This window comes from Magnolia sinica, unplaced genomic scaffold, assembly GCF_029962835.1.
Source record: "Magnolia sinica isolate HGM2019 unplaced genomic scaffold, MsV1 ctg293, whole genome shotgun sequence".
NCBI classification, from domain to species: Eukaryota; Viridiplantae; Streptophyta; class Magnoliopsida; order Magnoliales; family Magnoliaceae; genus Magnolia; species Magnolia sinica.
Window position 1 is genome coordinate 214,306 of NW_026682804.1, and position 144,179 is coordinate 358,484.

At 40.2% G+C, this 144,179-nt stretch overlaps 1 protein-coding gene and 1 long non-coding RNA gene across 2 annotated transcripts; both read right to left on the reverse strand.

Moving 5' to 3' along the window:
- Positions 1-3,471: 3,471 nt before the first annotated feature.
- Positions 3,472-7,649, reverse strand: LOC131236211 (putative receptor-like protein kinase At3g47110). Its single transcript, XM_058233347.1, has 2 exons — positions 4,931-7,649; positions 3,472-4,197 (listed from the first exon to the last, which is right to left on the reverse strand). The coding sequence occupies exons 1-2, from the start codon at positions 7,632-7,634 to the stop codon at positions 3,758-3,760; spliced, it is 3,144 nt and encodes a 1,047-aa protein (XP_058089330.1). The 5' UTR covers positions 7,635-7,649; the 3' UTR covers positions 3,472-3,757.
- An 8,956-nt stretch (positions 7,650-16,605) lies between these two features.
- Positions 16,606-114,918, reverse strand: LOC131236209 (uncharacterized). The gene is made up of 6 exons (XR_009166635.1): positions 114,773-114,918; positions 113,635-113,679; positions 113,060-113,253; positions 112,893-112,967; positions 95,207-95,420; positions 16,606-16,691 (listed from the first exon to the last, which is right to left on the reverse strand). It is a non-coding gene; the product is annotated as an uncharacterized LOC131236209 (long non-coding RNA).
- Positions 114,919-144,179: the final 29,261 nt, after the last annotated feature.

The following is a 144,179-nucleotide window of genomic DNA, read 5'->3' on the forward strand; positions in this document are numbered from 1 at the left end:
TGTATATCCATGCCATCCATCCATTTTTACTACTTATTTTAGGGCAAGATTCAAAAAATGAAGGAAATAAAAATCCTAGGTGGACCACGCCACAATAAACAGTGGTCATTGAATGCCCACCATTAAAAACTTGTTAACACCCTCTCTCAATGATTATTTGCCATCCATCCTTTTGGTAAGGTCACACAGACTTAGATGAAGGGAAAACACAAATATCAGCTTGATCAAAAACTTTTATGGCCTACAAAAAAGTTTTAAATCATCAATGAACACTGTTTCTTCTAATGTGGTCCACCTAAAATTTATACCTACTTAATTGTTCGGACTACGACCTAAAATAAGCTGGAAAAAAGGATGGATGGCATAGATATACAATGCATATATCGAGGTGGGTCCCATGGTCAGCGTCCCTCCAATTACTGGTTCTGGGCTGCAGCTAAGCAGCGTCCGTTCACAAGTGTCCTTGAACCATCCATTCTTTTTGTGTAATGGTGGCCCACTTGTGATGATTGAATTAGGCCAACACGCCAATCTGGACCATTCATCATTGTCCCAGCCCATATAACTGGCTAAAATTTCAATCCCAGGCCCGCCTTGGGATTAAAAAATAAACTAACAAACAAAAGAGTTTATCTGATTGGATCTATAGATGATAGTAACCGATCAACATGCCTCTTGCACTATGGGATGCTTGGATCTACGTCATCCAGCCAACAAAGAGACATATCTACAGATCTGAACAGTTCACTTGTTGAAGAGCAATGGTCACATCTAAGAGACTCTTTCCAGGATGATAACTAATGGATAGACTAGTAGATCTGACCCGTCTGTGAACGGATCAAAACGGTGTAGATCTCTGCCAATTTTTGGTGAATTATGATATAACGGATTTGGGCCTTTCATCTAGGTGCTTTAACGGACAGATCTGACTCGATTACTATGGACCTTTCATCTCTGCTTAGTTAGATTAAAATCATGGTGTGACCCACCTGATGATTGGATTGTCCTTATCTTGGGATATCCAATTGTCATAGTGGGGTGCAATTTTTGGACCGGTTAGATGTCACACACATGATACGATACAATATAATAGACTGTATATGATCATAGATTCCTCTCCATAGCTTTGGCCAATCTGCTGATGACGAAATTATCCAATGAGAAAGATCTATACTACCACTCATTTTTCCAACTATGACCCAACCTTGTATCAATCTAAGCTTGCCATGGTCCAGAATCAAAGGACCCATCTCCAACTTGGCTCGAAAAAGCTACAAAAGTCGGCCCAACTAGGACTTAGCAATTGGGCTTAAAAATCTACGCCCAAGCCCAAAACAAACCTAGACTACTTCCTAAGTGGGTTGGAAATCAAAAGCCCATTGGGTCCTGCTCCTGCCTCCATGGAAATCGGTCCACACGAAGGGGCTTTGGGGGACCGACCATGATGTATATGTTTTATCCACGCTTTTCATTTGGATGAAGGGAAAACAAAAAGTCAGCTTGATCCAAAACTTCTGTGGAACACAGTAAGTTTTTAATGGTGGGTATTCAATCCCCACTTTATGGTCCACTTGAGCCTTGGATCTGCCTCATATTTGGGCATTACTAGTATCTTAAAACAATCTGAAAATAATGGATGAACGGTGTGGATAAAACCCATACCTTACAGTGGGCCTCACGTAGAGCAGTAGAGATTAAATGTCTATCATTCAAAACTCTTGGGGGGTTTCAGAAGTTTTAGATCAATTTTTTAATTTTTTTTATCCTTCATCTAGTTCTGTGTGACCTTACGAACAATTTGGATTGCAAGTAAACATTATGGCAGGCTCAGTTTCAATGGTCGGTGTCATTGTCCCCTTACTTTCTGTGGTGTGGTCTACTTGAGCTTTGGATCTACTCAATTTTGGTTTCATATCTTAAAATGATCTCAAAAAATTGATGGACGGTGTGGATGTAACCTATAAATTATGGTGGTACCCACAGGACTTAGTGACGTCAACACACTCCCAGGGCACACCCGTAAAAGAGGCAGATCCAAAGCTCAAGTGGGCCCAAAAATCTTATCGTTTTGATTTGTGGACTATGGAGACGACGAAGAAACGAAATACCCCAACGCTCTATCCATGTTCGACTTAAAAACGTCTATTATCAGTCACTAGAATCTTCCAATCTGAGAGCATTTTGAGGTTATGATCAGCCAATGGGCCCCCGCACAGGGACAAAGGAATCCCATTTTAGGGCACATGCAACCCTTGTAGAATAGGCTTATTCTATAAGGAATTATAGAGGAACCGGCCTCCCCTGTACTATAGTGTTAATCAGCCAATGGGCCCTACGCATCAATATTCCAATGATCATTGAATCAAGCAGTTGAAAAAAAAAATAAAAAAAACCGATCATAGCTCACATTCAATGTGAAGAAATGAACTGAGTAGTTGGCATATTTTTCAGACCATAGCCAAATCAAGGTGGTGCCCACCACGTTGACGGTGCTGATCACTATGTGGGAGAGTTACTCATTAGATGTTGACACATGTGAGACAACACAACATCATTTTGGAGTCGAACTCTACAAGAATGTTGGCTTAGGCCTGAATTTTCGGAAAACCGAAGCCCATCTACCATAGCTTGGGCTTCCGCACAATTCTTGGAAATGGAGTCATAGCAGTTGTGGAAGGCAAAAACCATCTTTCATGTATGATCTCTGCGGACACCACCACCTCCACTAATACCCTACAGACACCACCAGCTCTAAGTTCATCTTAGCTATTCCAAAGTTTCCTTTTATCCTCACCTTTTCCAGAGTCGCCAATTCTAAAAAGGATCCTTGGCCTTCAAGCTGCAAATTCATACCAGCCTCCTTTAGCTAATGCGGAGAATTTCTTTTCCTCAAACCTAAAAGCATTTCGCTTCAGCCATATCTCTCAGACAATAACACTGGAACCTGGACCTCTGAGAGCCCGGAAATTGATAGGGTTTTTCGCTCTAGATGTCCAGAATATCATTCTCTGAGGGATGGACTGGTTCCTTTGCAAACGCACATCGAATAATTTGGAAAAGAAATGCCAAACCTAAGAGGCAATGAGCCCACTACAGAACAGATGGTCCACATCTTCTTCTGCATATTGAGGATTGAAACCCTGACTAGGCAGAGGAATCAGCAGCTGTAGGAGAGGGGAGTGCAGGCTCCTGCCATGGCCATGCTCGGCAGCTGGAAGAGGCAGCAGGTTGGTCGGCCTGCTACTCGCTCCTTGGACAGAGATTGCGAACAACTGGATCATTTTATTTTTAACCGTCCATTGATCAATCATGTCAAGATATCGGAACCAAGATCATTAGCCACTTCAATTTTCAATTTTCTATTCCAAGCATCTCTAAGAGATGATGAATACAGAGGTGAAAAACTAAATAAAACTCATAGTGCAACTTTAAACTACTAAGTATCTTCTCTTCTTCTTTTTCTTTTCCCTGAAAGGTGGGAGTAGGAGCACACTACTTTGTAATCTTATTGATGTGAAAAAAAGAAACCATTTACATCTACGAAGGAGTGCCAAACCAACTAACCCCTCCACTACAAAACCACTAAACAAAGCAAACACATACTGAAAACCACAGAGAAGATCAAAACATAGAAAAGAACTGACTTAACACCACCCAACAGCCACTGGATGCATACAAACTTCACTTAACCCTTGGTGGGATGAGCATCTTAATCCACACCTATTGTATCCTCCATTCCATGACTAGCCACAACTTGTTAATAATGACTAAGATACGACGAACCTTCGCCCAACAATCGTTCCCTATTTTGCTGATCTGGGTGAATCCCATCCCCAAGATATAAGTCCCTTATTGCATGCATTTCTTTGACAATCTCTCTCATTTGCATCCGCTCGTTTGGAGATTCTACAGAACATGCGATGCCAATTTTGGCCACAGAAGCCAAAGACTCTCTCATTTTGGTCCTCGGAACGCGTTGTCGTTCTCCATTGTTCAGTGCTTGAACATCTTCGAGCAGTCGCGGGTCTACAATCTCCATCACCTGATCAGGTAAAGCCATCTTAACAAATTGATGGAGGCTTAGATGGTCTTTAAACATGTCATCGGTTGGTATTTTTCCTGTGAACATCTCTAAAAGAAGGATACCATAACTGTAGACATCTCCATTTGTAGACGCCTTTCCGCCCACTCCATACTCTGTCATTTATACATCTCGAATTTTCGAGATATCAAGGTTTCATTAATTCCAACAATTAAATAAAAATAGGGATTAATTTTTGACCTAAAACAAGTGACAATCAGTATAAGCATAGGAAACAATCATCCTATTAATTTTAAACATTTGAAGCATGAAGTTATCCAGGTATAACTAACGAATGAGTCCTAGTACAAACAATTAGTACTAATTACTTATCCATTGACCTTGTATGCAAAACTGTTCAATGCACCGTTAGTTGAAAATTATCTTAACTAAAATTAGAAAAAAAAAATACTAAAATGAATTTTCCATCCTCCAATGCTTCATTCTTACTAGGAGTTTCATACAAATGATTTATTTTGAGAGTTTTAGGGTGTGTTTGGTATCCACTGAAAAGTTGAGTCCATCTCAATTTATATAATCAGGGATTTTCACAGGGATTAAAAATAGTCATGATAGCCAACAATTTATACAATCTCCAGCACCTAATTAATATGAACTAAAATAAGATGAACTCATTTTTCAGTGGCTCCCAAACAGGCCGACATTGCTGTTGTTGTTATTGATGAGAAATGATTCATTTCTTACTTTGTATTCTTACTATAGCAACTATAACAACATTAGCTACACCACAAGCAATAAAAAGAAGTGACAATTCAAGCTTCATATTTAAAAATATTTGGAAAGCATTTAAAAAGACTAAAGAACAAAGAAAAAGCATGAAAATTTTACCTGGAGGAATATAACCAACAGATCCTTTGATACCAGTTGTGCTGGTTTGATCTTGAGAGGTATTACCGGCAGCATTAGAAAGGAACCTTGCTAATCCAAAATCACCCACATGGGCACACATGTCATTGTCCAGTAGAACATTGCTTGGTTTTAGATCGCGATGAATGACCGGTGTGCCGCAATGGTGATGAAGATACTCCAATGCAGAGGCGACATCAATGGCTATATCTAATCTTTGAATAAGGTTCAAGCTCCGCATTTCATATTGCCCATGTACATTTGGATGCAACCATTTCTCTAGACTCCCATTAGGCATGTACTCAAACAGTAGAGCTTTGAAATCATCGCCTTTAAAATCGATGCTTGAGCAAGCAGTTATGATTTTAACTAGATTCCGGTGCCGGATATTTCTCAAGGCTTCACATTCAGCAAGGAAACTCCTTGAAGCTCCTCGTTGATGAAGAATGAGAACTTTCACTGCAACAAGTGTTTCATCTCGATCTAGCATTCCTTTATATACAGAACCATAACTTCCCTCGCCAATCAAATTATCTGAAGAGAACTCGCCAGTTGCTTTAAAGAGATCCGCGTAAGAAACATTTAAGTATTTACTCTCTAGGAAAGATGCAGGCAAAGGGTTCTTGCTGGCTTTTCTTCTCGCCGGATGAAGAGTGACAAAGAGAGATGATAAAAGAATCAAACCAAAAACTGCACCGAACACTGAGAATATTACTGTAAGAAAAATAGACCTTCCATGTTTCTTAGAATCTTTCTTCAGGCACGCAGGCAGCTGTAATTGTGGGATACCCCCACAAAGCCTCTTGTTTCCAAGAATTGAAAATGCACTGGAATTTTTGAAAATCCCTTGCTGTGGAACTTCACCATCAAGATCATTGGATGACAAATCCAAGTACTCCAGAAACGGAATTTCCTCCAGAGCTACTGGAATATGCCCAGACAAGTTATTATGAGAAAAATTTAGGATTTCAATACTTTTCAAGTTCTTCAAATCCGGAGGAATGGCTCCTTGAAAGAAATTATTGCTCAAATTAAGGATTTTCAGGTTCAGACAATTTCCTAGCTCGCTAGGAATTTCACCCATCAATTTGTTGTTAACAGCATATAATTCTTGAAGTAGTTCCATATTACCAACTTCCGACGGTAAAGATCCAACTAATAAATTATCATCTATATAAAGTCCGATCAGGGAAGGAATACTTAGAACCTCTTTTGGAATGGTACCGTTGAGCTCATTTTTAAAGAGGCGTAATAGTTGAAGATGACGGCAGTTTCCAAGACTCGAAGGGATTCTTCCATGCAAACGATTTCCATATAGAGAGAGTGTAACCAATCCAGTGATATTGCCAATGGAGGATGGAATTCGTCCAGAAAGTCTGTTGCTGTACAAATACAAACCTTGCAAATTTTGAAGCTTCCCAACACCAATAGGAATGGTACCCATGACAAAGCTCCTAAATATACCTAGACGATTTAAGTTGAAGAGATTGCTAATATCTGTTGGGATGCTTCCGTATATTGGGTTTCCTCCTAACCCTAATATTGTTAGGTGGGTAGAGAGATTGACGATGGTGTCTGGTAGTGTTCCTCTTAGCTGATTGCCAGATGCATCTAAAAATTCCAAACGGCTACAATTAGTTAAAGAAGTGAGGAAACTCAAGTCATTGTCACCTTCTCCACCTCCAAACGTACTATTACCTATATTTAGAAGACGAAGATCATGTAGTCTTCCCAAATTTTCAGGCAAGGTTCCACTAAAATAACTAGAAGCAAAATCAACACGAACAAGTCCTGAAGCATTGGGTAATGAAACTGGCATCGATCCTGTAAATGCATTTTGTCCTAATATAAGATGTTTGAGATTAGGAAGGGTGAGACCCAAACTGGCTGGAATGTTTCCATAAAGTTGGTTAGCTGACACTGAGAAACTAACGATGGATGAGAGGTTGTAAAGCGATGGTGGGATTAGACCGGACAGTTTATTTGAGGAGATAAAAAGAGATTGTAACTTCATTGCATGGCCTAACTCATTTGGAATGGTTCCTTCTAAAATATTACCAAATAAGTCGAGAGAAACAAGAGACGAGAGGTTCCCGATTGGTGGTGGAATGTTGCCGATGAGATTGTTACGACCAAGATCCAATAACATGAGCTTTGACAGAGAGCTAAGCTTGACAGGAATACTCCCCTCGAGCTTGTTATGCTGTAAATGGATGGATCTGATTTCTGTGCAGTTGGACAGGTTCTCAGGGATTTCTCCTTGCAGCCCATTATAACTAAGATCAAGATGCCGAAGCCGGAAGAGATGGCCGATTTCAGGTGGGATTTCGCCATGGAAGCTGTTACTCGAGAGGTTGACACTCCTGAGGAATGTGAGGTTTGATACGCGAGGTGATATGGGCCCCACCAATCCGGTGGATGCAAGATTTAAGGAGGTGACCCTTTGAGGATGACGTCGACTGCATGTGACTCCTTCCCAGTTGCAGAAATGGAGGGAATCATTCCATGAGTTGAAGAACCCGAATGGATCTCTAGATATCAGATCCTTGAATGAGACCAAGGCCAGTCTATCCGTCTCGTTTCTTAAGACGGGGGATCCGATTCCAATGCAGTTCATGCATACGAGAAGGAAGGCTAAGAGGATTAATGACCAAAATGGCCTTGAACGTAAATGTCCAAGCTCCATCCTCTTATTGTTGGGATGGGATTGGGAGGGTTTCAGAAAAAGAAACAAAAACAAAGGGCAATAGCTTGCGGTGGGGTGTTTTGCGTTGTAACCTTTGCATATTTATCAAGAATTCACCATGTGTTGCGACACTCAAGTACGCGTTCAAACCATGCACACATGTGTTTCATAACGTGTGAGGTTAGTGCCAAAACGACTCGCTGTAGTGACGGCTGATACGTGTAAAACGGGAGCGGATTAGGTGTGACCTCCGACTCACCAAAGACGGTGTGGCCCTTACCGTGGGGCCTACCTTGATGTATGTACTTTGGATCCACGCCGTTCATCCTTTTTTTCCGGATCATTTTAGAGTGTTTTCGTAAAATCTCTCTCTCTCTCTCTCTCTCTCTCTATATATATATATATATATATGAAATGGTTCAATGCGGTCGAACTGTGTGGGCCCCACCGTGATGTGTGTCAAACATCAAAGCCGTGCATTTGATGGGTCAGCCGTATACCGAACTTAGGTGGGCCATACCATCTAAAATCATGTGAAGACATGCTTAAAACATATAAAAGCACTTGGTGTGGCCTACCTAAAATTTGGATGCGTCTGAAACTTGGTATGTCCCCTCATCCAAGTGGGACACATAATGGATGGGATGGATTTGTGAACCACATATCGGTGGGCCCAACAAATGATTATGAATGTTTTAATGGGAGGAAAACCCCTCTCAACTTTTGTACGTGGTGTGGCCCACACAAGTTATGGATTGAATTGATTTTAAGGCCGAGGCTCATTATGGAATGGTGCATCTAACTGATGGAGTAGATGTTCAACACGCTTCACAATGCGTCACACAACTTGACCTCAGGGAAAGTTGCCGTTAAGTTGTCCCCCAACCATTTCACACACACGAGTGTGTGTGTGTGTATATAGAGGGAAAAGGTACTATGCGCTGGACCTCACGATAAGCTCCCGTGAGGTCGAGCTATGTGGGCCCCACCGTGATGCGTGTCAACCATCAACACCGTGCATTTGATGGGTCCCCTCTAAATTATGGGATATCCCAAAAATCAGCCGTATACGGAACTCAGGTGGGCCATACCATTTAAAATCATGTGAAGACACCATTAAAACATATAAAAGCACTTGGTGGGGCCCACCTTAGTTTTTAATGCTGCTGAAACTTGGTTTGAACCCTCATACAAGTGGGACACACATAATGGATGGGCTTGATTTTCAAACCACATCTCGATGGGCCCAAAAAATGATTATGAATGTTTTAATGGTGCACGGCCCTTCCCCACTTCTGTATGTGGTGTGCCCCACACAAGTCACGGATTGACTTGATTTTTGAGACCTAGGCCCATGATGGAATGGTGCATCTGACTGATGAGGTAGATGTTCGAAACGCATTACGGTGGGCCCACACAGTTCGACCTCATGGGATGGACTCGTGAGGTCGAGCGCATAGTACCTTTTCCTATATATATATATAAAACTTCATCATCCCAGCTTTCCCCGACCTTATTAGTAGATTGGATGGCTAATAAACACTATGTAAACATTAAGATTTTCCCTAAGAATTTTTAATGGTGAGCAGTTTAATCACCACTCTTTCCTATGGTATGGTACCTGGTAATTGAATCTGCTTCATTTTTGGGATGATGCACTAAAAGGTTCTGGAATTACAGATAGACTGCATAGATACACAATACTACATCCAGGTAAGCCCCATGATAAGGGCCACACTTAATCCATATATAATTAATCTACGATAAGGGCCACATCTAATCTTAATTTCACACCTAATTCACTCTTTTGTAAACGGGACTCGTTGGGTGTTGCTTATGCCTCGACGACAGCCATTGTGATATAAAAAACAACTGTGGTGTGAGTGCACGGGTGTGTATGAGTGTGAGTAGGTATGTACTAATAATAATAATAATAAAGCCGGTTGGAGCAGCTTAACCATGATATATTTACCCCATCTGTGCATCTTTCCATATCATTTTATGGCTTGATCCAAAAAATAGACGGTTATAAATCTCAGTTGGACCACACCATGGAAAACAATAGTGATTGAATGTCCACCATTAAAAATGTCCTAAGGCTCACTGCATTGTTTATTTGATGTCCAACCTGTTGATTAGGTCATATAGGCTTGGATGAAGGGAAAAGACAAATATAAGTTTGATCCAAAACTTTTGTAGTCTCAAGAATTTTTTAATTAATGGTAGCCATTTAATGAAGACTATTTCTGTAATGTGGTCAACTTGATGTTTAGACTCATCTTAATTTTTGAATAGTGAAATAAAATGATCTAAAAAAATGGATGGACATTATGGATGATACAAATACATCATTGTGGGGCCCACAGGGCAACGAAGATTACCCATTGGCTAGTGGGAGGGTCCCTAGCCAATCTGCATTTAGCTTATAATAAATTCACCTGCTTGTTAACACTTTTTTTAAAAAAAAATTATTTTATAATAATGATTAACACACCCTCATGACTTGACTCATGACCTCTTGACTTGACTCATGACCTGCGTGTTAACACTTTCTTTTTAAAAAAAAATAAATTATCTTATAATAATAAGACTTGACCCGTGTCCTGCGGTGCCTAGACCCGGAGACCGTAGAAGATAGTCGGCCCCTTTGGGAGGGGATTTAGTGTTACCAGGGTTACACACGAGCGGGCGTTTCCCTAACTGTGGGGGCCACCTTTATATTTTTTTTGTATATCCATGCCGTCCATCAGTATTTTCAGACCATTTTATAGCATTTTCGTAAAAATGAATCCGATCCAAATCTCAAGTGAGCCACAAGTAGGGATTGAAAGCTACACCATTAAAAACTTCTTCGGTCCAGAAAAGTTTTTGATCAAGCGGATATTTGTGTTTTCCTTTCATCAATATCTGTGTAACCTTATCAAAAAGTTTGATGGAAAATAAACATTACGTTGGGTCTACGAAGTTTTTAATGGTGGGCATTCACTTATCAATCTTTCATTTGACGTGGTCCACTTGAGATTTGGATCTGCTTCATTTATTATTTTGTGCTCTAAAATGATCTGGAAATATTGATAGACGGTGTGGATATCCAAAACATACATCCATACAGGCCCCACGGTAACTGAAAAACCCACCAACGTGTTTCCCGGGTAAGACCTAATCCCCTCCCGGCCTTCAAGCGGCGGTTTACGTTGTCATCTCCTGTAAGCGTACTTTCTTATATCGATTTTGGATGCACGTTACTTCCGCTGAGTGCGTCCTACCTCGAACGGCGACTTTCGTGGGCATGCTCACCATGATATACTGGTTTTTCCACGCCGTTTATCCCTTTTCTTATATCATTTTAAGCTATAAGCACAAAAATTGAATAAATTCAAAGCTCAAGTGAACCACACCATATATGACTCTTGCATGCAACTTGCAACTAATACAACCCAAACTTATCATTTGGTGTGGTACACTTGAGAGCGGTTGATCTGACTGTTTTTTTAATATACCTTAAAATGATCTTAGAGAAGGGATGGACGGCATGAATATACTGATACATCACAGTGGGCCTGCTACATAACTGCCCGTTTATGGCGGGAAGGACGTGTAATATGTTTTTTTTTTTCAAAAAGGATTCCTTTATATCAATCTATACAGAAACTTACAATTCGGAATCCTTTATATCAATCTGGACAAAAACTTACAATTAGGGTCTTCGGAGGAAAAAAAGAACCTGGCGAAGACCTATCATAACGGAAACCGATAATATGTGCCCCAAATAATAAGCTTGGGTTGTATTAAATGCATATATCATTAATCATAAAATGCAAGAGTTATCTATGGTGTGGTCCACTTGAGCGTTGGATCTATCTCAATTTTTGTGCTCGCACCTTAAAATGATACGAGAAAAGAAATGAACAGGATAGATAAACTGATACATCACGGCGGGCCCACCCACAGAACTGCTAGAGATGGGTGGGGTAGGACGCAATCCACGTCCCTTTATTTGTGCATGATCTGAAACTTACATCAGGTATGTAGCATTTCAAGCATGCCTTGGTGAAGAAACGGATGAATTGGCATCCAATGCGTAGAATTATGACACGCTTGCCCACATCCGTTTGTTTGTATTACAACTTGAAGGCAGTCCGGAAAGCTGATGCGGCTGATTTCACAGTACATTGATTTTTATGATAGGAAATTCGTGATGTACAGCTCTCATCATGGTCTTTCTATCATTTTTGCCACCTGCATGGTGTATATAGCAATTCAAGAAAATTGGCCTTTAGCCACAATTTTTTAACCTCGGTTCAAAAAATTGAGGCTAATGTGTTTTTAAGCCTCGATTGCTAGAGAGTTGAGGCTAAAAGTTCATTTTCATCTTGATAAGGGTAAAAGTCTATCATTTTGCTTCAATGAGTAAGAAGCCAGAGTTAAAAGTTCACTTTTTACCTTAAGTTGTTAAAAAATGGAAGCTAAAAATTCAATTTTTCACATCGGTTGCAAAGTAATCGAGACTAAAAGTTTGCTATTTTATCTCTGTTGTTGAGAAACCGAAGTTAAAAGTTTACCATTTTGCTTCAGTTGGTGAGAAATCGGGACTAAAAGTTTACAATTTTGCCTCGGTGAGCAACTAAAAGTTCACTATTTTTCCTCAGTTAATAAGAAACCAAGGTTAAAAGTTCACCTTTTAGCCTTGATTAATATTAGGAAACGGGGGCTAAAAGTCCACTTTTTCCTATTGGTTAGAAAAGAATCAAGGTTAAAAGTCTACTATTTCGCCTAGGTTGTTGAGAAACTGAGGCTAAAAGTCTATCATTTTGTCTTAGTTAATGAGAAACTGAGGCTAAAAGTCCATTATTTTGTCTTAGTAAAAAACACTACCAAAAAATCGAGTAAAGGCTATGGACTTTGGAAGTTTTTAGCTACGGATAAAAATCGTAGCTAAAATGCTACGGATTTAATCCGTGGCTAAAACCTCCTTATTCTGTAGCTAAAGCCTAGCTACCACCGGGATATTATTAGAGATGGATGGTGCTTAAGGGGCTCATTGGAATATATGTGTTTTATCTAAGCCGCTCATAAATTTTAATATATAATTTCAGTGGATGAGCCCAAAAAGTGGGTAGATTGAAGGTCCAATTGGACCACATCATAAGAAATAAAAAATAAATAAATTTCTATTGTTAATATTTTATGTGGTCCGCTTACAGCTTCGATATAACTCATTTTTTGGATCAACCCTTAAAATGATTTTTTAAAATGAATGGACGGATTAGATAAATAACATACATCACGGTGGGCCCCACATGACCTAAAACTAAGCACTTCAAAGTGCCGTCCGTCACCGCCCCCCAAACACAATCTCCAAATCCCTCTTAAATCTCTCTCGCGCGCCCGCCCCTCTCCCAAAACCCAAGCCCAAACCCTCTCTCTCTCTCTCTCTCTCTCTCTCTCTCATGTCGCCGTTAGGGTTTTCCAGTCATCCCTCCGTATCTGTCTCTCGCCGGAATACGTAGACGGGTCATCCCTCTGTATCTATCTTTCGCTGGAATACGCAGACGGCCGCCAGATTTTTCCAGCCATCCCTCTCGGCGTCGATCTCTGACGCATCAACCACTACAGAGGTTGTTCTGACCAATATACGAGGAGTTTCCCCATCCCTCCTTTCCTATTACGTATCCAGTTCCACTGCAGAAACGAGGTGTCATCTCCACTTTCAACCTTTAAAAAAAAAAAATCAACTGATATCATGATGACAAGTGGGTTAGTGATTTAATTTTGTTGCTTGAATGCATGATTCGTGCTTTTAGTTGAATTTTTGTCTTTGACAGTGTGAGTTGTATTCAGTTTCCTTCATGCTTGAAAATATTGGATTGCCTATTGCTGTTTCCCATTTTGCCCTTATTATTATTATTATTATTATTATATGATTAGTGCGTTTACTAGGATTTTGTTATTGCTAGTTATGAATTATACCATTTGGTTTTTGAGTTATCTCTCTCTTAAAAGAAAACTAGTGTTTGTGGTCATAGGGGCTTTTTTATTATTTTATATTTTGAGTTCTGTTTGCTTTTTTATGAATTTTTGTTTTCCTCTGTTTGTTTAGTAAGGAAGGTAACATTTATATATGATTTTTTTTTTTTTTGAAATTTATGAAATTTTATCTACCACATTAAAAGATCACTTGGGGATTAGACATTTTTGGCTTTTTTACTATATATATATATATATATATATATATATATATATATAATGGGATTTTTCATTTCTTTGAAAAATAAACAAGAATACCCATTTTCCTGCTTGACACATTCAGTCATATATGCTGATGGTATTGTATTTTGTTGTTGTTTTTTCATGAAATGGCGTCTTAATGTAGGACACATTTGGGTTATTTTCCTCTTCAAAGACTGAACTAAAATATCCATTTGCTTGCATCCATTGCATGTATGTATGTATGTATGAATCTGTGGATTTGGCACTTTAGGTGGTGTTGGACACATTTGGGTTATTTCTCCCTTCAAAGACTCAACCAATCCCTTTTTGTTGCATACATGCATGCATGTGTCATGTATGCATGTATAGTTGTGGCATTGTATTCTTTTTCCTTTTCATATAGTGATGTCCTAATGTAGGATATTTTGGGTTATTTCTCCCTTGAATGACTGAAGTAAATGCATTTAGCCAGCCTGTATGTATGTATGTTTGTATTGGTATCTTTTGCTTTTTCATACAATGGTGTTCTAATCTAGAATATTTTTTGGTTATTTCTACCTTGGGAAAGGCATTTTGTATGCTCTTTCATAGAGGGTTGCCCATAATTTAGATCAGTCTGAAGAATCATGGATCTTCTTTTGGAGGGGCCTCTTTTTTCAACACCAATTTCATCTTCTTATATTTCGCAAGATTTATAGATGTATGAAATTGTTATAGTTCTCTGATTTCATATGAAAATGATGATCTATACGCTGAGCTTTGGCATGCATCACGGCGGGGCCCACCCTAATGTGTATATTAAAAATTTTCAATTATGGGAGGCAGAAGAATTGACATGTGCTTTATGGGAGGCAGAAGAATTGACAAATATCCATTATATTTAATTTTTTTTTTTTAAATGATTGTGGATCTTCTGAATCCCTAGTTTCCCACCTTTGAATTCTACAAGTTTTAGAGTAATATTGCACTACTATTCATTCAATTATTCGTGATTTAGATTTCATCTTCTTCTAGTTCTAGTTCTGGTTACTTTCAGATTACGTACAAGGTTCAGTCCCTGTGGATTCGACCTCGGTCTTACCAAGATTATTACTACATCACAAACTTGGGGTGTGAACAAGTTTTACTATACCCGTCCATCCCTTTTTTACCATTTCCATTCCTTACCCAACTCACCGCCTAAGCTCCATAGTCTCTCTCTCTCTCTCTCTCTCTCTCTCTCTCTCTCTCTCTCTCTCTCTCTCTCTCAGCACCAACAACAAGGTGCATCTATGGCATTATCTAATTAATATATATATATATAGAGAGAGAGAGAGAGTCCTGGTCTCCTTCACACAAGGCCGCATGGTGCTTAAATGTGAGCTTTTATAAGAGCTGTTGGATTACACTCATCGGCTGAGATTCAGCAGCCGTGACAATGAGAGAGTCTACAAAAGATGACTCGCATGCCAAGATTTTCGCAATCTCGAGGGAATTGCAGAGATTCCCTTGTGCTCACGGCAATGGCACCGTGTTCGCAGTTGTAAATATTGGATAGTGCTTTGTGAGCCGATCATGATGTAGGTGTTTTATCCATGTCGTTCATCTATTTTTTCATATCATTTTGGAGCATGAGCCAAGAATGAGGTAGATCCAAATCTCAAGGACCCACGGAACAGGAAAGCAACGGTGATTGAACACCCATCGTCATATATATGTATATTCTAATTGTAAGCATTTCATAGGTCTTGCTAATTTGTCACTCGTGCAGGACACCCAATCCATGCAAATGGTGGGCCACATCATGAAGATCACGTGGGGGAAAAAATTAGGATGGTCCACTGGGACACACCACCTATCTACAAGATGTCTAGACTTTGTGGACCCCACCACCTATCTACAATAGTCACTAAACAATGTTCCATGCTTCCGTGACAATTATGACTGTTGATATTTAGAGTTGAATGCAAGCTATTGGAAAACTTCTTTTCATTGTCTAAGCACATCTACCTATAGTGATAGTCATGATCATCCATTCAACCTAAGTTTCTTATGGTGGCCCAAATAGCATGGAGTTCACAACATGAATGGTTTCGATCATTGCAACCACAAGTTATTTGGGCCCCAGTGTCTGGCAAACACGTGCTAGGTCACTACCAAAAAAAGGGGCAAAGGCTACGGATTAAATCCGTAGCCATTGACCTATGGCTACGGACTTAGTCCGTAGTTAGTCCGTAACACGACCGTCGTCGTAGGTGCCATAACGATAGGTCTGGAACCTATGGCTACGGATTTAATCCGTAGCCATAAGTTCAATAGCTACGGATATAATCCGTAGCAATTTTATCTGTAGCAAAAACTTAAACAGCTACGGATATTATTTGTAGCTGAAAGTCCGTAGCAATAAGCCAAAATTTAGAAGGCTACACCTGTCTGATTAGTGGCTACGGATTTAATCCGTAGCTATATGTTAAATAGCTACAGATATAATCCATAGCAATTATATCTGTAGCAAAAACTTTAAACAGCTACGGATATTATTTGTAGCTGAAAGTCCGTAGCAATATGCCAAAATTTAAAAGGCTACACCTGTCTGACTAGTGGCTACGGTCAATATCCGTAGCTATTTTGTACATTGAAAAATTAAATCATTTGTTCATTCAATTACCACCTGTACAATCATTCATTCATTCAATTACAATCCTTCATTCATTCAATTATAATTACAATCCTTCATTCAATTAATTATAATTACAATCAATTATAGTTACAATTACAATAATGCTGAAAATACAAATCTTTGGCTTCATTAGAGAAATGTGCTCGACTTCACCCTGAAATTTCAACAGCTTCGTATATTCCATCATCCTACAAACAGTCATGTCATTCATAAATTAGAATGCCCATTGGAGAAAAGAAAGACAGTGAAAGAAGTGCATCACGTATAACTACTTTTTTTTCTTAATGAATTTAAAAAAAAAAATCAAAGAGGAATGAAATTGACACAAAAGAAATGGTCTCACCATATGATTATATGTTTAGGTTTTAGTTTAGGTTTATGTTATAGGTTTAGGTTAAGGTTAGGCTATAGGTTATAATTAAGTTTAGGTTATAGGTTAAGGTTTAGGTTATAGGTTTTGGTTTTGGTTTTGGTTAAGGTTTAGGTTACAGGTTATAGCTTTTGGGAACTTGATTACAGGTTAAGGTTTAGGTTTAGGAAATCAGGTTCGGGTTCGGGATCGGGTTTAGGTTTGGGTTTTCAAGTTTAGGTTTAGGTTAGGGAGTTGAGATTAGGATTAGGTGTAGGTTTGGGTTTAAGGATTTGAGAATACATTTAGGTTTTAAGTTTAGGTTTAAGTTAAAGGTTTAAGGAAAGGTTATAAGTTTAGGTTAGGTTTAGGCTTAGGTTTAGGTTTAGGTTATAGGTTATAGCTTTAGGCAATTGAGAATGGGTTATAGTTTAGGGAAAGGCTAGGTTTAGGTAATAGGTTTTGGGATTTGGGAATAGTTTTAGGTTATAAGTATAGGTTTAGGTTAGGTTATAGGTTAAGGTTTAGATATTTGAGTTTAGGCTATAGGTTTAGGTTTACGTCTAGGTTTAGGTTTAGGGAATTGAGTTTAGGTTATAGGTTTAAGGAAAAGTTAGGTTTAGGTTATAGGTTTTGGGATTTGAGAATAGTTTTAGGTTATAAATATAGGTTTAGGTTAGGTTATAAGTTAAGGTTTAGGGATTTGAGTTTAGGTTATAGGATTAGGTTTAGGTTTAGGTTTAGGGATTTGAGTTTAGGTTATAGGTTTAGGTTTAGGTTTTAGGTTTAGGTTTAGGTTTAGGTTTGGGTTTTGGGATTTGAGAATGGGTTCGGGTTTAGGTTATAGGTTTTGGTTTCGGTTTAGGTTATAGGTTTTGGGATTTGATAATGGGTTCGGGTTTAGGTTATAGGTTATAGGTTTTGGTTTTGGTTTAGGTTATAGGTTTTGATTTAGGTTATAGGTTAACGGTTTAGGTTAAGGTTTAGGTTTAGGTTATAGGTTTTTTGGATTTGAGAATGGGTTCGGGTTTAGGCTATAGGTTTTGGTTTTGGTTTAGGTTATAGGTTTTAGTTTTGATTTTGATTATATGTTTTGATTTAGGTTATAAGTTATAGGTTTAGGTTTTAGGTTTTGGTTTTGGTTTTGATTTAGGTTATAGGATAAAGGTTTAGGTTAAGGTTTAGGAAAAGGTAATAGGTTTTGATTTAGGTTATAGGTTATAAGTTTAAGTTTTAGGTTTTAGGTTTAGGTTTAGGTTTAGGTTATAGGTTATAGCTTTAGGGAATTGAGAATGGGTTATGGTTTAGGTTTAGGAAATCGGGTTCAGGTTCAGGATTGGGTTTAAGTTTGGGTTTTCAAGTTTAGGTTTAGGTTTAGGTTAGGGAGTTGAGATTAGGATTAGGTGTAGGTTTAGGTTTAGGGAATTGAGTTTAGGTTATAGGTTTAGGGAGAAGTTAGGTTTAGGTAATAGGTTTTGGGATTTGGAAATAGTTTTAGGTTATAAGTATAGGTTTAGGTTAGGTTATAGGTTAAGGTTTAGGGATTTGAGTTTAGATTATAAGATTAGGTTACGGTTTAAGTTTAGGTTATAAGTTTTGGGATTTGAGAATGGGTTCGGGTTTAGGTTATAGGTTTTGGTTTTGGTAATAGGTTTTGGTTTAGGTTATAGGTTTTTGAATTTGAGAATGGGTTCGAGTTTAGGTTATAGGTTTTGGTTTTGGTTTAGGTTATAGGTTTTGGTTTAGGTTATAGGTTATAGGTTTATGTTAAGGTTTAGATTTAGGTTAAAGGTTTTGGGATTTGAGAATGAGTTCAAGTTTAGGTTATAGGTTTTGATTTTGGTTTAGGTTATAGGTTTTGGTTTAGGTTATAGGTTTTGGGAGAGGTTAGGTTTAGGTTATAGGTTTTGGGATTTGGGAATAGTTTTAGGTTATAAGTATAGATTTAGGTTAGGTTATAGGTTAAGGTTTAGGGATTTGAGTTTAGGTTATAGGATTAGGTTACGGTTTAGGTTTTGGTTATAGGTTTTGGGATTTGAGAATAGGTTCGGGTTTAGGTTATAGGTTTTGGTTTTGGTTTTGGTTATAGGTTTTGGTTTTGGTTATAGGTTTTTGAATTTGAGAATGAGTTCGAGTTTAGGTTATAGGTTTTGGTTTTGGTTTAGGTTATAGGTTATAGGTTTATGTTAAGGTTTAGGTTTAGGTTAAAGGTTTTGGGATTTGAGAATGAGTTCAAGTTTAGATTATAGGTTTTGGTTTTGGTTTAGGTTATAGGTTTTGGTTTAGGTTATAGGTTTTGGAAGATGTTAGGTTTAGGCTATAGGTTTTGGGATTTGGGAATAGTTTTAGGTTATAAGTATAGGTTTAGGTTAGGTTATAGGTTAAGGTTTAGGGATTTGAGTTTAGGTTTAGGATTAGGTTACGGTTTAGGTTTAGGTTATAGGTTTTGGGATTTGAGAATGGGTTCGGGTTTAGGTTATAGGTTTTGGTTTAGGTTATAGGTTTTTAAATTTGAGAATGGGTTCGGGTTTAGGCTATAGGTTTTGGTTTTGGTTTTGGTTTTGGTTATAGGTTTTAGTTTAGGTTATAGGTTTTTGAATTTGAGAATGGGTTCGGGTTTAGGCTATAGGTTTTGGTTTTGGTTTAAGTTATAGGTTTTGGTTTAGGTTATAGGTTTTGGGACAGGTTAGGTTTAGGTTATAGGTTTTGGGATTTGAGAATAGTTTTAGGTTATAAGTATAGGTTTAGGTTAGGTTATAGGTTAAGGTTTACGGATTTGAGTTTAGGTTATAGGATTAGGTTATGGTTTAGGTTTAGGTTATAGGTTTTGGGATTTGAGAATGGGTGCAGATTTAGGTTATAGGTTTTGGTTTAGGTTATAGGTTTTTGAATTTGAGAATGGGTTCGGGTTTAGGCTATAGGTTTTGGTTTTGGTTTAGATTATAGGTTTTGATTTAGGTTATAGGTTATAGGTTTATGTTAAGGTTTAGGTTTAGGTTAAAGGATTTGGGATTTGAGAGTGAGTTCAAGTTTAGGTTGTAGGTTTTGGGATTTGAGAATGGGTTCAGGTTTAGGCTATAGGTTTTGGTTTTGGTTTAGGTTATAGGTTTTGATTTAGGTTATAGGCTATAGGTTTATGTTAAGGTTTAGGTTTAGGTTAAAGGTTTTGGGATTTGAGAATGAGTTCAAGTTTTGGTTGTAGGTTTTGGTTTTGGTTTAGGTTATAAGTTTTGGGATTTGAGAATGGGTTCGGGTTTAGGCTATAGGATTTGGTTTTGGTTTTGGTTATAGATTTTTGAATTTGAGAATGGGTTCGGGTTTAGGCTATAGGTTTTGGTTTTGGTTTAGGTTATAGGTTTTGGGAGAGGTTAGGTTTAGGTTATAGGTTTTGGGATTTGGGAATAGTTTTAGGTTATAAGTATAGGTTTAGGTTAGGTTATAGGTTAAGGTTTAGGGATTTGAGTTTAGGTTATAGGATTAGGTTACGGTTTAGGTTTAGGTTATAGGTTTTGGGATTTGAGAATGGGTTTGGGTTTAGGTTATAGGTTTTGGTTTTAGTTTTGGTTATAGGTTTTGGTTGAGGTTATAGGTTTTTGAATTTGAGAATGGGTTTGGGTTTAGGCTATAGGTTTTGGTTTTGGTTTTGGTTATAGGTTTTGGTTTAGGTTATAGGTTTTTGAATTTGAGAATGGGTTCTGGTTTAGGCTATAGGTTTTGGTTTTGGTTTAGGTTATAGGTTTTGGGAGAGGTTAGGTTTAGGTTATAGGTTTTGGGATTTGGAAATAGTTTTAGGTTATAAGTATAGGTTTAGGTTAGGTTATAGGTTAAGGTTTAGGGATTTGAGTTTAGGTTATAGGAATAGGTTACGGTTTAGGTTTAGGTTATAGGTTTTGGGATTTAAGAATGGGTTCGGGTTTAGGTTATAGGTTTTGGTTTTGGTTTTGGTTATAGGTTTTGGTTTAGGTTTTAGGTTTTTGAATTTGAGAATGGGTTCGGGTTTAGGCTATAGATTTTGGTTTTAATTTTGGTTATAGGTTTTAGTTTAGGTTATAGGTTTTTGAATTTGAGAATGGGTTCGGGTTTAGGCTATAGGTTTTGGTTTTGGTTTATGTTATAGGTTTTGGTTTAGGTTATAGGTTTTGGGAGAGGTTAGGTTTAGGTTATAGGTTTTGGGATTTGGAAATAGTTTTAGGTTATAAGTATAGGTTTAGGTTAGGTTATAGGTTAAGGTTTAGGGATTTGAGTTTAGGTTATAGGATTAGGTTACGGTTTAGGTTTAGGTTATAGGTTTTGGGATTTGAGAATGGGTTCGGGTTTAGGTTATAGGTTTTAGTTTTGGTTTTGGTTATAGGTTTTTGTTTAGGTTATAGGTTTTTGAATTTGAGAATGGGTTCGGGTTTAGGCTATAGGTTTTGGTTTTGGTTTAGGTTATAGGTTTTGATTTAGGTTATAGGTTATAGGTTTATGTTAAGGTTTAGGTTTAGGTTAAAGGTTTTGGGATTTGAGAATGAGTTCAAGTTTAGGTTGTAGGTTTTGGTTTTGGTTTAGGTTATAGGTTTTGGTTTAGGTTATAGGTTTTGGGATTTGAGAATGGGTTCAGGTTTAGGCTACAGGTTTTGGTTTTGGTTTTGGTTATAGGTTTTGGTTTAGGTTATAGGTTTTTGAATTTGAGAATGGGTTGGTCGAGCCGTGGTCTGAATCGGGTCCCTCCCCTGTCAAAAAAAAAGAGAGAAAGAGGAGAAAGATCAGAGGAGAAGAGAGAAGTAGAAGAAGAAGAAAGGCGGAAGAGAAAACGAGAGGGGAGAGAGGACGATGTCCTCTTTCACATGGTAACCGACTGCTGCGCTGAGTCTCAGACTCGATCTATCCGAGTCTGAGTGTATACAGGCCACTCTGAGTGCCTGGTCTCGCTATTGTACCTTCAGCAACAACAGAAGAATGAAAGAAAGAGAAATCGTGGAAGAAAGAGAAAAAGAGAAGCAGAGAAGGAAGCAGGGGAAGAAAGGGCAGAGAGGGAGAGTGTGGGTACGAATAGCACCCTGACTCGCTACCAAGATCGAGCTGAGTTTGGGTCCGAGTTGGGGCCAGGACCTAGTCCAGATTTGGGTCATCCAAACCCATTACTGGAATTCCAGCAGGAGAAAAAAAAGAGGGAGAGAGAGAGTAAGGAAGAGAAGAGTAAGGAAGAGAAGAGAGAGAGGAAGAGAGAGAGTTGCGAGTCGAGTCAACTTGCTGACGAGTTGAGTCCGAGTTGACTCGGTCCATATTTTGGCTGAAGTTCCAGCAATAATAAAAGAAAAAAAAAGGGGGGAAGGGAGTGAGAAAGTGAAAGAGGGTAGAGAAGAGAGCGTGAGGGAGTGAGTCAACTCGGCGGGTCGTAGTTGAATCCACGACTTGTCGTTTTGCCTAGATCCGAGTTGCCAAGTTAAGCTATCGAGTCGATGTAAATCACAACTCACTTCACTTGTTTCTTTAAGTACACTGACCATAGAAGCTACGTATTTACTATCTTCCTTAATGTTTTGATTAAGTCATGGTCACATGTTTATCGATTAGGTTTGACTCGATCGGGCTACATCCATGCTACCTAGCGGGCCACACACAACTAGGTTGTTTGACCAAGGTGAGGACTCACCCTTTGAGCTTCCCACTTAATTTCATCAATTTGGATATAGATGATGGCATGATTCATATAATTGAATTACTTACCTTACTATTGAATAGGCTAAATTGTTGTGTTAGATGATAGACATTTTTCTTTAATTATAATATGCATAAATGATTTGATGATAACATGCTATCTTTAGTCATACATTATTAATTAACTATATGTTGCTCATTTGCGATTGAGTGATGTAATGAATGAACCTGTCCCAAACTCACCAACTTGCGGTCCATATATCACACCTTGCCTTACATGGCTTAGACCGCATACTCGCCCTACGTGGCTTGGATTGTTTATTTGCCCTTCGTGGCTTTGATGGGTCGTTGGTGCCCTTTTGTAGCTTGATGATTATATTCGCATATCTTGTTGGTTTCTTGGCCATCTTGTGGTGTTCAGTCGTACCATAATTTCTGGGTGAAGCGAGTGTTCGCTTAGCGATTTCCTAGCCATCTTGCGTTGTTCACATACAATATGATTTTTGGGTGGTCTAGGGTTTATGTATTGTTTGTCTCTTCATCTTGTGGTGTTCAATCGTACCATGATTTTCGGGCGGAGCGGGTGTTTGCTTAGTGATTTCCTAGCCATCTTGCGATATTCACATACGATATGATTTCCAGGTGAAGTAGATGTTTGTATGTTGTTTTCCTAGCCATCTTGCGGTGTTCAGTCGTACCATGATTTCCGGGTAGAGCTGAAGTTCACTTATCGATTTTCTAGCCATCTTGCGGTGTTCACGTACGATATGATTTCTGGGTGATCTAGAGTTTGTATGTTGATTGTCTCATCATTTATGGACTTCAGTCGTACCATGATTTTCGGGTGGAGCTGAAGTTCGCATATCGATTTTCTAGCCATCTTGTGGAGTTCACGTACGATATGAATCCCAGGTAAAGTATAGGTTTAAAGGTTGATTTTCTATTCACCTTATGGATTTCACTTGTACTATGATTTCCTGGTGGAGCTGAAGTTCGCTTATCGATTTTCTAGCCATCTTGCGGAGTTCACGTACAAATGTGATTCTCGAGTGTAATATAAGGCCGTATGGTTGATTGTTTGGTTACATGGATATATTTCCTTGTATTGCGATTGCTATTATGTTTTGCTTATAATGAGATTCTGTTGATTTGCTAAGTTTTTGAGTATATGAGTATGATCATGCAATGCCCTATTTAATATATCAAAATTTCATGACTTGCGATCTATATTGGACTATGAATGATGAGTGCACAATCTTAGAGGGTTCTCCTCACTGCGATAGCCATTGACACTATTAAACCGTAACAGTTAATGCAGGTGTAGAGCGAGCTGATGCTGTTCACAGGGTGCTAGAGCAGATCGGGTAGCTGGAGAGCTAGATAGGGTCCATGCGGCCCATATAGAGCTCCATCATTAAATGATACATTTTTGTTCCTGTCCAATGAACTTTGTATTTGGAATCATATAAGTCCTATATGGACGCTACATTTGGAATTTTGTAATGATCAAAATATTTTTATACAATGCATGGTTTAATCTAGCTTCGTTGCTGTTAACTCTGATTAGTGATAAACGGTTCAAATTTATACTGGATTTTATAAGCTAACACTTGGGTTTTTGGGAAACGGGTTATATACTCCGGTCTTGAAAACATGGGGCATTACAAGCTTCCTAGCCCAACCTCTTCCTAATCCTAAACTGTAATATGAAGTTAGCGACCCGAGCTCTTCACATCAGGTGGAGTAAGCTAAATCCATCACCACTCTTAGGAGTGGGAAGATCATTGACAAAACCATTCCGTTGAGGGCTGAAAAGCTTATGGACCCAGAAGTGGACAAAGAAGATGGATCTAGCCATGCCCCACCAGAGTCAGAACCGGAACCTCAAGGGAAGCTGGTTGCTCCATTTCCCCAACGGTTGGTTGCACCAAAACCTCTCTCTAACTCTCAGGATATTCTAGAGGTGTTAAAACAAGTGAAGGTCAACATTCCTCTACTTGATGCCGTGAAACAAATACCTTCATATGCCAAATTTCTGAAAGACTTATGTACAACCAAAAGATGGCAGAATATTCAAAAGAAAATCTTCCTGACTGAGAAAGTGAGTGCCATCCTAAAGCAAGATATGCTGCAAAAATTCAAAGATCTCGGTAGCCCAACCATATCATGTGTAATCGGGGACTATTGAATTGAGCATGCACTTCTTGACTTAGGAGCGAGCGTTAATCTTATTCTCCACTCGATATACAAACAGTTGGGTTTAGGTGAATTAAAACCCACCCTAACCACACTACAACTTGCTGATCACTTTATTTGTGTACCAAGAGGGATAATTGAGGATGTGTTGGTCCAGGTCGACAGATTTTATTACCTTATAGATTTTATCATCCTGGATACCTTACCCATCGGTAACATGAGCACTCAGATTCCCGTCATTCTTGGTCGTCCATTCCTTTCCACCTCAAATGCAATTATTAATTACAAGAATGTTGTAATGAGTATGTCTTTTGGGAATATGACATTAAAAATGAATATTTTTTTCAACACAGGAAGACAATTAGAGGATGATGACGATTTCCAAGACATTAACATGATTAACACTTTCGTGGAAGATAGGACACCCTTTACCTTATCCTCTGATCCTCTAGAGATGAGCCTGGCCCACTCCCATGATTTTGATGATGACATGATTAGAGAGACGTGTGCTATGCTTGATGCTATGCTGGTACATGAAGTTAACCGGTGGAGGCCACAATTTGAAGAGTTGCCCCAAACCGATGAAGTGCCTCTGCCGTTTAACCTCAAGCCACCGAAGCTTGACCTAAAACCTTTGCCCTCTGATTTGAAATATACATATTTAGGTCAAGATGAGACATACCCGGTGGTAATTTCTTCCCACCTTGAGAAAGAACAAGAGAGTATGCTCATATCTACTCTCATTGAGTATAAGGGAGCCCTTGGATGGACGATTGCGAACCTCAAGAGAATTGACCCCTCAATTTGTACTCACTGCATTTATCTTGAGGATAATGCGAAGACCACTCGTTAATCACAACGTAGACTAAATCCAAACATGAAGGAAGTGGTTAAGGCCGAGGTTCTTAAACTATTAGATGTGGGTATCATATACGCTATATCCAATAGTCAATGAGTGAGTCCAACTCAGGTGGTTCCTAAGAAGTCCGAGATCACCATCATAGCCAATGCCAATAATAAACTCGTGCCAACTAGAGTTACCGTTGGTTGGAGAATGTGCATTGACTATAGGAAGTTGAATACTGTCACGAGGAAGGACCACTTTCCTTTACCCTTCATTAATCAGATCTTGGAAAGGTTAGCTGGTCATTCCTATTACTATTTCCTTGATGGGTATTCAGGCTACGATCAGATAGAGATCGCCCCTGAAGATTAGTAAAAGACTATGTTTACATGTCCCTACAACACCTTTGCTTACCGAAGGATGCCATTCGGACTATGTAATGCCCCTACCACCTTTCAATGATGTATGATGAGTATCTTTTCTGACATGGTGGGGCAATATCTAGAGGTCTTCATGAATGATTTCTCTGTCTTCGGTCCATCTTTCAGCGAGTGCTTAGAAAGTCTTAAATGTGTGCTGAAAAAATGTGAATAAAAGAACTTGGTACTTAACAGGGAGAAGTGTCATTTCATGGTTCATAAGAGAATTGTCCTTGGACATATTTTCTCGTTCAAAAGAATCGAGGTGGATAAGGCAAAAATCAATCTTATCTCTAACCTACTTCCACCCAAGAACATACGGGACGTGCGATCCTTCTTAAGACATGCTGGGTTTTACAGAAGATTTATAAAGGATTTTAGTCTCATCTCTTGTCCTCTATGTAATCTACTTTAAAAGGATACACCATACAAGTGGACTGAGCCATGTCAGGAAGCTTTCGCTAAGCTTAAGGGCATGTTGACCAGTGCACCCATCATACTACCACCTGACTGGAGCATTCCTTTTGAACTTATGTGCGATACGTCTGATTATGCTCTTGGGGCGGTTCTAGGCCAGAGAAAATATAAGAAACCCTACGTTATTTATTATGCGAGTAAGACTCTAAATCCTGCCCAAGTGAACTACTCAACTATAGAAAAGGAACTCTTAGCCGTAGTGTTTGCTTTGGACAAATTTAGGTTCTACTTGATCGGATCCAAGATCATTATTTACACAGATCATGCGGCGCTCAAGTATCTTCTACCTAAGAATAATTCTAAGCTCCGCCTGATAAGATGGATCCTCCTAATCTAGGAATTTGACCTAGAAATAAAAGAAAAAAGTGAGTAGAGAACGTAGTGGCTGACCATCTTTCTCGCCTTAATCCCTCTGATTTCGTTGAGACGACACATATCAATGACATATTCCCTGACGAACAGTTGTTCAGAGTTTCCCATTCACCTTGGTTTGCTGATATCGCTAATTATCTTGCCACAGGTTTTATACCGACACATTGGACTGCGCCAGATAAGAAGAAAATTTTCATCGAGGTGCACAACTTTTTTTGGGATAATCCATATTTGTTTAAATATTGCCCAGACCAAATCTTAAGGAGATGTGTGCCAGACGATGAGCATCAGAGTGTCATCTCCTTCTGTCACTCACAGGCCTATGGTGGTCACTTTTCTGCTAAAAAGACCACGGCCAAGATTCTGCAGTGTGGTTTTTACTTGCCCACTATATTCAGGGACACTCATGAGTTTTGTAAAGTTTGTGAGCGTTGTCAGAAATTGGGAGCGTTGTCCCAGCGAAATATGATGCCTTTGAATCTCATTCTTATCATAAAGGCATTTGATTGCTAGGGCATCGATTTCATAGGACCATTCCCCCAATCTTTTGGAAATCTATATATTTTGCTCACTGTAGACTATGTCACTAAATGGGTCAAAGCGATTTCGTGTCAGAATAATGACCATTGCACGATCATTAAATTCCTAAAAGAGAACATCCTCGAGATTTTAATGAAAAAATACGGTATTTCTCATAAGGTGAGCACCCCATACCACCCACAGACAAGTGGGCAAGCCGACATTTTCAATAGGGAGATCAAACACATTTTGGAGAAAACGGTTAACCCTAACCATAAGGATTGGGTAATCCGATTAACCGATGCCTTATGGGCTTACTGTACTGCTTTTAAAACCCTTATTGGAATGTCTCCCTTTAGACTTGTCTATGGGAAGGCTTGCCACTTGCCTGTGGAGTTGGAACATAGAGCCTACTAGGCGATCAAAAACCTGAATTTCAATCTGGACAATGCTGGCTCGCTTCACAAACTTCAGTTGAATGAACTCGAATAAATCCGGAATGACGCGTTCGAGAACTCGAGAATTTACAAGGATAGGATGAAGGTGTTTCATGACCAACATATTCTGCGAAAATTATTCACGCCTGGTCAGAAAGTTCTTTTGTATAATTCTCGATTACATCTCTTTTCGGGTAAGCTTCGATCTCGTTGGACCGGCCCTTTTACCGTTATCAATGTTTATCCTCATGGGGCTGTCGAGATTCAGAATCCAAACAATGGCAATGAGTTTAAAGTGAATGGACATTGCCTAAAGCCATTTGTCGAGAAATTTGATGCAGAGGATATGTCCATGCCTCTTACTAATCCTGTTTACCAGGATTGATCTCCTAGTCTGATGGAGGTATAGGTAGGTTTACTGCTTTCATAGGACTAAGGTAGTTTACTTTATGTTGTTCCAGGTTAGTCAGTTTTATGCCATTAAGTTAGTTTGCTTTCTACATTGTTTTAGGATTGTTTACTTTTGTTGGTTTCTCTCTTGTGCTGACTTGCTTTCATGCCGAAATCTTTATGGAAAAGCCTCTTGATTCTTTTGTTCTGGTACTATCTTTCCATCACTCCTCTTTTACTTTTGTTGTCTCATGTACATTACATGCTTATTTCTTTTACATTGAGGATAATGTAGATTTAGGTTGAGAGTGGGTGACTAGGTCACCTAATCAGTATTTTCTCGGTCTTGAGCAAAATTTGTGAAATTTTTTTAAAAAAAATTCTGAAAATTCTTGTGAATTTGAAGTGATTTTGACGGTCATCATTGATTTAAAATTATAAGATATGGAGTGTCGGGGATTTACGTCTCTTGGATTTAGCTGTCTGATAGATTCCACAGTTGAGTTGAATTATCAATCCATGATTAGAAGTTTTAAACATTGATTGAATCATGATTTCACATGTCACATCTCGCTTATACATTAAAGTTTCAGTTCGATATTGAAAGAATAACCTGGTAATCCCTAAGCATGAAAGGAACCAACCTGAGAAAATTAAAAGGGTTGGGCGAATGGTCTTCACCATAGGTTTGCTCCCTATATGTAAAGGTTCGATTCCCCAAGGTTGACATTCGAAAAGGGTTAGGTGACTGGTCTTCGCCATAGGTTTGCTCCCTATAGGTGGAGATTTGATTCCCCTCCTTGGCGTCAATTTTGTCTTTTTGAAAAATCAAAAGTTGCTAGGATGATCTATAAGGCAGGTATTGGTTTAGGTTTTTGTTGTCATGAATGCTCATGTTGGTTACCAATGATTTCATGAAATAGAGAAGTGAATCTTAATGTTGATAAGCCGAGATTACACTACACACCCATAGATCTTAATGTTTAGAATTTTTTCTAATGGATGGATTAATACTTTGAACTTGATTATGAAATTTACCATGCGTTGGAGTCCAGGAGAGAGTAATGTCATGAATCTTGAAATTCTAGTATCTGGATTGTTTTTCAAAAATCACTTGAGTTTATAGAAATCGTCCTGTAATTCTCAATCTATTTTTCACATACTTTGCTCGAGGCTAGCAAAATGTTGGTTAGGAGTTGTGATGAGGATCAAATATTGCATATTAGACCCCAGTTATTACCAGATTTTACGAGCATGATACTGTTTAACAGCCTATTTTAATCGTGTTTGTGATGTTAGGTGTACTTATGAGCATGGATTGCAAAAGGATACTAAAAGCGTGGACTTGACACTCTGAAGTCATCAAGGCAAGGGACAGACTCCAGGGCACCGAGATCGATGATTTTATACGGCTGAGATTCAAGAAAATCATGTGTGTCATACTAAAGAGGCCTGAAAGTCGTGCACAATGCAAGATCACAGGGTTTGCACCATCCGTTCTGCTCGAAACTTCATACATGGCTTGAAGACCACAAATTAACCGTACATGTCGAATTTCAGCCTCCAGATCCTTGTGGAAGTAGCCCAGTGGTCAGATCAACCCATAAATCATCAACTTGGGGCCCATCTGATACCTGGATAGGCTTAAATTCACGTTTCAACCCTTTAAATTAACTAAGAAAATGGATGGACAGAACAGATTTTCTTCGTGGGCCCCACTGGAAAGTGCATGCGTATGGTGCATGAGCACAACCGCCATGCACTGAAACAGCTAAGTCAGTCAGCAAGCGTTGACCCGACTAGTTTCCCATTTAAACTCTGTTGCGAATAGGGGATCGCCGCAGGATCTCTATGGGCCACCATGTGGACCCATCAGCTCAATCTGAGTTGTCCATTCGATGCATATGAGGGTCCTAACCAAGATCTAGTGGTTCTTGGTCTGAAGAATGCCAGCAAGGGGATGCAAAATGTGTTGAACGATAGAACCATGCAACAAGATATATCAAGTGGGCCACGTTTTTTTTTTCAAAACAATAGTCGATTTTCATTTTAGGTGATGAGAGTGGCTTTTCAAAGCTCTACACAATATTTCGGACCCCCTCGCACTAAAAAATTTGAGAGGGCCTATCGTAAGGAGTCATAGACGACCTCCTATATATAAGAGAAGCCTAAAAGGTGAAAATAAAAACTATTCAAGCATTTAGAACTAGTAGACTATTCAAGTCGGCCACGTTATCAGCGCTCCAAAACTAGCCATCTCGGAACGATTTTTGGACAAGAGACTAATGGACAGCGTGGATTTCTTAAAACATCAAGAAATATGGGCCCCACGGCATCCACAGCAACTTGCTTTACGTAGGGATTGTGTGTCCGTGAGTTCCGGAACGTTGTGGCACACCACCGTTGATTGGTCCGATGATTCGGACCGTCCAAAAACATCCCAAGGTGGGACCAACCACAGCCATGCAACCTGAATGGCTCAGATCCTACACTTGGAGCTGAAAATCCCCTTTAGACGAGATCTGCTGTGTTGCCTTTCCTGCGAAAGGTGCTGCAAATGCTACAGCTGCGTAAACACCCCTACGCATCGCCTATTTGTGCAAAAGCTCTCACCGACTGACCTTTTACTATTATAAAGAGAAGAAAGAAAAGAGAAGAGTGGCATCCAATCAGTTGTTGGGAACGTCAGTAAGAGAGAGAGAGAGAGAGTAGTTTTAGAGTTGTTTATTTGTTTTATTTACAGTCTTTTTATTATGATTTTTCCGAGATCTGGTCCAATCATGCTGGGTTAAACCTCTTATCTAGGGCTAAGAGGTGAAGCTTGTGGCGTGATGGGTATGATCCTACGGCTCTGATTCATGTTAGACTGAACAAATTTTAATTCTGGTTTGATTATAGGAATGCTTCTAGTTTTTAATGGTTTGTTGTGACTGAGATTACAATAGATCTGCGATGGCTTTGAGTATTTCTTTTCCCTTATTTTGATTGTGAAATTAGGAAGCCCTGTTGTTCACCATCACCCCTTGGACATGGTTGGATGATGAAATCCTTCCTAACATCCATACATCTTCTGAATGGTTGTGGATTGGTTTAGTTTTGTTGTTTACTTTGTCTTATGGGCATGGTTTTGTGATAGAATCGACTCTAATTCTCACACCTTTCATCTCTTTGAAAACTAAATCAAAGGAAGTTCAGATCAAGCTTTAATGATATATCTTCCAACTAGATGAAGATGGGACTCAAAGTCTAGTTAGTTCATGAATCTAGCGTAGATCTCCCTAATCTCTACAAGTGGATCCTCTGAATTCCTAGTTTCCCACCTTTGAATTCTACAAGTTTTAGCGTAATATTTCACCATTATCCCCTCATATTCACCTAATTTAGATTTCATCTCATTCTAGTTCTAGTTCTGGTTATTTTTAGATTACGTACAGGTTTCAGTCCCTGTGGATTCGACCTCGGTCTTACCGAGATTATTACTACATCACAACCCTATACTTGGAGTGTGAACTGGATATTGGATGACAACATTGTTAGAGGGTTGGTAGTACTAGGCTCCAAATGAAGTGCAACTATTGTGATAGACTAGTAATTGATGGAATTATGCGTCTCAAACAACATTTGGCACATCGAAAGGGTCAAGTTGTAGGATATACTAGAGTACCGAAAGAGATAATGATTTTAATGCAAGCCAGTCTGGATGAGTCGAAGGGTAAATGTGCTACTGTACAAAAGAATAAAGATGAAATTTTGGATGCGGCTCGATAGGAGGTGTTTGGTCTTGAATATATGGGCGTTCGTGATGAGGATATTATTGATTCTGACGAAGAATCAGATCAGGAATTAACTGTAGTTAGGAGAGAGAGCTTGTGCCTAGCTCATGAAGACGAAGAACATCGCCGCATGTTTGGCGCGAGTGGGTTAATACGTGATACAGGGGGGGTAGTGGGAGTGGGAGTGAGACTGGGAGTGCGACTGTTTCTGTAGGTGGGGGTGGGGGGTAGGTTTGATAGGTTATGATGTATGTTTGGGAGCCGACGAGAGACATCTTTACGTGATGCCCTTACACATTTGGATAAAGAAGTAAATGAGCCTAAGAGGCCCTCTATTGATCTAATCTTGTTTAGGAAAGAATCAATTAAATAAAAGAAAATAAAACAAATGTGGAGTAGAACTTCTATTGAGAAGCTAGGTAGGGCAGTAGCTAATTATTTATACATGCCAACATATCTCCTAACGTGGCCAATTCTCCATATTAGCAGGTGGTAATTGATGCAGCAGCAGAAGCAGGTGAAGGAATTAAATCTCCCACGGCTAAGGATATTAGGGGAAATGGACAGATGCAGAGTATGTAGATGTGAAAGTATACATAGCTACCTTTTAACCTATATGGCAGGCCAGAGGATGCACGATCATGTGTGTTGGTTGGACTGGCCCAACCAGACACAGCATGATTGTGAGACCCGTATCCTAGTCCGTATTGTTCCGTTGACTCTCGCGATTTTTCCATCGAAGTCTGAAAATCCGTGACCTATAATCGATGTTTGCACGCGACTCTAAGTCTATCCAGTAGATTTGAGTTGGCTTAATCCGAGACTTGTACCATTGTGACAGCACCGTCACCGCGGTTCCAACACCGCGTCTTGCATACCGATCTAATACCCTGTAAGGGAGATGTGGGCTAGCGTTTATTTCAAAGAAAACGCCGCGCGTTTGCAATCTCAAGATAATCTCTACAACATTTCTCATCAATCAATCAATCAATCAATCACCTCATGTCAAGTACATACAACCCATGCTCTCTTTCTCCCCAAGTCAAGCAACCACCAAGTCAACTTTCTCTCACCCTCTCTCTTACACACCCATACATATCAAGTACACCATCACCTCACCCATCACTCACATCCATCACACATCTCTAATCTTTCTCATCTCTCTTACATTTCTCATCTCCCTCATTCTCAAGCAACAAGTATCACATGTCCAAGCTCTTCCATGAGAGAAAAAGTGTGAGTTGTATGGCCCACTTCCCATCCCAAAAACCTTTATCCTAGCCATTCATTTCTCATCTTCCACCATCAAAGTGAGACACAAGGAGATCGGTTTTCCATTGGACCAAGAAGATCGAACGGTGGGTGCTTCGATAGGCCAGTTTCATATTTTTATGATGGGCCAAGTGAGGCCTACCGATCGATGGTATGGATCTCACTTTGGACCCTAAAATGTGGCCGATGGCCCACCTTGATCCTCATGATCATTCCATGATGGGTCCATTCTTCATGGACCCCATCATGATGTTTATTTTCCTTGTATGGATAGGGTCATCTAGACCTTACATTTGGTGGAGAAAGGATCTCCACCGTTGATTTTTGGTTTGATGGGCCCACGTGTAATGGGACCCACTTGATGTATGATTGTTTGCAAGAGAGGGCTCATAGTGGCAAAGCCCTCCATCACACATGTCTCACTCTCTCTCTCTCTCTCTCTCTCTCTCTCTCTCTCTCTCTCTCTCCCTCTCTTTTTTGTTTCTTTTCATGTGACGATGTGGCCGTGTGGCCCACCCAGATGGACCCCACCATGAAGCATGTATTTTAGCCAAGCCATTTGAAGGTGGGGCCCACTTCATATATGTGTTGTATCCACACCATCTGTGCATTTGGTGGCCCACCTGAGCAAGGCCCACCTTAAATGCATGTGTTATAGCCAAGTCGTCCAGCGTCCAGAGACGCTGGACGTGAAATGAAACCAAATGTACGCTTGATTCAACAAGCTTTTGAGTGGACCACTTGTGTAGGCCCCACCTTGATGTATGCACCCAATCCACACCATCCATCCCTTTCCCCATACCATTTTAGGCGTTGAACTGAAAAATGGGGCCAATCTGACTTTCTGTTTGGGCCATAGCATAGAAAACAGTGTCTGTCACCGTTAAAAATCCACATGATGTTTCCACACCCCAAAATATATTGAATATTGGGCTTCTTCAGCTTATCTTGGGCTATGAGAAGCAGTGGATGGGATGGATTCTTCCGATGCGGGCCCCACACACGAAAAACCTAAAAAAAATGAGATTTTAAAAAAATAAAAAAATTAAAAAAAATTATTAGGTGCAGCGCCTGCTGCTGCTGCTATGCAACAGGAGGCTGTTGGCATCACCGTGAAATGGGCAGGGACCCACGGTCCTAGCTGTGGGCCCCAGCATGATGTTTGTTCGTCATCCAACCCGTTCATTAGATGGGCCCCTTCCTGAAGTAGGCCCCTCCTAAATATCAGCCCCATCTAAAGCTCAGGTGGCCCACATCATAAGAAATAGTGGGGTTGAGCCGTCTGCCATTGAAACCCATTTGGGTTTTCACAGCAGTTTTGGGCCAATATGAAATTTGTTTTTCCTTCCATCCAAGTCAGTGTGACCTTGTCAGTAGGTTAGATGACATATAACATTATGGTGAGCCCCACGTGGGATCCCAAGATGCCTGTATTCTATCCACACTGTCCACAGCAATGGACGATGGAAACCACCCTGATTTATGTATTTTATCCACACCATCCACACTTGGACGGTGGGACCCACCATGATGCATATGCTGCATCTAAACTGTCCAGCCACTTGAAAGCTCATATTTTGGCATGAGCTAAAGAATGAGTCAGATCTATAGTTCAGTGGACCCCACCCTTGATGCATATGTTGCATCCAAACTGTCCAACCACTTAGCGAGCTTGTCTTAACAAGCTTGAGACTAAAAATAAGTCAGATCTAAAGTTTCAAGTGGACCCCAACATTTAATGTAGTGGACAATGACGTCCACCATTCAAAATTTCTAAGGGGCATAGTAGTTCCCTGTTAAGCTAATATTTGTTTCCACTTCATCTATCACTATGATAACCTATGAACAGGTTGGATGGGAAACATATGTTATGATGGGCCTTAGGAACTTTAAATGGTGGAAATCATTATCACCACTCTTATTTGGTTGTGGCTCATTTGATGTACATATAGGGTCCGTTGGTGAGGCCCATGTGATATACATAAGGCCCATGTGATTAAGCCCGTCTTGATGTATTTGTGGCCCGTTGTTAAGGCCCACTTTAATATATTTGAGGCCCATGTTACGAAGTCCATTGTGATGTATTTAAAGGCCCATGAGATATGACCCATTGTAATGTACATAAGGCCCATTGATGCGGCCCACTTAATTTATATAAGGCCCATATGAGGCGGCCCATTTGATGTATCTAAGGCCCATGGGTCGAGGCCCAACGGGATGTCCTTAGGGTCCATTGTAATGTGTGATTCCTCCATGGTTTGTGTAATGATGTTTTATGGCGGGCCATGCCTTGGGAGCAATGTTGGTTTGACGTCCACATTGTAAGAATAATGTTGGTTTAATGTTCGCATTATAAATCTCCCTAGGGCCCATTAATAGGCCCATACTTGTTGTGCCTAGGCCATCTAGGCCCACCTTCGTTGTGAAGATAGTTCATCACCTTATAACATGCTTAGTGTAACTCCATGACTCATGTCCATACGCATCATTTGTATGCTTGATATGAGGAATGTTTAATCATAGCATAAGCTAGTTAAGTTGAGATATTTATGGGACTCCTTATGAGACGGAGTGCCTCACATGATCGTACGGTACGCGCTGGATTCCTGCATGATTTGACGGTGTGATTCATGCATCTCGCATTTGTGTGTCATGATCATTGTACGCCCTAGCGACATCAGGGCCGTGGCTCCACAGGCACATCGTGGATGGCCATATCGGATACAGAAAATACTTAGTTCTACCACTGTGGGCACTTAGGATGTCCTTGGGTGAAAGTTCCAGAACCTTTTTAATACCAGGAGTTGCTTCAACGTCTAAACTGAGTGGATATACGAGCGCCGGAGTGCCGAATACCAATAGGCCACGTCTCCCACTATGTCGTGGTCGGTTGGAAGGGGGTGTGGCCTTATCTGCCCGAGTGAGGGGGCTATAAGCTAGGCTGAGTTTGACCAGCTTGCAAATGAGTCCACTATCGACGAGCCGGGTAGGTATTGGAAGACTACTGGTCAGGCGGATAGTGAGGTCTATTCCACTTGCTTGGCTGTACAGCTAGGGAGGAGGCAGTTAGTGTGAAGTGTATTAGACCCTAACGATATCCCAGAGAGGAACTGTACTGATATGTGTACTGGCATGATTGCTTCGTATCTTGCATATGACATTTGGCTACATAGGCCTCGCATCGCATGGCCTTGGTATGGCCGATAGCATTCATGCCTTGCATCATAACTTTGGTACGGCTGATAGCATTCATGGACTTACCACATATTTTCGCATTACTCTGATATTGTCCACTTGGCGCTTGCCTTGCGCACACACTTACACCACCCTCTAAGCTTTTGTAAGCTTATGCACGACTGTTGCATGCAGGTGGCATTGGATCGCAGCAGCGCTGAGGCAGGAGTGCACGTCCGATTATTTTGGAGTTTTGATCACCCTGTATTTCCCTTCCCGCATTGTACTTAAAGTTTTTGATATAGTGGATATGTGGTGACATTGTTTTGTAACTTGGTTATGCTTGTGGTTATGCTTTATTAAAAAAAATTCATACTGAGAATCCTCCTTGTAGGATCCCAGGATCGGAATCTGGCATGTGAGTACTGTAATCCGAGAATGGGGCACTATGGAGGCTGTCGGCGCTGGACTCGATGATCGAGAATTTTGTGAGCCTGCTTTCCGAGGTTGGGGCATGACAGAAGTTGGTATCAGAGCATAACTTGGGAATACTTGAGGATCACATCACATATCTACTATGAATTTAGAATGAATACGTTCCAAGTCCAGACGACTTAGAGATTTTTCGACATAGATCCTTAACGTTTATGCCTTCGAGAATTCTCAAGGCTGATAGACCCTTGTTCCTTCCTATAGGACGTGATGCCTAAAAGAGCAACCCGAGCGAATCCCGCTCCACCACCTGCGACTCCTGTTCCACCACCTGCGACTCCTGCTCTACCACCTGCGACTCCTACTCCACCACCGGATATTCCTGATTTCTAACCTAAGGATGTCACTCCTCTACCTGAGACCGGTGCAAATCCGACCGTGCCTGTGAGTGCCACTCAGATACAGCATATGCTACAAGCGATGACCGCTATTCTTCAGGGGCAGAGCAGGCATCCCACTGTGACACCAGTTGAGGCTGAGTAGGATTGTGCGAGCGCCCTTCTCAAGGACTTCCGATAGCACGATCCTCCGCGTTTCCAGGGTGAGCCAGACCCTATTGCAGCAGAGATATGGTGCTCCAAGGTGGAGAAGATATTTGACACCAGGAGATGTACGACCCAACAGCGAGTTCTATTAGCTGTATTCCTTCCCTAGGGTGAGGCTCAGCATTGGTGCATATCTGTCGCTCGATCGGTAGCTGCTGATTTTGTGTGGACCTGGGAGGACTTTGTAGACCGGTTTAACCAAAAGTTTTTTTCTGAGCACATGTGCCAGCAGTGCGCATTAGAGTTTAAGACTCTGGTCCAGGGAGACATGAATGTGTCCCAGTATGAGGCACGTTTCATCGCACTATCGAGATTCATGACGTATCTTGTTAATGATGAGGGGCGAAAGGCCCGCTGTTTTGAGAACGGTTTGCGACCTACCCTCAGGAATCGTGTGATCAGACACATGCTTCTGAATTTTTAGCAGATTATGGAGAGGACCCAGATATACAAGTCAGATTGGGCTGGTTTGCAGAGAGCCCGTGACCAGAGGGGAGATTAGAAGAGGAAGGCGCCCTGTGGTAGTTCCCACCAGCAGCGTCGTTCACAGCGGTGGCGCACGACCTGCCCAGTATTTCAAGCACTAGTGGCACCCCAGCACCACCTTCGGGACCATTCACAGGTACCTGCTTTGGATGTGGTAGGATAGGACATCGTGTGCACGAGTGTCCCCATCCGCAACAGCATCAGCCGAGGGCACCGTATCCCCGCGACAGCCACCACATCAGCAGTAGCGACCATAGCACCAGCCTCCAGGGCCTCCCCCACAACAGCAAAGGCAGTAGATGAGGCCACCACAATGACAGCAGCATCAGCAGAGACCTCAAAGGGGACCTGCACCTCCCCAGCAGGCCCAGGGCAGATTTTATGCTACCCAGTAGGACCTTCACTCATCAGGAGGGGTCGTCGAGGGTACTCTACCTATTTCTGCATGCATTGTATGTGTATTGTTTGATTCTGGTGCATCGCATTCCTTTGTGGCTGATGATCCGATTTGCCAATAGAATCTGCCCATGAGGGTTTGTCAGTATCGATGCCCTTGGAGAATACTGCAGTATTAGACCGATTTTGCTCACTTGCCCATTCTAATTGGGGATATCTTTTTGCCTGCCGACCTGTTTGTATTACCGATGTCCGAGTTTGATGTTATCATGGGCATGAATTGGCTCATCGAGTACCATGCCATACTGGAGTGCTTCGCGACGACAGTCACGTTCTGTATACCCAGCGTGCTAGAGTTCCAGTTTATTGTTGAGCGCAGAGGAGAGCAGCTTTCTTACTTGTTGTCTTGTGTCGTTGAGGAGTCAGTTGCTTTGAGTATCGACCAACTACCGGTCGTTTGTGGTTTTCCCGATGTGTTCCAAGAGATTCCGGGGTTACCACCTCATTGGCACACTAAGTTCTAGATTGATCTCGTGCCCAGTACTGTGCATATTTCGAAGGCCCTGTATCGTATTACACCATTAGAGTTACGGAAACTGCAAAAGTAGTTGGACGAGTTACGCGAGTTAGGCTTTATCCGTCCAAGCAGTTTACCGTGGGGAGCGCTGGTACTCTTCGTGAAGAAGAAGGATGGCTCGTTGAGGCTTTGCGTAGATTACCGCGATCTCAACAAGGTCACGATCAAGAACAAGTACCCGCTCCCAAGGATCGATGATTTGTTTAATCAGCTGCAGGAGGCACAGTTCTTTTCGAAGATAGACTTGCGGTCCAGTTATCATCAGGTTCAGGTTCGAGATGAGGATATCCCGAAGACATTTTTCAGGACGCGTTACGGTCATTTTGAGTTCCAGGTCATGTCCTTCGGACTGACCAATGCACTCGCGATATTCATACAGTTGATGAACGAGGTCTTTCGTCCGTATCTCGACTAGTTTATTGTAGTGTTCATCGATGACATTCTGATATATTCGAGGACCTGTGAGGAGCATGAGTGGCATCTAGAGATTACATTGCAGACCCTTCGTGCACACCAGTTTTACGCAAAGCTGGAGAAGTGTGAGTTCTGGTAGGAGGAGGTGAAGTTCCTCAATCATGTGGTGATGAGGCGGGGTATTACAGTGGACCCCTCGAAGATTGATGTGGTGCGTCAGTGGGGCCAACCCAAGAACACATCTGAGATCCGTAGTTTTCTTTGTTTGGCGGGCTACTACCGACGTTTTATTGAGGGATTCTCTCACATTGCAACCCCGTTGACTAGGTTGACCCGGAGGGTGCCAAGTTCGTGTGGAGCGACGCTTGTGAGCAGGCATTTATGGAGCTGAAGGACCGCCTCACGTCCGCTCCTGTCCTCACTCTTCCCTCTAGGAGTGATGAATTTATTGTATTTACCGATGCCTCGTAAGTTGGCTTGGGTGCTGTCCTAATGCAGCATAGGAAGCCGGTGGCTTTTGCATCTCGCCAGCTCAAGGTCCATGAGCTGAACTACCCCACATACGATTTGGAGCTGGCAACAGTTGTCTTCGCACTGAAGGTGTGGAGGCACTATCTTTATGGGGTGAGGTTTGAGCTCTTCTCCGACCACAAGAGCTTGAAGTATCTATTCTCTCAGTTCGAGCTAAACATGAGGCAGAGGCATTGGATGGAGCTCTTGAAGGACTATGATTTTAATCTCCAATACCACCCGGGCAAGGAGAACGTGGTGGCAGATGCCCTCAGCCATCAGCCACGAGGCCTGGTGACACACATGATGATTCAGGAGTAGAGGATGCTCGAAGATATAACAAAGTACGACTTCGAGTTTGGTCTGTAGTTTTCTATCGTTCAGCTATCGAACCTGTCGATTCAACTCTCTTTTGTCGCAAGGGTGATTGAGGCTTCGCAGACAGACGAGTCATTACAGGATTACCGAGCAGAGGCATCATTTAAGAGTTAGACAGATTGACAGATTGGTTCTGATGGTGGACTTCATTTCAAAGGTCAATTATATGTCTCGGATATTCCTGAGTTGCGCCGAGATCTTATGACCGAGGCACATCGATCACGGTTCTCTATCCACCCTGCCTCGACGAAGATGTATTGCGATATGAGGCGTCAGTATTTTTGGGTGGGGATAAAGCACCAGATAGCCAGTTTTGTGGCCAAGCGTGACACATACCAGTGTGTCAAGGTCGATCATCAGAGACCACCTGGCCTATTGCAGCCGTTGAGCATCCCGATGTGGAAGTGGGAGCACATATTTACCAATTTTGTCATGGGTTTGCTGAGGACTCAGCGCAGTCATGATGCCATCTGGCTTATTGTGGACCGTCTGATGAAGTTGACACATTTTTTTTGCAATTCATGAGACCTGGCATGCGGACTGGCTCGCAAAGATGTTTGTTGATGAGATCGTGAGACTACACGGTGTTCCTGTTTCAATCGTTTTAGACCGAGACCTGAGGTTCACATCTCAGTTTTGGAGGAGCTTTCAGAGAGAAATGGGCACTGATTTACAGCTCAGCACCATATATCATCCACAGACCGATGGGCAGACCGAAAGGGTCAACTAGATCCTTGAGGATATGCTTCGGGCCTGCACAATCGATTTCTCGGGTAGTTGGGATGAGCACCTGCGATTGGCTGAGTTCGCGTACAACAACAGCTATCAAGCTACCATTGGCATGGCTCCTTTTGAGGCATTATATGGCAGACCGTGCAGATCTCTGAGCTGTTGGACTGAGGTTAGAGAGCGGTGTTTCCTACGTCTCAAGCTTGTGCAGTAGACATCAGAGGCTATCGATATCATCAGGCAGAGGATGCGCACAGCTCAGAGCCGGTATAAGAGTTTTGCTGATCGTCTGCGTCGTCCCTTGGAGTTTACCGTTGGGGACCATGTGTATCTCAAGGTCTCACCCATGAAGGGTGTGGTTTATTTTGGAGCGAAGGGCAAGCTTGCCCCGAGATTGATAGGACCTTTCAAGATCACCAGGCGCGTTGGCGCCATGGCCTATCGGCTTGCCTTGCCATCTCAGTTATCTGGCATCCATAACGTTTTCCACGTCTCTATGTTAAGAAAGTATGGGTCAGACATCGTTCCCATTATTGATTGGCAGCCGTTGGAGGTTCGTGAGGACGCTTCTTATGTTGAGCAACCAGTTCGTATCCTCGATCGGAAGGAACAGGTCCTACAGACCAAGGTCATTCCCTTGGTAAAGGTGCAGTAGGGCCATCATAGTGTGGATGAGGCGTCTTGGGAGTGTGAGGCAGAGATTCAAGAGCGTTATCCCCATCTTTTCGATGTTTGACTGTATGATGTATGATGTTTTGATTATATATGATGTTATGTTTCCTCTTCTCTGATGAGTTATGTTGAGTTGCGATGGTAGTGTAAATTTGAAGGACGAAATTTTTATTAGGTGGGGAGAGCTGTAAGACCCGTATTCTAGTCCGTACTATTTCATCGACTCCCGCGATCATTCCCGTCAAAGTCCGGCAATCTCCGACCTATAATCAATGTTTGCGCGTGACCCTAAGTCGTATCCTGCAGATATGAGTTGGCTTAATCTGAGACTTGTACCATTGTGACAGCACCGTCGCCGCGGTTTCAACGCCGCATCTTGCATACCAATCCGATACCCTAGAAGAGAGATGTGGGCCGACGTTTATTTCGAAGAAAACGCCGCGCGTTTGTAATCCCAAGAGAATCTCTACAACATGTCCCGTCCCATCAATCAATCAATCAATCAATCACCTCATGTCAAGTACATACAACCCATGCTTTCTTTCTCTCCAAGTCAAGCAACCACCAAGTCAACTCTCTCTCACCCTCTCTCTTACATACCATACATGTCAAGTACACCATCACCTCACCCATCACTCACATCCATTACACATCTCTTATCTTTCTCATCTCTCTTACATTTCTCATCTCTCTCATTCTCAAGCAACAAGTATCACACGTCCAAGCTCTTCCATGAGAGAAAAAGTGTGAGTTGTGTGGTCCACTTCCCATCCCAAAAACCTTCATCCTATCCATTCATTTCTCATCTTCCACCATTAAAGTAAGATACAAGGAGATTGACTTTCCATCGGACCAAGAAGATCGAATGGTGGGTGCTTCTATAGGCTAGTTTCATATTTTTATGATGGGCCAAGTGAGGCTTACCGATCGATGATATGGATCTTACTTTGGACCCTAAGATGTAGCTAATGGCCCACCTTGCTCCTCATGATCATTCCATGATGGGCCCATTCTCTATGGACCCCATCATGATGTTTATTTTCCTTGTATGGATAGGGTCATCTAGACCTTACATTTGGTGGAGAAAAGATCTCCACCGTTGATTTTCAGTTTGATGGGTCCACGTGTAATGGGACCCACTTAATGTATGATTGTTTGCAAGGGAGGGCTCATAGTGGCGGAGCCCTCCATCACATGTGTCCCACTCTCTCTCTCTCTCACTCACTCTCTCTCTCTCTCTCTCTCTCTCTCTCTCTCTCCCCCCCTCTCTTTTTCATTTCTTTTCATGTGATGATGTGGCCATGTGGCCTACCCGGATGGACCCCACCATGAAGCATGTATTTTAGTCAAGCCATTTGAAGGTGGGGCCCACTTTATATATGTGTTGTATCCACACCATCTGTGCATTTGGTGGCCCACCTGAGCAAGGCCCACCTTAAATGCATGTGTTATGGCCAAGTCGTCCAGCGTCCAGAGACGATGGACGTGAAATGAAACCAAATGTACACTTGATTCAACAAGCTTTTGAGTGGACCACTTGTGTAGGCCCCACCTTGATGTATGCACCCAATCCACACCATCCATCCCTTTCCCCAGACCATTTTAGGCGTTGAGCCGAAAAATGGGGCCAATCTAACTTTCTGGTGGGCCATAGCATACAAAATAGTGTCTGTCACCATAAAAAATCCAAATGATGTTTCCACACCCCAAAATATATTGAATATTGGGTTTATTCAGCTTGTCTTGGGCTATGGGAAGCAGTGGATGGGATGGATTCTTCTGATGTGGGCCCCACACACGAAAAACCTAAAAAAAATGAGATTTTAAAAAAATAAAAAAATTAAAAAAAATTATTAGGTGCAGCGCCTGCTGCTGCTGCTGTGCAACAGGAGGTTGTTGGCGTCACTGTGAAATGGGCAGGGACCCACGGTCCCAGCCGTGGGCCCCAACATGATGTTTGTTCGTCATCTAACCCATTCATTAGGTGGGCCCCTTCCTAAAGTAGGCCCCACCCAAATATCAACCCCATCTAAAGCTCAGGTGGCCCACATCATGAGAAACAGTGGGGTTGAACTGTCTGCCATCGAAACCCATTTGGGTTTTCACAGCAATTTTGGGCCAATATGAAATTTTTTTTCCTTCCATCCAGGTCAGCGTGACCTTGTCAACAGGTTGGACGGCATATAACATTATGGTGGGCCCCACGTGGGACCCCAAGATGCATGCTGTGGATGGTGGAACCCACTATAATGTATGTGTTCTAGTCACACCGTCCACAGCAGTGGACGGTGGAACCACCCTGATTTATGTATTTTATCCACACCGTCCACACCTGGACGGTGGGACCCACCATGATGCATGTGCTGCATCCAAAATGTCCAGCCACTTGAAAGCTCATATTTTGGCATGAGCTAAAGAATGAGTCAGATCCATAGTTTAGTGGACCCCACCCTTGATGCATGTGTTGCATCCAAACCGTCCAACCACTTGGCGAGCTTGTCTTAACAGGCTTGAGACTAAAAATAAGTCAGATCTAAAGTTTCAAGTAGACCCCAACATTTAATGTAGTGGACAATGACATCCACCATTCAAAATTTCTAAGGGCCCTAGTAGTTCCCTATTAAGCTGATATTTGTTTCCACTTCATCTATCACTATGATAACCTATGAACAGGTTGGATGGGAAACATATGTTATGATGGGCCTTAGGAACTTTAAATGGTGGAAATCATTATCACCACTCTTATTTGGTTGTGGCCCATTTGATGTACATATAGGGTCTGTTGGTGAGGCCCATCTGATATACATAAGGCCCATGTGATTAAGCCTGTCTTGATGTATTTGTGGCCTGTTGTTGAGGCCCACTTTAATATATTTGAGGCCCATGTTACGAGGCCCATTATGATTTATTCAAAGGCCCATGGGATATGACCCATTGCAATGTACATAAGGCCCATTGATGCGGCCCACTTGTTTATATAAGGCCCATATGAGGCGGCCCATTTGATGTATCTAAGGCCCAACGGGATGTCCTTAGGGTCCATTGCAATGTGTGATTCCTCCATAGTTTGTGTAATAATGTTTTATGGCGGGCCATGCCTTGGGAGCAATGTTGGTTTGACGTCCACATTGTAAGAATAATGTTGGTTTAATGTCCACATTATAAATCTCCCTAGGGCCCATTAATAGGCCCATACTTGTTGTGTGTAGGCCATCTAGGCCTACCTTCATTGTGAAAATAGTTCATCACCTTATAACATGCTTAGTGTAACTCCACGACTTATGCCCATACGCATCATTTGTATGCTTGATATGAGGAATGTTTGATCATAGCATAAGTCAGTTAAGATAAGACATTTACGGGACTCCTTATAAGACGGAGTGCCCCACATGATCACACGGTACGCACTGGATTCCTGCATAATTTGACGATGTGATTCATGCATCTCGCATTTGTGTGTCATGATCATTATATACCCTAACGACATTAGGGCCGTGACTCCACAGACACATCGTGGATGGCTGTATCGGATACCGAAAATACTTGGTTCTAGCACTGTGGGCACTTAGGATGTCCTTGGGTGAAAGTCCCAGAACCTTTTTGGTACCAGGAGTTGCTCCAACGTCTAGATCGAGTGGATACACAAGCGCCCGAGTGTCGAATACCAGTAAGCCGCGTCTCCCACTGTGTCGTGGTCGGTTGGAAGGGGGTGTGGCCTTATCCGCCCAAGTGAGGGGGCTATAATCTAGGCTGAGTTTGACCAGCTAATAAATGAGTCCACTATCGATGAGCTGGGTAGGTATTGGCAGACTACTGGTCAGGCGGATAGTGAGGTCTATTCCACTTGCTTGGCTGTGCAGCTAGGGAGGAGGCAGTCAATGTGAAGTGTATTAGACTCCGGTGATATCCCAGAGAGGAACTGTACTGATGTGTACTGGATGAGTACTGGCATGCTTGCTTCGCATCTTGCATATGACATTTGGCTATATAGTCTTCACATCGGATGGCCTTGGTATGGCTGATAGCATTCATGCCTTGCATCATATTGCTTTGGTACTGCTAATAGCATTCATGGACTTACCACATATTTCTGCATTACTCTGATATTGTACACTTGGCGCTTGCCTTACGCACACACTTACACCGCCCTCTAAGCTTTTGTAAGCTTATGCACGACCATTGCGTGTAGGTGGCATTGGATCGCAGCAGTGCTGAGGCAGGAGCGCACGTCCAATTATTTTGGAGTTTTGATCACCCTGTATTTCCCTTCCGCATTGTACTTAAATTTTTTGATATAGTGGATATGTGGCGACGTGTTTTTGTGACTTGATTATGCTTGTGGTTATGCTCCATTAAAAAAAATTCATACTGAGAATCTCCTTGTAGGATCCTAGGATCGGAATTTGGCATATGAGTACCGGAATTCGAGAATGAGGCACTACGAAGGCTGTCAACGCCGGACTCAGCGATCGAAAATTTTGTGAGCCCGCTTTCCGAGTTTGGGAGATGACAATGATCAACTTCATGGTGTACTGCCACTCAAGAATTATATACCACAAGTCAATTGATACCTTAGAAGTAAGAAAGATTCTAATTATATTACTGAACTAATGGATAAAGTTGTGGATGAGATTGGAGAGGAGAATGTAGTGCAGATTATAACATATAATGAAGCATCATATAAGCTTGCAGGACATAAGTTGATGAATAAGAGACCACATCTTTTCTTTTGGTCACCGTGTGCTGCCCATTGTATTGATCTTATATTAGAAGATATCGGGAAGAAGAAGTATGTTAAGAAAATGGTCAAAAGGGCTAGAGGAGTGACGATGTTTATCTACAACCATAATCAAGTAGTCATAATAATGAGGAAGTTCACAAAAGGATGAGAGTTGTTGAGGCATGCGGTGACTAGATTTGCAACAAACTTTATAGCATTAGAGAGTTTATATCAACATAGGGGAGAGTTGAGTAAGATGTTCGCTTCCCGAGATTGGCTCAATACAAAATATGTGCAGAAGACATTAGGGACATCAGTTGAAGTTGCCAACACCATACAGGACAATAAATATTGGAAGAGGGTCAAGTCGATCCTAAAGGTGATGGAGCCACTAATGAGGGTACTTCGTCTTGTTGAAACCGATGAAGCACCTACCATGGGCTTCCTATACAATGTCATGGATAAGATAAAATTAATAATTCAACGTGATTATAGAAGCTGGGAGTCTTATTGGAGGATGATCGACAAGGGCAAAACAACTCCATCACGATCTTCATGCAACAGGTTACTACCTAAATCTTAGGTACATATATGCCTAATCATTTGTTGTGGATAATGAAGTTCGTGTCGGGCTAAAGAATATGATAAAGAGATTAGAGCCTGACTTAGATTTGTAAATAAAGGCGTTGAATGAATTCGATACATTTGGAAATCGTTAGGGTAGCTTTGGGGATCCTCTTGCACAACATGCAGTATCTAAGTTGGAACCGGCTGAATGGTGGATGAATTTCAGAGAGAGTACGAAGGCTCTCTAAAAAATTATAGTAAAAGTTTTATGCCAAACAACATCTTCTTCTAGCTGCGAAAGGAATTGGAGTTGTTTTGTGCTTATTTATTCAAAGAATAGGAATAGATTGTAAACTAGGACATTAGATAGACTTGTCTTCATGCACTACAATATGAAGCTAAGAATGCGACGACATCATAAGAGTATTACAGCCACCAATGACATAGACTACTGTCCAATAAACTTGGACAATATTTATGATGAGGATGACCCACTTCTACCTTAGCTGGAAATAAGGGAAAAACAAATTGAAGAGGATAGTGAAGAAATATAAATTAATGACCCAGTAATACGTGCACCGCAATAAGAGAGTCGTGCAGATGTGTTGGACCCAGTAAGAGGGATAACTTTTATGCCAAGTACGGCTCAAGATCAATAAAAGAGTACGAGTAGTGGTAGTGTGACCATGTCAGATGATGGTGATGATGACGCCCTTGCCCCTGGTGTTGGCACTTCTGGTGTTACTCAACACACCATACAACCGTCTATAGATCGCGATGCCGATGAACATCGACAAGATAGTACACGAGGTCGGACTTATGAGTGTACTGAGTCACAATACAGCCAGCAGGAGGAGGGTAGGTCTATTGGTGCACTTGCACTAAGTCCGGAAGGTCTAGAACATCAGCAAGCACATAGTCCTAGTTATTATGATGGATATTCTTATGACCAATTGGATTATGATTATAGTTATAATGAGCCTGTTCCATCACATTCATGTTGGAGTAGTCCTTCCGATCCATATCCATATGATTATAGTCATAGATATCCTGATCCAAATCCAAGTTACTCATCACAGACACACTGTCAATATCAAGATTCTCAACAGCCTGAGTATGGGTACCAGTATGGCTATTCGATGAGCACTAGTGGATATCCTTACTCGGGGTCTGTATCGCATAATCCATACCATTCCTTAGGCTTCCACAGGTCCTCCCAGTTGAATTCCGGCAACCCTCGACCTGTATCCGACGTTTGCATGCGATCCTAAGCCGAGTCCTGCATATCATAGTCGACTCGACTCGAAACTTATACCTTAGCGACCGTGCCGTCACCACAGTTCCAACGCCGCGTCTCGTGTGCCGACGCGATACCCAGGCCAGGAGATGTGAGCCCGCGTTCGTTCCGAAGAAACGCCGTGCATTGTGAATTCCGAGAGAATCTCTACGATCCGTCACTTAGGCAAGTCAAGTACATCATCTATACCCCTATGCCACCTCACCCTATCATAAGTACAAGCACCCATTCCCTCTTTTCCCCAAGTCAACTCTCTCTTTCCCCACCTATTCCTCTTTTACCCAAATTTCAACCAAACCCATACCTTCCCATCCCCATTCCTTACAACACCCATTCCACCCTTCCCTTATCAATCCATCTCTTCTCTCTCTCTCTCCCTCTGTCTCTCATTCTCTAACAAATCTCCAAATTCCCAAGCGAAAGCACCCAACGTCCAAGCTTTCCTAAAGCCAAGTGTGGCCAACTTTCCTACCCTCTCATCTCCCATCTCAACCTTCCATTCTTCATCAACCTCCATCAAGATCAAAGACAAGGAGCATAGGAGTCCAAGGAGCTAAAGAAGGAGGCCACATGTGGGTGATCTATCATTGATTTCTATTTAAGGGCTCACTTGTATGTGAGACCCATTTTGATGTATGTGTTGTAATCTTGAGGGGCCCATAGTGGCAGGGTCCCTCCACTACGCCGATCCCCCTCTCTTTTTCTTTATCCATCTCTCTCTCTCTCTCTCTCTCTCTCTCTCTCTCTCTCTCTCTTTTTCCTGATTGTATGGCCCACCTTGAAGTATGTGTCATATTTATGCTATCCATGCATTGGGCCCACCTCGATGGACTGTCTAGCGGACGGGATTACTACCCGTTCGCCTGGACAGGCCCGGATGAAGAAATACACAAATATCAACTTTATACAGAGCTGAGGTGGGTCACACGTGTGGACCCACCATGATATATGCATTAGAACCACACTGTTTAGGGGCCAGGACGGTGGGGCCTACCCTCATGAGATGTGGATTCAATCCACACCGTCCAGAGCGTCTAGACCCTTTGGACACTGGACCATTAAAAACAAACAAATAAATAAATAATATAATATATAAACAATATATATATATGGAGGTGGGCACCACGTATGTGGGACCCACCTGATGACTGAATTGGATGGCGTGCCTTACATAGCTATGGCTACTGTGAGGTTGACATCAGCGAGTTCTGGTGGGACCCACCGTAGCTGTATGCATTTTATCTGCACCATCCATCTGGACGGTGCCATGTACGCCCCACCATGATGCATGTTTTGTAATCAACACTGTTCGTCCAAACATGGGTTTGGACGGTGGACCATTTCAAATATATAATAATAATAATAATAATAATAAATAAATAAATAATGAAGCAGATTCAGTTCTTTGGTGGGCCACGTACGTGGACCCCACCTTGATATATATGGTTCATCCAAACCGTCCATCCATTTGGTGAGCCAGTCCTAAGGCTTAGGAAGAAAAGTAAGACGGATCTAGTATCAAGTGGACCACACTACAGAAACAGTGGGATTGAATGTCTACCATTGAAATCCTTTAGGTTACAGTAGTTTTGGACCAACATGATATTTGTTTATCCTCTTAGATCAGGTCTTCATGACCTTATGAACAAACTGGATGGAAAATAAATGCTATGGTGGGCCCACTGGAATTTCATCAGTGGAAACCATTATCATCACTGTTATTTGTGGTATGGTCCAGATGATCATTTGATATGATATAATTTTAAATAATACTCTAATCGATCTCTAAAAATAGATGAATGGTGTAGTGATACGCCCCATTTGGTACGACCCATTTGATACAACTCATTTGATTCGACCCATTTGATACGGCCCATTTGATATAATTGGGGCCCATTTGGTGAGGTCCGATGTGATATACTTGAGGCTCATTTGATAAGGCCCAATGTGATATATGAGGCCCTTGTAAGAGGCCCAACTTGTTGTATTTGTGGAGGCCCAACGTGATGTATTGTGACTCATTTGAGTAAGGCCCAATATGATGCATATGTGGCCCATGAGCGAGGCCCGTCGTGATGTGTAATAGGCCCTTGTGTGAGGCCATGGGCCCACCATACGTTTGGCCCTATATGGGCCACTCCTTGGGAGCAATGTTGGTTGAATGTCCACATTAATAGGCAGTGATGGTTAAATGTCTACATTGTGACATTCCCCTAGGCCTATCTAGATAGGCCCATTCTTATCATTCTTTAGTAGGTTAACCCAAATGATTAGGCCCCATTGATATTGCTTGATCTATCATCGGCCATCCATTTATGGACCCCGCCTTGTGTTGAGGCCGATTTTTGATGTCAATTATCGATACCAACTACCGCTATTGATTATGAGTTTGTGACAGTATAGCATCATGATACATACCCATACGCATCATTTGCATGTTTGTTATGAGATGTGATTAACCATTGCATATGCTATAGTGCAGGCGTTTTATGGGACTCCCTGATAGGCTGAGTTATCCCACATGAGCACACGGTATGCACAGGATTGATGCATGATTGGACTGCGTGACTCATGCACTTTGCATTTGTGTGATTATGATTACTGTACGCCCTAGCGACATCAAGGCCATAGCCTCTACAGGCACATCATGAATGGCTGGATTGGATATTGAAAATATTGTTTCTAGCATCAGGGCACCATAGATGTCCCTGGGTAAAAATTTATAAACCCAATGGTACCAAAGGATGACTCCAACAGCGAGACCAAGTAGATACATGAGCGCACGAGGGCCGAATACAAGGAGGCCACGTCTCTCACTGTGTCGTGGTCGGTTGGAAGGGGATGTAGCCTTACTCGCCCAAGGGTAGGGGGCATTGCTAGGCTGAGTTTGACTAGCTCGTGAATGGGTCCACTATCAACATACCGGATAGGTATTGGCAGACTATTGGCCAGGCGGATAGTGAAGTTTCTTACGCTCACTTGGACTGCGCACCTGGGAAAGGGGCAATGTCATTTGGAGTGTACTAAACCACGGTGATTATCCAGAGTGAGAACTGTACTGATATTAGATGCTTTAGTGATGAGCTGCATTGATATGTGGATTCAGATGAGGATTAGCATGCTTGAGTTGCATCTCGCATCGCATGGTCTTGATATGACCGATAACATTTATATTTTGCACCGCATAGCCTTGGTACGGCTAATTGCATTTATGTACTCATCAGTATGATACCACATTACTTTGACATTGCATTCTGAGCACGCTCATATTGCGCACACACTTCACTACCCTCTAAGCTTTCTATAAGCTTATGCACGATTGATACGTGTAGGTGACGCTAAGACGCAGCTATAGCTTCACCGCATTAGGAGCGCGTAGTCGAGCTTCAAGAGTTTTCATTATTATTATCTTGTATTTCCCTTCATACGCATTGTACCTTAAAGTTTTTGATCATAGTGGATTTTGTGATGGTGTTCTTGTAGTTATTGTTCGTGGGTCATGCTTATAGTTATGTTTATTACGAATCAAAATCATGTTTGAAATCCTCCTTGTAGAATCCCAAGATTGGAACATGGAGTATGGGTGCCGAGAGCCGAGAATGAGGTACTACGGAGGCTGTCGGCGTCGGATTCGGCGATTGAGAATTTTGTAAGTCCAGTTTCTGAGTTTTGGGAGTAACAGAAGTTGGTATCAGAGCATAACTTGAGAATAACTGAGAACAACATCACATATTTTTTATGAGTTTAAGACAATTAGGTCTCGAGTGCGTAATGTCTGGATTTAGTCCCCTAACGTGCGTGTATTCGAGAGATTCTCAAGGTTGATTGACATCCTTCTTCTTTCCTATAGGACATGCCGCCCAGGAGAGCGACCTGAGTGACTCTCGCTCCACCACCTAAGGTTCCTGCTTTACCACCTACAACTCCCACTCCACCACCAGAGATCCCTACTCCCCCGCCTAAGGATGTCGTCCCTTCACCTGAGACCGGTGGGATCCGACCATACCCGTAAGTGCCTCCCAGTTAAAGTAGATGTTGTAGGTTGTGACGACTGCACTTCAGGGACAGGATAGGCACCCTATTGTTTCGTCAGCTCAGGCAAAGCAAGAGTGTGTGAGCGCCCTTATTCAATAGTTTCGACAGCTCGATCCCCCATGCTTTTAGGGTGAGCCAGATCCAACTGCAGCTGAGAGATGACGCTCTGATGTGGAGAAGATTTTTGATATTATGGCATGTACGACTCAGTAGCGGGTCTGGTTAGCTGTATTCCTTCTCCAGGGTGAGGTCGAGCATTGGTGGACCTCCATTACTCGTGTTGCAGGGCTTGATTTCATTTGGACATGGGAAGATTTTGTAAACCGATTCGAGAAACAGTACTTCCCTGACCACATTCGTCGTCAGCGAGCGTTAGAGTTAGAGACCTTGGTGCTGGAAGACATGTCTGTGACATAGTATGCAACTTGTTTTATGGTGCTATCGAGGTTCACGCCATATTTGGTTGATGATGAGGGGTGGAAGGCCTGCCATTTCGAAAACAACTTACGTTACGGTCTTTGAGGCCGTGTTATTGGGCATGAGCTCCCGACCTTTCAGGTGGTAGTATGGAGGGCTCAAATTTATGAGACTAATTGGGCCGACACAACACCATAAACATGTTCCAATTTATAAATGAATGCATATTTGGAATGCTTAGAATATTCCGAATTTAATCCATATTTTTTCATATTTTTTTGATTAAAAAAATTACACCGTTACTGGCCATTACGCCCTCGTTTCTATATCAGTATCGGTGGGCCCCGTTATGCCAACCGATACTGATACGGAATACCTTGATATAGAGCAAACTTTTGGGTAGGCCTATAGCAAGAAAAAGGACTTGGCCCTGCCTATCTTATACCCCCACACAACCCGAGACCTCAGTCCTCCCTAATGGAACCCAGACCCACTTGGTCCAGAAATAGGGCCCCCACATCCGGGGGAAGAGCTGACGGAACCTGATATTAACATACCAATTGGACTCACTGCCCATGCAGGCCAACCCATCCACCACACTATTACCTTTCCTCGGAGCATAAACTATCCAGATTTGGGCCAATCGAATGAGCAATTCAACACGAGACTTCCATTACAAATGACTCCAAGGGGCATTACCTCCCTTGGAAAGAAAATCCACCATCAATTTAGATTCACCTTCCACTACAAATTTAGGGAACCCGCAAATCCACACAAGAAGAAAGGCCCTCTATCACCGCCTTGACTTCTGCTTGAAAGTTGGAGTCCACACCATAACCTCTTGAGAAGGCAAAAAGAAACTTGCATCTCTCCTCTTTAGACTCCCCTGCCACTAAACGAGACCAGGTTACCTTGCGAAGACCCATCCACATTCATTTTCACCCAGCCCTAATCGGGCCTTCTCCACTTCACCAAAGATAAGACAGGCCTGATGGGAGGACTTGGTGGAATCCCTAAATCCTGGAGAGCATCCCGATGGGCTCAAAGGTTACTAGTCGAACCCAGGAGAAGAGAGGAGAAAACTGTGAGCCACCTCCAAATCCTGATGATAGTTTCCCTGGGGTCTACTTAGGACCCACCGAAGTGTTGTCCATTTCATTTAATCCAAATTTTCCAGAAAATAAAGCAAGGGGTGAGGCCTCTCAACAAGCTAAAATTGTCCACAGCAGAAGCCACCACCCACCACTGGGAAGCATGACTTGCTGCTGACTGACCTTCCAAGAAAGAGATAGTTTAAAAGGTAGAAAATTACTTTTTGTAACTTTTTGCTACGTAGATGGATAGGTGGATGAATGCATATTGCTAGCTTTATGTGTGCGTTATGGTTCATTGATGATAATGGAAAAACAAGAGTAGCATTTTGTCATAGGTTACGATCTAAGCAAGATATTGTGCATCAAACATAACGTAAATGTCGTAGCACTGTAACAGAAATACAAGCAAGCACAGAAAATTACATCTAACATCATATAATACATAGCTAAGCATTAATCATTTATTCCACTCATGGTTTAGTTGTAGACTCACAAGAGTTTCAACACTGAGGTCATGGGTTCGAGTACCCATTGTGGTGTGTGTGGGTGTGTTAAAAAAAAAAGCTTCCGGTGGTAATAGGTCCTCATCAGGAGGTCAGCTTTAAACCCTTGGCTTTTTGCACTTGTTATAGAGGAATTAACTGCTAGTGCAGGACAAGATCCCTTGGTGTAATGTTGTTTATGAATGATGTTTTGTTTGTCGACGAGGCTAGATTGGGAGTAAATGCTAAATTTGAGGTTTAGAAGAAGACTTTAAAGTCCAGTGGCTTAAAATTAGCATAACCAAGGTGAAGTATTTGAAATGAACCTTCAATATAAAAAGTTACAGAGGAGAAGCCTTAGTTAAAATCAATGATTAAGGAATCACGCAAATTGATGTTTCATTATCTTGCTCTATTATTGAAAGGACATGAAGAATGATGGGAATGTCTCCAATAGAATTGGAGTTGGACGAACGAAGTTGAGGTGTACCTTAGGAGTGTTCGATTACCATATGCTTAAATTGGTGGTTTGGAAGAAGCCTCTTGAACCTGGCGTTTACAATTAGCAGAACTGAGATAGATTTTAGAAAGAAACTTTAGTATGAATAGTGACAATGGACGACCACACTTCACTCGCCCAGTGCAAGCAGAGATGCTCAATGGATTCTGCACTATTCTTACAGGGAAGACAAATACTGGGGAGGATCATGCCACAACATTGTAAGCTATCCACCTCCCACGAGCGAGAAGCAAGACGAAAGACGCCACCTTGGGGGGAGCTCCGAAAGTCACAGATGGAGGAGGGAAAAGCCGCGACTAGACCAGAGGAGCCGCTGATGATAGTTGATACAGAGGAAAGACTTGGAGGAGAAGTTCTCTAAGGGGGAGAAAGACCAATGGAGAGAATCCTCCATTTTGCTTCAGAGGGCCGAACACCTTGGGAAGCTTTAAACAATCCAGAAATGCCTCAGTTTTGAGCTCCAACAACACTCTTCTACACGATAGATAACACACCCCTGAATCGAAGGATTGGTTACTCCCCCTGACACCAGCTCCGTGGCTGGTGGTCGGTACTCTGTGGGCCCCACCATGATGTATGTGTTTCATCCATTCCGTTCATCCATTTTTACAGATCATTTTATTGCTTAATCCCAAAAATGAGAGGGAAATAAGTCTCAGATGGACCACACCACATGAAAATAATAGTGATTAGATATTAACCATTAAAATCATCCTAAGACCTACTGTACTGTTTATTTGACATCCAATCTATTTATTAGGTCATAGAGACACAGATGAAGAGAAATAAGAAAGATCATCTTGATCCAAAACTTTTATGGCTCCCAAAATGTTTTTAATGGTCGACCCTTATTCAACACTATTTCCTGTAATGTGGTTTGCTTGAGATTTGGATATACCTCATTTTTGGACTCATACCATAAAATTATCTCTAAAAATAGATGGATGGCATGGATGAAACACATACATCATGGTGGGGCCCACATAGCACTGACCACCAGCCATTGGCTGGTGTCAGGGGGAGTAGCCAATCCGTTTCCCCCTGAACTAAGAGTGGAAAAGCAACTAGCAACAGATGTGGACAGATTAGATGACACTGGCCAAACTTGTGAAAATTGAGGATAGATGTCTTTCTAAAATCCATTGACCTAACCAGAAATCAGTCCAGGATCCATGGCCCAGGCCAAGAGAAATTCCTTCTCGGAATTGGGGCGAAATACTAGCAATGGCCTTCCACATCGAATAGGCTATGTAAAAGGAGGATTTAGTGAACTAGCCATGCTCCTTAACTCCATATTTAGAAGTAATAATTTCTCTCCACTAATTTCTAGTTTTTGTTCCAAAACACCGTAGCCATTTTCCAAAGGTGGAATGACATCAGCTAGACACTACGCCAAAATCGTGAATTTGTGATGGACCAAATCTGTCGTAAAACCAATAAACAACGCATTTCGTCCGTCGCTGTTTACTAGGTCATTTTTTCTTTCCGACGGATAAAATCCGTCGTCCAATCTGTGGCGGATAAGGTCCATTGCAAATTGCCGACGGATAAAATCCGTCACAAAAAATTAAAAATCCGTTGCTGAAATTGGAAAAAACCAACCGAATTATTCGTCATTTAAAATAATAGCGACGGATAAGGTCCGTCGCTAATATGAGGAGAGCGACGGACATCAAATCCGTCGATTTTCACTTGTTCAAAAATTAGCGAGGGATTTGGTCCGTCGCTAAAATATCTGTAAATTAAAAAAAATATCGTCAGTTTTTTTTTTCTTTGAATCTTACACCTGATAGTCATTCATTAAATAATTCACATGATTTTTTAAAAAATAAGAATGCTATTCACAAAATTGATAGATACACAGATTTCTTAGAACTTCCTTTCAATACAAAAGTACCCAATTGTACCTTGTAAGAAAAAAGAAAAACAAAACAAGGGTGCATCTGAAAATATATGCAAAGAAAATGAGAAGCCTTACCACGTAACTGAGGTAGAACACTCCACACTACCAAACGAAAGAAATCTAAAAACAAATCAAGGAGGATCCCTAACCACAGAACCTCAAACATAGGCATGGAATTGTCTCTGGTAAATCAGGAACTTTAAAGTATAAATTGCAGAAAGCATTTTGCTTAAATATTGCTTCTCTAAGCTAACTTGGGAGTGCCCTTTAATTTTCTTCATAAATTTTTTTCGCTTGTAGTAAAACCTATACCCTTCATACAAGGTACTTAAGAACCAGCTATGGCATAAATGCATTACCCTTTAGGACAAAATATGCATTGCACTTTAAGACATGGCAATCAACTAGAAGAATTTCATTAATGAGATGATCTTGTAAAAAACATTGAACAAGAAAACAACACAACACAAAAAGCCGATTGGGGTAAGCACCTTGGGAACACCGGTTCTGTTTTTCGGTAACTTTTGGGAATGGATGTTTCATCAAGCAACAAAGCTTGTATAAGAAAGTAAAGTGATTGTATAATAGAAATTATAATAATGGTGCCTCTCTTATACCAACAACCATTTTCACCAAGAGATTAATGATATAGTTCTAGAAAAAGGCACCAAGTTACCTGAAAAATGTTGAGAAAAAGAGATGAGCCCTTGAGATGAGATTAAGCAAGATCTCACTGTTGAATTAGATCTTTTATTTCTTTCTACATCTGCACAAAAAAAGGTCATATATGTTTTTAGGTCATAGAAACTTTGGCTCTCTAAACGCCCAATAATTTTGAATCCAAAAATCAACAATAGGATTTGGGTTCTGAATTTCTGCAGTTGAGGCCCTAGGAATTTAAAAACCCAAAATGAAAGTTAACCGTTTTCTAGCATTGGAGAGCCAAATTCAAAGAAATAAAACAACCAATTGCTATAGCTTAAATCCGTAGCTAAAAATAATTAAACCGTAGCTAAAAGCTACCACCACCACTCGTACCTACAACCTGAGACGGCCCCATAAGGGACTGTATGATACACATTAAAATATGTGCGCTCCATCTAATACGTCTATTCATTTTGAAAGAGCATTTTTGGGCAAGAGCCCAAAAAAGGAAGTAGTTCGAAGGCTCAAGTGGACCACACTTTAAGAAACAGTGGAGATTAAATACTTACCATTGATCGATGGTGTGGTTTAAGTTAACATTCGAATTTCCTATATTTTGGGGTCAATCCCTATAAAAAAATTTAAAAATTAATGGACGGAGTGGATATATGAAATGTATCATGATGGATCCCACAAAGCCGCCCTTGAGAGGGTCGTTCATCCATCACCGTCAAAACTGTATGTGGTAAATGGCTACGGTCCATGGCTTTTAGCTACGGATTAAAACCGTAGCCAAGCCGTAGCAAGTAAAAATGCGAAAACTCTTACCGCGCTGCCCTTTTTCTTTTCCCCCCTTGCACGAAATCTTTCGTCTCCCTCCACTCCAAACCCATTCCGCGTCCATCTCACGAAACCTTTCATTTCTCTCCACTCCAAACCCATTCCGCGTCCATCTCTCTCTCTCTCTCTCAACCTTTCATTTCCCTCCACTCCAAACCCATTCGGCATCCATCTCTCTCTCTCTCTCTCTCTCTCTCTCTCTCTCTCTCTATCTCTATCTCTCGATCTCCCGTGCCCCTTTTCACTCTCTCGATCTCCCCTCTCACAAACCCCTCTTCTCTCCCTAACCATCCCCTCTTGATCTCACGAAGACTTCCCTCTGTGACGCCATAATCCGCGTCCATTTTCCCGTGCCCCTTTTCACTCTCTCGATCTCCCCTCTCACAAACCCCTCTTCTCTCCCTAACCATCCCCTCTTGATCTCACGAAGACTTCCCTCTGTGACGCCATAATCCGCGTCCATTTTCCCGTGCCCCTTTTCACTCTCTCGATCTCCCCTCTCACAAACCCCTCTTCTCTCCCTAACCATCCCCTCTTGATCTCACAAAGACTTCCCTCTATGACGCCATAATCCGCGTCCATTTTAGGTATGTAAGAATGATTTTCTTCTTCTTCTTCTTTTTTTCTCTTTTAAATATTAATATTGCTATCTTTTTTTCTTTTTCTTTTTTTTTTTTGGAATTGGATTGGGTTTTTTATATATTTTATTTTTATTTTATTTTAGGTTTTTTTTTTTCTCTTATGAATGATATAGATGTTTTAATATGCCAAAATAACAATCTACTCAAGGATTTGAATGGCATGGATGTTGATGAGGCAGAGTAATGATCCTCATGTGTGTAAGGAACCTGATTATAGGTAATATTGAGAAGAACATTCTTCTTAACTCAGTAGTAATTCTCCATAAATTGATTTTGATTAGTTATCTTCCCTGGACTTGTGTACAATACCTGAAGCAGGAATGTAAAGTTGAGGGTAATGCCTACTGAGGTGTTTCCTTGCTGATTTCTATTTGCAATCACATACTCACTTTCCCTATTATGTTCTTGTTATATCTACAATGTTCATCCATTTTTTTAATTTTTATTTTATTTTTCATATGAATATGGGGTATGAACCCAAAATGGAAATCTAATCCAAATCATGTGTGGACCACACGACAAGAAAGAGTGGTAACTGAATGCCCACCATTAAAAAGTAAAATCCTCTTCAGGGCTAGAAAAAGGGGTGCGGCTTCCGTGGATCCCTTGACTGATGTAGCTTATAATAATGCCATCCATCCAACTATAGTGTTTGGTTTTGAGATGGTTGGGCGTTTGTGGTAATGTTTCGCCTTTTGGCACTTCTTCAATACAAGTGCATTTAGCTTTAAAAAAAATCTATGATCTTTTGGTGGGATGTTCAAAAGCTAGAGCTAAGGGGGTTCTCCATGTGTTGGCATTCAGTGCTTGGGATTCAATTGCATATGGAGAATTAGTGCAATGAGCTTCTTCTTCTTTTTTTCCTAGAGGAAAATTTTTGGCTTTAAATCCATGGATTTGTGGAGTTAGGAATTTGCCAAATCCATGGAGAGATTCTTATTTGGGGTTGGGGTTGTCCATGTAAAGGGTTTGTGGATCTTAAATTGGTTCTTTTTCCATGTCATTTTGTTGTATGGACATGCAGTCCTTTCCAATCCGAAGTCTCAATTATTTGGCAAATTCTTCCTTATGGTTTAATGTGGGGGCTATGGAGAGAAATTCTAGAATCCTTGAGGGAAAGACTTTATAGATTGGCTCTGTAATTCAATTGATTTGCTCAATGATCAAAAGTTAGAGCTTAGAAGGTGTTTGGTTGATTTGCCAAATAATACCTTCTTTGGAGAAACAAACTCCATAGTTTGTGGTGGGGAATTTTTTGCCAAATCCAAATCCATGGGGAGTGTCTTAAATGGGGTTGGGGCTGCCTTCATGGGTTGTAAGCTGTTTTGGGGTCTTAAATCCAAATCCATGGGGAATTTTTTGCTGAATATTTCAATTGACTTAATAAGGTAGTTATATCCTACAAATTATTTCATGTTTTGAATGTATGGTGATGAGATGCAAGCTTGCCAAAGTACTGCTAGATGCAAAACTTCATAGGTTAAATCATTCGACTTCTTAATGCAACTCATGTTTCTGGAGAAATTGGTTTTTCTGTTGATAAATACATGTATGTGGTTCATGAATATGGAGGAGAATATAGTTAGAAGAATCTGGCTTCTTAATGCAGTCACACCAAAGATTTTCTCCAAGGCTAATGGTATTTTATATTAAGAAGCAATTTGATAATTCTAATGGAAACCAAAATCACTGGGTTACCACATCTTTAAGAGCTCAATGACCCAAAGGTATTATTGTAGCCATTGAGTTGGGCTTTTTACTAGTTAATGTTATTTTTCATGTAAATGTTCATTGGATAACATTTGTTGATTTACTTTTTACTTTCTGTAAAGTAATTTTTACTTCTTTAGTATGACATTCTCTCTGTTTGTGTAGTTTTAAAATTTTGAACTTTTTTGGTTGCAGAGATGCATATTGGATTCTTCTTTTCAGGCTATGTGAATTTCTTACATTACTAGTTCTCTGCTTCTAATCTGAAGATTGTGCCAAGATCGACCTGATTCTTTGTACAGGGCATCAAGATGGTGGGATCCTTCTGTTGTATGGATTAGATCATACATATGTGCCATGCTGTCACATGTTTGGCTATGAACATGACCTGACTGTGCTCGTCTATGGGCTTAGTAAAGCTCTTCCTCACTATTTGCTTCAAAAAAAAAACAGAGCTCTTCCCCATAATATATATGGGCTCCATTAATCAACTCCTAGTAAGTAGCATGGAAGTCACTGTCCTCCCATATTGTAATTAGTCTTCAGTGAGATCTAGACTCTTCATTCAGTTGGTCTAATTGCTATGGATTAGGAGTTAAACATGGATTAGACGAACGACCCAATATTCATATTGGTCAGAATTCTGTTCTTACTCCTTTTTATGATGATGCTTTTGTTCAATTCTTACCAAATTTAATGACTAGAGTAGATATGGTCATTGATGAACTAAGAGGTGATATGACAATCTAATCGTCTCTAAATCGGACACAGGTTTGCATGCTTCATACTTGTACAGTTTTTTTTTTCAGTACGAAAACTGAAAACTGTACTTGGTGGACTGTGTTAAGTTGTACGGTGGAGAATATATAGATCCTCACAGTTGTTAAGAGTTTTCCTTCTCTTTCTACCTATAAATTCAGGAAATTTTGTAGTAAATTGTTTGGCCACTGACATGATTAATCCAAGCTCATTGTCCCTACAAATGCCACACCAAGTCCAGCGTCTCTCATTTGCTGTTATTGATATGTATACAAAGCTTGTGGTTTTAGTTATTAAGGTAGCAATTTTTTTTTCTTTTTTTTCTTCTGACTGTGCTTCATGTAATGAATGGAAACTAAATTGATGAATGTTTCCATCATAGTTTGGGTATCTATGAACAGTATCAGGAGCAATGGGATGATCTATTGCAACCCCATGTCTGAGTTCTCTTTCTTTCCCTAAGGAAATACCAAGTTCATCATTCTTTTCTTCCCTCAAGTGATCATAATAACCATGCTCTTGTCCTTAGAATCCTAAACCATCACGCCATTTCGACTCATGATAGCTTGCAGGTCTCTCCACTTGATCCTTATAAAATGGACTATTGTCATTAGGCAAAGCTGGAGATAATGATTTTGTTTGCAATCTTGCCTAAGAGTAATTTGGGTTTGTTGTATATGATTAAAGAATTCTTTTAGTTGCTTACTTGATTGCTAGTTTAATTGGTTGTGGTTTTTTCTTGTCAGGTTGTGGGTTTGTTGTATATGAAGTTCGATCAATAATGGTAACTCCCTCTCCTTTTCGTTGCATTGTAAAAAGAAATGCATTTGCTTGGTTTGCTAGTTGCAGGTGGTTTAGCTGAAAATCATATCTACTTTGCAAACCATGTCGAGATTTTTGGAGGTACGCAAGCATGGTCATTGTGGATGGGGCATCCTGTAATTGACAACCCATGCACATTATGATACTGGCCATGTATATAACATGTTCCCCCATTTTAACAATGGAAATGTGGAATTTGTTGCTATAATTTTTTGTTTGATTCAAATCAAACTGCTTCCATCTCATGACTTAGTTGGGATTCTTGTGTAGATAGTGGAATATATACGTGTCTTTTATGGATGTTGTGAAATGAGGTTTGTTCATGGATCTATGGAATTGGGTGAAAGCAGATTTAGATTGAGCTTTGTGATTTATTTTTACTTTGGTTATTTATTTATTTATTTATTTATTTTTTAATTTTTCATGTTGATATAGAAGCCTATGGAGTTTCTGAATGTGTTTACCAATGGCAGATTATCTACACTTCTGTATCTTCCTTGCTTCAACTGATGTTGCTTACAATTACATCTTAGTCATTGCTAGTTGTGTTTTGTTTTGAAGGATTTTAGCTCTAGGTTTCACATACTAATCCAAGTACTAACAAAATTATTACTCATTGAGGAATCCAGTTGGATAGTTAGGATTGTCCATCAATATATAGAATTTGTGAGCTAAGTATTCTTCATGATATGTCCATCTGATGAACGGTCCAAATCTCGCAATGTGTGACAGATTACAATTTTGAATCAATGACATTATTTTCTATGTTCATGTCAGGTGAGATTCTTGCTTTTTTATGTATCATTTATTTTGGACTAAAATCATTACTTAAAACCCTTTTCATATCCTTTTGTGTTGCATGATTTAGTGGTGTTCAATGACTAATTGCAGTTAATTTTTCCTGTCAGAAATTTTACATGGTGGAGATATAGGAATATTCTGTTTTCGTCCTTTTTTCTACTGAATGAAAATAGTATTCAAAACATCATTTTTTGAGTGCCCCTTTCAATGCCTTATGGTGTGTTTGGTTGCACCAGATTTTATTAAATATCATAAAATTCTACACCAAACTTATTAATCATGAGATATTTGGTGCAACCAAAAGCACCCTTGGACACAATTTTGATATAGTACAATACAACTTATATGTTTCTCATAAGTTCATCAGTTCTTTAGTTTTTCTCTAAAAAGAATAAAATGACAAAAAGGATTTTAAAGCATTATTTAATATGTATACTAAAATTTTCCTCAAATGAATTCAAAGACTCTAAAATGGTCAAACCTAATGACCCAATATTTTCGTGATGCTAATGGAAATTGTTGGTATAAATATTCATAATACATGGATCATTTAATCTTACCAATAAATTCCTGATATGATATGGAAAATGGAATTTGTCCCTTTATGAATATTGGAGGAGAATGTAAAGTTATTTTTGTATGGCAGGTCCTGATTGTTCTTCAGTGGGCTATGGAGCAACACAGGAGATCGGTTCTTTCATCATTGATTTAGATGGAGGGCTTAAATTCAATCCTTACTCCTGGAGAGTTGATGGATGTCACTTTTCTCTAGGTGAGGAGCAAAGTTGTTCATCAGGTGGCAGGTCTTGAAACATTTGCATCGTGTAGTAAGGCTCATATAGTGGCATCTTGGAAAGTAGCCTTTGTTTGTTAATGTTCTTGTTGGACTTTTCCTTGTATACTTGTGTTGTCCAAGAAACAAGTAGATATTGTATCATTTATTGTTTGCTCTTACCGGAAATGAATTTTGCACATAGTCCAATAGGAAACTTGAACTTATTGGTAGCACAATCTATTGGCCTTTTGAAGTTTATTTATGTATTTATTTATTTATTTATTTATTTGGTTGAACATTTTATGTTCTATCAATGTCCTTTGCTATGGTTTCTGTAGGCTGTGGTGCAGATATACATGTAACTGTTAAAATTGAAAGTGCAGACTCCATACCAAATCTATATTCTATCATTTCTGCATCGATCGGGTAATCAACTTAATCATTCCATTGCCAATCTTAAAAAATGCTGCTAAGTTGAACTTGTTGATTTATCCTTGCACATCTCTGAGACTTGAAATGTTTTGACACTACTGTTTAGTTCAGCACATTGATTTAACTTCTTAACGGTTGAACCTCTTTATCATATTTTATAATTCTCAATTACTGCAACTTACATCTAACATTTCTCATGTCCTATTCTGCTTCTTTTTAAAGAGTCAACTTCAGCTCTCTTTATTGGCCAATACCCAAGTGTTGGCAAAATTTTCTTTATTTTCTCTGATAGCCAAGAGTCAACTTTCTTGAAATGTACACACAGATCACACCCTTATCGACATATCTGTAGATCAAAATTCTTTACCTATCCAAAGATTATGCATTCGATGGTACATTAATATCTATTTAAGTCAATGTGTGCTGCATGTAGATTTTCTAAGTATGAAGCGTCGTATGCACCCTGAGTATCATATATCTCCTCACAACTGAAATAGAGAAATGATCCACTGCTATCAAAGAAGAATAACTTATATTACTCTTAGTTGCACTGGGTCACTTTGATAGCACAATTCATCAATCTAAGCTGTTCATTTGATCAATCATAGATTCAATGAGCTACTATGCAAAAATCACAATTGCGAACCTTGCTGGGAACAAAACTCTAGTTTTGCCTATGCCTGCATTTAACGTCATCATTGGAGGATCACAATTTTGCGAACCTTACTGGGAACAGAACTCGGTATGCATCTTCCTCTTCTTTTCTTTTTCCTTTTTCTTTTTTTTTTTAAAATTTTAATCTCGAAATGGTTTCACTATCAACCTGAATTTTGCATCAACCTGAAATTTAGTTGGGTTGGGTTACGTTGCATATAGAGGAAGTGCAAAGACAGGGTTGCGTTCCACACAACAATGGTAGCAGATTTTCTATACATTAAATATCATTGAAAATCCTTTTGTAGATTTTCTAAGGAACAATGGAACAATGGAAGTTGTTGTTCCAAACTAACAGTTGTTGTTTAAATATATCTTAATGTTGTTGTTGTATAGAACAATGGTAGCAGATTTTTGAAGTGTGTGGAACAGTTGTTGGGGTATGAAGGGTTTAGTTGAACAGTTGGTGAAGGGTTTTGCAGATTTTCAGAGAGAGATTTGAATTCAGCTTTGTTCTTTTGCTCTTTTTTCTTGAATTTGAGGTTGGGAGTTTGGAATTTTAGGTCCTCGGGGAGAGCGATGGATTTCGAAGTGATCGTTAGTCTTTCTTCATGAACTAGAAGTGGGTATTTGAAATTATAGTTTTCTTTTTTTCCAACAGAGATTTGAATTTTAGATGTGTTGCTCTTTACATGTAAATCTAATTTTCTTCTAACATCTTTCTTACTACAGATGGGGTGTTAAGAAGCCTCAAATCATGGAAAATTCTGTCACGATCTTGTTAAATGCAGGTCTTAGGATGGCCATGTTCCAAGTGGGTCCATTGCATTTTCAGCTCAATCTTCAAAAAACACACAAACACATTTTCAACCTCTTTACGTATAATGTCATAACATGCATTTTCTTCCATTTTGTATGATGAAATTGATTTTCAGCCATGTGCAGTAAGCTTTCGGATCAAAGCGAAGTTGAGAATATATAGGGTGTCAGTTCATGGCAAATTGATAACCAGTAGAGGACATCCATGGAGTTTTCATTTGCAATTGTTGAGAAGCTATTTGGTTGCTAATGAGAACTTTAAATAGACATATAACTACTATGTGAATGGAAATGAATGATTGTATATGATTGAATGAATGAATGATTTTGTTTGATTGAATGATTGAATTATTTTGTTTGATTGAATGAATGAATGATTTAGCCATGAAGTATTTATCTATTTTACCTTATATGAGTTATCAGGGTGTACTACAATGGTGAGAGTTGCCATTATATCTTTTTTTTATTATTATTAAAATAGGCATTAGCTACGAATATTAACCATAGCCCTTTAAGTGAAAACCGTAGCTCTTGCTAATTTTAGCCTTTTGTTACGGTTCTCATGCTACTTTTAGCTACAGATATAATCCGTACCTATATATAATTTAGATATACGTAAAACATTGCTATGGATTTAATCTGTACCTATGGTCTATATAGCTATGGCTACTAACCGTAGCTGTTTATCTAAAAACCGTACTATTGCTGCTTTAAGCCTATTGTTACGGTTCTCGAGCACTTTTAGCTACAGATATAATCTGTAGCCGTAAATACCTTAGCGTTACAGAAGCAATGGCTACGGATTTAATCTGTATCCATTGTTTCTAAGGCTACGGATTTTATCTGTAGCCATAGATTTCAGACCTATGGCTATGGCATCAATGGCTATGGTCGTGCTACGGACTTTAACGGTAGCCATAGGCCTTTAGCTACAGTTTTTATCTCTAGCCTTTGCCCAGTTTTCTGGTAGTGGAAAGTTATCATTTTCTACAATTGGAGAGCCAAATTCAAAGAAACAAAACAACCAAATGCCATTTCAGAGTCTTCCAGAAAGGTGTAAAAAAAAAAAAGGAAAAGAAAAGAAAAACCCACTTGAGTTCTTTGAAATTCGTACCATAAAGCTTGTGTTTCAAGATCATGGCTCCCACTCGAATCACCTCCACTACTACCATCGGGCTGTTTATCAATCAACCGCCTCCTTTTCTTGGTCATCGCTTTAAGAATTCAATTTATCAAATATCAAAATACTATCAAACAGATCCCAAATCAATTTTCAAAGAAATGCAACTTTAATTCAATGAAATCATCAATGAAAATAGAGAATTCTGCATGAAAAAACACACAAAAAAAAGAACCTTTTTCTATGGCACTCTTTCTTTGCACCAAAGCCACATCTCTTCTGGTAACTTTCACGTCAAATGATTGTGTATGATAACCATCAGTAATTTTTCAGCAATGATCCAGAGAAAGAAAGAACCAACATACAGAGGTGAAAGAGAAGGAATAAACATACACAAGTGTAAGACATGCAAAGTTGTAGGGTCTCTTCAATTATAGCTAGCAAATGTCTTCTTTGCACACACAACACAATTAGATAATGATATTCAGACAATCACTGTAAGAGTCTCTCTAATTACAGCTACAAGAATATTTGTGTCTAGGTTCCATAAAGTGACAATATCTTCTGCAGCAATATAGCTAGAACAGAGCCATCGCCAGAAAATACAGCAGTTGTCATTGAACTTTTCTTACATGGAAATCAAGTTCTCAATCAGAACATGGACTAGAGCAGTCCAATCTCTGTCATTTTTGGCTCATTGCTCACCAATGTAGTGACAACCGGTGCATAGTCCCAATCACTATAAATAAATAGAAAACGGGATGCGAAAATCTCATTTAAGGCATGCATTTGTAAAACTAAAGATTTTACATATATTCCAACCATCCACATTCAAAAGAAAATAAAAGAAATTGCTAATTTTATGAAGTGACACATTTCATTACAGAGATTATCTGAAAATAAACAATTATAAATAAATAGAACATGCGATGTGAATATATAAGCTAAGGCATGCATGTGTAGATCTAATGATTCGATATGTACTCCAACCATCCACACTCAAAAGAAAAGAAAAGAAGAGAAAATTCTTCTTCTTCTTTTTTTGCCGAATTTTATGAACTAACACCATTCATTTGAAAAATTAGCTGAAAATAAAATATAAAAACAATAGAAAATGTGATGCAAAAATATGATCTAAGGCATGCATTTGTACATTTAATGATTCTACATGTATTCCAACCTTCCACACTAAAAAGAAGAAGAAAAAAAAACTATTTTTGCTGAATTTTATGAATTGAGACCATTCATTCCAAAAATTACTTGAAAATAGAAAGTTACAAAAAATGAAAATGAGATGCAAAAAATTGAACTAAGGCATGCATGTGTAGATTTAAAGATTCTACATGTATTCCAACCATCCACGCTCAAAAGAAAATAGAAGAAAAAGCTGACATTATCCATGTATTTTGTGAATTTTAAGTGCTTGAAATGTCCACTTCAAGCACTCGAAAACAGGAATGCTAGAAAATTCAAATGTTATCAACTCAGACAAACAACCATATTTTTTTCCACACCCTCAAATCTATTGAACAGGATTAAACACTACCAAAAAAAGGGGCAAAGGATTCAGACCACGTTAGTTTTTCGCTACGGATATAAACCCTAGCTATAGTTGCTACAGTTTTAATCCGTAGCTAAAAAGTTGATACACCATTAATAATTAATAGTGTTGTAAGGGGCTCTATGAGGCCTAAAAAAAAACTATATGTTCTATCTAAGTCGTCTATATATTTGTAAATATTACTTTAGAGGATGAAAAAAAAAATCAGCTAGATCGATGGCTCAAGTAAACCACACGGTAGGAAACATTGATATTAAATTACAGTTGCTTCTTATGATGTGGTCCACTTGGGCCTTCAATATATCTGAAATTTGATGTCATAAACTAAAATAATTTATTAAAATTATGAATCGGAATGGATTAACGAAATACATCATGGTGGGCCCCATAGAGCCTCTGATCGGACCGTCTACGTTCATCCATCAGGAGACCCCCAAATTTGGGTGCGCGTTTAAAACAGAGTCGTGCCCAAACACGGGTATTTCACTCTCTCTCTCTCTCTCTCTCTCTCTCTCTCTCTCTCTCTCTCTCCGTTCCCTAATCAGAGCATTCCCTAAGCTCTTCTTTCCCCAATCCTCTCTCCCTCTCGATCTCTGCTCCATCTCTCTCATTCTCCTCCCTTTCTCTCCAATGCATCAGCTGTGAACGCCCTCTTCTCTCTCTCTCTCTCTCTCCATTGCAACAGTCGTGAAGTTCCTACCTGAAGAAACACATGCCGTGAATTTCCTCTCCATAGGTTTGATATCTTCTTCTCTTTATCTGTCTTTCAAATTTGATACATTGTAACTGTTTGATGAAATGGCCTGCTATCTGTTTGTTGAAATGGCTGGATGAAATGACATGCTATCTATTTGATGAAATGGCATGCTATATGTCCCTGGACCCAGATTTGATCGGGTTATCGGGTCTTTGGATCTAGTTTTGGGTTTGATTAGGGTTAAATAAGAGCTTACATTGCAGGTCAGATTCGACGGATGGATTAAATCACATTTCTATAAGCATTATATTTGTATAATCTTATGTCTTTCAAAGCTTGGGTTAACCGGTTTACCAATGCTAGTGATGCTGCCATGGAAGTTGCTGGAAATATGGCATTACGAGTGAGGCGTTCTTGCTTTTATTGTTCAGTGCACTTATTATTTTCTATTTTTCTTGATTTTTTCTCTATCAGTTGATTAACGTTAGACATGTCATATTCTTATAATGGAGCCAGTTGAGAATGTAGCAATCACCAAGCTGTCCCAAAATATCATATCACAGAACTATATAACAGCAAAATTTTATTTGATATATGGCTTAAAAACATATCAAGACTCAAAACAAGTCACTTGAATTGAGTCGGGTTGATTGAGTCATTACTGAACCTACAAAGTGACTCAACTAGATAGCTGGCTAGTTCACTTTGCTCAGTTTTGAGTTGAGTCAATGAATTTTATAACCATGCTAAAAAGTATTGAGTTCTTTTGGGTTGCATGGGCTTGATATTTTCCTTCAACCATATCCAGGAAACAGTGTGGATGGAGGAAATGGAGGTACAACAGACGACCATTACCATCATTACATGGTAAACATCTCCCTTCCTTTTCTATATGAGGATTTCCTCATCAATTAAACTCGAGATGTATTTTTCGATGTAGGAAGACATATAGTTTGATGCATTCTCTTAGTGTAAATGCTTACCGTTTCTTGATTACCTGGGCAAGAATATTATGTCGTGAGTAAAAAAAATTTCACTTCATACTAGTATTAGATTTCTTTAGAACATGCTATTAATTTTCTTAAACAATCTCAAGTGGAAGAACTAGGGAAGTCAATCCTACTGGAATCATGTTCTATAACAAGCTTATAGATGCTCTTATACTTAGAGGTATTGTTACTCAAAAGGCTTCACAATCATGCATATTAGTCAATGCCTGAAAATTAATAGATAGCCAGTGTAGATAGCTAGTGATGCAAGGCTGAAAAGGAAATTACATGTTGTGCTTAAGATAGTTCACCCCTCATTTGTATATTACATATAAGAGCTTTGCTAGGTGCACACATGTGTGCAAGACAGCTCATGTACACACCACACGTGTTGCCAGCATGGAAAGGTCTGAAATATAATCCCTCCATCAGAATGACACCGCTAACTTGATGCCAAAGCCTAAGAATCAGAATCAGGTTGATCTACTGGTCATTTGGCCACGAAGGTGAGTCATACTTTCCAATTGATGTTGTGTTTCTATATGTTATGTATGGTGCCTTAGTGGTACAAAATTACTGAGAAGTCTCTTATCATTTACTGAACTGGTGAATTAATATGGTATTTTATGAATTGGAAGAAATTGGTTGAAACAGAAAGCATGGTTTTTGTATCTGATGTCTGGAAACAATGTTGTATATTCTAGTATACAAGCAATATTAGGGATGAGATTCTGCTTCATTTTCTTTCTCGGGGTTTGCTAATTTTTTTATTACAATCTTATATTGGACAATATAGGAAATAGTGGCAGCAGGTGGGATGGACAGGCGTCACAAGGATGGGCGCTAAAATCGAGCTTCACAATGAGGTATAAAAATCTATCTTTATTATTGAAATACAAAAAAAATGAACATATGATGGTAAACTACATCTCTAACTCATAAATCTTTTCTCCATTGAAGTCAAGAATGTACGCCATCAATAGAACAAAGCCTTGGAGTGTAGAGGTGAATTTCCCTTTTGTTGATCGGCTGTGTTGGTCTTGTGTACATCTATGCATTCTGCAACGAGGAATTAAAAGTCATCAGCATAAGCTTTCAGTCACAATCCACGACTCGCAATCCCACTACCTAGGTAACTCTCATATGGTGTGTTAATTCTGGTTTGGGGCTGAGCCAATATCAGGCCTTCGCCCAACTGAACATTAACCGGCCTTAAAGTCAAACTTTGATACAGATAGTTAAATAGTTGAAACTTTGATTTCAGACCAAAGCTCATCCATTTACATCTTAAGAAGGCATGTTCCAAGGCTCACTCATGCTTCGAAATAAAATTTGCAAAACCTAGGCCTGGGATAATCTGGAGGGCTGTTACAAGCTTGAGCTCAACCTGATGGTACTAGGATCAAACTTGATATAGCAGCCCAACTCCTAGCCTCCTGCAAACCCTACTACAGTTTGCTAGGGAGATTGTAGTTAGTTCTTGGAAAGCAAATAGGAAAGAGGGCTGGAATTTCCAACTCCATGTGTTAAGAGAAACAATATCTGCCCTTCGCATATTTTTTTAAACTATGATTTAAATATAATGATGCTACAATCATGAATTAAATGGGTTTGTCTCTTTCTTATGTTTTGATTCTTCTTTACGTGCAGTTTACTCTGTTTATGATGTGGTTTTGTTCTACGAAAGGTATTGTTTGCATATGGTGTTTGGTATTTATGAAATGATGAGATATAAGATTGAAATTCTGTGAATTGTAGGAACCCAAGTTATTTTTCTGATGAGATACTCCATTTTGCATTTAAGGTTGTATTTGATTTCTTAAAGAAATGGATTTTTTTCATCTCAAATCACCCACAGTGTTGTTTCAAGTAGGACGTGAAGTTCCACAGATGGTGTTGTATTTTTTCAACTCCAAAATTATTTTTTCCTGCACTGTCTGGACATTCCAAATTGTATTTTTGTTACACTATCTGGATATTTTCAAATTTCACTTCTTCTAAAAATCCATTACACTAGCTTTGGTTTCCCTCTAAGCCTAAATAGCATTTGTCTTCAGTATCACCATCCAACCGATAAGGAAGTTATTACAGATTCAACAACTTCCAATTTTTGTTTGCTTTCTTATTTTTCATTTGTTGCTAATGTGGATGTGTTCAGATATTGGGCCTGAAAGAGAAGAGCTTGATTTTGAGTTCTTGGGAAACAGAACAGGGTAGCCGTATACAATACAAACCAATGTATACAAATCAGGAGTTGGAGGCAGGGAAATGAGACTCAACTGAGGACTTCCACACCTATTCCATTCTTTCGAACAACCACCAAATAATGCAAGTACAACCATTTTTTTCAAGGTTGCTAGAAATGCCCATGGTCAGCAATGGGGCCCACCCATATGTTGGGGCCCTATTGTAAGTCCGTTCGATTCGGGTCGATTATGCTTTAATGCAGATCCATTATGCTAGTGGAAATTGTCTATATCGGAAGTGTATTAGACAACTCATTACTTGTAATTTGAGCAGTGTGTGTGTTGTTTGTTGCAAATTGCTGAGCTTCCGAATGAGAAGCCAATGTACATGTACTCTAGCATATGGAATACTGTCTGTGCTCCCTATTGCTAGTACATTTTTTATTGTTATATTTGGTCTCTCACCATTGAAAATAGTAGTAATAAGAGAACCATCAGTTAGTTTCATTCTCTCATAATTTTCATAATATATATTTTTTTAAGTTGCTAGATCTGTAGCATCGTACAATGCATGGAGGCAGGTAAAATCATTTACTTAATAGCAACCCTTTTAAAAGTTTTCAGATTTCGCTTTTGCATGCAGTAATGGAGACATAATATACTCTCATGGTTTTATGTTATTTACCTTGCAAAACACAAAGGGTGCTTTTATAATTTATATATTACTTACTTTCAGTGACTACTCATGCATAGATTACTTGTATAATTTAGCTATTGCATGTTATTTTTTGTTATTATATGTTTCTCTTTGATGGGTAAGACTTCTTGAATGCCTCTCTTCATGCATTGCACTTCCACTGGGATGTATTAGTGAAATCTTGATAATACTTACCTATTAGAAATAACATTCAATCACTGACATTTTTGTTTTAGCAGTCCATTTGATTGTCATCAATTGGATGGTCAGGAGCCAGGACCACCCATTGAGTTGTCTCCAACTTCATATAGCATATCAGATCTTGTCATTTCTCAATTTAGTTCTAAAGAATCATTTTCTCTATTTTAAGTATGCTCATTTTGAAAATAATTCTGTTTGTTGAAAGGTGTAACTAGATTTTGTCTTTATGAACGCTCTTTTTTGTTTCTGCAGTCTGCTATGAAACACTGTGTTATGATACATCAGCTGGATTGTCATAAAAAGGTAAAATTTGTCCAACTCTCTTTCTTCTTGTGTTCTTCTCATAAAAAAGGTAAATTTTGAAATTATTTGTCAGTTTGAACATATTGTGTGGATTTATGGCACTATCTCTTTGATGCACTACAGTGCTATGGTTATTAGAACTTTGGCACATGTAAACCCCACCTAGTTGTAGCTCTTTCTGAACTCCTATATCAAAGTTATGATTTCAAATCCACTTTGTTCCATAGAGACAAAAATTCACTTTATTTCAAATCCACATTGGCAAACCAGCCTTTATAGTTTGGATCAAGAGAATACTTTGGAAATGATTCTAACTACATGGAAATTGAGTTAGCCACTGTTAGTGAAAAAAACAGCTGTGAATTTGATTTTCATTTCCAAGGATTTTCTCAAAAAAGGTAGTAGCAAAACTCTGTTTAAAACCCAATCATCATCACAATAGTCACTCACATTCAGGTTTTGTTGCAGTTTTGGTAATACTGCTGAAACTTCCCATAGAATGGTGCTGGAAGCTTTCTCTGACTCCATATCTAGATACCCTGGATTCAAAAGAATTTAGAAATAGAAAAAAATTTGTAATATTTTCTGACCTAATAAATTTAAAACTCTGCTGATTGATGATCGATGACTGTAATCATCATCAATTTACATTTACATTGGTGCACTAATCCAAGAACATCAGTATGTGTTTCCTATGCTTTTGCGTGCATAAAGTTTTGTTTCTTTCCAGCATTGATGTTAAAATTTGATTTTGTAATGTTTAGGAGTTTGTAAGTGAGAAAATTAAGGATGAGGGATTGGCAGAAGATCAGAAAGATGCCTTCAAGGTATTTCAATGTGATTTAGGAGTGTGTTCCTTCTGTTCCTTCCATGTCTTGTTACCAACTATAGAAAACATAATCTGTTTCTACAGGATTTCATCAAAGAAAAGGTCAGGGAAGCAAAGAAAGCACAGCGGGAGGTATTTAAATGAAAGTTGCATATGAGAACATGAGGTTTTACAAGTTCTATCTAGTGTAGACACCAGATGCACCTGACATATCCCAAGTGACGGTGAGGCTTCATTACTAGTGTTGTATATCCTTAACTCTAAGGGAAGGTTAAATCATGTGATTGATTCTCTCTTGTTACTGGTGACCAAGGACTCGAGCTCCATGTTAGTTAAAAGTAGCCCTGGCATGGCTACATAAGAGTAGGTTCTTGAATCTGATGCCCCCATACATGGCATGTGCACACGAGATCCAGGACATTAATTGGGTGGGTCCTGTGTGTGTTGTGGCCTATAAGGCCTATCCAATCAACATGCCATGTGCGCATCAAATATGTAATTCCTTCTACCTGTCATTTTTTTTGGTATATGGTGTCCATTTGATGGTTGGACCAACCTGATTTTCATACTAGGGCACATACATGGTGGACCAATTGACACGAAGGCCTTTTAAACATGCTAGATTGGAAAGTTTTAGGAGAGGCTTAAGCAAAGTAAAGTATTGCTTATTTAGAAATGTGAATGTAGGATGCATTGTATGATTTGATTGCTATTTGTAATAAATGCATCATTTTTTTCCTGATTGCATTTTATGTACTAATCCTATTAGCATTAATTGTATTAGCTTAGATGAGTTGATCAATCATAGCAAGTTCTTATAATGGTAATAGACACCATTGTTATAATTTATTTTTAAAAAAAATAAATTTTAGGGTGTTTGAGTTGGAGTTTTGAGTTCAAAAATCCATCCTAGGTTTGAACACATTTTTTAAAAGGATTGTAATTTCCTTTTTTTTTTTTTTTTTTGTTTACTAATTCTGATTCTGATTCTGATTTTGATTGTGAATACTGGATTTAACAAAAATGATGCCATTACTTCCTAATATCATCTGTACTGATTGAGGGGTTTATATATTAATTTGCTTTTGTGTTGTTTTTGTTCTTTTAATCTTTGAATTTTGTTATCAGTTTCCTAAATTGGGTTCCTGTTTTTCGTAGTATTCTTCTCAAAACTTTTAGTTTATTATTTTTGTAGAATACAATTGCTTGGAGATTTAGTTTCATTGCTCCTCTCACTGTATTTTCATTTCTTCCTATATAATGTTACACAAACCAATAGTCCATCAAACCACATTACTCAAGTTGGATTTTGCCATAGTTTAGAAGATTAGCAGGTACATTTTTGATTTCTTCCTATACAAGTGTTTTTTTTTTTTTTTGGCTTTCTTCCTTTTGAGATCTGTACAAAGGCATGCTTGTTTAATTGTATCTAAAAATGTTGTTTTATATAGGCTGACAAGCTAAAGAAGTCACTGGAGGATGAAATTCATTTTCTCAAGGGAAGGGTTTCAGAACTTGAAAGTGATCTTGTGTCAAAGTCCACAGAAGTTATATCTGTAGTTTCAGGGAAAGAAGAAGCTCTATCTTCTGCATTTGCTAAAATTGACTGTCTAAAGGAAGAAAATTCTGTAAAAACATGAGCATTATTGCATTATATAGAGGGTGTTTACTGTGTTGGAGTGTTTGTTTCTTGCACATGAGGGCACGCCTTAATTGTAATTCTTATGATAGGTTGAGCAAAGTGAAGTATTGTTTATTTAGAAATGTGAATGTGGGATGCATTGTATGATTTGATTGTTATTTGTAATAAATGCATCATTTTTTTTCTGATTGCATTTTATGTACTATTCCTATCAGCATTAAGCTTAGATGAGTTATCAATCAAAGCAGGTTCTTGCAATGGAAACAGGCACCATTATTACAAAATTTTAAAAAATAGTACGAATTTTGGTCATAGCTATTGTTCTGGAAACTGTAATTATTGTTAAGTAAGCATATTTCTACGGATTTCATTCCACTTTTAGCTACGGATATTATTCGTAGCAGTAGGTACATTTCGCTACAGAAATTATAGCTACTGTTTTTTTTCGTAGCTAGTGATATCTACTGCTACGGATCTAATCTGTAGCCGTAAGTATATTTCACTACAGAAAGTATAGCTACGACCTTTATCTGTAGCTACTGATATCTATTGCTATGGATTTAATCTGTAGGTATAGCTACATTTCGCTACAGAAATTATAGCTACAACTTTTGTTTGTAGCTACTGATATCTATTGCTATAGATATAATCTGTAGCGATAGGTTTTTTGACCTTTAGCTACCCCACCAATAGCGACGGACATGCTACCACTATGCCAAAATAGTGAAAAAAGGACGGTCCAAAACTGTCTCAAATGACTAAAAAGGACGGTCATGGACCGTCGCATGGGCCGTTAAATTTTTGACGTGTTGTATTACTTAACGGATGGTCGAAAACCATCATTCTTATTGATTAAAAAAAAAGGACGGTCATGGACCGACCTTAAAAAGGACTATCATGGACTGTCTCTTATGAGCCTTCAAAGGACGGCCATGGACCGTCCTTAAAAAGGACTATCATGAACCGTCTCTTATGAGCCTTAAAAGGACGGCCATCAACCGTCCTTAAAAAGGACCGTCTCTTATGAGCCTTCAAAGGACGACCAAGGACCGTCCTTTAAAAGGATGCTCATGGACCGTCCTTAAAAAGGACTGTCATGATCGTCTCTTATGAGCCTTCAAAGGACGGCCATAGACCGTCCTTTGAAAGGACATCATAAACCATCCTTAAAAAGGAATGTCATGGACCGTCTCTTATGAGCCTTCAAAGGACGGCCATGGACCGTCCTTTAAAAGGACAGTCATAGACCGTCCTTAAAAAGGACTGTCATGGACCGTCTCTTATGAGCCTTTAAAGGACGGTCATGGACCGTCCCTTATGAGCCTTCATAGGACATTTTTAAATTTGAGAGGGTCAATATACACCTATTACAATATATTTCATCGTATTCTTCCTGATATACACTTGTTATATAATATATTTCATCATATTCACATTTACATCCATCTAAACCCAAACTACGTAAATCCAACATAAACTACATTCATCCAAACATAAACTACATCCATCCAAACACAAACAATCTTATCCACATTACATTCATCCATGCATAAATACATATAAGTTTAACATCATAAATAAAAAAAGAAAAAAAATCAGCAACAATTTTCTTTTTGTGTCTTTCATCTAATAAAAAATATTAAACCAACAAAACATTATAATTCAGAATCATGAAGAATTGCATAAACTTCTTCCAAAAAAGTGGGCACTTTTTTTAAAATAAAACTGATCATCAAAATAAAACTAATGCAAGCAAATAATGCAAAAAAGTGTTTCAATTCAAGTTAATAGAAAAAACAACAAAAATTAAAGCTTTGTAAAAGGGGCATGTGTTAAAAGGGATATATTCTTATTTGTTGCCATGTGATTGGGCTACATTATTACAGCAATCGAGATCGGGTTTAGGTTTGGGTTTTCAAGTTTAGGTTTAGGTTTAGGTTAGGGAGTTGAGATTAAGATTAGGTGTAGGTCTAGGTTTAGGGATTTGAGAATACATTTACGTTTTAGGTTTAGGTTTAGGTTTTAGGTTTTAGGTTTAGGTTTAGATTTAGGTTTTAAGTTATAGGTTATAAGTTTAGGTTATAGGTTATAGGTTATAGGTGAAGGTTTAGGTTATAGGTTTTGGTTTAGGTTTAGGTTAAGGTTTATAGGTTTAGGTTAAGGTTTAGGTTTTGGTTATAGGTTATAGTATATAGGTTATAGCTTTAGGGAATTGAGAATAGGTTAAGGTTAAGGTTTAGGTTTAGGAAATCAGGTTATAGTATATAGGTTATAGCTTTAGGGAATTGAGAATAGGTTAAGGTTAAGGTTTAGGTTTAGGAAATCGGGTCTAGGTTCGGGATCAGGTTTAGGTTTGGGTTTTCAAGTTTAGGTTAGGGAGTTGACATTAGGATTAGGTCTAGGTTTAGGTTTAAGGATTTGAGAATACATTTCGGTTTTAGGTTTAGCTTTAGGTTTTAGGCTTAGGTTTAGGTTATAGGTTTAGGTTATAAGTGCAGGTTTCTGGTTTAAGTTTAGGTTAGGTTATAGGTTACGGTTTAGGGAATTGAGAATAGGTTAAGGTTTAGGTTTCGGAAATCGAGTTCAGGATCAGGTTTAGGTTTGGGTTTTCAAGTTTAGGTTTAGGTTTATGTAACGCCTTGAAAATCGGGGGTCGAGTAGAAGTCCAACTCCCGAGTTCCAACGCATCACTTATGCAATATGTTTAATGAAGATTAAATGTTATCTGTATTAGTGTATAAAACATGAATAAGATTAAGCCAAAACTACAAAACATAATCCAGGGACAGTTATAATACACAAGCGGAGGACTGACTCAAATATGTATAACGCTACAAATCAGTATAAGTCCCTAAAGTATGTATGCATTGTCAGGTCAATAATTTACATGTATTGTTTCAAAATCCAAATGTCAAAACATAATAGTCCACTACAAGTATAAACCTGAAGCCCCGTCAATTCAGAACGGTCTACGAGAACCCGCCTGAATACTACATGTATGAGAATGCCTCCTCATCATCCTCAAAGTCTAACTCCACCTCGCAGGCAACACCATCATCTGAACCTACAATAGGGTCTAGTTGGTGTTTAGAACACCGTCCCGTAACGTGGGAGTGAGTGATCAACTCAGTGGAACAATAAAGCAAAGGTTAACATATTATCAATTCAATCAAGCAGTAATGATAAAGCAATACAATCAAACATCCCTAAGTACTCTGATTAATGCAAGAATGATATGTATAAATAATGCATGCCCTCGCCTACACTACCTCAGCGATCTTCATCTAACGGTCGCGCATGTCAGTCACTCTCTCGTGCACTCTACACATCACCAAACGGCACATGTAATGTGGTGCATGAGTGTGATTACCAAGTTTTTATTAGTCCTTTTCATACAGCAGGATTGGGAAGTCAAGGTACCTCCCTTATATCAATTCCAAAACGATGATCCATTCTAGGGTTGTCAGTCCTAGTAAATCTCATACGATGTTACGGTTCTAGGTCACTGCAAAGGGCTCGTCACCTGATCAGTGCAGGCCTAGTTTATACTCTTATTGTTATGGAAAGGCTCGTCGCCTCTACGCAGTCTTAGGGTACACTCGAGGTCACTACAAAGGGCTCGTCACTTGATCAGTGTAGGCCGACAGCTCGAATACAGTGTCCCATACCACCGTATTCGGCTCACGAGGCTGTGTTGCTCACTGGTCACTACGGGGAGGCTCGTCACCCCAGCGTAGGCTGACAGCTCGACCACGGTGTCCCATACCACCATGCTCGGCTCATGAGTCTTAGCGGATCGAGGTACCAAGGTTAAAGGGGGTTTTCACTGGTGAGTTTGGTACCTTAGATTCAAGCAGTAGCGTCCATACATGGTAAACATACATCAGGTCAATCAGGTTACTTGACAAGCTCGACTAGTAGGAGCGCACCTCGAGTTGATCGACATAAAGTGCGTAAGCACTCCATGTGGGCTAACCACTGCCGGTAATCAAAGTACGACTCGGGTTCATCGAACGCGTCTTGTGTGGCGAAACAACCTCAGCCACCTATTTAGTGCCCATTACCGATTGCCTGGACTATACCGTAGTCCCAAACACATTCATTTATAGCAAGTATTCGCATGAAGTAGCCAAAGCAGTAATAAACACATAACTCCAGTCCTACAACCATTTGAGCATGTTATGATGTACAACATACATAAGAATTCATACATGCGCATTTCATAAGTAAAACCGCCATCATAATATAAGTTGCATGGAGGAAATCATACACATAGTCAAGTTAGTTGAGAATCTTATCTCAACACTCATATAAAGTACTTGATGCCAAGTACTTCCTCATTCAGACATTTCTACGAATACTTAGACTACGTATTTCAACATACATGACGTATATTGGTGATAGCACATTTGGGCAAATCCTTTCGCCAAGGAGTTGTTACACATACAACTAGAATAAACACACGACAATTAATCTTGGCAATCACACTTTCAAATGCCATACATATACGATCTTTTCTACAGATACATGGTATACACTAAACTCCATATAGTTCATATATATCTGAAACACGAAACAAACATCGCATTTGGCATGTGAAATAGCACCCACATCAGTAATAAACCATTAACCGACATTGAAAGCCTTGAAAACCATAACCTATATATTTATAATCCGCACCTTACGCCGGTAAACGCGTAACAAATTCATTTTAGACACTTAGTCTTTGTTAACGGCGGATTGGCAACCTATAGCACGAATTAGGTTAGCCATTTCATAACTTACACTATCTAAAACCCTAAAACAGGTTAAGGTTAGGTTTCCTTACCCAAGTACGGAGTCGGAATCGCCTGTGTAGCGATATAGGAATGGTGGTTGAGTGCATGGAATAACGGGATCGAATCCCAAGAAGAATCTCCAACTCTCACTCTCACTTTTTCTCTTTTCCCTTCTCTTTTATCTCCTCTCTCCCCTAGGGTTTCTCAAATTCGTATGGGGTGAGAGAGAGAGGTTTTAAGGTCCTTATATAGGCCCAGGATTAATGAAAATGGCCCCAGGGCCAAGGTATACTTAGGTTATATCCAAATACGGACTGTTTCGGTCCAACGAAGCACTTTTGGTGGCCCATTTTTCACGTACGGTCAGACTTAAGCTCCCTGACCATGGATCTAGGTCAGGTTGAGTTTTCGTTCCGATATGATTTACAGATCAGCCGTGACGGATCAGTTTCAGTTCAACGGTCACAGATACTAGATCAGGGCCACAAGTACACCGACATATGTGGGACATTCCTCTTGATCCAAGGGTGTATTTGGGTCTAAATCTGACGGTCTGAATCCTTATATTTGGCCCGCAAGCGACACGACTCAGATTACTTAAATTCAGATTTTTATTTCTAAATATTTTCACGTTTCTCACACACTTTGCTCCAGGCTCAAGTTGTGCATTTCTAGACACAATTAATACTTGATTTTCGAGAGGGTTGTCAAGTCCAGTGTTGCGGTCATAAATTTATAGTTTTACGATTATCGGACTTTCTACGTGCGGTCCAGGTTCTATACGGAGTTTTGATGTGCTTCCGAAAGCAACTGGGTTTAGGGATGGATTCTAGATTTCAGGGTAATGTAGCGTCAATGATTCTGCACGCTTTTGGTCTTGCAGATCATATTTAAAGCGATTAGTGCTAATTTCATAAGTACTCTCGTTTAACACTTGCTAACATTAACCAAATTTCTAAAGGTTTTGGTCCTAGGTGATTTCTGCCTGAGGTGGTACTCGAGTCTTTATACGGATTTTTTCGAGGCGTTACAATCTACCCCCCTTAAAGAAAAATTTTATCCTCAAAATTAGTACATTTTCGTACTCCTCGAGAATCTGAGGGTAGTTCTTTCGAACCTTGGCTTCTGTTTCCCAAGTAGCCTCTTCTTCCGTGTGATGCGTCCATAGCACTTTCACAAGTAGAATCACCTTGCTGCGCCACACCTGTTCCTTCATGTTCAGGATACGCGTTGGTCGTAGTATATATGTAGCGTCCTCGCTCAACTGTACTTGCTCTCATCTGATAATGTAGGAAGGATCGGGAATGTATTTCTTCAACATAGATACATGAAACACGTTATGCATGCCCACAAGTAGTGTGGGCAAAGCAGGGCGGTACGCTACCGTCCCCACTCGATCAAGTATCTGGAATGGGCCAATGAATCGAGGCGTAAGCTTCCCCTTCTTGCCAAACCGAAGGACTCCCTTCATAGGAAAAACTCTGAGGAACACATGGTCTCCGACCTCGAACTCTAGCGGTCGCCGTCTCGTATCGGCGTAGCTCTTCTGTCTACTCTGTGCCGCCAGAAGTCGACGCCTAATAATGTCGATCTTCTCTGAGGTCGCCTGTACTAACTCTGGGCCAATCAAGCTCTTCTCGCCAACCTCTGCCCAGCAATGCGGCGCTCTACACGGGCACCCATATAGTGCCTCGTAAGGAGCCATGCCAATACTCGCCTGGAAGCTGTTGTTATAGGCGAACTTTGCATATGGAAGACAATCATCCCAACTGTCCTTGAAATCCAGCACACAGGCCCGCAATATATCTTCCAGAATCTGATTCACCCGTTCCGTCTGCCCGTCCGTCTATGGATGGAACGCGATACTAAACTTCAACTTTACACCCATCGCTTCCTGGATGCGAGTCCAGAAAATGGATGTAAATCGCGTGTCTCGGTCCGACACGATCTCCAAAGGAACTCCGTGTAGACGTACAATCTCCTTGATGTATAACCTAGCCAACTCGTCTGCAGAGTTCGAAACTCTGATAGGGAGGAAATGAGCTGATTTTGTCAACCGGTCCACGATCACCCAAATGGAATCATGCCCCTTCTTTGTCTTCGGTAGCCCTGAAATGAAATCCATAGAGATGAAATCCCACTTCCATTCTGCTATGGGCATGGGCTGAAGTAGTCCAGGAGGTCGGCGATGCTCTGCCTTGACCTGCTGGCACGTGAGACAACGGGACACGTAATCTGCTATGTGAGCCTTCATATTGTCCCACCAGTACGACCTTTTCATGTCACGATACATCTTTATACTGCCTGCATGCATCGCCATCCTTAAATTGTGAGCAGCCTCAAGAACTTCCTTCCTCAAGTCAGGGAGGTTCGGGACGCATATGCAGCCACAGTAACGTAGGCCCCCATCCGTGCCACCGCTCCATTCGGAGTCCTCATCTGCACTAACCTGCCCTCTCATTTTTGCCAACAGCTCATCGTCTACCTGAGCTACGATAATCCTGTCGTCAATGAAGGGCTGAACTCAAATATGTGAGATGCCCTCATACAGATCTTCTACTGTGAGTTTCTGCTCAAAGTCTCGCACGAACTCTACCATATCCCACTCTGTTATCATCAACGGAGCCACAAATGTTAATGCCTTCTTGTGGCTCAACGCATCTGCTACAAGGTTGGCCTTGCCAGGATGGTAAGAGACATCGAACTTGAAGTCCTTCAGGGTCTCCATCCATCGTCGCTGCCTCATATTCAGGTCTCGCTGAGTGAATATGTACCTGAGGCTCTTGTGATCGCAAAAGAGCTCGAACTCCTCTCCGTAGAGGTAATGTCTCCAGAGCTTCAATCTAAAGATGACAGCTGCCAACTCTAAGTCGTGTGTAGGGTAGTTCTCCTCGTGTTTCCTCAACTGTCTCGAGGCATATGCAATCACCCTGTCCTTCTGCATAAGGACACAACCTAGACCAACGCGAGACGCATCGGTGTATATAACATACTTGACCCCTTGCTCTGACAATACTAGCACAGGGGCGGACGTCAACCTGTCCTTCAGCTCCTGAAAAGTTGCTTCTACCTTTTCATTCCAAGCGAACTGCAAGTCCTTTCGTGTCAACTGAGATAGCGGTCTGACGATCTTGGAGAAGTCCCTAATAAATCGACGGTAGTACCCTGCCAGACTAAGAATACTCCTCACTTCGGTAACCGAACCGGGCTGCTCCCAGTCCTGGACTGCGGCTACCTTATCAAGGTTCACAGCTATCCCTTCCTTGGACACCACATGTCCCAAAAACTTGACTTCTTCCTTCCAGAAGTCGCATTTCTTATACTGAGCGAACAACGGGTTCTTCCTCAGAGTATCCAAGACTGCTCGTAGGTGTTCCTCGTGATCTTCCCGACTCTTAGAGTATATCAGGATGTCATCAATAAACACAACGACGAATCGGTAAAGGAACGGCCGAGATACTCTGTTCATCAAGTCCATGAACACAGTCGGAGCGTTCGTAAGACCGAACGACATCACGAGAAACTCGTAGTGCCCAAAACTGGTCCTGAAAACCGTCTTCTGCACATCCTCATCCCTGACGCGCAACTGATGATACCCTGACTGTAGATCAATCTTCGAAAAGTATTGTGCCATTTTCAACTGATCAAACAGATCATCTATCCTGGGCAAGGGATACTTGTTTTTCACCGTTACTTGGTTCAACCTGCAATAATCAATACACAATCGCAGTGAACCGTCCTTCTTCTTCACAAATAACACGGGTGCTCCCCAAGGAGACATACTCGGCCGTATGAAGCCAGCATCTAACAAATTATCGATCTGTTTCCTCAGTTCCTCCATCTCACATGGAGCCATGCGATAAGTCGAAAGAGATATCGGTGTCGCACTGGGCACAAGGTCGATAGTGAAGTCGATCTCGCGCCGAGGAGGTAGTCCAGGTATCTTACTGAACATGTCCTCATACTCTCGAACCACTAGTGTATCTTCAAGTACCGGACCATCAACATTCTTCAGTAAGGAAGCATAACAGAGAACTCGAAAAGGGCAACTGACCTCAGGCCTGTGAGCTGTCACTAGTCGGGTCTCGCAGTCAATCTCGGCCCTCACTTCAGTCAGCCAATCCATACTCAGGATGACGTCGAAATGGTATATCGTGGTGACAATCAAGTTAATGCATATAGTCCTCCTCCCTAGATTTATCAAGCAACCCTCACACATTTTGGTGGCATCCGTAAAAGTCCTTGGTACTGCGATAACTTGCACCCCAACCATCGGAGTCGTCTTCAGCACTAAGCGCTGGACTGCAGAACATGATATCACAGATATAGTGGATCCCATATACACCAACAGAAATATAGAGGTACCTTCAATGTGGGTGGTGAGCTTGAAGGCCAGGGGTATTGTAACTGTAGAATCAGGCGCTTCCGCTGTGAGTGCATGGACGCGCGCCTGCTGAGCTCGGTTGGGCTGAGGAGCCATAGGTCGCTGAGGCGGCCTAGATCGAGGTACGGGTGGCCGGAATGATGGATGAGCTAGTGCCAAACGTAGAGGTGGTGCTGATATAGCCTGGGGAAGCTGGTGGTTGATCCTCTGGGGCGATGAGAAGCCGCTATCCCTCATCCTGGTGAAGCAAGTCACCTCCGTGTGGCCTGACCTCTTGCAGTAGGCACACCACACATCAGGTCGCATCACAGGGGTAGGCGAAGCCATCAGCCTCGGCGGTGAATCTGCCTACAGCCTCTTCCCCAGGAATGGTCTACTCGGAATCTCTGGTCGCAGCCTAGGAGCCAATGGTGCTCACATACGGGACTGCCTGTTCTCATCCCGCTCAGCTCTCATGGACATGCTTACTGGCTCAGCATAGCTAGGTATGCTAGATCAGCACATCTTCGAGCGAATATCTGGCCGCAGACCCTCAGAAAAACGCCGCATACGTATCGGCTCATCTGCTAGAATCAACGGGGCGTACCTGCCCAACACTGTAAACCTGTTCTCATATTCAGCCACTGTCATCCCTCCCTGTCGAAGGTGAAGGAACTCACTCTCCTTCTCGTGGCGATAGGTGATGGGATAGTACTTCTCATGGAAGGGGGTCTCAAAATCTACCCATGTCCAAATGTGTCCGACCGCAATAGTACGAAGGACACTATCCCACCATAAGCTGGCCTCCTTCTCGAACATGAAGGTGACCAACTCCACCTGCTCGGGCTATGTGCAGTGCAGTAGCTTGAGCATCTTGGAGATGCGGTCAAGCCAATGCTCGGCCTCCTTGGGTCTGTGAGTACCCGCAAAGGTAGGGGGCCGTAAGCGCTGGAATCGCTCAAGGTGACTGTTGACACCTGCATTCCCAGCAGGGGGTGTAAATGGAGCAGGCGAAGCCACACCCATGCCCTGGGTAAAAATCCCCGCCATGGTGGTCAAAAACTGTTGCTGCTGCTGTGCCTGCTGCTGCTGCTGCTGTATCTACTACTGCTGCATCAACAACATCATCTGCTCCAACCTATCAGTAGGGGGAGCCGACTGAGGTACATATGGTGTCGAAGAAGATGCACAGTTCTGCTCTGGAACCGGTGGCACAACAGGTGTAGGCCCATTAGTGGGGCCAGTGGCCGGCTGAGAGTCCGGCATGGTGTCAGAGGGAGACGGGCCCGAACTAGGGTCCGTATGGCTATCACTCAGGGGAGGTGCCCCGTCAAACGAATCGCCAAGAGTGAGACATGCCATGCTCCTTGTGGCCTTAGGTGGCATACCCTATATACAATATAGGATGCAACCCAAGTCAGATTCAGCATGCCCACAAACTCAACCACACAGCATTTACATACAGCTTAAAGAAACTTCATGTATTTCATTTACCAAAATTGTCACAATACATGAAATACACATTACATGAATCATGACAGGAAACACATATGAGCTATTATAAGTAAAGCTGCAAACATTAGGACAACTAACAAACACAAACACACTTTCTTAAACAATGAAACACAGACATTCTAAGACAGCAACAAAACAAACTACTGGGTAACGACATGGATGACTAGACATCTGAGTCTGGCGATGGAGGAGGGGCGCCCTTATCCTACAGGCAACACAGGATAGCTTTTAAGGTGTGGGTCACCTTCTTGAACTTGTGCTTCACAAGGGCCCAAGTATCAATAATCTCCTGTTTTAGGGCAGCCTGACCCTCCTCAAGTCGAACTAAGTGGATTTTCCTAACAGCCCGTTCAACGTCAGGCTCCATTGTCGTAGGAAGGGAGCTCTCATCCGTGTCCTGAGCCTCCACTTCTTCTTCCTGTTCTTCTTCTATCTCTTCCCTCCTTTCTTTCTCGCTTTCATACTCTTCACTAGCCATCTCGTCCTCACTCTCATCGAGTCGGGCTTGCCACTGTCATGGCCCGATCTCCATCTGATTGAGAGTAGTCTCGTTGATGAAATGGGTCGGCACCGGCATCTCCGCCCCAAGCCTGAAGCCAAACTCACGTGCAATCTTGCATATGAGTTGACCAAATGGAAGGAATCTGATGCTTTAGTGGAGCGTGTGGTGAGGACTATCTGTCACAGGATATGCATAGGCACGCATACCTTTTCTCCCTACCCCACTTGGTACAGGAGATCTACCATCAGACGAGTGCACTCGCTGCGGTTGCTCCACCTAGGGTACACGTTGTACGTGAAGATGTGGTGGAGCAGGAGGAAGTCGTCAGCCATGTTGGTTGTTAAGAGACTGTTGTTTGGATTCTAGTGGGCGAGTTGTCCACAAAGGAATCGCGTGCGACGATCCCTTTCACGTGCACTCCTCAGATTCTTCTCGCTTGCATGTACTTCGCCAAGCTGCATCTTCATAAGCCGAGCTATCAACCCAGCATCAATTGTGGCCTCTCGATCTCTACCCACTACGATCTTGAACTGCAAGGGCTCCAACGTAGGCTCTCGAATGTGGGCATAGAAGGCTCGGACTATGCCCACATTTACGCGATACTGGCCCTCCAACACAGGACCCCACCCGGCCTCGACTAGGCGGTCCATCACTAAATATTGCTCAAAGAGCCTCTCATCCACATGAGCTTCAAAGAGGACCCTGTGATCCTGAAATCTCCCATGGGACATCCGTCAGGAGAATCCTTTCGAGGGGAGCCTGGGGATCAAGCTCCCGCTTGGTCCTTATCTCCCGATCAACACTTGCACTTGTAGCGGCGCCTCTCGGTCTCCTTACACGAGTTGGGCGACTAGGCCCGGCTTCATCCATGGGAGCTCTCTTCTTCCCCATGAGGGAAAGAACCGTGGAAATCGAGAAAATGGCCGTAATAAACTCAAATAAGGCCATTGAAGTGGAATGATAGGTGGAAAAAGGAGGTGTTGTTGAACTTGAAGGTATGTGGGACATAAATGAGGGATTTATGCACTCAAATCAAAGAAAAAGAGAGAGATAGAGAGGGTTTTGATGAGAAATGGTGGAGGGGTGTGGGTGTGGAAGAAAAATGATGAAATAGGTGAATGGAGGGAAGATTTGAGAGAGAAAGAAAAGCTTCTAAAGAAAAAAAAGAGCTTGGAGGGGTAGGTTATGAAGGGGAGGTGTGTTTGGAGGGTTTAAAACTGACCCAACACACATCAGTGGGCCATACAACGCCCTAGAAACATCGGCCCAAACCGGCCCGCCCGGCCAGGCCCGCTAGCCGGCGAGGCCTCGCTGAACCCGCGAGGTCCTTGCCGGTTGGGGCGAGGTACTCCTGCCCCCTGGACTCCAAAAAAGTGTGGGACCCACCCTGGGTCCCCCTGGAATTGCTTCGTTTAGCCCCAACTCTGTTTTGAGTCGTTTCGAGTCATTACGAGTAATTTCTGATGTAACCTTGTATTTTCTCAATTGTTGAAGGCTGGGGGTAAGTCATGGTCTAAACTCATCAATTGACAGTCTAGAGGTGATCTGGGGTCATCTCAAACAACCACGAATACGTATGGACCCGATCTCCGGGATCGTTTTAGGTAAATTTCGCCAATTAGCGAAACCGGGAAACCTAAGCTTGTCTCTACATTTTTCTCACACCCACCTAGGTCTAAATGCGTCAGCGTAAGTCGCGTGACCATAACCCAGGTCCGGTTTAATCAAAATCATGCTCTGATACCAACTTGTAATGCCTTGAAAATCGGGGGTCGAGTAGAAGTCCAACTCCTGAGTTCCAATGCATCACTTATGCAACATGTTTAATGAAGAATAAATGTTATCTGTATTAGTGCATAAAATATGAATAAGATTAAGCCAAAACTGTAAAACATAATCCAGGCACAGTTATAATACGTAAGCGGAAGACTGACTCAAATATGTATAACGCTACAAATCAGTATAAGTCTCCAAAGTATGTATGCATTGCCAGGTCAATAATTTACATGCATTATTTCAAAATCTAAATATCAAAATGTAATAGTCTACTACAAGTATAACCCTGAAGCCCTGTCGATTCAGAACGGTCTACGAGAACCTGCCTGAATACTGCATGTATGAGAATGCCTCCTCATCATCCTCAAAGTCTGGCTCCGCCTCGCAGGCAACGCCATCATCTGAACCTACAACAGGGTCTGGTTGGTGTTTAGAACACCATCCTGTAACGTGGGAGTGAGTGATCAACTCAGTGGAACAATAAAGCAAAGGTTAACATGTTATCAATTCAATCAAACAGTAATGATAAAGCAATACAATCAAACATCCCTAAGTACTCTGATTAATGCAAGAATGGTATGTATAAATGATGCATGCCCTCGCCTACACTCCCTCAGCGATCTTCATCTAACGGTCGCGCATGTCAGTCACTCCCTCGTGCACTCTACACATCGCCAAACGGCACATGCAATGTGGTGCATGAGCGTGATTACCAAGTTTTTATTAGTCCTTTTCATACAGCAGGATTGGGAAGCCAAGTTACCTCCCTTATATCAATTCCCAAACGATGATCCATTCTAGGTCATCAATCCTAGTAAATCTCATACGATGTTACGGTTCTAGGTCGCTGCAAAGAGCTCGTCACCTGATCAATGCAGGCCTAGTTTGTACTCTTATTGCTACAGAAAGGCTCGTCGCCTCTACGCAGTCTTAGGGTACGCTCGAAGTCACTACAAAGGGCTTGTCACCTGATCAGTATAAGCCGACGGCTCGAATAGTGTCCCATACCACCGTATTCGGCTCACGAGGCTGTGTTGCTCACTAGTCACTATGGGGAGGCCCGTCACCCAAGTGTAGGCCGACAGCTCGATCACGGTGTCTCATACCACCATGCCCGGCTCATGAGTCTTAGCTGATCGAGGTACCAAGGTTAAAGGGAGTTTTCACTGGTGAGTTTGGTACCTTAGATTCAAGCAGTAGCATCTATACATGGTGAACATACATCGAGTCAATCGGGTTACTTGACGAGCTCGACTAGTACGAGTGCACCTTGAGTTGATTGACATGAAGTGCATAAGCACTCCGTGTGGCCTAACCACTACCGACAATCAAAGTACGACTCGGGTTCATCGAATGCGTCTTGTGTGGCGAAACAACCTCAGCCACCTATTTAGTGCCTATTACCAATTGCCTGGACTATACCGTAATCCCAAACACATTCATTTATAAAAAGTATTCATATGAAGTAGCTAAAGCAGTGATAAACACATAACTCCAGTTCTACAACCATTTGAGCATGTTATGATGTACAACATACACAGGAATTCATACATGCGCATTTCATAAGTAAAACAAACATCATAATATAAGTTGCATGGAGAAAATCATACACATAGTCAAGTTAGTTGAGAATCTTATCTCAACACTCATATAAAGTACCTGATGCCAAGTACTTGCTCATTCAGACATTTCTACGAACACTTAGACTACGTATTTCAACATACATGACGTATGTTGGTGATAGCACGTATTTGGGCAAATCCTTTCGCCAAGGAGTTGTTACACATACAACTAGAATAAACATACGACAATTAATCATGGCAATCACACTTTCAAATACCATACGTATACGATCTTTTCTACAGATACATGGTATAAACTAAAGTCCATATAGTTCATATATATCTGAAACACAAAACAAACATCGCATTTGGCATGTAAAATAGCACCCACATCAGTAATAAACAATTAACCAACATTGAAAGCCTTGAAAACCATAACCTATACGTTTATAGTCCGCACCTTATGCCGGTAAACGCGTAACGGATTCGTTTTAGACACTTAGTCTTTGTCAATGGTGGATTGGCAACCAATAGCATGAATTAGGTTAGCCATTTCATAACTTACACTATCTAAAACCCTAAAACAGGTTAAGGTTAGGTTTCTTTACCTAAGTACAGAGTCGGAATCACCTGTGTAGTAATACAGGAATGGTGGTTGAGTGCGTAGAATAATGGGATCGAATCCCAGGAAGAATCTCCAACTCTCACTCTCACTTTCCCTCTTTTCCCTTCTCTTTTCTCTCCTCTCTCCCTTAGGGTTTCTCAAATTCGTATGGGGTGAGAGAGAGAGGTTTTAAGGTCCTTATATAGGCCCAGGATTGATGGAAATGGCCCCAGGGCCAAGGTATACTTAGGTTATATCCAAATACGGATTGTTCCGGTCTAACGGAGCACTTCTGGTGGCATCTTTTCCACGTACGGTCGAACTTAAGCTCCCTGACCATGGATCTAGGTCAGGCTGAGTTTTTGTTCCGATCGGATTTATAGATCAGCCGTGGCGGAACAGTTTCAGTTCAACGGTCACGGGTACTCGATCAGGGCCACAAGTACACCAACATGTGTGGGACATTCCTCCTAATCTGAGGGTGTATTTGGGTCTAAATCTGACGGTCTGAATCCTTATATTTAACCCGCAAGCGACACGACTCAGATTACTTAAATTTGGATTTTCATTTCTAAATATTTTCACGTTTCTCACACACTTTGCTGAAGGCTCAAGTTGTGCATTTCTAGACACAATTAAGACTTGATTTCCGAGAGAGTTGTCAAGTCCAGTGTTGTGGTCATAACTTTATAGTTTTGCGATTATCGGACTTTCTACGTGCGGTCCAGGTCCGATACGGAGTTTCAGTGTGCTCCCGAGAGCAACTGGGTTTAGGGATGGATTCTAGATTTCAGGGTAATGTAGCGTCAATGATTCCGCACACTTTTGGTCTTGCAGATCATATTTAAAGCGATTAGTGCTAATTTCATAAGCACTCTAGTTTAGCACTTGCTAACCTTAACCTAATTTCTAAAGGTTTTGGTCCTGGGTGATTTCTGCTTGATGTGGTACTCGGGTCTTTGTACGAATTTTTCGGAGGCGTTATAGTTAAGGTTAGGGAGTTGAGATTAGGATTAGGTTTAGGTTTAGGTTTAGAGATTTGAGAATACATTTAGATTTTAGGTTTAGGTTTAGGTTATAGGTTATAGGTTTAGGTTTAGGTTTAGGTTTAGGTTATAAGCTATAGGTTTAGGGAATTGAGAATAGGTTAATGTTTAGGTTTAGGAAATTGGGTTCGGGTTCGGGATCGGGTTTAGGTTTGGGTTTTTAAGTTTAGCTTTAGGTTTAGGTTAGGGAGTTGAGATTAGGATTAGGTGTAAGTTTAGGTTTAGGGATTTGAGAATACATTTAGGTTTTAGGTTTAGGTTTAGGTTATAGGTTATAAGTTTAGGTTTAGGTTATAAGCTATAAGTTTAGGGAATTGAGAAGGTTAAGGTATAGGTTTAGGAAATCGGGTTCAGGTTCGGGATCGGGTTTAGGTTTGGGTTTTCAAGTTTAGGTTTAGGTTTTGGTTAGGGAGTCGAGATTAGGATTAGGTATAGGTTTAGGTTTAGGGATTTGAGAATACATTTAGGTTTTAGGTTTAGGTTATAGGTTATAGGTTATAGGTTTAGGTATAGGTTTAGGTTTAAGGTTAGGTTTAGGTTATAAGCTATAGGTTTAGGGAATTGAGAATAGGTTAAGGTTTAGGTTTAGGAAATTGGGTTCGGGTTCGAGATCAGGTTTAGGTTTGGATTTTCAAGTTTAGGTTTAGGTTTAGGTTAGGGAATTGAGATTAGGATTAGGTGTAGGTTTAGGTTTAGAGATTTGAGAATACATTTAGGTTATAGGTTTAGGTTTAGGTTATAGGTTATAGGTTTAGGTTTAGGTTTAGGTTAAGGTTTAGGTTTAGGTTTAGGGGTTTGAGAATACATTTAGGTTTTAGGTTTAGGTTTAGGTTATAGGTTTAGGTTAAGGTTTAGGTTTAGGTTATAAGCTATATGTTTAGGGAATTGAGAATAGGTTAAGGTTTAGGTTTAAGAAATCGGGTTCGGGTTCGGGATCGGATTTAGGTTTGCGTTTTCAAGTTTAGGTTTAAGTTTAGGTTAGGGAGTTGAGATTAGGATTAGGTGTAGGTTTAGGTTTAGGGATTTGAGAATACATTTAGGTTTTAGGTTTAGATTTAGGTTTTAGGTTTTAGGTTAAGGTTTAGGTTTTAGGTTTAGGTTAAGGTTAGGTTATAGGTTATAGGTTAAGGTTTTAGGTCATAGGTTTGGTTTAGGTTAAGGTTATAGGTTTAGGTTTAGGTTTAGGTTATAAGCTATAGGTTTAGGGAATTGAGAATAGGTTAAGGTTTAGGTTTAGGAAATCGGGTTCGGGTTTAGGTTCGGGTTTAGGTTCGGGTTTTCAAGTTTAGGTTTAAGTTTAGGTTAGGGAGTTAAGATTAGGATTAGGTGTAGGTTTAGGTTTAGGGATTTGAGAATACATTTAGGTTTTAGGTTTTAGGTTATAGGTTAAGGTTTAGGTTTTAGGTTTAGGTTAAGGTTAGGTTATAGGTTATAAGTTTAGGTTATAGGTTATAGGTTAAGGCTTTAGGTCAATGGTTTGGTTTAGGTTAAAGGTTATAGGTTTAGGTTAAGGTTTAATTTTAGGTTAGGTTAGGTTAAGGTTTAGGGAATTAAGTTTAGGTTATAGGTTTAGGTTGTAGGTTAAGGTTATAGGTTGAAGTTTAGGTTATAGGTTAAGGTTTAGGTTTAGGTTTAGGTTATAGGTTTTGGGATTTGAGAATAGGTTTAGGTTATAAGTATAGGTTTAGGTTATGGTGTAGGTTAAGGTTTTGGGAATTGAGTTTAGGTTATAGGTTTTTGGTTAAGGTTTAGGTTATAGTTATAGGTTTTGGGATTTGAGAATAGGTTTAGGTTATAAGTATAGGTTGAGGTTTAGGGATTTGAGAATACATTTATGTTTTAGGTTTAAGTTTAGGTTTCGGTTTTACATTTAGGTTAAGGTTACAGGTTTAGGTTATAAGTGTTAGTTATAGGTTTCGGTTTAGGTTAGGTTATATGTTAAGGTTTAGGGAATTGAATTTAGGTTATAGGTTATAGGTTTAGGTTATAGGTTATAGGTTTAGTTTAAGGTTATAGGTTAAGGTTATAGGTTATAGGTTTACGTTTAGGTTTAGGAATACGGGTTCAGGTTCGGGTTCAGGTTATACGTTTGGCTTAAGGTGTTGGTTTAAGTTAAGTCAATTAAGTTTAGGTTATAGGTTTAGGTTTAGGTTTAGGTTTAGGTTTAGGCTAAGGGTTTAGGGATTCATATTCGGGCTCAGGATCGGGTTTAGGTTTAGGTTAGGGAGTTGAGATTAGGATTAGGTGTAAGTTTAGGTTTAGGGATTTGAGATTAGGTGTAAGTTTAGGTTTAGGGATTTGAGAATAGGTTTAGATTATAAGTTTAAGTTTAGGTTATAGGTTTAGGTTAAGGTTATAAGTTAAGGTTAAGGTTATAGGTTTAGGTTTAGGTTAAGGTTATAGGTTTAGGTTTAGGTTTAGGTTAGGTTATAAGTTTTTTGTTAAGGTTTAGGTTATAGTTATAGGTTTTGGGATTTGAGAATAGGTTTAGGTTATAAGTATAGGTTTAGGTTAGGTTATAGGTTAAGGTTTAGGGAATTGAGTTTAGGTTATAGGTTATAGGTTATAGGTTTAGGTTAAGGTTTAGGTTATTGGTTTTGGGATTTGACAATAGGTTTAGGTTATATGTATAGGTTTAGGTTAGGTTGTAGTTTAAAGTTTAGGAAATTGAGTTTAGGTTATAGGTTTAAGTTATAGTTTATAGGTTTAGATTAAGGTTTAGGTTGTAGTTATAGGTTTTGGGATTTGAGAATAGGTTTAGGTTATAGGTTAAGGGTGTGGTCCCTACAAATACAGATATAAACACAACCTGCTCCAATTGGCCAGGTCGTTCCAATGTTGTCCATAGGAAATGGACAGCTTCATCATGGTCATAACAGCGGTTCCCACCTTCCAGGGACCCCCGCTCAACATCCGGATAGCTCCGACGCACATCCAGGTCTGCTTCATCAATTTCGAGTAAATACATAAACACGGCCTGTCCAAATGGTCAGGCCACTCCAATGTTGTCCATAGGAAATGGACAGCTTCATCATAGTCATAACAGCGGTTCCCACCTTCCAGGGACCCCCGCTCATCCGGATAGCTCCGACGCACATCCGGGTCTGCTCCATTAATTTCGAGAAAATACATAAACACGGCCTGTCTAAATGGCCAGGCCCCTCCAATGCTGTTCATAGGAAATGGACAACTTCATCATGGTCATGACAGCAGTTCCCACCTTCCAGGGACCCCCGCTCAACATTCGGATAGCTCCGACACACATCCGGGTGTGCTCCATCAATTTCGAGCTAATACATTTAAAAATAACATAAATATATCTAAAAGCATCTAGATACCTAGGGAAGGCCTCCCATATTTGTATTGTTGGTTACTTATCCCTTTGTCTACAAGCCACAATCGACCAACAATTTCTATCGCTACCTGTACTCTAAAACCAACACAAATATAACTGGAAAACAATATAAGGAATAAGAAAAAATGAATTTACCTATACACATCATTAAATGTTTCCCTATAAGGAGGTGATATTATATATTTGATAGCCACAACCTGTATGACAGAGAAAAATGCAACCGATACAGTCTGTTACAATTCAAAGGAGAAAAAAGATTTGTGGCTGCACCGATATTCTAATACATTACGAACGGCTGCCTATGTACCTAAAAAGTTAGATTAGAATCAAGCCACTACATAGTTCTTTTTAATTAAGCCACCGATGTTTCCCCACTCTCACCTCTCCGTCTCTCTCTTGAAGCAAAAAAGAAGAAAAAAAATCTCTTTTATGTTTTTTCAATCCATCTTCCATTTTCTTCTTAACAAGAAAATTCATATTTACTAATATTCCTATTTTTCTATTTTTCAAAAGAATGAGTTCAAACTCTGAAAGCGTTGGCTCCAACACTTGTACTTTCAGCCCAAACCCTAACCAAGGACTCCAAAATTACCAAGTACTCATAAACATTCATTGCAAGCATTTTCTATCTATGTGCATGATGACCACACTGTTAAGATCAATCCTCTTATTTTCATTTACAGAAACTAATGGATGACAAATTATGTGTAATATATAGAGATGGTTCAGCCACTTGTGCAATTAGGGAAGGTTCAAAAGGACATACATATTTGAAAGACGGATTTTGGGTGCGGTAAGGGCGACGGTGTTCCAATTTTAGGCTTTTTGAGTGCGGTTTCACTGCCACTTTTCTTCGTTGTCGAGCCCCAATCACAAACTTCTAGATTTGGTCGATAAAATATATGAAAAGATTCAACCCCACAAAAGAAGATGAAAAACAAGCCATGAATGATAGAGCAATGCAATTGCCTAATCGCGAGTGCAACTATTCAGGTTGGCCTAGTTCTTCGGTGGGCCACGCACGTATGCATATGTCAATGGTTCATGATCAGACTATCCTAATAATACACGATCAACAAAGATACCCATAGCGGCCCACTCGAAGATTAGCCTAGATGTCACTCATGTGCTACTTTGATGTTGACGGTCTGTTGTCATTAGAAAATAGCAAACTTGAAGAAACAGAACAGAGCAAAGCCTCAAATTTGAAAGAAGGATTTGTTACTATGGATTTGTTTTGTTGGGTTCTTCATTTAATATCTTTGTTCTACTCTTTAATGTCTTTAATGGACTATTTCAGGCATAATATACATCTACGCTATATATAAGAGAGCAACTCTAGGAATTGAAATTTGTAACTAGCCCACCATTTGTTAATTCCATTTCTAATGCAGGTCAGCCCAAGCAACATCTTCTTGCAACTGGATGGAGTGTGTAAGTGCAAAGAGGCTTGTTGCAGGTGATTTGGTCCTTTTTCATCTAGTATGCTCGTTCAGATCCTCATGCCACCTATCTTATGCATGCAACATTTCAACCTGCCATGTCATATATAATTTGCATCTAACACTAAAATATATTGGTTTCATCATCAGGAATGAGAGAATCAGTTAATCCTGGAAATCTGGCATGCTAATCAGCCACAAACAGTCATGCCTTTGTCACTATATATATTAACTTCTTGAATTGTCTTTCATAAAAAGAAAAAAGAAAAAAGAAAGAAATAGTTACTGACCATATGCACTGGTGGATTTCATGCATGAGGGTTTGTACTCTCAAGGCAAGGAGTGATGATGTACTCTTGTCCATCTCTTTGAGTGTCCTTAACAGTTGCATCACAATCAAATTTTCACTGGTACAATTTGAAATGTACAAAATAATGGAAAGTAGATTACTGAATCACAATTTCATGTAAAATCTTTCTCCCAGCTCCAGATTCCTAAGGTATTTCAAATCTACCCTATGATTAGAAGCTAGAGTTGAAGCAAAGAACATTATGGAATCAGGTCGCAACGTGCACAATGAAACTAACTTAGAAAAGGATGAAGCTTGTGGAGAAAGTTTTTGCAGCTCTAGCAAACCCATTTATAAGTATTAGATCATTCAAGTGTAAAATATTAAGAAAGTTTTTTAGTGTAGTACATGTGAATTAAAACTGCACTAACAGTAAACTGTTAACTATAAGAGGAACTAAGGCAATGGTAATTAAACGATAAACAAAAAATAATGAAAAAAAGATAGATCTTATCCAAATAAGTGTGTTAGCGTGTGTGACAAGCAAGCATATTTGGTTGAAATAGAATATAGGAGTTTTTGTAACATTGCTAGACAGGTCACAGATTCTAATAAGGTTGCAAATACAAAGGAACATACCAACAAAAAAGTAAGATTAAGATATATATTTAAATAAAGTGGGTGGACATAATCATCAACAACATTTAGTTCACAAAACCGCCATAGCAAGGTGTCCAGTTCTATGTATTGTAGGACTTTGGTGGTACACTTAAGACCTTTCCCATAGGAAAAATTCAGGAAAGGTGTGAGTTTTAATCATATCAGCCCCATGAAAAGGTAAAAATCTCATCAATTTCAAGAAAGGAAGGAAAAAAAAAAATCAAAAACAAGGAAATTAGATCAATCCATCTACATAGAGTGGTAAATGGAGGCAAAAATCAGGAAAAAAAGATGTGAAATATTATCATTTTGGCATGCGAAAAAAGGAGAAAATTAAATTTATTAAGAATGCCATCCAAAAAATGCCATTATTTTAGTAAGAAAATAAATTTATTTCAGTTTGATAACCATTGACGGTTACTTTGAACAATTTCAAGAAAAAACAAAGCACCTAAGGAAATGTATCTTCCAGTGTATAGACCCTGGCTTTCATTCTTTCTAATAAATTTTTGGTTAGAATATATATATATATATATATATATCATCTCCAAGAATACAAGAAATGCCCCACCATTTGTCCTCTTCAACAACTAGTTATTCTACTATCAAGTCTTCATTGCTTTGTTTTCAACTAAAATGCCCAAAGGTCAGCCAAAGATTAGGCTTGATGGCCACCAACACAGCATGAACACACTTTTAAGAATGAAATATGTAGAAAAAGATATGCACAACCCTACCTAATTAGTGGATGCATAAATAATCATGTATCTTGGTTAAAGGGAGGAATTTGCTTCTGACTCAGGCACTTGACTTCGAATGCAGAAATCTTTTACACGCTGCCTTGTCCCAGAACGCACCCAGGAACTCTTTGTTCTTGGGAGAGTCCTACAAATTTGATAAAAAGCATAGTAAGGGAATGTCAAGAGAGGAAAAATGAAGAAGATGAGTACAAACATTGACACAAAATTACAAACTAACTAGATCTCACCAAACCAAGGTTGCTTAATTTGAAAAAATGAGTTTAAATGTCTAAATATGTAGAAATGACTGGAATACAATTCTGAACCAACATTTACAAACTTGCAAATACAAACACATGCGCATATCTATAGTTCAAATTATAAATTAGTGTTGTTGGCTCCAATTATACATGATTACTATAATATGAAAGCTAAACAGGTTGGTAATCCATTCATGTAGCCAAAAGACTGAATGTCGCGCCCCGAACTCAAAAACCGGGCTCATAAAATTCCCGATCACCGAATCCGGCGCCGACAGCCTCCGTAGAACCCCATTCTCGACTCCCGGCACCCATTTACCAAGTTTCGATCCTGTGATACTATAAGGAGGATTTATAATCATCAGTCTGATTCATAATGAGCATAACCAAAAGCATAAACCGGCCAAAAATAACCACAAGAACAACATCACAAAATCCACTATGATCAAAAACTTTTGGATACAGTGCGTATGAAAGAGAAATACAATATGGTGAAAGCAACAAAACTCTAAAAGCTCGTCTGCACGCTCCTGCTGCTACTATGCTATGGCTGTGTCCTTGCGTCACCTGCACGCATCAATCGTGCATAAGCTTATAAAAAGCTTAAAGGGTGGTGTAAGTGTGTGCGCAATATAAGCGTGCTCAGAATACAAGGTTAGAGTAATGCGGAATCATGGTGATGAGTACATGAATGCAATCAGCCGTACCAAGGCTATGCGGTGCAAGATATGAATGTTATCGGCCATAACACGGCCATGCAATACGAGATGCAACTCAAGCCTGCCAATCCTAATCATATATCAGTACAATTCTCATTCTGGATAATCACCGGGGTTCAATACACTCCAAGTGGCACTACCGCTCTCCTAGCTGCACAGTCCAAGCAAGCGTAAGAAACCTCGCTATCCGCCTGGCCAATAGTCTGCCAATACCTATCCGGCATGTCGATAGCGGACCCATTCATGAGCTGGTCAAACTCAGCCTAGTATTGCCCCCTACCCTCGGGTGAGTAAGGCCACACCCCTTTCCAACTGACCACGACACAGTGGGAGACGCGGCTTCTTGGTATTCGGCCCTCGTGCACTCATATATCCACTCGGTTTCGACGTTGGAGTCATCCTCTGGTACCATCGGGTTTAGGGATTTTCACCCAAGGACATCTATGACGCCCGTATGCTAGAACCAAGCATTTTCAGTATCCAATCCAGCCACCCACGATGTGTCTGTGGAGGTTATGGCCCTGATGTCACTAGGGCATACAATGAGCAAAATCACACGAATGTAAGTGCATGAACATACCATCAGACATGCAACAATCCTGCGCATACCGCGCGCTCATGTAGGGCAACTCCGCCTATCAAGGAGTCCATAAACCATCTACCCGAAGGCATGTGCAATGATCAGTCAATCCTCACATCAGGCATACATATGATGCGTATGATCATGAATCATGAATCTATACTAAGCATGTTATGTGGTGATGGGTTCTGATCAAAACGAAGATGGGCCTAGACGACCTACACATTACAGGTATGGGCCTATTAATGGGCCCTAGGGAGAGAGTGACAATGTGGACATTTAACCAACATCAACCTTACAATGTGGACATCAAACCATCATTGCTCCCAAGGTGTAGCCCACTATAAAATCAACACATATACTATGTTGGAATCATACTACAATGGGCCTTATGTACGTCCCATTGGGCCTCGACCCATGGGCCTCCAGTACATCAAATGGGCCTCATACATGGGTCTCATATATATATCAAGGTGGGCCTCAACAACAGACCACAAATGCATCAAGATGGGCCTAGTCACATGGGTCTTGCATACATCACAATGGGCCTCATAATATGGGCCTTATACAAATCAAGGTGGGCCTCAACAAGGACCACCGACCTCAACAAGGACCACCAATACAAATCAAGGTGGGCCTCAACAATGGGCCTTCAATTATCTCCAAAATGGTTGGACGGTTTGGATGAAACACATGCATCATGATGAAGCCTACACTAATGGAGGGTGTGGATTACAATACATACATAAGTGGGTCCCATGTGGGGCCTACCATGATATTTATTCTCCATCCAACCCATTGATAAGGTCACTTAGACCTGGGGCCCACAGTAATATTTATTTTCCACCCAACCTGGGCCCACTATAATGTTTATTTACATCCAATCTGTGCATAAGGTCACGTGGACCAGGGCCCACCATAATGTTTATTTACATCCAACCTGTACATAAGGTTACGTGGACCAGGGCCCACCATAACGTTTATTTGCCATACAACCTGTTGACAGGGTCACACGGTCAGGGAGCCCACCATGATAGTTTTTTTTAATCACATGGACAGGGAGCCCACTGTGATGTGGTTCACAAATCCAGCCCACTCATTAGGTGCGTCCCACTTGGCTGAGGGTTCAAACCAAGTTTCAACTGCATCTAAATTTCAGGTAGGCCCCACCAAGTGATTTTAAATGTTTTAAGCATGTCTTCACATGATTTTAGATGGTGTGGCCCACCTGAGTTCCGTATACGGCTGATTTTTGGGATGGCCTCATGGTCCGAGGTGACCCATCAAATGCATGGTGTCGATGATCGAAATGCATCACGGTGGGGCCTACAACTGGGGCCGTGAGGCACAACCCGTCCGTCCGTGCATCAGGCGTAGGCGCTGCCTGCGGATGCTCTGCAGCAGCGTCAGCGCTGCTTCTTTTTTTTTAAAATCTGTTTTTCTACGGATTCCGCATTGGGCAGATCCACTCCAGCCATTGGATTCCACGGTCGAAGACCGATCAGATGAGTCCAATATACTGCCTGTTTTTGGCGAATTGAAGGATCAAAGTGGTTTCAATGGTAATACCGCTATTTCCTATGGTATGGGCCGCCCAAGAGTCGGTTTGGTCTCAAAATTTGGCTCAACGCCTAAAATGAGCTGGAGAATGGAATGGACGGCTTGGATTATATATATACACCAAGGTAGGGCCCTCCTAAGTAGCCTACCCAATAAGCTCTCTCTTTTTTTTTTTAAGCTTGTAAGTACGTACCCATGGCAGTACACGCACTCCATGTTAGTTCACACTTCACTTGGACCCACGTCCAGCGTCCAGGTGGGTACAATACAAGCATCATGGTGGGTCCCATAGGGACGTGGCCCACCATGCATGTATATATATGTACATATAATATTAATATAGTATAATATATTATATATCATCTCGCCTAAAATGTGGTGGGCCACACCATTTAATGGATGGAGTAGATTTAACATGAATTGGTGAGGCCCACTTCATTCAAGGGGAAGGATAAAGAGAGAGAAAGAGAGAGAGAAGATGACACGAGAAGGGGAGGGACCCCGCCACTATTGGGCCCTCCCAAATGCAATACAAATATTAAGTGGGTCCCACATCATGTGGGCCCAAAAAAATGAAATTCAACGGTCGCTCACCCACCTCTAGGCCTCCTCCTTGCTCCCTTAGCCTTCTATGCTCCTTGCCTTGCCTCTTGATGGTGGTTGATGAAAGATGAATGGTTGAGATGGGAGATGAGAGGGTGGGCCACACTTGGAGTTGAGAGAGAGTGTTTGGACGTTGAAATTTTGGGTTGCTTGAGAGATATGAGAAATGAGAGAAAGGGAGTGAGGTGATGGGAATAATATGGATGGGGTGATGTAAGGAAGGGCATGGGTTGGGTTGAAAATTTGTAGAAGAGGTATAGTTGTGGTTGAAATTGTGTAAAGGGGAATGGTGAGGTGGAGAGAGAGTGGACTTTTTAAAAAAGTAGGGATGGGTTGTACTTGAGGTAAGGCTTGTACTTGACATTGATTGATGGAACATATCGTAGAGATTCCCTCGATAATTGCAACGCGCGGCATTTCTTCGGAATGAACGCAAACCCACATAGCCTGGGCATCGGTTCGGTGCACGAGTCTCGGCGTTGGCCGCGGTCGCTAAGATACAAGTTTCGGATCGAGCCGACATCGACGTGCGGGACCTGGCTTAGGTTCACACACAATCGTCGAATACAGTACGAAGGTTGCCAAAATTTGACCGGAAGAACCGCGGAAGTCAACGGAACGGTACGGACTAGGACATGGGTCTTACAGCTCACCACTCCAAATAAAAATTTCGTCTTTGAAATTTGCATAATCATCGCAAGAAAACATGACTTATAATAGAAGAGGAAACAAGGCATCATCATATAAGTATCGGAGACAAAACACAAGATACAACATACAATCAATCATCAAAGAGATGGGGATAGCGCTCTCGAATCTCGGCCTCGCACTCCCAAGATGCCTCATCAACAGAATGGTGACCCCACTGAACCTTCACCAAGGGAATGACCTTGGTCCGGAGGACCTGCTCCTTTCGATCAAGGATACAAACTGGCTGCTCAATGTAAGAAGCATCTTCACGAACCTCCAACGACTGCCAATCAATAACAGGAACTACGTCTGACCCACATTTTCTCAACATAGAGACGTGGAAAATGTTGTAGATGCCAGACAACTGAGATGGTAAGGCAAGCCGATAGTCCACGGCGTCAATGCGCTCAGTGATCTCGAAAGGTCCAATGAATCTCGGAGCAAGCTTGCCTTTCACTCCAAATCGAACTACGCCCTTCATGGGCTAGACCTTGAGATATACGTGGTCCCCTATATCAAACTCCAAGGGACGGCGCCAGCGATCGGCAAAACTCTTCTGCCGGCTCTGAGCTGTGCGCATCCTCTGCCTAATGATAACAATAGCCTCTGATATCTCTTGTACAAGCTCGGGACCTAGGAGACGCCGCTCTCCGACCTCAGTACAACAACTCGGAGATCTACATGGTCTGCCATACAATGCCTCAAAAGGAGCCATGCCAATGGTCGCCTAATAGCTGTTGTTGTATGCAAACTCAGTCAATCGCAGATGATCATCCCAGCTACCCCCGAAGTCAATCACGTAGGCTCGAAGCATATCCTCAAGGATCTGGTTGACCCTCTCAGTCTGGCCATCGGTCTGCGGATGGTACGCAGTGCTGAGCTGCAAATCAGTGCCCAATAGCTCTCTGAAAGCTCCTCCAAAACTGAGACGTGAACCTCGGGTCTCGGTCAGAAACGATCGAGACTGGAACGCCATGCAGTCTCACAATCTCCTCGATGAATATTCTCGCAAGCCGGTCCAAAGGCCAAGTCGCACGAATCATAAGAAAATGTGTCGACTTCGTCAAACGATCAACGACGACCCAGATGGGGTCATGACCGCACTGAGTCCTCGACAAACCCATAATGAAATCTGTAAATACGTACTCCCACTTCCACGTCGAGACACTCAACAGCTGCAATAGACCAGGAGGTCTCTGATGATCAACCGACATGCTGGCATGTGTCACACTCGGTCACAAAACTGGCAATCTGGCGCTTCATCCCTGCCTAAAAATACTGTCGCCTCATATCACGGTACATTTTCGTCGAGCCAAGGTGGATAGAAAATTACGATCGATGTGCCTCGGTCATAAGATCTTTGTGCAACTCAGGAATATTCGGGACACAATCGGCCTCTGAAGCGAAGTCCACCATCAAAACCAATCTGTCAATTTGTTTGACTCTCAGATGCTTTCTCAGTTCGATAATCCTGTAATGACTCATCTGTCTGTTGAGCCTCGATCACCCTTGCGACAAGAGAGGGTTGAATCGACAGGCTCGATAGCTGAACAATAGAAGACTGTAAACCAAAATTGAAGTCATACTCTACTATATCTTCGAGCATCCTCCACTCCTGAATCATCATATGTGCCATCAGGCCTCGTGGTTGACGGCTGAGGGCATTTGCCACCACATTCGCCTTGCCTGGTGGTACTGGAGGTCAAAATCATAGTCCTTCAGAAGCTCCATGCAGCGTTTCTGCCTCATGTTCAGCTCGGACTGAGAGAATAGATTCTTCAAGCTCTTGTGGTCGGAGAAGAGCTCAAACCTAACCCTATAGAGATAGTGTCTCCACACCTTCAGTGCGAAGACAACTGCTGCCAGCTCCAAATCATGCGTGGGGTAGTTCAGCTCATGGACCTTGAGCTGACGAGACGCGAAGGCTACAGGCCTGCCATGCTGCATTAGGACAACACCTAACCCAATACGTGAGGCATCAGTAAACACAACAAATTCATCACTCCTAGAGAAGAGTGACAGGAGCGGACGTCAGACGGTCCTTCAGCTCCATAAACGCTCGCTCACAGGCGTCACTCCAAATAAACTCTGCGCCCTTCCGAGTCAACCTGGTCAACGGGGCTGCAATACGGGAGAAGCCCTCAATGAAACGCCGATAGTATCCCGCTAAACCAAGGAAACTGTGGATCTCAGACGCAGTCGTGGGCTGACCCCGCTGACGCACTGCCTCAACCTTCGAGGGGTCCACTGCGACACCCTCCGTCGTCACCACGTGACCGAGGAATCTCACCTCCTCCTACCAGAATTCACACTTCTCCAGCTTCGCATACAGCTGGTAGGCACGAAGGGTCTGCAATGCGATCTCCAGATGCTGCATATGATGCTCACGGGTCCTCGAATATATCAGAATGTCGTCGATGAAGACCACAACAAACTGATCGAGATACGGGCGAAAGACCTCATTCATCAACTGCATGAAGACCGCGGGTGCATTGGTCAGCCCGAAGGACATGACCTGAAACTCAAAATGACCATAGCACGTCTTGAAAGCTGTCTTCGGGATGTCCTCCTCTCGGACACGAATCTGATGATAACCAGAACCCAGGTCAATCTTTGAAAAGAACTATGCACCCTGCAACTGATCAAATAAGTCATCTATCCTCGGGAGCGGGTACTTGTTCTTGATTGTGACCCGGTTGAGCTCGCGGTAATCCACGCAGAGCCTTAACGAGCCATCCTTCTTCCTGACGAAGAGTACCGGCGCTCTCCTAAGCGAACTGCTCGGACGAATGAAACCTAACTCACACAACTCTTCCAACTGCCGCTGCAGCTCACACAACTCCATCGGTGTCATACGGTACGGGGCCTTCAAGATAGGCACTGTACCAGGCACAAGATCAATCTGGAACTCAGTATAACGGCGCGGCGGCAATCCCAGAATCTTCTGGAACATATCGGGGAAATCACAAACAACCGGCCACTGATCAATAGAAATGGTAATAGGCTCCTCGACAGCGCAGGACATCAAGCATGACAACGGCTCTCCTCTGGGCTCGGCAATGAACTAGAACTGTGGCAGGCCGGGTATAGAGAATGTGACGGTCCTCGCAGAACAGTTTAACATGGCGTGGTACTCAGCAAGCCAATCCATGCCCAAGATAACATCGAAGTCTGACATCAGCAGCAAAAATAAATCGGCAGGCAAAAAATTATCACCGACCAGAATTGGGCAAGATGAACAAAAATGGCCCAATACTGTGGTCTTCCCCAAGGGCGTCGACACGGTCAACCCCTCGCGAGCAGACTCTGTCGGTAATCCAGTCAAATGACAAAAATCCTCGAACATGAATGAATGCGATGCACCGGAATCAAACAGTACACGTGCGATACATGCGGAGATGGAAAGGATACCCTCATTGACTCCTTCAGATGACTGCGGATCCTGCTGAGCAGCGTAGAACCTTGCCTGAGCTGGCTGGGAAGGTGCCTATCCCCTCTGAGGTCCCTGGTGCTGTTGTTGCCTCTGCGGCGGCCTGTACTGTTGTCTCTGCTGCTGCTGAGGCCTCGGTGGTTGAGGTGGCTGTGGACGCTGCTGATGGGGTCACTATTGTGCTGGAGGCTGCTGCGGTGCTCTCGGCTGCTGCTGTGAAGGCTGCTGTGGTGCTCTCGGCGGCTAGAGATGAGGGCGAGGGTACTCAGACGGGCGGTGCCCTGTCCCACCACATCCAAAATAAGCCCCTGTAAACAGCTGCTAGGGTGGCACTGGAGGTGCTGTTGGGGCTGCTGGTGCTCTAGCAGGTGGGTGGCTCCTGTACCTCTGTGGTCGTCAATGCTACTAGAAGGTACTGGAGGGGGCTTGCCTCTTCCAATTTTGACCCATCCTCTGATCTCGGTCGCTCTGTGAGCCGGCCCACTTAGTCTCGTAAATCTGGGCCCTCCACACTACCGCCTGAAAAGTCAGGAGCTCATGCCCAATCACACGGCCTCGAAGACCATAACGTAAGCCGTTCTCAAAACGGCGGGCCTTCCGCCCCTCATCATCAACCATATATGGCGCGAACCTCGATAGCGACATAAAACGAGCCTAGTCCTGTGCCATGGTCATGTCTCCCTGCACTAGAGTCTCGAACTCCAGTGCTCTCTGACGTCGTATGTAGTCAGGGAAATACTGCTCCTCGAATCGGTCGATAAAGTCATCTCATGTTCAGACATAATCAGGTCATGTAACACGGGTAACAGAGGTCCACCAGTGCTCGGCCTCTCCTTGGAGAAGAAATACAGCCAACCGAACTCGCTGCTCGGTCGTACATGACATGGTATCGAAGATCTTCGCCACATTGGAGCGCTATCTCTCGGCTGCAGTCGGATCTGGCTCACCCTAGAAACGTGGGAGATCAAGCTGTCGAAACTCACAAAGAAGGGCGCTTGCGCGCTCGTGCTCGGCCTGGGCTGGAGAAACAACTGGGCGTCTGCCCTGCCCCTGAAGCGCAGTAGTCAGCCTGCAACATCTGCTGTAACTGCGAGGCACTCACAGGCACAGTCGGATCCACACCGGCATTAGGTGGAGGAACGTCGTCCGCAGGCAGGGGAGCGGGGATCTCTGGGGGTGGAACGGAAGGCGCAGGTGGTAAAGCTAGGGCCTCAGGTGGTGGAGGGGGGTGTGCTCGGGTCGCTCTCCTAAGTAGCATGTCCTATAGGAAGGAACAATGACGTCAATCAACCGTGAGAATCGCACGTTAGGGAACTCAATCGGAAGGTTAACTTGAAACCTAATCGTCCTAAACTCATAGCAAACATGTGATGATGTTATTGGTTATTCCTAAGTTATGCTCTGATACCAACTTCTGTCACACCCCGAACTCGGAAACCGGGCTCACAAAATTCCCGATGGCAGAATCCGGCGCCGACAGCCTCCGTAGAACCTCAATCTCGACTCCCGGCACCCATTTACCAGGTTCCGATCCTGGGATACTATAAGGAGGATTTATAATCATCAGTCTGATTCATAATAAGCATAACCAAAAGCATAACCCACGAACAATAACCACAAGAACACCAACACAAAATCCACTATGATCAAAAACTTTCGGATACAGTGCGTATGAAAGGGAAATACAATATGGCGAAAGCAACAAAACTCTAGAAGCTCGTCTGCACGCTCCTGCTGCTACTATGCTACGGCTGCGTCCTGGCGTCACCTGCACGCATCAATCGTGCATAAGCTTATAGAAAGCTTAGAGGGTGGTGTAAGTGTGTGCACAATATAAGCGTGCTCAGAATACAAGGTCAAAGTAATGCGAAATCATGGTGATGAATACATGAATGCAATCAGCTGTACTAAGGCTATGCGGTGCAAGATATGAATGCTATCGGCCATAACACGACCATGCAATGCGAGATGCAACTCAAGCATGCCAATCCTCGTCATATATCAGTACAGTTCTCATTCTGAATAATCACCGGGGTTCAGTACACTCCAAGTGACACTGCCGCTCTCCTAGCCGCACAGTCCAAGCGAGCGTAAGAAACCTCACTATCCTCCTGGCCAATAGTCTGCCAATACCTATCCGGCATGTCGATAGCGGACCCATTCTTAAGCTGGTCAAACTCAGCCTAGTATTGCCCCCTACCCTCAAGCGAGTAAGGCCACACCCCTTTCCAACCGACCACGACACAGTGGGAGACGCGGCCTCCTGGTATTCGGCCATCGTGCGCTCATATATCCACTCGGTCTCGACGTTGGAGTCATCCTCTGGTACCATCGGGTTTAAAAATTTTCACTAAGGGACATCTATGGCACCCGTATGCTAGATCCAAACATTTTTGGTATCCAATCTAGCCACCCACGATGTGTCTGTGGAGGCTATGGCCCTGATGTCACTAGGGCATACAATGAGCACAATCACACGAATGCAAATGCATGAATCATACCATCAGACATGCAACAATCCTGCACGTACCGCGCGCTCATGTAAGGCAACTCCACCTATCAGAGAGTCCATAAACCATCTACCCGAAGACATGTGCAATGATCAGTCAATCCTCACATCAGGCATACATATGATGCGTATGATCATGAATCATGAATCTATACTAAGCATGTTATGTGGTGATAGGTTCTGATCAAAACGAAGATGGGCCTAGACGGCCTACACATTACAGGTATGGGCTTATTAATGGGCCCTAGGGAGAATGATAATGCGAACATTTAACCAACATCATCCTTACAATGTGGACATCAAACCATCATTGCTCCCAAGGTGTAGCCCGCTATAAAATCAACACATATACCATGATGAAATCATACTACAATGGACCTTATGTACATCCCATTGGGCCTCGACCCATGGGCCTCCAGTACATCAAACGGGCCTCATACATGGGTCTCGTATATATATCAAGGTGGGCCTCAATGACAGGCCACAAATGCATCAAGATGGGCCTAGTCACATGGGCCTTGCATACATCACAATGGGCCTCATAATACGGGCCTTATACAAATCAAGGTGGGCCTCAACAAGGACCACCAATATATCCAGATGGGCCTCAACAATGGGCCTTAAATTATCTCCAAAATGGTTAGACGGTTTGGATGAAACACATGCATCATGATGGAGCCCACACTAATGGAGGGTGTGGATTACAATACATACACAAGTGGGTCCCATGTGGGGCCTACCATGATGTTTATTCTCCATCCAACCCATTGATAAGGTCACTTAGACCTGGGGCCCATAGTAATATTTATTTTCCACCCAACCTGGGCCCACTGTAATGTTTATTTACATCCAATCTCTGCATAAGGTCACGTGGACCAGGGCCCACCATAATGTTTATTTAATTCCAACCTGTACATAAGGTCACGTGGACCAGGGCCCACCATAACGTTTATTTGCCATACAACCTGTTGACAGGTAATGTTTATTGCCATCTAATCTATTCATGAGATCACATGGACAGGGAGCTCACTGTGATGTGGTTCACAAATCTAGCCCACTCATTAGGTGAGTCGCACTTGGCTGAGGGTTCAGACCAAGTTTCAACCGCATCTAAATTTCAGGTAGGCCCCACCAAGTGATTTTATATGTTTTAGGCATGTCTTCACATGATTTTAGATGGTGTGGCCCACCTGAGTTCCGTATACTGCTGATTTTTAGGATGGCCTCCTGGTCCAAGGTGACCCATCAAATGCATGGTGTCGATGATCGAAATGCATCACGGTGGGGCCCACAACTGGCGTCGTGAGGCACAACCCGTCCGTTCGTGTGTCATGCGCAGGCGCTGCCTGCGGACGCTCTGCAGCAGCGTCAGCGCTGCTTCTTTTTTAAAAAAAAATCTATTTTTCTACGGATTTTCATAGGTGGGGCCCGCATTGGGCAGATCCACTCCAGCCATTGAATTCCACGGTCCAAGACCGACCAGATGAGTCCAATATACGGCCTGTTTTTGGCGAATAGAAGGATCAGAGTGGGTTTCAATGGTAATACCGATATTTCCTATGGTATGGCCCGCCCGAGAGTCGGTTTGGTCCCAAAATTTGGCTCAACGCCTAAAATGAGCTGGAGAATGGAATGGACGGCTTGGATTATATATTTACACCAAGGTAGGGCCCTCCTAAGTAGCCCACCCAATAAGCTCTTTTTTTTAAAGCTTGTAAGTGCGTACCCATGACACTACACGCACTCCATGTTAGTTCACACTTCACTTGGACCCACGTCCAGCGTCCAGGTGGGTACAATACAAGCATCATGGTGGGTCCCACAAGGACGTGGCCCACCATGCATGTATATATATGTACATATAATATTAATATAATATAATATATTATATATCATCTCGCCTGAAATGTGGTGGGCCACACCATTTAATGGATGGAGTTCATGGTGAGGCCCACTTCATTCAAGGGGAAGGATAAAGAGAGAGAAAGAGAGAAAGAGAAGATGACACGAGAAGGGGAGGGACCCCGCCACTATTGGGCCCTCCCAAATGCAATACAAATATTAAGTGGGTCCCACAACATGTGGGCCCAAAAAAATAGAATTCAACAGTCGATCACCCACCTCTAAGCCTCCTCCTTGCTCCCTTAGCCTTCTATGCTCCTTCCCTTGCCTTTTGATGGTGGTTGATGAAAGATGAATGGTTAAGATGGGAGATGAGAGGGTGGGCCACACTTGGAGTTGAGAGAAAGTGTTTGGACGTTGGAATTTTGGGTTGCTTGAGAGATTTGAGAAATGAAAGAGAGGGAATGAGGTGATGGGAATAATATGGATGGGGTGATGTAAGGAAGGGTATGGATTGGGTTGAAAATTTGTAAAAGAGGTATGGTTGTGGTTGAAATTGTATAAAGGAGAATGGTGAGGTAAAGAGAGAGTAGACTTTTAAAAAAAGTAGGGATGGATTGTTTTACTTGGGGTAAGGCTTATACTTGACATTAATTGATGGGACATATCGTAGAGATTCCCTCGATAATCACAACGCACAGCATTTCTTCGGAATGAACGCAGGCCCACATCTCCTGGCCTGGGCATGGATTCGGTGCACGAGTCGCGGCGTTGGAACCGCGACGACGATGTGGTCGCTAAGATACAAGTTTCGGATCAAGCCGACGTCGGTATGCAGGACCCGGCTTAGGTTCAGGCGCAATCGTCGGATACAGTGCGAAGATTGCCAGAATTTGACCAGAAGGACCGCGGAAGTTAACGGAACAATACGGACTAGGACACGGGTCTTACACTGAAAATACTAGAAATTTTCATCTTGAGTCAACTGACAAATAAAATAATGAAAAAAAAAACAATTTTCTTTGGTTGAAGTGATAATGCAGCCAATAATTTGATTACAGTCATTAGTTGCAGTCATACAACAATAGTTCCAACTATCAATGACTTCAACCCGAAGATAGCCAGTCAGCTTCAACCTAAAGAAAACTTATGGCTAGCTACAACTGAAATACCTGCTTGTGACACTTGACATACATTTTCAGGCTCACCATTGGCCTTTGTAGCGGCATGCGCCAAGGCAACAACAACTTCATGAAATTTAAGAGTTTGCATTTGTTCAGAGGTGCTTTGTGCCCCTTTATAGGGAGTCCACTACACTTTTTTAGAGGGAACATATTCCTTAACACCATTCATCTTAGGTACAATGTGTACGCATTTGATGCTTTAGGACAATGTAAACTGCCAGCTATTGGGGCTGGAATGACATGCACTGGCATCACAGAAAAAAAAAAAAAAAATCACGGAACTCATCATAACATTTTAAATCCCATATTGTAGCAGCTTATAACTCACTAATATTATCAATAAAAGAAATCACGGAACTCGTCATTACATTTTAAACATGGGACTGCAACCAAGACAAACATCAACTTTGCCTAAAACTGCAATATCATGAATGCCCAATAAACAGAAACATAAAAAATAATGACAAAATTCGCATAATCCCAATTTCAACATACAGGTGTCCGCGAATCAAAGGTTAGGATTGTTCAACTCATCCCAATCTTGGGACTATAAGTAAGCAATTGTGCAGTTAATACATGCCAACTGCACAATTTTTGAGTTCCCGCATATCAAGCGCCTTGATCCAGCCAGTGCAATTGGGCCACCATTTCCAAGGAGAAATCACCAACTAATACCTTGTATTTAAGGTACCATGTTCTTTTATCATCCGCTGTCAAGTTGCTTTTGTGTAACATCAAAGACATGCACAAGGAGTGCGACATTCATAAATATCACCTGGGATGAAAATGAGTATGGTCCATTCATATGGTGGCATGGTCTTACTCAAATTCTATGCAAATGGTTCTTCCAATCTTAGGATTTTTGGTGCACAGACCATGAACTTTTTGATAGTATCACCTTTTAAACATGGAGATGTTCTGACAAACTGGGCCATAAAGTTCAGATGTAGAAAATCATCACCACAAACAAATCAAAGAAAAACATGAAAAGATGGCATCTTTACAGAAAATTCTAGGGAAAAAAGAACTCTAATGGCAGACATGCTGATGTACAATTTTTTGGTGACTAGACATGTGACGTACAAAACCATCATCAATGATCCAACGTAGATTGTCCTGATTATAACAGTGAAGCACAACGAAAGATAATTGAATACATACTGATATGTTTTTGGGCAAGGAATTGAACCCATTTTTTGAAGCTTTAAGCAGGTATTGCAATTAGCTTCAAGACTTCTGTGAATATGACAGAGAAAAGAAAAAAATAGTAAATCATGAAGGTCATTACCAACATGACGTGAAAGCAATTGTATTTCATAAACACCTACCCATTGATTGGTTCCAATCAACAAGCCTTCGCATATCCACTTTCTCATTATCCTATAAATGTTATCATCAACAAACTACTACTGATTTTCTACTAAAAAGCAAAAAAAAAAAAAAGATTGAGAAAGAAATCATGACCTGCTCCTCTCACTGCACTAGTGTTTTCTCCCTTTTACTCCACTATGTATCCACCAACCTGACACAATTACACTTTCCTATCACTATTTTCACTTCACAACACCATACTTTTTAACTAATAATAATAAATATATATATATATAAAAAAAAAAAAAAAGACCCAACTCAGCTGGGTTTCAGTTCAATTGATGGTGGGAACCATAAGATGGAATCAAGATCCATGTTCCCACATATATGGGATCATGTGTGTGAGATTAGAAAATGCCAGCAGTCCAATCTTTTGCCTTTTCTCACTCAGTGTGGACCACTGTCATGTTCATTTCTTTTATGTCTATCGAATAGCTAGAAATTTCATCTTAGGTAGTTCTCTAACAACTGTAGGGATCAAAGGAAGTATGGCAGCCCCTTTATTCAAAGTTGGTAAATAGAAAATTCATACCTTGGCAAAATAAACAGAGGAATGATATGATGCACAGCCCACATCCTTGCACAATATACAAGGATTTTCAGTTTTGACAAGCATATAATTCCTCCAAACTCATGATCTTTAGTTGTGACCTGGGCTAAGTTCCTCTCTCTCTCTCTCTCTCTCTCTCTCTCTCTCTCTCTCAAGTTGTTTATTTTATTTTTATTTTTTTAAATGTAACTACTTAGCAAAATAAGCAGATACATAATACAATGCAGAATTTGCATCTTTGCACAACATACATGGACTTTCAGTTCTGACAAGTAGGGCCTATGGTTTTGTATGGCCCAAACCTTGCTCTGTTGCATGCCATTGTGAATGGATCATGACCCAAAAGACTTCCAGATTAGAAGATCCCAGTGACCAATCATGAGACTTTTTTTTTTTTTTGTCTTTTTTCAGTTTGAATTGGATGATTGTTGCATTTCTCTTCTTAACCATCAATACATATCAAGAAATCAAAAGGTGAAAATGTCCTATTGAGTATATATCTAGTACACAGCTCATCAATGGCAGGATGCAACAGATAATATTCCGAATTACCAAAAAATGAGTCCCACCTGATAGAAATGGAAACCATGCATCATATAATTCCTCATGAGCAATATCATCCCATTTTCAAATTGACCAAACAACCCCAAAAGCGACTTTCTTACAGTATTGATCACAAAACTCTGACAAAAAACACAAACCATCTAGTTTCTGTCAATCAGTTGCAACAAACAAACAAACATTTCCATATTCAGACCCGTCTAAACCGAGTCAGATTTCGCATGCCAAGTCCTCTTTTGTTCATCCTCTTTCCAATTCAAACACAACCAGTCTGAGACGAGTCGATCACCATACCTATTGGGGGCCCACCATCAGTTATAATGATGATCAAAACCCTTGACCAAGTAGGTTCTAGAAAGATTTCATCAGTGGGCAAGTTTTGCCCAAACTACCCTTTTCTAATGGTCCCGATCACTCCTTTTGAGTGAGAAAGAGAGAGAGATGGTTCCTTTTATTAGAGAAAACATCCATTCTATGAGAAAAGCTAAGGCATACATCATAGTGGGGCCACATAAAACACATCATGGTGGGTCCGATCGGTGAGGAAAGAGAAGCTCACCTATTTGAAGACGCTGCTTGATGGCGATGGAAGATGCCGCTGCTCGATGGCGATGGGATGCCGCTGCTTGAAAATGGGAGAAGCTCTTGAGGGCTGAGATGTGCTGCTTGAAAATAGAAAAGAGCAAATGGCGCTCGCGGGCTGGGATGCGCTGCTTGTAAATGGAAAAGAAGAAAATGGCGCTTGCAATTCCTCTTCTAAATAATATAAACCTTTGAAATCCGAAACAGTGTGTGTTTACCATTTTTTATAACAAACAATCTGTTAACATCCGTACATGCAGGAGGGACCATTTTCTGGATGGTTAAGATTGTATTATCTAAGAAAATTATAAATATTAAACATTTACAACTAGAAGGATTATTTGAATGGTCTGGATAATTCTATATCATTGCCACTGTTTTCATGAACTAGTCACCACTGTTTTACATTCTGTACAAAACTCACAGTTTTGTACAGAAGAAAAAACGGTAAACATATCATTCGAAAGGGGAGGGCTCTATGGGCCCCACCATGATGGATATGTTTCATCCAACCCGCCCATCCATTTATCAACATTTTTTTGGGATTGATCCCCAAAAATGAGCCCTAATTAAGTCTATTGGGGACCACAAAATGAGAAAACTCAGGATGGTTGGACATCCACCATTCAAAACTGCAGCAATAGCTAAACCTGCCTTCAAAACTCAGGATGGCATGGATGAAACACATACATTATGGTGGGACCTATAGAGCACCAACCAACATCCACCAAGTTTTGTGGGCCCCACTATGATTATTTGTTTTATCGACACTGTCCATCCATTTTGAGAGATCATTTTACATCATGAGCCAAAGAATGAGATAGATAAAAATCTATAGTGGACCCCACCACAGAAATCTCAGGTGCACCACACCACATGAATTCAATAGTAATTGGATATCCATCATTAAAATCCTCCTAAGGATTACTGTACTGTTTATTTTTATGTTATAAGTATAAACTGAACGTCTACCATTGAAAAATTTTGGGAGGCAGATTCAAAGTCCGAGTGGATCCCATCACAAAAAACAGTGGGGATTGAATGCCTACCATTAAAACCTCACTTGGATGAGGGGTCAGACCAAGTTTCAACCGCATCCATGTCTGTATTAACTTATAAACAGGTTGGATCTCAAATAAACATCGCGATGGGCCCTAAAAAGGTTTCAATAGTGGGTGTCACTATCCCACTCTTTTCTATGGTGGGTCCACTTGAACTTTGGATCTGCCCCGTCAGTTAGATGCACCATTCCATGGTGGGCCACGAGCATAAAAATAAAGTCAATCCATCACTTGAGTGGGCCACACCACATACTATAGTTAAGAGGGTTACCTTCCCATTAAAACATTCATAATCATTTATTGGGCCCACTTAGATGTGGTTCATAGATCCAGCCCATTCATTATGTGCGTCCCACTTGGATGAGGAGTCAGACCAAGTTTCATACACATCCAAAACTCATGTGGGCCCCACGAAATGCTTTTATATGTTTTAGAGATGTCTTCACATAGTTTTAGATGCTATGGCCCACCTGAGTTTCGTATATGACTGATTTTTGGACTTAAAGGGGACACATCAAATGCATGGTGTTGATGTTCTACACACATGATGGTAGGACGCACACAGATTAACCTAATGGGAAGTTCCCATGAGGTGACCTTATAGTACCATTTCACTATTTAGGTAACTCCTTCATGGGTCTTACTCTAACCGTGTAGGGCCCACCTTCATATATTTTATGTATATTGACACCATCCATATATTTTTCCATCATATTTTATGATGTGGTTTCAAATCATAAGAACTAAATAATCTTAGGTGGGCTATACCAATCAAAACAATATAATGAATAACCATTAAAAACATTTTGAATGCCACAAAAGTTTTGGATCAATTTGATCTTTGTAGTTTACCTTCATCTAGATCTTCTTTACATTATCAACAAGTTGGATTGCAAATAAACATTACTATAACCTTATGATAGGCTCTTTATAATTTTTAATGGCGAGGTACTATATTATCATTATTTCCAGTGATGTGGTCCACTTAAGATTTAAATCTACACAATTTTTTATACCCGGCCCAAAAATGGGTTGGAGAAACGTATGGGCGGCAAGGATATACAGCACATCATCAAAATCTCACTTTTGTTATCTAACTTTTCAATTTTTCTTGTCAAAATACAAAATCTAGTTTTCTTTTTTTTAAAATATATTTTTTTTTACAATTTGTCAACTTTTTCACAATTTTGTTTAATTTTTTAAATTTTCTTTTTCAAAATATCATTTTTTTATCGAAATCTCACTTTTGTTATCTAACTTTCCAATTTTTCTTGTCAAAATACAATATCTAGTTTTCTTTTTTTAAAAATATATATATTTTTTACAATTTGTCAATTTTTTCACAATTTTGTTTAATTTCTTAAATTTTCTTTTTCAAAATATCATTTTTTTTTAATCTCACTTTTGCTATATAACTTTTCAATTTTTCTTGTCAAAATACAAAATCTAGTTTTTTTAAAAAATATATATATATTTTTTTCAATTTGTCAAAATTTTCACAATTTTGTTTAATTTTTTAAATTTTCTTTTTCAAAATATCATTTTTTTTTATCGAAATCTTTTTTTTTTTTCAAAATTTAAATTTTTCTTAAACATTGTTAATTATTTTTTAAGCATCTCAACTATTTTTTTTTTCAAAATTTATAATTTTTTTAAGCTTCTTAATTTTTGACAATGTTTAAGAAATATGATATTTTGAAAAAGAAAATTTAAAGAGATGGTTTAGGACCGTCTCTTATAGAGACGGTCTTTGACAGTCTCTAATAAAGACGGTCTTTGACAGAGCTATATGACGGCTAAAGACCGTCTCTAATAGAGATGATCTTTGACAGTCTCCACTAGAGACAATCGTTGACAGTCTCTAATAGAGACGGTCCTTGACAGTCTCTAATGAAGACGGTCTTTGACAGGGCTATAAGACGGCTAAAGACCGTCTCTAATAGAGGCGATCTTTGACTATCTCAAATTACAAGTAAAAGACGGCTAATGACTGTCTCTAATGCGGACGGCTAATAACCGTCTCAGATGACCGCATATAAGACGGTCAAGGACCGTCTCTAATACAGACGGTCTTTGACCGTCTCAGATAACGGCATATAAGACGGTCTTCGACCGTCTTAAATAATTTGTGGACGTTCAACATTTTAAAACAATATTAAGGACGGTCAATAGCCGTCTAAAATTTTAGAGACGGCTTATGGCTGTTTCTAAACCGTCTTTAAACCAAAGAATTTTAGAGACGGTCCTAGAACGTCTCAAAATCCGTCATTTTTTTCCATTTTTCACGTGTGTACGGACTAGATCCGTAGCAAAAGGTCTTTAGCTACAGTTTTTGGCTGTAGCCTTTGCCCGTTTTTCTTGTAATGAAACTTTCCAAGTAGCAGTGAATGAGCACACCCTAATAGATAGTTAACTTACCACTCCAAGCGTCAAAATGGGCGGCCCAGATTAAAAATTATGTCTAGAGGAAAGACGTGCTATTTGCTTAAATGGGCATCAAGCCATATAAAAGACATTTCAGGATATCTTTGTCATTTAATCATCTCACAAACCAAAACATAGGTATTAATGTGGATTTTATGTTTTCTATCAAGTCTTCATAAGCATTGGGAAAACAAATCAAAAAAAAAGAAAAAAAAGTTGTGTTCTTATATTTATTGGATTAATGTGCAAGAAAAAAAATAAAAAACTTTGCAGTCTCAAAACCAAGCATTATATTAAATCAACGTTTGGACAAATGAGAAGACATATTTTGAGGACTATGAGCTAAGTCTCAAACCCAAAGGGTGCCTACCACATAAAGATGTGGGTTACACACCACATACGTAACATTGATGCATTGATGCATGTCAAATGTATAGCATGATGTTTATATTTCTGATTCCTAGTAAGTTATCCTTGCTAGATTAACGAGTCAAGGAACAAGTGTATGATCCTTAATGTAGGCAATGCATATACATGGTATACCTAATTTTCCAGTTTGGATTATTCAGTTTGGACGAATGGGGCCAATGGTTCAGTAATCCAGGCCATTGTTCTTCTAAGCACCAACATGGATGGACCATCCTATGAGAATCTCCCCAACGGTAGTGACATAAGACAATCTAACTTTTCAAGTTATGGCTCAAAAATACATGGTTAGGAAAAGGAGTATAGCAAAAGTCCCCATCTAACTGAAAAAAGGCCTAAGCATGGTGGCTAGGGTCTTTCAATCTGAGACAATTCCAAGGCATGGTCCGTGTCTGTGTTGGCACCTCACGTACCAATGGTCCAGACCATTAGACAATGGACCAACTTGTTCAAAACAAAATTAGAGTATGCATATGAGTATGCATACACAAACACCTGCCCTTGTGTAAAAAGAAACGAAACTCAATATCTGACCATGTAGAGTCAAAGTAATTAACCTAGAGATATATATTATATTTTTACTACATATAAAAAATATTGGACTTAGTATTATCTACTACATACTAGTAACATACAACCAATATTGGGGCACCATACCATAAGCTACAAGAATTTCATGTCCCCTTAAACAAAGTATCCTCCATTCATAACATATATATATATATATATATATATATATATATATATATATATATATATATATAAGTTCTTTATTTTCATTTACATTCGCAAATACATTCATCATCTATCCAACTATTAACAACATTTACAAAAAATAAAAGATATCCAACCAACTCTTAATAATAATTTGCAACTTAACCTACTGGGAACCGTCATGCATCGTAATGTCTTACGGCAGAGTGGGTTCTGAGAAGTTACAAGTTGACCCTAACAGCAGCATATAAATGAAGTTATAAAGATATAAATGATTCAAGATTAATTTAAGGTTTCGAGAACTTACAGTTCCTTACAGATTTATAGGTTCACCAAAGGAGTTGGACCTGAACATAAACATGATTAAAACTTTCGACTGAGTGGATTGAAACTAGCACTGAGAGTGGATTGAAACTTTCAACCAACCTAGGATGGGAACAAGGTTGAAAATAGGCTCCTTACCTATCTCAAATTGCTGACTAATCTCTGCACATTCATCGAATGCCTCCAAAAATGTACCCAACTGCACATCCACAGTCAAGCACAAACTCGTTATGAAGTAAATCCTCAAATTCTGCAAAAGAAAATCAAGAAAAATCATACGTTTTCAGCATTTTTAACCTTCTTTTCAAGAAAATCAAAATATAGTTTTAATCAAAAGAAACTTGCATTATGTTTGAATGTTTGATTTCATTGCAATAAATATGGAATAATGTGTCTATATCTACATGATTCTGATCCTAAAGTAGAGAAAATAAATGGCAACCACAAAAAGGTGTATGACATAAAGTAAGTCGATACTTATAGGCTCTACCAAGTCCGTTAGAAAACTTATTTGATCGCAATAGCTAGATTTTGGTAACCAACAGAGAACAATGTGCATCGTATGCTCCAATGAAAGGGACTTTATATTAGAAGGTGCAAAATCCTAAATGTAGCTGCACCACCACACTAGAGTAACAATGCTGAGCAGAAAAACTACAACAACTGCAAGGCATAACGTAAACAGTCCCTCCTAAGATTATAAAAAGTAAAACACTCCTTAGGCAAGATAGTAGCCATAATACAAATCATTTGAAAAAAAAAAAAAACCAATCTACTTCAATGTGAGATTTGTTGCCTTTTTTCATATCGATTTTACAGCACATGCAAAGGGATATTACTAACTTGTAGATATCCCATACGGCATGATTGTCTGAAAAGCATGCGCTGCTCACTGACCCATGACCAATAGTTCCCGCTTACTATCAGTTCTAAAGTCAAACAAGTAGAAGGGCAAATATCAGCCTGCAACTTATTATAGTATAGAGTTGGTCATGTCAGAACACTATCAATATAAGCATGTTGCATTGTAAAATGTATAAAATGCACCTAATGAAATGGGATATAGTTAAACATAACAACCAAGGAACATTCTAAATCAATGGATTGATTTGTGCAAGTGTCCGAGTGCAACTAGCAACATGAGTATCCTCTTGAGGGCAATGGAACATCTCTCACATTAAAGTAAGCCATTTGAAAGTCTGTACAAAACCATATGGGCCCACACATCTCTAGTTTTTGAACAATGCGTGAATATTACTATGAATGCATGATAATCCGAAAGGTCAAGCTGATGGTATGCTTCTACATGTCAAGGTAAAAGACAAATCCAATTTCATACCACTCATCATGATGTCTACGTGACATCTACTCCATCCCATCAGTTTTGTTATATCATGCTAGGAAGTAAAGACTAAAAATAAATTAGGAAGATCCAAAACTCAAGGGGACCACACCAGGGAGAAAAAAAAGAGTGGAATGGAAACACCCACCATTGAAAACTTTTTAAGGTTAACGATGATGTTAATATTCCATCTAGCCTATTCATAAGTTTACTCTCACCAAGGTGAATGGAAAACACAAATGTGGGCCTGAAATAAAATGTTTGTGCACCCCTAGAAGGTTATGGTAGCTGTTTAACCCCAACTGCTTATGGTGCCTCTCATCCTAGCATGAGCTGATCACGAAATTGATGGATAGGGCCGATGTTACATACATTAAGGTGGGTCCACACTTGAGCTTTAAATGTGGGCCAGTCATACACTTATATTTGCAGTATAGTTACAGTTATCCTGAGACATAATTTTCACGACTTTTTCTTCTTTAAAAATTAAAAAAAAAAAAACCTTATCTCAACTGCATGTAATCTAAGTAGTCATAACCAATTTTTTCATGACCTTCTCTTCTTATAATAAATAAATAAATAAATAAATAAAACCTTACCCCAAATAAACGATGTTGGTAGGCAGTGGATGCATCAATAAAAGCATATGCAGACCCAACCTTTTTGCTGGCCCATTGGTAAACGGTCTGATTTCTGGTATTGATTCGTCAGGGGAAGAGGCTAAAAAATGGGAACGTATGCCTGAGTCAAGAATGACTTGGATGGTAAACCAGATCAGGTAATACAAAACTGAGTAGGTGAAATCCCCAATTCCAAAAATCCTCAGATCCCCAAAATCCTAAAATCCCCAAATCCCTAATTTGTAAATCAGAAAAACCCCAATTCGAGGTCCACATTCAAATCTATAAGCCCTAAAATCTGTAAATCCCTAAATCAGGGTCCACATCAAATCAAAAACCCATAAATTACTAAATCCCCAAATTCCTAAATCAGCATTGAGATTGAGAGAGAGAGAGAGAGAAATACCTCACGTTCGACAAATAATCTTCAACCGAGCTTCAGAGAGAGAGAGCGAGGGTGTGCGTGGGCAGGGCGTTCGTGGATCAAAGACACAAGAAAGGTTAAGGGGAGAGAGAGAGAGAGAGAGAGAGAGAGAGAGAGAGAGAGAGAGAGACGAGGAAGTTGAAAAGGCCTAGCTATATGTCCTAGAGGGGGGGTGAATAGGACAATGCCAAATAAAACTTATAACAGCGGAATTAAAAAGAATATGATAGCCAAAATAAATCACAATGCAAGAAAGTAAAATAACCTCAAAATTCAGATCTTGAGAGGTTAATACAAATGTTGTTCTAAAGACAACCTTACACCAAAAACCAGAGTTTATGGTAGGACAACCTTATTTCTAGAAAGATCTTTGTATCAAATTTCAAACCAAAGAGGAATACAGAAATAAATACAAACTGAATTGAAATAAATTGTAATCACAAATGTATTGTTCTAGGGACAGCCATACACCATAAAAATGGCAGGGCAACCTTTGAAATTGAAAATCAAGCTGATAAAGGAATAGCAGAAAATAAATTCTAAACTATTACAAAATTCTCACAATACTTGAATTAAATGATTACAACATTCACCACCATACATACATCCCACAAAAGAATAATTAAAGATCCGAAGTATAAATCATTCAACCACAACACAAAGACTTATAGTGGTTCGCCTGTGTGTTCACCAACTGTTAAACAACAACCACACAGAATGCTACTCCACTCCTAATATCCTCACACAGGGGATATTAGCATTCACTAACAAAATAGGTTTTCCCAGGTTCACCCAAAACCTTTACAATTGTGTCTTTGTCTGTGGGCTTACACAATTAAAAAAACCCCACTTCTGAGTTTTCCTGGCTCTCCTCAGATAACCAATACAACAAGATTTTTCTGACAAATCTTGAAAGAAACCAAAACAGAAAGGAATTTACAATTAAATGTAAAATACCTAATTATCTCCTTTGTTGTAGCAGCCCGGTAGAACCAAATCAGAGTAGATGATTGAATGTCCAAGTTCAATGTCCAGTACTCAATTACAATGGTTCTAATTCTAATAGATTTTAAATTAAACCAAATAGGGCTTGCCTTAATTGATTTTGATTCCAAAGAAAGGGAATAACAATTCCTCTTATCAAATTAGATTGGAATAGCAGAAACAAAATCAATTAAATAAAGCTAAGGAAAGAGAATATTAAATAAGCACACTTAGCTTAGATGGAGCACAGAATTATCTCCTAGAAGTTCGACGAAGATTGGCTTGAATGGATTAATTAATTCGATGATTTCTTCTGAGATTCGTGCACTATTTATAGGTGAGCAGATCGTGTCTTCGACTGGTCTAGGGAGCTCTTCGACTAGTCGAAGCAATCTAGATATTTGAAAAATCAGCGCGATGAGCTTTGGCCGTTCTTCGATCGTCGTAGGTCACCTTCAATCGTCGAAGGTCTACTTGATCGTCAAGAACCTAAAAATATCATTTGGATTTTGAGTCGAAGATTTTCGACTGGTCGAAGATGCAGTCGACACTGTTCCTTCGACTGGTCGAACAGATTCCTGGACTAGTCGAAGCCTAACAGAAATTATCCGATTTTTGTAACAAACTCACGACTGATCGAGGAATTTCTTAGACTGGTCGAAGCAACTCTAGGACTAGTTGAAGAAGGCCTAGGACTAGTCGAAGAACAGACCAAACTTATGTAAAATAAACATTTGATTTATGTATCCAAAGTGACCTACTTCTAAGGTCAACCTAAGGTCAGTCAAACCTCAACCGTGAAGTAAGGACATTGAAACATTAGGAACTAGTGACCTTGAAGTATGAGCCTTGAAGTCTTGATGTAGTTCAATCTTGAAATCTTGATGTAGCTCAATCTTGAAAGTGTCTTGAGTTCTTTACAAACTGCCTTGTACTCTTCTTGAAGTCTTGCAGCTTGAGTCTTGTCTTGAGAGCAGTTCTTGCATTCAAGATTGATCATTGTACTTGTGAGCTTTGCTTGTTGTGAGCTTAGCTTGTTTATGAATGTTGATCCTTGAGAGAGCTTCACTTATGCAAGTTATATATAACAGTGATTTTGGCACCACAAATTTGACAACAGACAGGGATATAAACTATAGCACTTACAATCTCCCCCTTTGTCAAATTAGTGACAAAACACAACCAAGATAAACATAAAGTAAAACAACTGGTTAAAGAGTTATGAACCAGGTCATATAAACTGGCTTACCTGCAAATCAATATTCTAACATTCAACCAGTTTCATTCTACTAGTTCAAACATACTCCCCCTGAGTAACATAACCAATGTTACTCCTCTCACAATCACATCGTTAAGAACAAATCATTCTCCCCCTTTTTGTCACAATATGACAAAGGAAACAACAATAAAGGAGAACTAAATAAAAAGATATATGAGAGTAAACATGAGGAGTTATGAGAGTATAGTAAAACAGAGATAGAGATACTCAGCATAGCTTCACATAGAATAAATATCCAACATAAAATATAGATAGTATCCAACTCAAAATCAGTCAACCAAGTGCTAAGTTATAAAGTTATTACAGACCAGAAGTCTCATATAAACTAGTCAGAACCAGAACCAGATGACGGAGAAGGAATAGAGGGATCAAGTTGGTGCATGCCTTTGTTCAATCGCCTAAGATATTTGCGCATGTACTTGAATTGTAAATCATGAGCAACAGACATGTTTTCCATCTTTACATTTATATTCTCAACTTTATCCTCTAATGTACTCAGACGAGCATCAACATTAGATGGTTCAAAATCTGGATCATTTGTTGAGTCAGAATCTAGTTCCTAAAAAATGTTATCCATATTAATGTCATCACCAGCTTCTTCATGACCACCACCACCACCACCACCACCTTGTTCAGGAAGCAGATCTAGCTTCATCTTATTGATATTAGTATTGTTGAAGATCAGATGATGGATTGGTGCCTCATCAACCGGCATATCGACTAACATATGTGTAGCTAATACAGTCATTAAATAGGCAAAAGGAATGTCACTATGACTAGGATGTAGTCTAAACTGAAGAATGAAATGACAGATTAAGGATGGTAAACAAATCTGAGTACCATTGGAAATAGTATGGATAACACGAACCATAAACGAAGTCAAGTTAGTTTTATTACCCGAACGAGGATACAGATTAGACACAGATTTTGTGGAGAATTCTGTACTTGGGTAACAAATACCTTGCGGGAAGCGCATTCCCTTTTTGTGTCCATTGAACATCCATGTTGCACAAGTCTCTAGTGAGCATGCGTTTTTCAGACATTGAGGGTTTATCAGTTAAGTTATGGATAAGAATACCCTCATCATTCACAGGAATGTCCATAAGGGCTGAAATTAAATGACGATCAATGTCAAAAGGCCCTTCTCTAGTAGATATTTTAAAAGTTAAATTATCCTGTGAGAAAGCACTAATACATGTAAACATGGATTGGGCAATGGACCGGTATGCAGGCCCACCCCAATGTAATAAGTTAACCCAACCTACAGCTTCAAGCATAGGAAGGATGTCAAAAGGTGCAATATGATTAACATCAACAGGATGTTCAACAATAACATTACGTAATCTAATGTCCCTAATATATGATGGATCATCATTGGGAACAAGAAGATGACGCTTAGAGATAATGGATGATCTGGAGGAAGAAGAAGGACCACGGGAAGTAGTTTTTCTACCTCTAGAAGCCATTTGCAACAAGGATATCAAGGAATTAAGAAGTTGCAAAGAATTGAGAAGTGGGTTTACTCAAAACAGATTTTTCAAAATCCAAACCCCAAATCTCAATGAAATCTAAAATACAATGCTTAAAGCTTGAAAAGTAAACAATCTAGACACAAATCTGCAAGAAAAACGTGATTTGAAACACTAACCTTGAAGAACATGAACAGTGGGTTCGACAAGTCGAAGCTCGGCTCCTTAGAGAGAAAAAAAAGGAATGAGGAAGAAAGCAAAAATTCCCAAATTTTAAGTGATTCCCGAGTTCTACGACTGGTCGTGGATATCTGCGACTGGTCGAAGGTCGATTGGTCGAGTATACTCACGACTGGTCGAAGAATGTCTAAAAATTCATATTTCTTGCAAATTATACAAAAATTAGAATTCAATCTAGCAAATATATACACTATAATACAAGTAGGCATAAATAATCATTTTAAAATGCACATGCCAAGATTAAATTTTATCTTTTTGAACCTGCTTTTATTGAGAGGTTTTGTGAAAATGTCAGCTCGTTGATCTTCGGTAGGAATATATTCTAGACATATAACTTTTTCTTCTACTAATTCCCTTATATAATGAAATCTAATGTCAATGTGCTTAGTACGAGAATGCTGAATAGGATTTTTTGAAATATTTATCGCACTGGAATTATCACAATGTAATAACATAGAATCCTGTTCAATTCCATAATCACTTAGCATTCGTTGCATCCAAACAAGCTGTGTACATGCATTACCAGCTGCGATATACTCAGCTTCAGCTGTTGAAAGTGATATAGAATTTTGTTTCTTACTAAACCAGGAAACTAGACAATTTCCAATGTAAAAACAACCACCACTGGTTGATTTTCTATCATCTAGATTACCAGCCCAGTCAGCATCCGAGTACCCAGCTAATTGGACACTGGTCTCATGAGGATACCAGAGATCGAGATTTACAATACTTGCGACATATCTAATAATTCGTTTGACAGCAATCAAGTGAGATTCTTTTGGATCAGATTGATATCTTGCGCAAATACCAACACTTAGAGAAATATCAGGTCTACTAACAGTTAAATATAACAAACTACCAATCATACTCCGATAAAGTTTTGAGTCAACATTTTTACCATTAGAGTCTTTTGAGAGTTTCAGGGTAGTACTCATAGGAGTATCGAAATTCTTGCCATTCTCAAATCCAAATCTCTTGATTAGATTCAAAGCATACTTAGATTGAGAAATGAATATTCCTTCAGGTTGTTGCTTTACTTGCATTCCAAGGAAATAAGTCAATTCCCCAACCATGCTCATTTCGAACTGTGATTTCATCAAATCTGCAAACTCAGTAGTCAAGTCAGTACAAGTTGATCCATAAATGATATCATCAACATAAATCTGCACCATTAAGATATGATCATTATGTTTTTTAACAAACAGAGTTTTATCAACAGATCCCATTTGAAAATTAAGACTTAAAAGAAATTTCATTAGTTTCTCATACCATGCCCTAGGTGCTTGTTTTAATCCATAAAGTGCCTTTTTAAGCCGATATACATAATCAGTATTTTTGAAATCTTCAAAACCCATTGGCTGTTCAACATAGACTTCTTCATGTAAATCGCCATTTAGAAAAGCACTTTTCACATCCATCTGATAGATCTTTATCTTTCTAAAACATGCAATGAATATAAATAGTCTGATAGATTCAAGACGTGCTACTGGTGCAAAAGTTTCATCGAAATCAATCCCTTCAATTTGAGTATAACCTTGTACCACTAGTCTAACCTTATTTCTAATTATATTTCCACACTCGTCAGACTTATTTTTAAAAATTCATTTTGTTCCAATGATGTGTTTATCCTTAGGTCTTGGTACGAGATACCAAACATCATTTCTTACGAATTGGTTGAGTTCTTCTTGCATCGCAACAATCCAGTTCTCATCAGCAAGAGCTTCTTTTACGTTAGATGGTTCTATTTGGGATGTAAAACGTACATAATTACATATATCCTCAAGTTGTCTATGGGTGCGAACACCGGTGAGAGGGTTTCCAAGAATTTGTGTGGTTGGATGATCTTTAACAGTCCTCAACTCAGAATCAGTCTTATTCGATTAAGTATCAGGTTTATCAATGATTAGTACTTCATCATTATCTGAATTAGAAATTGGCATGTTTAAGTGATCATCAATGACAACATTAATGGATTCTTGAATCACACCAGTCCTTTTGTTCAGAACCCTATAAGCTCGACTGTTTAAGGAATATCCTAGAAAAATACCTTCATCACTCTTCGTATCGAATTTTCCCAAATTTTCACGATCACGTAAAATATAGCACTTGCTGCCAAAAACTCGAAAGTATTTAATAGTAGGCTTTTTATTGAACCACAATTCGTAAGCCGTTTTATTATTATCTTTGCTAGTGTAGACTCAGTTAATAATATAGCAAGCTGTGTTGACTGCTTCAGCCCAAAGATTTTTAGAGAGCTTCATGCTATTCAACATGACATTAGCCATTTCTTGAAGCACCATATTCTTTCTTTCTACAATTCCATTTTGTTGTGGAGTTTTGGGAGCAGAGAATTCATGTAATATTCCTTGGTCGGTACAGAACTTCTCAAAATTGCTATTCTCAAATTCAGATCCATGATCACTACGAATTTTACTGATTTGAGAAGATTTTTCAGTTTGAATCCTTTTGAAAACTTTTCTTACTTCTTCAAGGGTTTCAGATTTATCCCTTAAGAAGACTACCTACGTGAATCTGGTAAAGTCATCAACTATTACCAGGATATACTTTTTCCCACCACGACTTTCTGTTCTGGTAGGTCCTATCAGATCCATGTGGAGAAGTTCGAGTGGTCTTGATGTGGTATTTGAATTCACCTTTTTGTGTGAGTTCTTTGTTTGTTTGCCTATCTGGCACTCACCACATATTTTATCTAATTTCTGAAGTTTGGGTAAACCTCTTATAAGTTCTCGTTTGCTCAATCTATATAAATTTCGATAATGTACATGTCCAAGACGTTTGTGCCATAAATCAGTCTCGTCTGTATGGACCATGTAACATGTTTGATTAGATGAGCTGGATTCGCTAATAATATAGCAATTTTCAGACGTTCTATGTCCAGTTAATATTACAGAACCCTTATTATTTAGTATCTCACAACTTTGATTAGAAAACCGAACACTATGGTTATTATCACATATTTGAGATATACTAAGCAAGTTATGTTTTAAGCTTTCAACATATAAAACATTTTTAAACACAGGAAGATTAAAAAGTTAAACCGTACCTTGGCCTATAATCTTGCAGTTGCTACCATCACCAAATGTGACTGAACCATCAGTCATATCTTTCAGATCCGTGAATAAAGCTTTGTCACCTGTCATATGCCTGGAGCATCCACTATCTAGGTACCACTTTGAATGACTTGTTGCTTTGAAAGCAGTGTGAGCAACCAAGCAGGTAACTTTAGGTACCCATTTCATAACTGTTTTGGGTTTAGGAACATAGTTGGTCTTCTTTTGTGTATATTTGTAGGAATGACCTATATAGTTAGATTTTAAGAGCTCCTTGAGTAAATCAACTATCTTTTCAGCTAGTGGATTTCGTTTCTGATTAAAGTTGACATGGCTGCTTCTAGGTTTTTGAAAAGTTTTTGAATTTCTAGAAAAATCTTGATAAGTACTTTTCCCTTTTGAGTTTGAGGACTCTCCTTTAACAAACATAGGAGGAGTATACTTTTGTTTAGGAGGTAGATTTTTATCATAGCCCAACCCGGATAGATCACCACATTTTCTTGATCCGGATAAAAGTTTCTCTAACTTTGGATCACCTTAGGCATATTTCCATGTGTCCTTTAGACTCAGAAGAGAAGATACTTCAGTTTTAAGTTTCTCAATTTCAGATTTTAAATAAATAATTAGGGAGTTTTTGAATTCCAAATCGCATTTTGATTTTTCAAAACAATCTGAAATTTGTGATTTTTCTAAGACAAGTGATTCAAAACATTTTTTGAGTTTAGAAAACTTTTCTTTTTGAAGTTTAAGTTTGACAATTTTACAACTTTCCTTATATAGGGCATTGTAAGCGTCTTGAAGATCATCTTCATTTTCACATTCACTACTCAGATTTTCTTCACTTGTTGAGTCATTATCTGAAAATGTGAATTTGGCTAGAGTCATAAGAGCTTTAACCTCATTGCCCGACTCAGTTTCAGAATCTTCTGATTCAGAAGAACCTTCAGAATCAGATGATTCATCCCATGTAGCCAACATACCCTTCTTCTTGGGTTTGTCCCTTTTAGGACATCTATTTGCTAGGTGCCCATATTCTTGACAGTTGTAACATTGACTATCTTTCAAAAAATTTTGAGATTTGGGTCTAAACTTTTTTTTATCATTTGATTTTTGAAAATCAACCCTTTTCTTGCTTTTGGAAATCTTGTAAATTTTCTTAGCAAAAAGAGCCATATCATCTTCTTAATAATAATTTTCTTCTGAATTATATTTAGAAGATTTTAGTGCGATAGATTTACCTTTAGGAGCTTTAAAGTTTAACTCGTAGGTTTGTAGAGAACCAACTAGTTCTTCTACCCTCATATTATCCGTATCACGAAGTTCCTGGACCGCGGTTACTTTAGAATTGAACCGTTCAGGAAGTGAGCGTAATATTTTTGCACACACTTTACTTTCTGGGATTTTATCGCCAAGACCCCACATTGAGTTTACAATGTCATTCAATCTAGTGTAAAAGTCCATAAACATTTCATTTTCCTCCATATGAATTTCTTCAAATCTGGTTGTGAGGAGTTGGACTTTAGATTTTTTGACAATTGTAGTACCCTCGTGTGTCATTTCTAATATATCCCAAGCTTTCTTTGCAGTATCACAGGAAATGATTCTTTTGAACTCATCCGGTGATAGTGCGCAAGTAATTGCATTTAGTGCTTTAGCATTTGCACTACTCTCACTTTTCTGAAGAGTGGTCCATTGGTAATATAGTGTGACTTTCATAGATTTTGAACCATCAAAACTTCCATGATAGGAGGTTTCCATTCAGTCACTGTGGCTTACCACACATTTTCATCCATTGATTTGAGGAAGATCCTCATTCTAGCTTTCCAATAGGCATAGTTGGAGCCATCAAAGGGTGGAGGCCTTGTGACTGAAAGGCTATCAAAATTTGACATCTTAAATAGCTTAAATCGTTAGCTCAGGAATTAAATCCAAGAATTAAAAAAGAGCTATTAGGCTCTGATACCACTTGAAAAGGCCTAGCTATATGTCCTAAAGGGGGGGTGAATAGGACAATGCCAAATAAAACTTATAACAGCGGAATTAAAAAGAATATGATAGCCAAAATAAATCACAATGCAAGAAAGTAAAATAACCTCAAAATTCAGATCTTGAGAGGTTGATACAAATGTTGTTCTAAGGATAACCTTACACCAAAAACCAGAGTTTATGGTAGGACAACCTTATTTCTAGAAAGATCTTTGTATCAAATCTCAAACCAAAGAGGAATACAGAAATAAATACAAACTGAATTGAAATAAATTGTAATCACAAATGTATTGTTCTAGGGACAGCCATACACCATAAAAATGGCAGGGCAACCTTGCTGGAACAACTTTTAAAGGAAATTGAATATCAAGCTGATAAAGGAATAGCAGAAAATATATTCTAAACTATTACAAAATTCTCACAATGCTTGAATTAAATGATTACAACATTTACCACCATACATACATCCCACAAAAGAATAATTAAAGATCAGAAGTATAAATCATTCAACCACAACATAAGGGATTATAGTGGTTCGCCTGTGTGTTCACCAACTGTTAAACAACAGCCACACAGAATGCTACTCCACTCCTAATATCCTCACACAGGGGATATTAGCGTTCACTAACAAAATAGGTTTTCCCAGGTTCACCCAAAACCTTTACAATTGTGTCTTTGTCTGTGGGCTTACACAATTAAAAAAACCCCACTTCTGAGTTTTCCTGGCTCTCCTCAGATAACCAATACAACAAGATTTTTCTGGCAAATCTTGAAAGAAACCAAAACAGAAAGGAATTTACAATTAAATGTAAAATACCTAATTATCTCCTTCGTTGTAGCAGCCCGGTAGAACCAAATCAGAGTAGATGATTGAATGTCCAAGTTCAATGTCCAGTACTCAATTACAATGGTTCTAATTCTAATAGATTTTAAATTAAACCAAATAGGGCTTGCCTTAATTGATTTTGATTCCAAAGAAAGGGAATAACAATTCCTCTTATCAAATTAGATTGGAATAGGAGAAACAAAATCAATTAAATAAAGCTAAGGAAAGAGAATATTAAATAAGCACACTTAGCTTAGATGGAGCACAAAATTATCTCTTAGAAGTTCAACGAAAATTGGCTTGAATGGATTAATTAATTCGATGATTTCTTCTGAGATTCGTGCACTATTTATAGGTGAGCAGATCGTGTCTTCGACTGGTCTAGGGAGCTCTTCGACTAGTCGAAGCAATAACAGATATTTGAAAAATCAGGCGCGATGAGCTTTGACCGTTCTTCAACTGGTCGTAGGTCACCTTCGACTGTCGTCGAAGGTCTCCTTCGACTGGTCGAAGAACCTGAAAAACATCGCTGGATTTTGAGTCGAAGATTTTCGACTGGTCGAAGATGCAGTCGACACTGTTCCTTCGACTGGTCGAACAGATTCTTGGACTAGTCGAAGCCTAACAGAAATTATCCGATTTTTGTAACAAACTCACGACTGATCGAGGAATTTCTTAGACTTGTCGAAGCAACTCTAGGACTAGTCGAAGAAGGCCTAGGACTAGTCGAAGAACAGACCAAACTTATGTAAAATAAACATTCGATTTATGTATCCAAAGTGACCTACTTCTAAGGTCAACCTAAGGTCAGTCAAACCTCAACCATGAAGTAAGGACATTGAAACATTAGGAACTAGTGACCTTGAAGTATGAGCCTTGAAGTCTTGATGTAGTTCAATCTTAAAATCTTGATGTAGCTCAATCTTGAAAGTGTCTTGAGTTCTTTACAAACTGTCTTGTACTCTTCTTGAAGTCTTGCAGCTTGAGTCTTGTCTTGAGAGCAGTTCTTGCATTCATGATTGATCATTGTACTTGTGAGCTTTGCTTGTTGTGAGCTTAGCTTGTTTATGACTGTTGATCCTTGAGAGAGCTTCACTTATGCAAGTTATATATAACAGTGATTTTGGCACCGCAAATTTGACAACAGATAGGGATATAAACTATAGCACTTACAGAAGTTCCTGCACAAGGATGCTGGGTAGGCCCACCGATATGTTTGTGTGAAATCTACTCCATCCATCCTTTTTGAGAGGGAGAGGGAGAGGCGCAAAGAGAGATGGAGGGAGAGGGAGAGGTGAGGTGCAGAGAGAGAGAGAGAGAGAGAGAGAGAGAGAGAGAGAGAACAGTTGGTTAGGGCGTCGGCCCTAACCAGCCCTCGTTAGAGGACGCGGATTTCCTGCGAAAGCCTTTTGCATGACGTTCCTACGCAAGTATGCTGGGTGGGGCCCACCACCATGTTTTTAGGAAATATACTCCGTTCATCCATTTTTTAAGGTAATTTTAGGACATGCTACAAAAAATTAGGTGGATCCAAGACTCGAGTCAGCCACACGAGAGGAAACAGTAGGGATTCAGTGAGAATCGTTGAAACAATTTTATGACCATAAAAGCTTTTTTCGAGGATAATTTTTTTGTATTTTCACTTCATCCCTGTGTTAATGACCTTATAAACGGTTTAGATGGCATATAAACATCAAGGTGGAGCCCAAGAAGATTTCAACGGTAGGTATTTCTTTCCCCAATTTTCCCTCTTGTGTGGCCCACTTTAGTTTTGGATCCACCTTGTTTTTTGTTGATCTTCCTAAAATGAGGTCGACTAACGGATGAACGGAGTATATTTTCCTAAAACATGGTGGTGGGCCCCACCCAACATCCTTGCGCAGGGACTTCCTGCAAAGGCTTTAGTAGGAAATCCGCATCCCTCGTTAGAAGTTTTTAACGATGGTGTCCCTCTCCCCACTGTTTTCTCTGGTGGGGTCCACTGGAGCTTTGGATGTGACTCATTCTTTGGATCTTACCCTAAAATGATCTCTCAAGAAGGATGGACGGCGTGGATACAAAAACATACATCATGGTGGGCCCACAGAACTTGGTGACGTCACTTCACTAGCAGTCTGCATATCAACTTGTCAGTAGCCAATCCGCCGCCTTGAGAGGGGGTTGGGTGACGTCAGCAAGTTTGTGGGTCCTATCATGAGGTATGTGTTATATCCAAACCATCCATCCATATGGTGAGCCCGTCATAAGGCTTGAGACAAAAAATAAGATAGATCTAACTATCAAGTGGACCACACAATTGAAAGCATGTGGGGGATTGAACATCTACCATTGAAACCCTTTTGGGGTCCACGGAAGTTTTGGATCAATATGAAATTTGTTTTTCCTCTTCATCCAGGTCTTTGTGACCTTATGAATAGATTGGATGGAAAATAAACATTATGGTGGGCCCTACATATTTTTTAACGAGGAAAATCATCACCACAGCTGGTATTTGTGGTGTGGTCCATTTACTCTTTGGATATGATTCATTTTTTGGATAATTCTCTAAAATGATCTCGAAAAATGGATGAACGGTGCTGGTTAATCCCAAATTTTTGGTAAATCCAAAGCTCAAGTGGACCATGCCACACGAAACAACGTGGAATAATGATCTCTATGGTTGATACCTTCCTTGGGCCCACAATAATGTTTATTTGCCATCTAACCTATCCAACCTATTCATAATATAAAAAGATGTGAATGAAGAAAAAACACAAACATATGCTTGACCCAAAACTTCTATAGCCTCCAAGATTTTTTTCAATGGTTGAAGTTCAAACACACTATTTCCTATGATGTGGTCCACTTGAGCTTTGGATATGCTTCCTTTTTGTGCTTTAGACCTCAAATTATCCGTTAACATAGATGAAAGAAGTGGATAAAATAAATAAATAATGGTGGATCTCACAGAGTTTACTCAGTATGCTAAGGGTAATTAGTAACTCACTTAAATGGAGTGAAGAGGGGTTTCCTCAAAACATTCATAATCATATATTAGTCTTGCCTAAATGTGATTCACATATCCAACCCACTCATTACATGTGTCCCACTTGGATGAGGGGTCAGACCAAGTTTCAGCTGCATCCAAAACTCATGTGGGCCCCACCAAGTGCTTTTATATTTTTTAGGATGTCTTCACATGGTTTTAGATGGTATGGCCCACCTGAATTTTGTATACAGATGATTTTTGAGATATCTCCTAACCTAAAGGGGATACATCAAATGCACGGTGTTGATGTTCGACACACATCATAAGGGGGCCCACAATACTTACTAACATCAATTCTTAGGTTCTCGCGAGGTCAATAAGTTAGGTCATAATTTTGACCAAAATATTTGGCCTATTTTATATGTTTGGTCCATTCATTCTATATAATTGATCAATACCCTCAATTTGACTAGTTACTCACCCAGATTAGGCTATATATATATATATATATATATATATATATATATATATATATATATATATTTCATAGATAAATTTTAATTTCCATTTAAAAATAACAATTTTTTTTCAAAATATATATTTTTTACACTTAATTTTCTTGTAAAACTTTTAACAAAATATCATTTTTATTATAAAATATCTCAAAAAAATTAAAATACAAATTTTGAATTTTTATTTTCAAAATCTCAAAAAATTTCTCAAATTTTATTTTATTTTTTTCCTCAAAAATTCCAAAATGCCAATTTTTTTTCTTCAAAAGCATCATTTTGTTTTCAACTTTTCAATTTTCTTTTTTAAAATGATATTTTTTTTTCAAAAATTCAGTGTTTTTATAAATAACTTTTTCTTTTAATTTCAAAATTTTAACATTTTCAATTATTTTTCAAAATCACAAATTTTTTCAACTTCTTTATTTTTCGTTTCAAAATTTTTGTTTTTTGTTAAAGTATCGATTCTTTAATATCATTTTATTTTAAAATTTTCAATTCTTTTTAACTTCTCCATTTTTTTAAAACATTTTTCACAAACTTATTAATTTTTATCGAACTTTTCAATTTTATTTTATTTTTCAAAATACAAACTCTCATTTTCTTTTTCAAAATATTTTCATTTTTCAACATTGTCAAAATTTTCACATTTTTTTAATATCTTTTTAATTTTCTTCTTCTAGATATTATTTTTTTCTCGAAATAAAATTCTTTTTTTTTTAAATTATCAACTTTATTCAATATTCTTTTTTTTCCCCCACAAAATAGATTTTTATGAAATCATGATTTTTATTTTTTTCAAAATCTCATTTTTTCTCAAACACTATTAAATTTTTTTAACTTCCCAATATTCTTTTTCATGTCATATTACAAATCATTTAAATATTAGTTTTAAAATTTTTAAAATAATAATAATTTCCACTCATTTGATATAAAAATAATATATATATATATATATATATATATATATATATATATATATATATATATATATATATATATATATATATATATATATATATATATATATATATATATATTTCTAGCATTCAATCAATTGTTAAAAAATAATGTTAGATACAAATATGTACAATTAAATGACAGAAATTCTATTAAAAAACAATTCTTAGAATAGAAAAAAAAAATAATTTTCCACCATATTCTTTAAAAAAAATGAAAAAAATAAATGTTCAAGGCAAAAGTCCTTTTATGACGGACCATGATCCGTCGCAAAAGCAATTAAAAAAATGTTGTGAATTGCTACTTGGGAGGGAATTTGCAACTGATCATATTCCGTTACAAAATCAAAATTTGCGACAGATTTAGTTCGTTGCTATGTAACGACGGACCAAAATCCGTCGTAAATCAGGTTTTAGCAACGGATTTAGGTCCGTCGCAAAATTCCGCGACGTTTGGACCGGAATTTCGAGAAAGACGGGGTTGGCGACAGACCTTTTCTATTAGCAACGGATTAAATCCGTCGTTAAACCAAGCTATTTTTGTGTTCGTCGTAAAAATCCGTCGCAAATTCACAATTTTGGCGTAGTGAGAACTCTAATATATGCTCTCCCTTCCAAGTAAGGCTTGTAAACTTTGGTCTCAAGAAAATTTAAAAATTACAAAATAAACCTTGCTTTATGACTTTTAACTAAAATGGCCCTAGTCTAATGAAAACATATAAAACCACTCAAAGTGTCCAAAACATAAATCCAACATAAACTATATCCTAAAACATATATGTCCTATGAATATGATGAAAAGAATGGTCCATAATCAACTGCCCGATCATGTAATCCATGTGATCCAATGACTCAATTGCCACGTCTCTCAAATCCAACTGTCCAAATCGCTACCTAAAGCAACTCATGTGCATCTTCCTAGTGTGGAGTCTAGATGCTCGTACATGTACTATGGGGTCTTCAACACGGATACTTGCCTAGCCACAGAGAAACCAGGGACTGCCTCCTCCTTTGATACGTTCGAAAAGGCTAGGGCTGTACACGAGTCAGGCTAGCTCGAAAAGCTCGCTCGACTTAGCTCGGATTGACTTGGCTTGAAAGGCCGACTCAAGGTGAGTCGAGCTTGTTTACTAAACCTCGAGTTGAGTTCAAGCCAAGTTCGACCATGGTGTATTTCAACTTGACTCGACTCGAACTCGACTCGACTCGAAGTTCGAGCTTGAACTCGACTCGGCTCGAATAATATATTTTAATAATATATATTATATATTATATTAATATTAAATATAATATATATATAAGTTTTTTTTAAAAAAGAAGTTAAAACTTAAAAGTTTTTACTAAAAAACCCTACCCGTCCCTATTCCCTCTTTTTCTTTCCCTTACCCTACCGAGGTAAACTTGACTCGACTCGACTCGAACCACTAGCTCGACTTGAAAGCTTTGGCAAACAAGCCAAGCTTCAATGTTGAGCTCGAGGGCGAGCTCGAGCTCGAGCTCGAACTCGAGTATAGCATGGACGAGTCAAGCCAAGCTTGGCCCACCTCGACTCGACTCGGCTCGATGTACAACCCTAGCAAAGGCGTACATGATGGGATGCCCTCATTAACTCTCCTCGGCTGAGAAGAGTTCACCTTTGGTGGACTAAAAGTCCTATAACGTTTCAAGATATCAGGATCCAAAGTTTGCAGCTTTGCCTCTATAATCGATGTGCTATTTGAAATCGGCTTGTGCTTCCACTTGACGAGGAATTTTCGAAATCTCCCATGGTGAGTGGAAACCACTTGCGTATCCACTATATCTTCGACTTGTTCACTTCAAGCAAGCAAGGAGGGTAAGGTAAGAACACCCAGATCCATAACTCAAGTGGTAGACTGAGTGAAAGATACCTCGTTTCAACACTGAGGTCTTGGTACCGATTCGTTAGTGGGGGTGGCTAACAGTGAAGTGTGAACTAATAGTGGGTGCACTAATGAGCTAACAAAAAAAAAAATTAAAAAAGCAAGGAGGGTAAGGGTGGCAAAAGCTAGGATGCTGGATCAGGTAGAGGCCATAGGTTAGGGACTAGATCATGGTCTATGGGAGGGTCTGAAAATGGATCAAAAGACGAAGTAGTAGGATCCTTTTCTCGTACTAGATTTTTTTACATTAAAATTAGAACTAATTCCATGGTAGGTGAAAGGTCTACTACATGCGCATTAGGACCCAATTTCTGTAATATTTTGTATGGTCTTGCACTATGCGCTTGTAATTTTTTAACAACCTCATGTGAGAACCATTCAAGCCTCGTACAAACTATGACATAATCTCCTAATTGGAATTCCTGAAATCTGCGATGAGAATCAGCAAAATATTTTTCATTACTTAAGTTAATTCGCTTCCTAATCTCACTATGCAACTTATGTATGTGACGTGCAAACTCATGTGCTGACTCAGATGGCCTATGGGAGACAGACATAGGTATGAGATCTATGGGTTTCCTAGGTTTGTAGCCATGCACAATCTCAAATGGAATCATGCCTATGGACCTATTAATCAAACTATTATATGCTAACTCGGCTATAGGCAAAACAGTATCCTAAGTTCTGGCGTGATCAACCTCAAGGCATCTAGGCAGATTTCCAAGACTCATATGGTCTTTGGTAGACCATATAAATGCATTATCTCCCCAAAGAAAAGTTTAGCTACATTGGATACATCTAACGTCTTCAAGCACAAAATGAAATGGGCCATTTTGGAAAAAACAGTCCACAACCACAAATATGGAATTGTGTTTCTTGATAGTCATAGGTAAACCCAACACGAAATCCATACTGATGTCCTGCCACATAGTATAAGGCATTGGCAAAGGCATATACAATTCCATATTTTGCTTTCTCTGCTTTGCCAGTTGACAAGTCTTGTATTGCCCAACTATCTTGATTACATCTTGTTTAAGACTTGGCCAATAAAACCTATTCTCCATAAGGGCAATAGTCTTGTCCCTCCCCAAATGACTAGCTACCCCTCTTACACGAAGTTCCCAAACTAGAAAATCACGGAGGGAACTACGGGGAATGTAGAGTATGTCACCTTTAAATAGGAACTCATCAATGATGACAAACCTGCGACTGTCACTCGACTTACCATCTCGTAGTGATACATACAACTCACCAAAGTCTTCTCTTAGCCGCTTAAACATAGTCACTTCCACACTCATACTCTAGAGTAGGACCACACGATGATTAAAGGCATCAGCAGGTTTGTTCTTCACCTCGACCTTGTATTTAAAAATTTAAAAATATTCCTGAAGAAATTAGACCTATTTATCATACCTAAGATTTAGCTTCCTCTAGAAATTAAGGTAACATAAGTCCTCGTGGTCAGAAAATAAGAAAATTCTTGCGGTAACAAATAATGTCATCAATGGCGACGCATAAAACTCTGTCATAGCCTCATAGGTAGAATACTGTTGCCTTACCTCATTCAACTTCTCATAAAAATAAGCAACGGGGTGCCCTTTCTGACTAAGCACTTTATTAAGAGTCAAATATTGCATATTAGCTCTCAGTTACTACCTAGATTTATGAACATGATATTACTTAATGGTTTATTTTATTCGTGTTTGTAGTGCAAGGTGAAGTTAGGAGCTTGGACCGAAAAGGATGCTAAAAGCATGGATTTAACGCTCTGGAATCACTAAGGCAATGGACAAGACTCAAGGGGACCGAGATTAAAGAGTTTACATGCTAGAGGTATGAGAAATTCGAGAAGCTGAAGCTCAAGTGGCCTTAAAATCGTCCAGAATGCAAGATCACAGAGTTTTCACCATCCGTTTGGCTAGAAACTTCATAAATGGCCTGGGGACCATAAATTAACTATACACGTCAATTTTCAGCCATTGGATCCCTCTAGAAGAGGCCCAATGGATAGATTAGCTCCCATATCAGTGATCTGGGGCCCGCCTGATATCTGGACATGCTTCAATTTCGGTATCAACGCGTTAAATGAAGAGGAAAATCGGATCAACGGAGCGGGTCTGTCACGAACATTACGGTGGACCTTATGTGTACACCACGTACACTACACCAGACGAGCACCGGACGGTCAGCCCGGTCAAAGACGGGCTGACCCGTCCCTATCTCGACGCCTGCGGCTTGCGATTTTGTGTAGTGGGACCCACCCCACTCACATTTTGACGATCCAAACCGTTAATTCGTCCCGTGGGGTAGCCACAACCCTCGTCTATGTGACCTTTTGGTCCCATGCATATGTACACATGAAGATCGATGCAAAACGCAGGATGAACGACGAATTTAGTTATTACAGTGGGCCACACAATAACCTGCCTAAACCACTCATTCCAGAATTTTTTTCGCCATAATTTCAATGGACGTTGTGGATTTCTCCATAAACATCAAGGTGTGGCCCACCGACCATCACAGCAAGATCCGCAAAGCTCTGTTTCGCAACAGAGCTTGCAGTTTTCCTTTGTGGGCCACTACCGTACACCAAAGGTCTAATCCGGACCATCCATCAGGAGTGGGCTCCTAAATCGACCAAAAAATGATCAATTTCTTGCAACTATGTAAGTGATTAAGAATGCAAAGACTGGATGCTTCCGCCACGTTTATTAATGGTGTGGTCTACCCAAAGCTCGGATCCACTTAAAATTTGGAATATTGGCCTAAATAGACCTTATGAATCATAATGATTGATGCTGATTCACTGGAAGAGCACCGAGAGTGGGCCCCACAAGGTCCAGCACAGCTGCCGTGCGCAAAGCCAGCGTCCGTAAGTACCAGACGCTGTCCAGCTTTTGTGGCCCATTGAATGACCTTGGTGGTGATTGGTTGAAAGATCAGCACCGTCCAAACTGTTGGGAGGGAAATTTAGACCCTTCCCACGTTGACAGAATGCCCGGACGTGACCGCATGCTGGTCCAAATCTCATCCAAACACAAACTGGTCCTCGGTTTTGCTGCGACAGAAAATGTTGCTGTGCGTAAGAATTTCCGATTTTTCTTAGCGTAAGCAAGGTCGGTTCCTTGCAACCGACCTCCCCACTGTCTTCTCTGCTTATAAAAGAAAGAGAAGAGAGAGAAATCCATCATCTTGGGCTGGACGTGAAGCACAGAACGAGGGAGAGAGAGTAGAATTGTTTTTCTTTTTGTTTATTTTATTTTTATTTAAGGGATTTAGCCTATTCATGTTGCTAGGCTAAACCTCTTAGCTAGGGCTAAGAGGTGAAGCTTGTAGCGTGATTAGGATGGTAGCTTTGCTTTGATTCATGGTTATTGAACTCTTATGGATTTTAGCTTGATTATTAAGGAATACTTTTAGTTTTTAATGGTTTATTGTAACTCAAATTACAATAGATCTGCAGTAGCTTTGACTATGTTCTTTTCATTATGAGATTGTGAACTTGGGAGGCCCTGTTGTTCACCATTGTCTCCTGGGCATGGTTGGGTGATGGACCCTTCCTAACTTTCACAATTCTCTTATGATTGGCTGTGAGATTGGTAAATTGTTGTTGTTTGCTATCGTCTCCTGGGCATGGTTAGGTAACGGGATCACTTCCAAATCTTCACTAATCGTAGCTGTTGATGATTAGATTCATGAGAAGTTTAGAGATCTGACAAATCTCTTCTTAACAATTGGATATGATAGGACTTTGACTGCAGTTGTGTCCTTGAATCATTGCAAGGTAGCTTCCCAATTACTATAAGTGGATCCTTCGAAACCCTAGTTTCCCACCTTTGATTTTATAAATTTTAGTTAATTACATTCATCATTATTTTCTTAATTCTCCCTAATTTAGATTTCATCTTAATCTAGTTCTAGTTTTACTTAGTTTCAGACTATGTATAGGTTTCAGTCCCTATGGATTCGACCTCGGTCTCATTGAGTTTATTACTAAATCACAACCCTATACTTGGGGTGTGAACAAGTTTAAGCCTTCCCCAGATGCATCACATGCAACTTCAAAGACTTTAAAAAAGTTTGGAATGCACATGAAGGGAGCTTCGCTCATCTTGCCCTTAATCTCCTTACATGCTTTAGAGTCAACTTTAGTACATATGAAGTCCCATTTATTTATGCAATCAGTGATGATAGCCATGATGGAACTAAACCCTCTAATGAACCGCTTATAAAAACTTAATAAGACGTGAAAGCATCGCACCTCATGAATATTGCGCGGTTCAAGCCACTCAACTATGGCACTGACCTTCTCGGGGTCCACTCTCATGCCCTCAGATGATAATATGAACCCTAAGAAGATAAACGCTCTTTGACATGAATGTGCACTTCTTAAGGTTGGCATAAAGCTTTTCAGTTCTGAGGACCTTGCAAACTTTCCTCAAATGGTGGAGATGTTGTTCCGTTGATGTGTTATAGATAAGAATGCCATTAGAATACACCACAAGAAACTTACCCATAAAGGGTCTTAACACATGGGTCATCACTCTCATAAATGTGCTCGGGGCATTAGTTAAGCCAAATGGTATGACTAGCCACTCATATAACTCATCCTTCATCTTAAAGGTTGTCTTTCATTCATCTCCTAAGTGAATACGTATTTGGTGATACCTGCTCTTGAGGTCAATCTTCAAAAAGATGGTGGCATCCGCCATCATATCTAACACATCATCAATGTGTGTATGGGAAACTAATACTTGACTGTGATCTTATTGATGGCTCTACTGTCCACACACATGTGCCACGTGTCGTCTTTCTTGGGCGTAAGGAGCGCTGGCATGAAACACGGACTCAAACTCTCTTGAATGAAACCCTTCTTAAGGAGCTTATCTACCTGCTTCTTCAACTCTGCATGCTTTGTAGGGTTCATTCGATAAGGATGAAGGTTTGATAGAGTTGCCCTAGGGACAAGAGTAATAGCATGCTGGATATCCTGCATGGGTGGAAGCTCATCTGGCAAGTCCTCTGAGACTACATTGTGAAACTCATCTAGAATTGGATTCACCTAATGGGGTCCCTCTACACTAACCTTGGGTGTAACTTCCCTAATCACTAAAGCTTACACCATCGAATCCACCTTAGCCTCTCTCTTGAACCCCTTGGCATTGATAACATGGAGAGACTTAGGTTGGGATCTCCTTTTATCCATTGAGTTACTCGACTTCTCCTCAGCTTTGTTCTCTGTATTGGTTTTTGGTGGGAGAGGAACGAGAGTGATTTTCTTACCCTGATGCATAAATGAACACATATTCAAGAGGACATATATCGTCACATCACGGTCAAATAACCAAGGCCACCCCAAAATGATGTATCCAATATCCATGGGCAAAACGTCGCACTATAGTGAATCTAAATAGGATCCAAAGTGAACAGGCACCAGACATTGTTGGGTAATAAGTATGGAAGATGCGTTAACCCATGAAACTCTAAAGGGTTGAGGGTGCGGTTCGAGATAAAGTGCTAGTGGAGACCACATTTGTATAACTACCACTATCGACGATCACCTTACAATTCTTCTCCCCACATTTTGCATAGGTGTTAAAAATCATAGTCCGACGCCAGTCATTAATCTCCTAGCATTGGTCAAGGCGCACTTGACTACTGTAAGTGGTGCAGTCTCTTCTTCCTCTACTTCCTCATCACTGACACTAGTAATATTAGGTTGATAAACTACTTCAAAATTACCCTATTCATCTCCCCCTTCCTCACATTCACCAATCACTAGGGCCTTGTTCGTCTCTTTTGAGGGACACTGATGCACAAAGTGACCAAATCCATGGAAATTGAAGCATTGCATTTG

Bases quoted from the DNA above. Each gene is read 5' to 3' on its own strand.
- LOC131236211 (XM_058233347.1), bottom strand. From the start codon at position 7,634: ATGGAGCTTGGACATTTACGTTCAAGGCCATTTTGGTCATTAATCCTC. The intron at 4,198-4,930 runs GTAAAATTTTCA...TATAAATGACAG, and splicing joins TGTTGGTTATATTCCTCCAG to AGTATGGAGTGGGCGGAAAG.